The 130,966-nt window shown below is 47.0% G+C and overlaps 1 protein-coding gene and 1 pseudogene across 4 annotated transcripts; one reads left to right on the top strand and one right to left on the bottom strand.

The window, feature by feature from the left end:
- The first annotated feature begins 18,676 nt into the window (after positions 1-18,676).
- Positions 18,677-29,258, top strand: LOC144178839 (chromatin modification-related protein MEAF6-like; annotated as a pseudogene). Its single transcript, XR_013324068.1, has 4 exons — positions 18,677-18,819; positions 20,900-21,240; positions 24,071-25,292; positions 29,085-29,258. The product of XR_013324068.1 is annotated as a chromatin modification-related protein MEAF6-like (transcript).
- Positions 29,259-31,609: 2,351 nt separating this feature from the next.
- On the bottom strand, positions 31,610-71,949 carry LOC144165239 (uncharacterized). 3 transcript variants are annotated; one of them, XM_077695374.1, is made up of 8 exons: positions 71,621-71,949; positions 70,017-70,277; positions 68,779-68,842; positions 67,210-67,353; positions 65,264-65,549; positions 43,737-44,019; positions 36,159-36,458; positions 31,610-31,830 (listed from the first exon to the last, which is right to left on the bottom strand). In XM_077695374.1, exons 6-8 carry the CDS (start codon positions 43,770-43,772, stop codon positions 31,735-31,737), a joined length of 432 nt encoding a protein of 143 aa, XP_077551500.1. In that variant the 5' UTR covers positions 43,773-44,019; positions 65,264-65,549; positions 67,210-67,353; positions 68,779-68,842; positions 70,017-70,277; positions 71,621-71,949; the 3' UTR covers positions 31,610-31,734. The 3 variants fall into 3 exon arrangements, with proteins under 3 accessions (XP_077551500.1, XP_077551495.1, XP_077551507.1); XM_077695369.1 differs by lacking the exon at positions 68,779-68,842; XM_077695381.1 differs by lacking the exon at positions 68,779-68,842 and having other exon boundaries at positions 70,017-70,237.
- Positions 71,950-130,966: the final 59,017 nt, after the last annotated feature.

The raw sequence follows: 130,966 nt of genomic DNA, 5'->3' as shown, positions 1-130,966 counted from the left end.
TACGGGGAAACACCTCGGCAACGCAAAAAATGCCAGCGCTTCGGACACGTGCAGAAGTATGCAAATTTTCGCTTCGGTGTTCCAAGTGCGGTGACAGTCACGATCGTGTATCCTCTTCTTCTGACAAGCTAAAATGCCCTAATTGCAGCACAACGCAGGAATCCACATTTATTCACTGCTCAGTCCAGCGCGATGATCAGAAGGCGATTTTGAAATTCAAGGCCGCAAACCATGTTGACTACAAGTCAGCAAAATCCACCCTGCTAGAGCGGCGTCGCGCTTGGCGCAAAGAATACTCGGAAAAGCCAGAACAGACACCTGCGAGTCTCATCTCCATGAACGTCAAGGAGGAGTTCCCGGCTTTACCGGTCTTACGACTCGAGCCGCCGCAGCACCATCCTGCTGCAGAAGCTCTGCCAGAGCGGGATCCAAGGGCAACAACCCACGAGTCTTCTCCAAAAGCTGCGGCATCACCTGCATCGACAGCTGCGCCTGATCCGTCACCAGCTAGGACTCCTACTCCAGCTGCATGGTCTTCGAACTCTGCTCGTCGGGCGTCTATGCCAGCGCAGCGTGCGAGTGATCGAAGCACCGAGGGCTGGCGTTCTGTGCTGTCCTCTCTCGTGGAGGCTGTTCGCTTCTGTCTCGCCCCCCTTACTTCCCCCGTAGCCGTGGCGCTCTTGACACTCCTGAACTTTGTCTCTCCTTTCCTTGCACAATGGCGGTAACTGCTACGACTTCTGCCGTCATTGCTCCCAGAGTCCAGGAAATTCGTGACGAAGCGACAATTTTTCAGTGGAATGCCTGCGGACTCAAACACCGTCTTTCGGATCTGCGCAAACTCGCCCTAAAGCACAAATTTCCAGTGATTGCTATTACAGAATCCCGATTGTCAAGGGGTATACGCCTTTCCGGGTACACAGTTGCACAGTCGACAACTGGCGTACAAATATCAAGAGTTTTAGTATCTCTGAGAAACGACCTCCCCACACTGGTGCATAGCTTACCACCGGACGCATCGAATGAATACGTGGCAGCTACTGTGTGTGGCGCTGGTTTATCATTCACAATAATTGCTGCTTACATTCCGCCTGAGGTGGCATTGAATACAAACCGCCTTGAAAGCATCATCAGCGCCACACCAGGTCCGCACATTTTGACTGGAGATTTCAACGCTCACCATCCCTCCTGGGGCAGTATAAAAACGACTGTCAAAGGGCGGCGCCTCCATGACATTGCTCAAAGGCATGGCATGCACGTCGTCAACACTGGAGAGCCAACGCTTTTGCGGGGCAAGATATCTAGCGCGCTTGACGTCACGGTCGTCTCGTCGCAACTTATTGCTAGGGCGAGCTGGACAGCGGATATTGAAGGGAATGGCAGCGACCACGTGCCGACCTACATTTCAGTGGATGGCCTTACGGGTATTCGCCCACACCGTGTGGTTCGCTGCTCAAGCTGGGAAGGATTCTCAACTGTGATGGAGGAGTGTGCGGACTCAGGGAGCTCGTATGAGTCTTTCGTGTAAACATCAAGAGCTCGCAAGTCTAGCACGAAGGTGTTGAGGTTGCCACTTAAGTACAGCACTGCTGACTCAGAGTTCGAGAGGCTTCGAGCAGTGCGTCGACGAGCAGAAAGATGAGCTCGTCGGACGCTAGCCCCTGAGGATATCCGAGCTTCCAGGCGTGCTCAGAGGACAGTCCAGAGGCATATGGCCAAGATTGCCAAGCGCGAATGGCTCAGTAAAAGTTGATTCTCTCTCTCTCACAGCGATCGAGCCCACTGGGGAGGTCAGTTCTATGCGGTGGAAGTAGAGCACGCGGGGCGCGACGGAATTCCTCTTTTAAAGACGATCGTCTTTCTTGGGCTACCTAAACCCAATGGATTGATGGATGGGTAGATGGATGGAGGGAACTTTATTGATAGCCTGCAGATCGACGCCCTAGAGCGCCGGGACGCGGGCATCTACGTCATCCTGACGGGGTCCTCTACTCGGTGTCGGCTTCTGCTATAGGTACCGCGGTTCGTCGCCCGTCAAGGCGCCTCCCCGTCGTCTTCGCTCGGCTTCTGCCTTTCGAGAGCCCCTAGGACCTGCTGGACGGCCCATGATTGTTCTTCTTGGTCGTAGCTCGCCATCGCTGCTTCTAGCCTCGACGGCAGTCTTCCTCTTCTTGTGGACGCTCGCTCTGGAAACTTGATGCAGTCCCACAACACGTGCACGAAGTCCGCCCTCCCCCACTGGCATACCTGGCACGTGTCGGCCGGGTAGGCTTCTGGATATATGTGCTTCATCAGGACCGGGGTGGGTAGCGACCCTGTCTGCAGTTGTCGTAACACCACTGTCTCTCCACGGCTCAGCCCCGGGTGACGGGGCGGTAGAGTCACACCACTCCGGACGGTCGGTTGCGGCGGCGCGGTTGGTTAGCGCTCGCGCCGTCGCGTGGGCCCTCTCGTTGTGCTTGTCGTTCGTTGCCGATGCGTCTTCGCCTGCGTGCGCCGGAAACCACTTGAGGCGTAGGCTCCTGTTTTCCTGTTGTAACCTCGCCGTCCGCAGCACGCGCTCGGCTTCCTTGCATACTCGGCCCCTGGCGATATTTCGCACCGCATTCCTCGAGTCACTCAGCATTGCTCGGCCAGGGCGATGGCCACCTCCTCCACTTCGGACGCCTCCTTTACTGGAACGCTCGCCGCTGCCCTCGTAGCACCGGTCGATGCCTCGACGACGACCGCCGCGAACGCTTCTCGTTCTCTTTGATACTCGGCCGCGTCCACGTACCTCACGTGGCCGTCACTTGCATGTAGATCGATGAGGGCCTTGGCCCTCACCGCTCGTCTGCCCCTGTTGTACTGCGGATTGACGTTCCTTGGTAGATGGTTCACCCTGATCCGGCACCGGGTCTCATCGGGGATGGGGTCTCTGCTGCTCGCGTTCCCCACGGCCGCCTCGTACCCAAGGTCTCGTAGTATTCTCCTACCTGCCTCGGTCGTAGATAGTAGCCCCAGCTGGGCGGTCCGTTGTGCTTCTGCGATCTCCTCGAGCGTGTTGCGCGCGCCCAGGCTCAGGAACTTGGTCGTACTCGTGCCCTCGAACAGCCTGAGCGCCGCCTTATAGGCACGTTGTATGATGGCGTTAATCTTGTTGCGCTCGCTCTGCAGCCAGTTGTGGTATGCTGCGACGTACGCGATGTGACTCATCACAAAGGATTGGACGAGCCTGATCGCACTCTCCTCCTTGATCCCTGCCTTGCGGTTGGCGACTCTCTTGATGAGTCGCATCAAGTAGGCCACCTTGGCGTTCAGTCGGGCGATGGTTTCGCCGTTTCTCCACTGCTTCTCGACCATCATGCCCAGGACCCGGATCTTACTGACCTCGGGGATCACTTGACCGCTCCTCGTCACGACCTTGATCTTCTCGTACTCTCTTGGCTTGTACTTGCTTCGGTTCGCCCTTTTCGGTGGTAGCATCAACAGCTCTGGCTTGCTCGGTGAGCATATCAGGCCGGAACCGTCGAGCTGGTCCTCGATCGCATTGACTGCTTCCTGCAGTTTGCCCTCAATGTGAGTGTCGCTGCCTCCTGGGACCCACAGCGTAATATCGTCGGCGTAGATGGTGTGCCTGACGCCCTCGATCTTCTCTAGCCGTTCGGCCACTCCGATCATCACCAGGTTGAATAGCAGCGGCGAGATGATGGACCCCGGCGGAGTCCCCACGCTGTCATGGAAGCCTCTTCTCGTGCAGTTGCAGATCGCCGGCGCGAAGCTCGGCGGTCCGACCCGTCAGGAATTCTCGTATGTAATTGTACGACCGTTCGCCCATACCGAGTCTCGACACCTGGGCCAGGTTCGCGGAGTGCTTCACCTTATCGAAGGCGCTCTGCAGGTGCAGTCCCAGGATGGCCTTGTTATCTTGCGTCTTGACTTTGTCGTCGACGATCTCGTTCTTGAGTAATATCATCGCGTCCTGCGTGCTCAGGTGCTGCCTGAACCCGATGACCGGCGCGGGGTACAGCCCAGACTGCTCCAGGTAGTCCTGCCACCGGTTCATCAGGACGCGCTCCAGCACCTTGCCCACGCACGACGTGAGCGAGATGGGCCGGAGGTTGTCCATGCTCGGCGGTTTGCCCGGCTTGGGGATGAGGATGTTCCTGGCCGTCTTCCACTGCTTCGGCAACGTCCCCGACTTCCAGCACTTGTTGAAGTACTTGGTCAGCTTCTCGGCTGACCAGGTTCCTGAGCGCCTTGTTCGTGATGCCATCCGGTCCGGCCGCGGACTTGCCGTTCAGCTCGTGCAGAGTCGTCCTCACGTCCTCGACATGTATGTCCCGGTCGAGTTTCTCGCTTGCTTCGCTCCCGTAAGCGGGATACCGCTCCGTGGGCGTTACCGGCAGGTACTTGTTGTCGATTCTTTTGACGACCTCTGCTTCCCCGTGATCCCGAACCCCCCGGTGCATGAGCTTGGCCAGGTGGTCGCGCTGGTGGGTCTTAGTCTTCGTCTCGTCAAGCAGGTGGCGCAGCAGGTTCCAGGGCTTGCCGCAGTGCATCTGCCCGTCCGCCGCATTGCAGATCTCGTTCCACTGCTGCGCACAGAGCACTCGGCAGAGGCCTTCGATGGCTCGGTTTAGCTCCGTCACTTTTTTACGTAACCTGCGGTTGATCCGCTGCGTCTTCCACTTACTAAGTATGGACTGCTTGGCCTTGATGAGGTGAGCCAGTCGAATGTCGACCCCCGGGACCTCCACTTCCATCCCTATCGTTTTCGTTGCCTCCTTCACCCTAGCCTCGATCTACGCAGTCCACTCCTCGATGTCCTCGATCTCTACCTCGTCGTCCGACGACAGTCGGTCGCGGAACGCCACCCAGTCCGTCCCTCATATTCCTTCCTTTTTTCGTCGTTCCCCGGTATTATGACCTCCACGATGGCGTGGTCGCTACCGAGATCGTCCCCCGTGTTGCGCCAGGTAGTCGCGCCCTTCTCGTCGTTCTTCACGAACGTTAGGTCCGGCGTATTATCCCTGGACATCGAGTTGCCGAGTCTCGTCAGAAGCGCCGGGTCATGTTATCAGTGTAAAGTCGAGGTCCGTTGCGTCTTGCAACAGATCTCGCCCTTTGGCTGTCTGCTTGCTGTAGCCCCACGCCGGGTGCATCGCATTGAAGTTGCCGCACGCTAACAGCGTGTGGCTTTCTGCAGCGGTACACGCCCTGCGCAGGAGCGTCTTGAACTTCTGCTTCCGTTGCGACGAGTTACTATAGATGTTGAGCAAGTACACACTACCCTCGCGTTTCTTCCCCGGGATTATCTCGACGAACGCGTGTGGGATGTTGCATGCCGCAATCTCGTGCTCCACGAACGCGAGTCCCTTCCGGACCATCGTGCAGATCCCCCTGCTCCCGTTGTCCGCCGCCGAGGCCTTCGCATAGACTCGGTAGCCGGGGAGCGATGGAGCGTCGAGGAGCGTCTCCTGTAGCATTATGACGTCTGGTTTCCTCGTTGACTGTGCGATGTGCTGCCGAATCACTGCCCACTTCCTCGCGAGGCCGCGGTGATTCCACTGCCACACGGTCAGTCCCTGTACTGTTGCTGGGGCAGCCATGATTGCATCAGTGTGAATCGCTGCGTCGTCTCTTGTTTGCAGTGGTGCTGCGCCATCACTGGCGCAAACGTCGGGTGAGTCCCCATCGGTCGTAGCGTTTGTTCGATGAAGGTGATCCTCTTTACGTTCTCTGTCTCCATTGTCGAGATCGCTGTCTTGATGAACTCTTCCAGCTTGGTGAGGCTCGCATCGATGCGTGCCTCGAAACTGTCAAAGCGTGCCTCGATTTTATTCAAACGATCCTCGATGATGTTGATACGCCCGCTCACTGTACTGCCCCGTGGGCTATCGATCGCCCGCTTCTTGGCTGCCGGTCCCTTCGTCTCGAGGGTGCCCACGCCGGCCCCGCAGGGTGCCGTTTCGGGCGTTCCAGTACCGGTGGTGGTACGGGTCCCTGACATCTTCTTGATATCCTCGATCTCCTTCGACATCTTGTTGACGGTTGCTTTCAGCTCGGCGTTCTCGCGCCTGAGCGCTTCGTTCGCTTCCCTCATGGCTCTCGTTGCCTCCTCCTCCTTCTTCTTGTTTTCGTTGCCCTCGATCTTCTTGCTTTCATTCTTGGCAATGTTGGCCCAGCTCACCTTGTCTCGTGACTGCGACCGCCTTCTGCTCTCGCTGTTCCTGCGCTTCGATGCGGTGCGCAAGGCGGGCCGGCCAGCTGCGGCGGCCTCGCCGATGACGTCAGCGATGACGTCAGCGACGGAAAATAACCCGACCCGAGCTGCGCCCGCAGCTGCAGCCAAGCTTATTCTAGTAACGTTGGCTGCAGCTGCTCCTTCGCCATCTTGCGCTCCCACTGTCTCCTCCGAACGACGTACGGTGTCTTGTACTTATTCTTGCACGTTTTGTCTCCTGTCTCGTGCGGTCCCCCACACAGCCTGAATTTCGGCGTACAATCGTGGCCTTCCTTGGGGTTAGTCGTTCCACAGGCGAAGCACACTTTCATGTTGGGCGCCAGGCACACATCGTGACGGTGTCCTACCTTTCCGCACTGTCTGCACACGTCAAAGTGCTTCCGGTACAGGTTGCACTTGGTTATTACTAGACCGTAGCACACGCAGTTTGGAACCTTCTGGCCTTGTAACGCCACGATGACGGTGGTCGAGTTCCCGATCCTCTGTGCTCCAAGGGCCAGCGGATTTCTTGAGTTTATGATGTTCTGCTCTATCTCCTGCCTAGTATCTTCTACTGGCATCCCTCTGATCACTCCTTTCACGGTACCGTGCGGCGCGGTCCGGTACACGCCGACTTCGTGCTCCTTGTCGTCTATGCAAATGGACTTAATGTGGTTTTACATTCTTGCTCGCTTGTCGTCGGGTGTACTCACCACTACAATGTTCTGCTGTAGGTTCGGGCAGAACGAGTCCGCCGCTCCCTCCGCTCTTAGCACCTTCGCCGCCACCATTATGGCTGACGCCACGGCAGTCATCCCGGTCTTCGCAATGTTCAGGCATCCCTGGGGCTTCACTACGATCTTGATGTCCTCCTTCGGTAGAACGCCGGGCATCCTTGCTGCCTTCGTTGCCAAAGCCCTCACGTTCCTGGCATACTTCTTCGTTGCGGGCCTCGACTGATGACTGACGTGTCCTGCTGGGGCCTTTATACCGAGGCCCGTAATCCCCCATCGTGAGACTGCGTAGGACTCTTCGGGTGTAATGTCGTCTCCTTCCACCTCTATGCACATCCGGCTGCAACCGGATTCTACCGAATCCCGAACGTACGTCTCCATGTCGGGCTCCATGTGGGCAGCCGCCGCCCTGGGGCGACGATTCCTTGGCGCGCCGGAGCTTGGCCTAACCAGCTACACGCCTAGGCTTAGTGAAGCCGCCGCATCACTGTGGTCTAAAAGTCCCAAGAAGGTGGCAAAAAACCGTACGTTTTGGTAAAAACTGGTACCGGTCGGTGTCCCGCACCTTTGCGCACACATTGTTAAAGGTGTTAATTAACTAATTAATAAAACTAATTAACGTTGATCAACGCTGTGTAATTAATCAGAAAAGCCGGAGCCGATGCAAACACATCAAATTTTGGTCTGTCTGTATGTTTGCCTGACTCGATTCAGCCACCCGGCCAAAGTGAAGCTAAATCTGCGCAATAGTCTTATATACTCCAGCCAAATCGAAACGCCTAAGTCCGGTTTAATGTTCATACTTTTCAACATTGTTGACAAAGAACAAGACATTACGCAAATATAAGACAGAAAATTACTACACAAGGGATATTGACCTTGTTTCTTTATTAAAAAATCATAGATGCTTAATTTTTGCGAAGTGAAATACTACATCCACTGTAGAAGAAAAAAATTCACACTGTCACCTGCTGTCGCCCGCGCCACTATAGCTTCTGGCGGTATTTTAAGAAATCAAGCGGCAACAGTTACTAAACGTTCCACTAGATAGTTTCCACGTTCTGCTTGGAACGCACGTGGACTGGAGCAACGCGGTTCTATAAACGTTGAAGTAGGGCTTGTAGGCAAAGCGCGAGGCAGACAGGACGAGAGAAGAGATGGGACGAGGACGAGCGCTCGTCCTCGTCCTGTGTCTGCCTCGCGCTTTGCCTACAAGTATTCATCACCAACAAGCCCAACTTTGCACTCTCGTTGAAGTAGGGCGCCTCGATTCACGCGTGTCTCCGCCGTACGGGAGCGCTGGCATCGAGGCACCCGGTCTGAAGAAGCGAAACGCGGTACATTTAAATCGACTTGAGCAAACCTTAAGGGTGTTTACCTTGGAAAAAGCGCGACGCAAGATGAACAACATGAGAGTTGATCGGGAAAGCGAAGGGAAGTGTTTACTTGGTAAATGTCGACAAAGACAATTGTCTTTTGTCGGCATTTGCAACGAAAGGAGCAGATCCGCGGCCATTTTTTTCACCCGCGTTTGTTCTAGGGTTCACACGGGAATAAGTGGTAGTGTATGGGGAGGTCTATACTGTGATAAACACCATCTGCCGCTATCTAGGCAGGGGGTCTGTCCCGGCGAATGCACAAAATATGTACAGTACATGGGCACGTGTCAAGAATCTCGTGAATACGTGCCGAGAGTCTGTATTACGCCCGATGACGTGTCGCTGTCACTGAGCGTGTGAGAATGTCAAGCTTTACCCCAGTAGTCGGTGTCGCTGCAAGCGCCTGGAGCCTCTTTCGAGCCCCGGTATGTTCCGCCAACAGGCATCCGTTGGCCGACGCATTGCTCCCGCTGCCCGGTGTGCGAGCCCTTTCTGTCAAGGTCGATGCGCGTTGAGCAGTGTGACCTCCCATTACGACGTGAATGTGATTCAGATAAGAATTTTGTCTGCATGACCAAATCGTGTGGACCAAATCCCTCGCGTACGTCATCGCAGTGCGCCACTTCGGCGTTTAGTAGTTGTACGGGTAATACTCGTGTAAGGCTGCGGGGCCGGAAGTGTGTGAGGCTCTTGTGTCCAGCAGTATCTCTAGTGTTGGTGGTGCGCAACAAAGGAGGTCAAGACGATCGCCTGGTTTTGTGTCAAAGAGGACACCAGTGGGCCGCGGGGCGAACGACCAGTATATAGACTCACAGGCTACGCTATATAGACTCGCCGGCGACGCTACCGCCATGCCTGGTCCTGATGATGCGGAAACCGTTATCTGAGCCCCTGCAGGCGTGCGCTTCATGATTGGGCGAAGGGCCCGACGGTAAATCCTGCCTCTGTTAAAATTGTGGCACGTCTGTATTCAATCAGTCATTATTATTGCACGGGGGTGGGCAGAGATAGGAATTAACTTCAGTCATGCTTGGTGTTGGGCTAGTTGGTATCGAGACATGAGGAAACGTAGAGCGCTGAAGATTACAGGACAACCACAGAATAAAGGGACATACGAAAGGGGCAAGCGAGGACTCTGGGAGAGAAGGCGCGAGGAGCAATCCTCGCCCGTTTGGGAAAGGGGATCGAGGGCTAGCGTGCCCCCGTAATGAGAGCGGACCCATTAATATCCCAACACCTGTCATGGCGGGTGTTCTTATGGCGAGGAGGGATGGTGTTGAATGGGTAGGAAATGTGCGGACAGCACAGGGGGAAATAATAGCGTTGGCGTGTCAGAGCCACTGCAGCCCCTTGCCTTTGTGAAGAATAGTGTATATTACAAACGCCCTTAAATATCGATATTTTTTTCGTATTCAAGTCCACGTTTTCTAACCAGGCAGTAATTATTCCACTGCTTTTTTTACTGAGTTATAAAATGTGAACTTTACCCAGGGTAGCCTTACAAGTGTTCTTCGTGAAACCTCCAGAAAGTTCCTGGGCGCCAATTGCGGTTATTTCAGCCATATGCGAAGATTTTTTTCGTTTCGTTTTACCCTTTATTCTGTGGTCGTACTGTAAACTTCAGGGCTCTAGGTTTCCTCGCGTCATAGGAAGGAGTGTGATGGCCACATCTTCCGCGCGAGTCGGGCAAGCATTTTTGACGGATGTCATTTCTATTGGTCTACCGCGGGACCCGCAGGCTGCTCCTATGGTTACACCATTATTGCGGCAAGCAGTGCCCACGTAGAATCTAGCAGGATGGAGATCCCACATTTTGAATAAACATTAGGTTCGAAGTGTTTTGCGAACATGATCGTGCTCCGGATGCATGCGTACGGGGATTGAACGGGTGTGAATGTGTTCTCTCATTTCACGGGTATGTCGATCCGATCTTCCACTGTGGTTGGGAGAGTTATCTTCGGTCTTCTTGGTACGGTGATGCTTGTTTCCATCTTTGTGAGGCACATGTGTTGGGCAACTCTATGCGCATGTACGAGGTCTCTCATATGGTACTGCGGATTCCCGTAGCCAAGACACGCTCGTCGGACGAACACACTGGTAGGACTATACAGATAGTTTAAAGCGCATACGGGAGGCTCTATTAAGTCTGTCTTTTTGGGTTTGAAGCTTTCATTTCAAAAAGGAATAACGTACCTGCACCTAGAGACCAAGAAGGCTTGCACCAGTCTGATGGTTTAGATCACGGAGCAAGATGCTCCGTGGTTTAGATATTCATTTCGACGGCCCTCGCCTGATCATTAGGACTACTTGGTTGACCGGCGCGGTAAGTTGATTCACCGCCGTGTCGTTTCGCATGCCAATATGGAAAAGCGTACGCCGAGGGCGCGCAATGATAGGCTGTTGCTGACGGGTACCTAAGCTAAATTTTATCTACTCCGTGTACGGATATTCTGCCCAGGATTCACGAATAACCTCCGTGTATCCTGGCTCTGTTAGGATGAGACCATTGAGCACTTCCTGCTATCTCGCCAACGGTTCTGACGGCTCTCGTCATTACACAAACAATATGTGGAGGCTCCCCTTCACCGCCTCAGTCTGTCCTTGTCGGTTTCCAGTTTATTGTCGTCTGGGACATTGAGCTTATGTTCTGCCACAGAAATGTTTGTCGCTCGTTCGTTCTTTTATTTCCGAAACAGATAGTTTACCCTCTTGGAACAACGAATCTGCATATCCATTGTACGGAACTAGCAAACCATATTTCCTCACATATCATGGTTATCCATTTTCCCACCAGTGTTTTTCTTTTTTATTTCTACATTCAGTTGCTCCTAATTATTTTCTCGCTGATACCCGTCTAGTTCTATTTCTTACCGCTCTTTAACCATTAAATGTTGGCCTCTGTAGGGCAATCCGCGGAGTGCGTATACGCGCCATTCAATATCCTGGTACCAACCAACGTCTCTATTTTGTAGATATTTACCAGAAGTTTGTTTAGTCTTGTTGCCGATACTTTCGGGTATCTTTCTGAAATGAATTCGAAGATGGGTTTGCTTGGATGGCGCGATGGTGGACGTTCTCCTGCCAAGAAACTTCTCAACTTCAGCGCGGTTTTCTAGTCTTTACCTCCTTCAATGCATCACATATTGATTCAGAACTCCAGCCCCTCAAGTGCTCATTAAGGTGCCGCGGGCAACAGTCAATCGCGGGCTGGCAAGGTCAAAATTACGAGTTCTCGTTGTCGCGTCCAACATTTAAATTATTACTTTACCGCTGTGGGATGGGGCGAGCACCATTTGGAGCGTTTTAGAATTAATCAATGACGCCTTTTTATCCTGCCGACAGTTCTCTTGACAACGGGGCCAGTTCGAAGGCCCGTTCTAGAATTGAGCCCCCTACAGTCTGTACCTTTAATTTCATCATTCTGGCTAAAAGTGATGAGTTTCTACCCCGGGGATGTTTGCTCCACGGTCCGTTATTGATTTCTGAATCTGGTCGCTTTCAATGCTAGCTTCCATACCCTCCGGGCGTTCATCTCCCAAATGCTCACGCTTTTACTGTATGCCTTTATATATCATCCCCTCGTCTTCCCCACCTACCTACCTTTTTATATTCTTTCCTGGCGCTTTTGTTTTCTTAAGTCGCGTTACTCCCCTATTACTTTCTTTCGCAATATATTGGTTTTTTGTTCGCAAACCCTTGCCACCTAGATGTCTTCGTTCCTTTTTTGTTCATTTTGTTCCCCTCAATGTTTACTTTAAATGATTTCATTTGATTCTTAATCCAGAGTGTAGTTTCTCTCGTTGAGCGATCCCTTAGTGGCCAATCACCTTAGTGGCTCTGAGCCATCCCACTGGTGCCACCCCCATAACTACGCTGTGAAGACAGAAATATTTTAGGAGTAATCTTGCCAAAGTTCAATTGGCCTGGAATTATGAATAATGAGACAAGATTCTAACGGCTCGTGAAATTTCTCAGTGAGCACCAAACTGACTGTCTCTTTTTTGCTGTTCCTCATCTTCGCTTATTGTTCTCGTGGCAACCCATACGTATACAATCAAACATTTTTTTCGCGCCTGTCGCCGCTTCTCGGCAGGGGCCTTTTGAAGAGCGTTTCGGGTTGACTCCATCTGTTCCACTTATATTATCTATTCGGGCATCAAATTTCGGGTATGCAAAAAGGAATATATAATTGTAGTCAAGCTTTTCATTCTGCTCCAGGTCGCTTGAATAGCTGAAGTGTAGTAATTAATGGGTAATTGGGGTTTTATACATAACGAAGTTTTATTTTGCGGCCTCCGTCTTTCCGGATATAAATTAGTATTTTGATGTCCCCACAAATTTTAACAAGTGATTTAGCCCTGGCCAAACCCCGCTGGCGGGTACGTGCCAAAAACTTTGAGCGGCATCATCATCACGATTATCATCATCATAATGAAACCAACCGACCGATGCACGCCCACGTCACGCGCTGCTTGCCAGCCTGTTTCCAGAACATCCCAGCATACTTCGCCCCGCGCGATGGTTCCAGCTGCTTCTTCGGGCCAACCTCGATGACGCACGCCTCGCCCAGGGTCCCCTTCGCCCCGTCAGCTGGGATGGAGGATTTCTTCTCGGCACTGGACGCCCAGCCGAGTTCTGGACTCAAAGAGCACCACAGGGTAAGATACGCCAGAAACCTCTGATGTGATAATGAAGTGGGGAAAATGCGGGTGATTAGGCATAAAGGTTGTGCTGCATAGGCACTATAGGCACAATGGGCCAGCAGATCTCTTTTACGCATATCAGTGATGTGGGGAGTAACTTGTTGTAACTGCAACTGTTTATAGAATTCACTGCACATACTCGTCCTTTCCCTGCTTGAGTTACAAACGGCCCCTTTTATCGAGCATCGAGCCACCTCCCCCAAAATGAGGGTGCATCTAGATTACCCGCGCCATAACAGAAACCGCGAGAAAATAATGGCCTTAGTTGCCATGGTCACAAGACGTCAGTGGCGGATTTTCTACCTGGCCAATCGCGTTGCAAACAAATGAAGGAAACAAGACACGGTGCACCCTTTGCAATTATTTTTCATTTTGGCTTTCACTATGAAGCCACACTTTATGGCGGGCCCTGTTAAACGTTGCCACTGCCTGTCGCGCGCTGTGCTCTCCCTCGTCAAGCAATCGTCACTCGTTTATCGAAGCCCGCGCGTTCAATGCAGACAGATTTATAGGAATAGTGGGCCGCTCTCAGATGCCTCTCTACAGGACAGCGTGCCCATGGCAATCATGCATGCGTTTAAGCACAGCCGTTATCAGTGAAATAAGGCATGCAATTGTGCGATAGTTGGCTGCTTCTACGAAGAGGTAACGGGTTCACACATGATAATGCGAGCTACGTGGAACAAATTTCGCAGGGGAACAGGCTGCACACCGTCACATGCTTCAGTCACTTCCAAGTAGTGCCGAGTCGATATTCCTGCGATTTTTTTTCTCAAGAGCGTGCATTACCTCGATTGATTGTGGGGTTTAAAGCGCCGACGCAACGCAGGCAATGAGGGCGCCGTAGTGGAGGGCTCCGGATTAATTTTGACCACCTGGGGATCTTTAACGTGCGCCGAAATCTCGTACACACGAGCGTTTTTTTTTTTTGTTTTGTTTTTTGTTTTTCGCCTCCATCAGAAAGACAGCCGCCACTGCCGGGAATCGAACCCGTCTCTTCGTGCTCAGCAGCGCAACGCCTTAGCCACTGAGCAACCGTGGCGGGTTGCGCGCATTATCTCACCTAATATATAACCTGCCAGCCCCTCTTTCAGCGCTCTTGACTAAAGTGAGTTGCAATTGATTAACGCTGCAGTCACTATTCTTAATTTTACTGCCTTCATCAAGGCGGCTTCCTTTCGCGCGTATCCGGCGTCTAGCTGTCACGTCTCAAGGTTTGCGAAGAAGGATTGCGAAGAAGAAGGAGCACGAAGGATTGCGTGCGGTGGCTCCCGCAGGCGTCGTCACGTCGCGGCGTGCCGTCCGGCCATGGAGCCCTCGGCCAGCGGCCTGTGGCTCCGAACAGGCTCGACCCAAACTGGCGAGTCGTGGCTCCCGGGTGCCCCGACGTGCCCACCGCGTCGGACTTCAAGGCCTCCTACAATACGCCCTCCGCGAATAAAAAGCGGCGGCTTCGAAGGTACGCTGTTTTGTATGACTGATGCACACAGAGGGAGTCGCGCATGTGAGGCTAAGGTGGGAGCAATGCATAGGGAATTGAAGCAAATTACCGCTCGCGTTAGACAGTACAGAATATAGAAAGTATAGTATCCTCGTGCGTACCGAGTAACAAACGAGCATTTATAGAATGTTTTGGACTTGAGTTCCGGCATGACGTGGATTTCTATCGGTATGTGGTCGGCAATGCATGCTCTTCAGCTTTTGCTGAGCCCCATGATGCGCCAGCGGGGAACGTTCTGCGCAGTTACTTTTTACTTCATAAATCTTGTCATGCGCACTCGTGCAGCATGACATGCTAATTGATGCCAAACTAGCTGATTTTAAGAAAATAATGGGGTTGGACTGGACATGCAGCGAAGGAGAACGAACCCTTCAAAGCTTCCGATAAACTCTTTTTGTCATTTTTGCATCGAAGCACTGCGAAGGTGTAGTTCTCGCCAGAAAAAAAGCGGCACTGCGTGAATTGCCTGTGGCAGCACATACAGGGGGCATACAAATAAATATGAGCGGAGCACACGCTCCGAGATACATACGGCATCAACTGGCTGCAAGGTTCAAAAGCTCCGCGTACACTCTGGTCTTCAGAGTACTGCCTGCCATTACATCTGATGCCTCTCAGGGAAGCCACGCTGTGCATTTCTTAAGTTGCGCGATTCCGCACCACTGCGGAGCTGAGCAAAAAGCAAGTTTCGTGTCCACCCTTTCGCTTCCGACAACTTCCATTTTGTTTTCGGCGCTAGGGCTTTCTCGTCATCAAGAGCCACGCATGCAAGCTGCCATGCTGATTCACCTTTATCCAAAAGCAGACTTTAATTTTCAGTGCAAGGCTATGGCGGGTTGTTTTAATCTCCTTCACATACAAATTGAGTCACCGAAAAGAATACGTTTGACGTGATCCATGCTGCCTGCGGAAATGGCTCTGGGGCGAAGCGGTGCAAAAGGAGGAACTAAAATATGAAGCGTCACATCCTTGAGCAGACATTCGATTGAAAAGTAGGCCGCATTCTCAAACACCCTGAGAAACCTGCACTGGGCATAGCTTCCATATTCACAAACCTGTCATGCACTCCGTTTATTAGTATCCCCCCAAGTCTTCCATTTTCTGCTAGGCGTTTGTTGCCATTGTTTTAAGTGGCTGTCGAATGCGTTAATTGCAGCTAGCCGCTGAAAGGAAGTCGGCCAATAGCCTCGACATGACTTAAGTGACGTCATTCCAGCGTACAAACAATGCCGAGGCCGAAAGAGAGAAATCTTTTGGGAAAACTTCCAAGTTGCCTGAAGTACTTGTTCACTTAGTCTAGGAACTTTGTGCGCTTGCTGACGAAGCTCTGAAAGTATTAGCGATTTTGAAAAAAGTAGAAAAACTGTTGCAGGGTCCCTTTACAGAGAGTGAAGAATTAAAATTTAGGGGCAAAGAATAGACTCGCGCAGCGCAGGACCGGTCATGTGGGAGATGCCTTCGTCCTGAAGTGTACTTATTAAACAGGATGATGATGCTTATGACAATCGGTGCTGGGAGTTTTAATTACTATTTGCATTTAGGACTTAATTACACAGCGAGCAATGGAACGGAAGATGATAGGCGTAACATTAAGGGACAAGAAGAGAGCGGAGTGGCCCAGGGAACAAACGCGTGTTAAGGACATAGTAGAAATTAAGAAGAAATGGATGTGGGCAGGGCATGTATTGCGAAGGCAAGCTGACCATTGGTCATTAAAGGGACCCCGAAAAGCTTTGTGAAGGTGGCAATCAAATGCATTCAGGTGGTAAAACACATAACGGGGGATTTTTGAGCCAAGTGTGAGCACCATACGTTGTACGGATAATTTGTAAACAATTTTTGAAGATCGCCTTTCTCAGCCGATGAGCGCGACGCCGCAGCGAGCCGATTGCGGCTGACGCAACGGCGATCGCGGCTGACGCAACGGCGAAGGCGCCCCCTGATTCGCCCAATCGCCGGCGAGGTCGGCCGCCGGCGGCGTCACTGCCATTGGCTTCCGGCTGCTCTTCCTCCTTCCTGCGCGATCCCGAGGCAAAGGCGGGTCCGCAGCGATTGACGCGTGCCTAGGCGCAGGAATGTAGCTAGCGCAGAACGGAAGTCGAGCGTCGCGATGTCACATGGTTTCCAGCTGCTTTGTTTCGAGCTGCTTTGTGTTTCCAGCTGCTTTGAAGGAAGCAGAGAGGGAGGAGGAGTCGATCGGCAAGTGGGGAGAGGTGCATTTAATTGCTTCTGGCGCAGCTAATACTGAATGTAGATCAATAATTCCAACGGCATTGCATCGCTATATTGGTCCTACGCGACAATACAGGCCTTTTGTTACTTTTACAGAAGGCTTTTCTGGGTCCCTTTAAGGGTGGATCCCTAGAGAACGCAAGCGCTGCAGGGGGCGGCGGAAAAATGGATGGGCAGATGAGATCAAGAAGTTTGCGGAGACAAATTGGTCGCAGTTAGCACAGGACCGGGGTAATTGGAGATTAATGGGAGAGGCCTTTGCCCTGCAGTAGGCGTAGATAGGTGAAGGTGATCAGGTAGATTATATCAAGTACCAATTTTAAAGACGCGCATTGGGAACTTGCCATGGTGAAGACACAGGGAAGGAAATTCTGGGCATCCGCACTCCCCGAAAGGATCTTTCAGCCAGAAATCGGGGAGCCGCAAAAAAACATCGAATACCGCGCCAAAGCAGCATACATTGTGGGATTTCAGAGGTTTTCAAAGCTAGAGCCACCCAATCCTCCTAGAGTTCGCGGCGCCCCAGAGGGACGCCACGACGAAGCCGACTCACGGACAAGGCGACGACAGGCTCCAAATGGCCAGGACAAATCGAGATTTATTGGCCGAGGTGGTACAGCGCATACTGAATGCCGCGACAGGGCTATCAACTACACTGTACCAACGCACGCCACAGGGCCCGGCCAATAGGGTGACGATGGCTGAGGCTAGCGGCACGTGGGCCACCAGCAAGGTAGGAAGGGCCTACCTAGCGCGTCCGATCTCGTCAAAGACTCAAAGGCACCAGTTAGCGTCACTAAATAAAGACTTTGAGAGTATCAGCCTTCTTTTCTCCTATTGTAATGTGCCGCTCCGATGGTCATTGGGTGGCTTGCACCGCGTGACAGTTGTTTACCTATGGTGGTGCCATTTGATTTGTGTGTGCATTCACCTCTGTAGGCGTGCAAGTGGTGGTACCACCACCACGCACACACGCACGCACACACACGCACGCGCGCGCGCTCGCTCGCGAACGACAGCACTTGTGGGCTAACGTACGGGATAGCAGAGGACCCCGGCTAGCTTTGCTAGAGAACGCTACGCGCCGTACACTAGCCCTGCGGAATCCTAAGACTCACGCACGGGTTCGAGTACTCACATGCGGTAGACAGGCTCCGGCAATCCAAAGTGAGGCTTTATTGCCTGGCAGATACAGTGCATACACCAGACAACACGACTATCGCTCGCGGGGAGACAGTGGCTCCTGTCGCTCGCTCAAGCCGCTGGGCTCAGACCTCGATATCCGTCATCACGGTCGCGGGAGCAGGGGAGGCATCCCGAGGCGACCGATCAGGGCAGAATCTCTCGGCAGAGTCCGTGGAGCCAACTGGGTTCACCGTCATCGGGGCATTCGGCGTAGGCACCGCCGAGCCAACCGACTCCGACCAAATCGCCCAGTCGACTCCCCGCCGGAGCGCTCGTTCGTCCCGCAGGTCAGCTCGGCGGGGAGAGGAGATCTTCCCCAGGTCGGGGAGAGGGTGGCGCTAAGGAAGGTGACAAACTGGTCCTCCTTCCCTCGCGCCCTCGCGCACACGTTCGCGGCAAGCCGGTTCGGCGCGTCGCGCGGGGTCATGAAGAGGACACGACCTACGTGACGCGCCGGCTACCCAAAATGGCGGCTCCCAGCTCGCGGAAACATGTGCAGGCGAGGCGTAGGGGAACACGGGCCCCCACACACTCTAGTTTCGAAAAAACATTTATATGGCTACCGAGCTCAGATCTCGTGAGCAGCTTGGGGATGAGGATTATTATGGGTGCACGGATAGGAGCAAATGGGAAACGCACCCCTTGGCGTCCACACCACATGTGACGATAGTGAAGTCACGTGCAGTCATGGATATCTGGACAGGAAATGACGTCCCTGTGCTCACACGTTTTGCAGCATGATGGAGACGCAAGCTGAGCTGGCCCAAACGGTCAAGCGAAAGTCCGAGATCGCAGAAACTTTGGCTAATCTCGAACAGCAGATCCACGCGTTCGAAGGCAGCCGTTTCAAGGACACGCAGCTCTATGGAAACATCATACGAGACTAGTCCCTAGCAAAAATTCCAATAGAAATAATGTATTGGTCCTATAGGTCAGGCTATTGGTTCTATTTGAGTATCTATAGGACCAATACAAAATCTATTGGTCCAATAGAGTGACATGTATTGGTACAATAGACCAATTCGTATTGGTTCTATTGGTCCCAATGGGACCAATAGCTATTGGGACCAAAAGCTATTGGGATAGTGGGACCAATAGCTATTGGTTGTATCAGCCTAATAGACCAATAGGGGATATCTATTGGTCAAATACATTGTTCGGGGCTATTGATTTACAGGCACTAATAAAAAGTAGAGCTGTTAGCTTTTTTTAGGCGGTGTGCTGCTAAGCCCAAGGTCGGGGGTGCGATCCCGGCCGCAGCGGTTGTTTTCCAGATCGAGGAGAAAGGTAAAACTGCCCGTGTGTCGATCTCGCGCTGCGGCGCTCGATCGGTACACACTGCCGGTGGTCAAAATTAATCTGCAGCCCTGCAAGCAATGTTTCTGCCCGAAGACATTCGATTCACGTTAGCTGCAAGCATTTTCCATTTAGCACGCCTCAAAAATAACGTCCCTGTAGCGCTCAAAAATTTCCTGGTAGCAACGAGTTGCAGCCGCCAGCTCATGGTGGTTGCCCGCAATGCTTGCGACAAGCAAAAAACCCCGCGCGTGCGATTCTGTGCCTACAGTAGTTATAGATTTTTTTGGCGAGCGTCAGCGCTCGCCTTCATAATCATCGCCTCTCTAAACTCGCTGAGCCGCGGAGCGGCCATATTTGTTTTGGGTGCCGATTCAACGGCCGGTTCTTAGGATAGGTGTCGTACTTCATTATGTTTGCAGAAAGTAAAGCCTACAAAATCAAAATTAACACCAAAATAATTAACCCCGCATTTTAAAATTGCCTCATAATTTTAAAGTGAAATACATTAATTAAAACTGCTCAATAATGCTTCTCTGAAAGTATGAACCTGGCGGAGGTTTCGTATGCAAGAAAAAGCAAAATGGCTTCTTCCATGTCCGGCGTTTCGGCACGATCCCCGGCGTGGGCATTGATTCCAGCGGCCAGCCACCGTGCTTGTGAATTTTAGTGCCTCACATTTTATTTGTTAGTTTTAATGTTACGAGGACATCATCTGTGGAGCCACTAGAATGTAAAGACACCTTCGACGTCGCTCGTATTCAAGGATTATTGTCTTCACGCACGGCGAGGTGACGAACGTGCACGCATTACGCAGCCCGGATTTTTGCATTTGAAGGTATGTATACATTCCTTTTCACCGCGAAGCTGTAGAAGCTTCTTATTTCCTGATAAATTTTTTATTAAAAATAGCAGAGCAGGTCGACAAGCGGCGCTTTCAATTTTGGAAAAGCCACTATCGATGCGACCACGTGTGAACTGAGTACAAATGCATGTAAGACTTTGTGTTCCGATTAACGAAATTAAGTGCCGCGGGCAATGTTTCATCCAGATGGAATCGAAACGGAATGTCTAACTTTAGAAGCGTTGCGACCACATTGGCGTATTCACGCACCGTAGTTCGTTGGGGTTGAGCGGCGTGCTGCCGTAGAGTGGTATGTTTCGCCTGGACGAAATGCTAGACTCACTTATAAAAATGTGCAGTTATTGCAGAAGTTCCTAATTATTTCCATACTGTTTTTGCAGGTCTTGCAGCTCTGACTCGAGGAATATATTCACCGGAAATTCGACAGCCTGTTGTGCAATAAAACTGCAGTCAAGCAGCACTTACGGCTTTGTGGTATTTGAAGGGTAGTGGGACCACGTTGTGTTTAGAAACTCGCTGAAGCAAGTGTAGCATGGCCAAATGAATGCAGTGAACTAAAGGCCTTGGCATGCATTTGGCCATATTTCAATTGGTGCTCCAGTGGGCCCATGATACCAATACACCTATAGGTACCAATAGACCTGTAGGACTAGACCAATACACCAATAGGTACCAATACACCTATAGGACTAGACCAATACACCAATAGGTACCAATACACCTATAGACTGATACACCAATAGCTATTGGTGTCAATAACCCAATAGGCTATTGGTTTTGTCTATTGGTAATTTTTGCTAGGGTGGGATCGGTACCTGGCACCCAACAAGGACACCCGTGTTGCGCGGAATACCAACATCGAGGTGGACAAGTCCTGCCGCAAATTCTAGGAGGCCGAGCGGCTCTGCGCAAGTCTTCGATCACCTCCACGGCCGTCGTGAGGGGACCCATGGAAGAAGACGACCGCGACTGCAACAACAGCGAGTCTGAGTCGGCTAACACCCAGAGCGGAAAGGAAGGTTCGGGCGCTGCTGGAGGAGGGGGCGCATCGAGCAGCCACCCTTTGAGCAGCAGCTCGGTGGGGGGAGCTGTGAACGGTGGACCCAGAGGGGGCCTGCTGTCGACCACACTCCGCCATAGGTGAGCTCCACAAAATTACGCCCAGAACGACCCATCGGTGAGTTACCAAATGTGCAGATGTGGCCCAGAGTGCGATTGGAGGTAAAAAAAGGAACCTGCGCTGGGACAACAGCGCTAACTTATCCCGCGACCTTCCACTCCTAGCTATTTGAGTCCCTAAAGAAAAAGCAGCGCTAATTCAGATATTCAGATACAGAAAATGTTCAGAAAGGTGGGCCGGTAAATTAGTAACCAATTTGCCCCGCACAAATTATTTTTGCTCCTGTTGTACGTCTTTTACTGGCGGAGCCTTGTTTTCGGAGATGAGCATTTACTATAGCCCAATTCGCGGTTCTGCTGCTACTCAGGGGTTTGTATACAGAATTTCGATTTGGGTGGTGGGGGGGGGGGGGTCGAAATTCTCCTGGGGGGTGTGGGGGAATGTGGGAGGGGGTATAAATCGCTGGGCGGAATGCTCGTGGTTGTGAAATCTTGACGGGGGGTCGAATTCGTGGGGGGGGGGGGGGGGGGGGGGTGTCCGGAGGGTGTTGGAGGGGTGCGTATAAACCTCTGCCTCTGGAGATCTGCCTCTGGAGATCTGTCTCTGGAGATCTAGCTGCCTCCGCCCTACGTACTGTTTGCGGTGAACATGAGACCATGGAGCACTTCCTCTTGCATTATTGCCGTGGTTTTTCAATGATGAGACAGCATTTTGCGCCAGGCCATCACAACGAATTGGACTTCCTATTTCCATGTCTGTACTACTTCCCTTTGGGGCCACATCACTGGTATATTGCCCCAGCCATTCATGCATACGTGTCCGAGACCAGGTGCCTGCCCTGTTAGCTTTGATTATTGCGCGCCCGTTTTCTGGCACAGAAATTGAATTTTTTCCTTGGAACTTCTACTTTCAATTTCTTGCCTTTTCTCTTATAATCATGCGCTGTTTCTGGATGTAAATTGGTGTCTAATTTTCAGTCCCTTTAAGCGGGCGCATTAGCCGCCCGTTTCGCCAGATTCCTGACCAATCACCGCGTAGGTATGTGCCATTTCAGATGAGGAATAACGACGACGCTGGGCGCTCCTCACGAGGCGCACGCTGACGTGCGCTCGGTATTTTTCTGCTAAAACCACTGCACGAAGGTCATGCCAGGAACCTCACGCGGGGGAGTTTTTTTTCTTGTTGTTGGTATTTTTGTTTTGCTAACGTCAACGGGCCAAGCTTGAGAAACTGCTCTGCTGTTAAAAGTTCTTTGCGTGAAATTAAAAAAAAAAAAAAACCCCGCCCGCATCTTCCCACGGGGGGAACTCGAGTAAATGCGTCGCAGAGTGGTGGGGGTATCGCGTGAATGTTGCGTAATTGGGTATGGTTTGGGAATGCTTAATTGTTATTTCGTCTTTATTATTCTTATTTATTGAATGAAGGGGAAGCGAAGGCAAGGAGTGTAAAGTTAAAGTCTGTCTTTATTTGCTTGGTGCCATCGTTGTATTGGACGGAGAGGATGACTGCTTTGTGGTCGCTAAAGTGCACTGTCAAGGGGTCTTTCAGGAGCGGTCGTGCGATTGCGTAACTGGTGAAGACGTTGCTTCCATCGCATCTACTCGAGTCAAGCAAAGCTTCAAGACAACGAAAGCCAAGCAAAGACGCCCTTGACTGCAGAATTCCGAACGCGCGCTCCGCCGCTTATATACACACCGCCCGCGTTCGAAGGAGAGGAGAACGGGAGAGAGACGCGCATGCGCACACTTCCGTACACAAGCGCGCGAACTTTCCACGCACCCACCACGCCGTTATCCCGTGTAACACGCCCCGTTACTGTTGAGCGCGACGCAGCGCACGGGTAGCTACGACGCATGCGCGCACAGACGCGCTCCCCCCGCGCTTCCCAGCCACGGTGGCCGCTTCTCTGATGGAGGTTAAAAGCGAAAACACCTGCGTGTTTGGGATTCTGATCACACTAAAGATCCCCAGGTGGTCAGAATTACTTCCGAGACCTCCATTATGGCGTGCCTCATCGCCTGCGTTGCGTCGGCGCATTAAACACTACAATCAATCAATCAGGTTATAGCTCTGTCAAAGCTCAGGTTATAGCTCTGTCAAAGCTTCTGGGTGGTAAAGATGGCACATGATTGCCCTTGCGGTTTATTTTCGCCCGTTGGACAGTGGCCATGTGGCTCCGATGGCCATGTTCTGGCCAAAAGTGGCCCCAATGGCCATGTTGTATACAGCATTTAATTTTTTCTTGGTCTGCCCACTTCCCTTCCACCCTAATCTACTTCTTGGTGTGTTATCTCCGTTGCCAAGTGAGGAACTTACCATCTCTCCTTCCGCGGCTATTTTACTCTAATGGCGTTTTACAGCATGACATTCTTAAGTCACTGTTCCCGCAAAGAATTTAAATCCCTTAGGACAGCAGCGAAAGCCCTGGCATGGCTATCATTTCAGAATTGCCATTTAAATGGTGACCACCATTTAGTTTGGTCGACTACATTTGCATACCTTGTCCAGATCAATGATGTGCATACCTTGTCACTAAATGTGACACCCCGTCCTCACTCGTAGCTAACTCTGGCCCGATTTTATTGGTCAGTACAAATCCCCTCACCCCCATCATTACCATGCCTATCGTAAAAAAAGTTGCACTGAAAATGCTTGTTAGACTTCGAATGAGGCCAAAAAGCAGCAACGCGATTGGGTGCTTAGATGTCTGCGTTGTCCTCTTGAGGCTATTATAAACCTTTGCAGTGCAATTTTTTTTTTTTTTTCATTTATGATGTACCAACTTACCCAAAGTCTCTGCTCCTCCCTCCGTGGTTCCCGACTCCTAATGATGGCTGCTTTTTTCTGCAGAACATTGACGACGCCTCCCGTACTTTTGAGTTGATCAACTTCCATCCTGTGGGCAGCATTTCGGACATCATTCCACTCGAGCAACCACCTCAGCCCCCTGGGACGCAGGCCTCCCTGTTACATGTCACAAAACCAGCAAAACGGCTGGAAGATGCCTCGCCAAGCCACGGTCACTCAGGCTGAGAACTTCCCACCGAAGTTCGCCGTCTCCTCTGCTTCTGACGTGTCACAGAGCCTTCAGGAGGATGACAACAGCCCTGACCTCGTGGTTTGATCCCACAATAAGCTTGGCGCCCCTCTTCCATACACCCATCACCACCATGGTCTGCCCCGTCGTGTACCACCTTTCCGTACCACCGCCAACACTCACCTCAGGATGGCACCGAGGACTGCAAACATCCCCAGCCCGGTCGGCTCGTGGCGAAGCCAAGAGAACGGCTCGGACTCCCCATCCCGCTCCAGTGACAGGGCCAACAAGGGGAAAGACTGCCTTCCGTCGGGGACAACCAGACGCCATCAGAACCAGTGGAAGCCACCCTTCCGCACTTCCCGTTCGTCGTCCGGAACTGAACTGCCGATGTCCCCCATCCCAAACCCCTCCGGAACTAGCCGCCAGCAGGGAGATGCTATCCCCGCACTCCCCCATCACCAATACAGACCCAAGGCTGCGGCTTCCCAAAAACTAACCGAACCGCCCTCGTCTAAGAATACAACATCGGGTGGCTCCAACTGTCAAGGGGGGAGTGACATCCCCCAGGGCATAGCGGTGCTGTGCAACAGCAGGACGACGGCTGAGCGAACATGCAGGTCCCGGGCCCCATCTTTCAAAGGAACTGCCACATTGTCTTATAAGACAGCGGCATCCGCAAGCTCCCGCTGCCAAGACGAGGCCAGTGACAACAATGCCCCGGACAAGGTGATACAATTCAACAACAGGCTTGGTCCCCCCCCCTCGAACGATGGCGCAGCGCTGGAAAAGCTTTGGGGCCCCACGCCCCCTCTGCTTGGTGCAGATTGCATTGACGGACTCTTCAGTTGCCACGCCACCTGCCAAGCAGCTCTCCAGCAAGGACCCGGTGAAGGGAGCGAACTTGCTGGACACGGACTGCAAGAAGGGACACCAAGAGGACTCTACCTATTTCTGTCTTGAGCAGCGGGACAGCCTCTCAGACTGCCACGAGGGCTGCACTGAAAACTCCTGTGTGCTGGCCAACTTGAAGAGGTAAGGGTCTTTCTTTTGCTAGTTCGCCGTCTGCCGCTCTTTCTAGCCGCACATTTCACTGTAACAAACCACCTCAGAAATTCTTTTGGGCTAAGAGGCACGCAAGATTGAAGGCGTGTCCTATATATAAGGTAGCAGTGGCAGTGCTACCAGGCACCTTCTCAGAATTCTTTTTTTATGATGCTTTCCACTTTCAACGGTGGCAGCTAGGATAAAAAGCAATGCTTTTTAAAATTAAAATCTAAATGCTTTTTAAATTAAAATCTAAACAAGGAATCAATACCGTTGGTTCACACACTAATTTGCTAATCCTGCAGCGCAGTTTCCACAAACCGAACAAATGTGCCAATCTTAGTGGCAAGACGAAAAAGGTTCTCAACTGTGTGGGTGGGTGCAATGGAGTGACTTCAATGCACATTTTCGGAACAAGACGCAATTTCCTCTAGAACTGTAGTAGGTGTTCTTTACTGAGATGGCAAACACTTCAGCTTTTACCCAGCCAGGACATGCTCACTTAATTCAGGGGAGACCATTGATCATCCTCCATACAAAATTTTCTAAAGAATTCAGTACGGCGGTGTCTGGTTTCTGTTCCAGATGAGGCCCGTGTTCAGGAGAGGTTGAAGTGGTGGGTAGCAGTGTCAGATGGACCATGATGTAATGTGTTGCACTGCTATGTTCCTAAGAAAATTTAAATTGAAGGAAAGTTCTGAAGCCACTGGCATGCAACGAAGATGCATGGTCACTTGCGCAATATTTGATGTAATAGGGATAGTGAAATATTTAAAACATTTTTAAGCAGTGAATTATTTAACATGTAGCTTTGTGCTTTTTTGGCAAATGCGCTTCAGCAGTAAGTATACTTATTCCTAGACTTGTATGCGAGCAAATTAAGCCTCGTATTCTGATAGTAAAACAATTTTTGTTGTGGCCAAAGCCACGCCTCGGCTATCACTGCTGCTGTTTCTCTGTTTGACATCAGTGTAGCGTGTGCTCGCCGAAGGTCGCCAGGCGTGGCACTGGTATAGAGATCATGCAGGGGTTTATTATGAACTTCGAATTGGTGGGGGGGGGGGGGGGTTGGAGGGGGCGTCAATATACTCCTGGAGGGGTGTTGGGGGGCTGTTGGGGGTGTGTGTATATATATCCCTGGGCGGGAGTACTCCTGCCGGCAAATTAGAGCCTTTCTTCAAGCAGTTTCAGTCTGTGCTTCACGTGCCAATTCGCCCTTTCAGTTTGTAATGACAAGATTTGTATTTAGATTCCGCATTGCAGCTAAAGGCATAATGGCACATGTCACTTATAATGCAGTCAAATTCACAGTCATGCAGACATCAGTTATAGCTATCTTCTAATGCGCTTCAGTTGTCAGTGCAATAATGCAGTAACTGAGTGTTAACAAAGTTTTAGCTTACACTTCCCACGAGGCGACTGCATGCAAATTATCCTAAATAATCAAGCACTTGAATTCATATATTTATGCAGCTTTTGTTACATTTTGACCAAAGCTTATATGGCTAGGAATCCATGTACCTACGATGTACAACAAAAAATCTCTCCGGGCTCTGTGAAGCACAAGGAGTAGTTAGAAAGCAGACGTTCTGGTGTGTGGAATTAGCTTGCGGTCACCACCAAAGTAGCATGCCATTCAAAACCTCATTTGGAGCTCAAGCGTATTCGTTTCTTCGCTTTGATATGCATTCGGAGAGAATTAGTTGTCGTTATAGGTCCCATTTTCAAGATCAGTAAAGTTACAATAAAAGTGTGTATTTCTTAGGGATGACCACCGTCAACGATCGAGAGAAATAAAATCTGCTCATACCTTTCATCCAAATTCTGTGCCACCTCTATGTGGTGTGCTGAAAAGCTTCACTACGAATCGATCCTCACAGAGTGAAATGGCTCATGATTTTTTCCTCTTCTTTATAGAATGCAAGGGAGCATTTAACGAAAATGTGGGCGTCAGTTGGCTGCAATTCAAAAACACTTAATCTGTGTAGTTCCTGCAATTCTATTTATTCTAACCGGATTGTTAAACCATCTACTCGAAGAATATGTCAAAATCGATTATTGGTTTTGAACCGAATGTAAAGCAAATAATGATATTGTTGGAATATTTGCGAATTGAACAATTATTTTCTAATTGAACTAGTATTTTGGGGATTTCCAATCAGAAAACAAATATCCAGAATTTATCATGCATTACTGCATTAACTAGCTTGTAGTAAATGAATAGCTCCTGCAAAGGGTTTGTAGAACTATTCTATTGTATACAACAAGCACACAGAAGCTTGCCTGCTGCTTGAAGCTTTATTGGTAGTATATGTTTTATTTGAAGGCAAGCTTTACATATCTGGTGACCTAAACCTCAAGCGTGGGAAGGAGAGCATGAGCGCGTGTATTCTCGCAAGCTGGGATCAACAGGTTTCTTTTTTAAAAAGCCACAGGGCACTTCCACCAGCGCTTACCTTAGAGCGAACTCGGGAAACGCAAGGCATGAAAAATAATCCTGATTTTAAAACCCTCACCAGCATGCCCTCATAAAGTGGTGGCACTATCATCTTCGCTCGGCTCGCAGGTCCCTTACTGATATGAACAATGCATGGCTTGTATGTTTAAAAAACAATTACACCACAAATGTGCCCCGCATGAGCGCGCGCGCGCACACACACACACACACAATCTTAAATATTGGTTCCCTCACAAGTACTCTTTGCTGCAAGCACTCTTTGCTAATCGACCGGTTTTAGGGGGAACCTCCAAGGTAGAGCAAGTTTCTGCAACAAAGGTCAACACTTAATTGTTCCAAACTTCGAATTGTTGATCACTTTGCTCTCGCACCACAAACGTCCTGCCCCCTGTTAGTAGAGTGACTGCCCTAGAAACGCGGTGGCCCCGTGGTTTCTAATCTTAGACCAGGACAAATTTTATTCCCACTCATCGGGGCACTCCCATCCAAGACAGACAGACTCTGCCAAGCCCGTAATCTCTACGCAACAAGTTTTAGCTCCGCTGGATTTGACCTATAGCTCCCTCCTTGCGCACTACACAGACACCCTGCCCCACACCCATCTCCCCAACCACAAAGTTCACATATATCGGCGTTTACGAAGAGAAACCTTGAACAACCATACTATCCTCTCCCACATATCTCCATCCCTTTTTTTCCCATAACTGTCGTGACACCCCCCTCACAACCTACCACCTTGTGCATTCATGTCCCCCCCCATCCACTACCCCTCGCTTGAGCAGTGGGAATTTGCGCTGACCAGCTCGGTGCCGTAGCCTCAACTTGCCCTGGTGCAACAAGCCCTGGATTCGGCGGAGGTCCGCGGCCTCCTGGACACGGGAGGCTGACCACATCCCTTTCCTCCTCCCTTTGTTGATCAATGAAGATGCTTTTTCCACTGCCACCTACAAAATTTTTGCGAAAACTATGGGCCCGTTCGGTTTACCCTGCACCTCTTGAACCAGTTCACAGCAGTGCAGTGCCAGTTCTACCATCCTGCATGATCAGCGGAACCAGAACTGCACATTGTTTGTCTGCTTCTGCACCTCCTTCGCAGGGAGTGCAGGCAGAGCCATGAACTCATCCTGTACCCGTTGGCACCACCGGTGAATCGAATGGCACAGTTCAGGTGCCGCAAGCTGTACCACTGAAACGAACGGCACAGTGCTGCACCGCCTGAACTTAGCTGGTTCTTGTGGTGTGGTGAATCAAATCGACACTATGTCTTTCCACCTTAGCCATACGACTGAATTTTTTATGAACATGAAATTTTTCTTTCGCAGGTCCCTGCTGAGTGCTCCCTTCCTGGCAGTGGCAGCCCTGGCATCAGCAGTGCCACCTGAGTAGCTGTCACTATGGGCACTTCAGGGGTCCAGTGCTCGCAAGTGCTACAGGATGCCTTGCAGCTGTTCTGGCTCTATTGGGATGCTACAAGTAAAAGCAGATCAAAGAAAATACAATAGATTCATACGTTTCGGTATTAAATTTTTTCTGAAATTGACTTTTTGCCGAATTGTCTCAGTCGTTCTTCCCGTGGCCACGATGAAAGATATCAGTCTGGATCCTGGCGGCTTCTGTAAGCAAATGGAGCCCTCGTCTCCCTGCGAGCAATAGTCATGTTGTCTGGTGTGCCCCTAAGCCAGAGTTTGTTTTGCATGAGAGACTTTGGATTACACTGGGGCTAATGTAAGGCTGGTACATGATGGAAGGTCTTTAAGGTTATAAAATTTATCGCATCTTGGCCAATCCCCTGCACATGTCTCAAATCTCGAAGCTAATTCCGTGACCGGTTGATATGATACTAGAAAGAGGCACCTTAGGGCACAAGATGATGGAGGGCTCGGCACATACCGTATCATACGGTATGGCGGTATGTTTGGTACTGTTTGTGTGATGGATGCTTCAGGGCTACAGTTCCCAAACTATCAACTACTGTGTTCATGCCATGATTCTATCATCACCATTCCGGCTTAGTCAATGAGCTGGCACTTCTGAAAGTTTGATTGCCAGATGCTCAGGTCTGATGGCTGCTTCTGCAGTTCATTTCGCAAGCTGCATGCAGCAGTGGACGCTTAATGGTTCGCAACAATCCTGCTAACAAGCATGTTTAACTCGCTTAAAGAAAAATGAGAAAAGACTGGATTCTCGGAGCGACAGTTTGCCGTACCCCTCAGGACAGGTGGAACTGCAAGGCCCCAACATTTATTGTCAGTTTTCATCTGGCCACCATAGAATGTCATGACGAGTTGGATGCACTTATTGGCAGGATTGTAGCGAACCATGTGAAATGACCTGTAGGACCTTGTCGGCCAATCCCTGGCAAAGGCACATGCCATCTCATAGCCAGCATCTACACCATACCAGCACATGCCAGTTATTAAGATGACCGTTCAGATCTCTTGCAACACACTGATGTTCTGCTTTCACTGCTCCTCTGTACTAATTAGCTTCAGGGATACCAGTGTGATATCGCCCTTTTATCATTGCTCCACAAATATGTTTACAAATGCACTCGTTCCACATTACCTATCCAAATCGCATCAAACACGTCCCGAAGATTAAATAACCATTTAAGTTTTTCTCGTATGTATGGTTCCACACATGCATTTAACTTTTCTGCACTTCCTGTGGCCATTCGCCTATGGAATAGCCTTCCTGATAGCGTTGCTGCAGAAAATAATCAGGAAAAATTTCGTCATCTTCTACACGAGCACTTGCAGAGCAGCACATATAATTAGGCATCATCTTGTTTCCTTCACTGGGCAAGGTTTTCGAAGTGCTGCGGTTTTTTCAATTTAATCTTTTTTTCCCTTGCCTTCAGCTTTTTTCTGTGCGTGTCATGTGCACGCTATCTGTCGCAAATATGTTAATTCTTTTTTCGCATTTTCTGTCGTCAAATGTTATTGCGAGATTTGCATCTTTCATTTGATGTGGTTTGTGTGCTCTGAACATTGTAGTACTTTTTGCGTTATTGCCCTGCAATGTATATATGCGTTTTTTTTTTCTCTTGTTTTTCTCTGATTTTGCCTTGTGTGTACTGACGCTTTTAGTTCTTTACAATATTTTTTGCCAAGTGTTGGCTGCTTGCACCTTCTGTAATTTTCATGTAACCCCCCTTACTCAATGCCCCCGGGCCTGTAAGGTATTTTAAATAAATTAAGACAGAACACTTACCCTTTCTTACCTGCATAAAACTTGTCTACAGAACAACTCATTGTGCTATTCTGGTACTTAGCCACGCTTGTTGGCTGTTTTATAAGTGCTACCACAATGGGTGTGCGGTGACTAGATGCTGCTAATATTACCGTAAACTACGCCTTACTACTTTACCAGCCATGCCAGCCCATCTTCTCCTGTGTTTCAAGGGGAGCATCTGTTTGTTCCTTCTGTCGTATGCCACACTCGGCAATCTTGTTTGATAGAGAAAGGGCGTAACCCTCGAATAATGAACTTGCACTGTTACCATTTGATTAACAAAGTTCTCGATCTAATTCTATGTCTTTGGAAACAAGGAGAACTGTCCGAGATAAATGCATCATGAGCAAATGCCGAGGCATTAGATTCGCTAATGCTCAACTGTGCATGTAACTTTGTTTTACTGCTTCTTTGACGAGTGTGCATTTCTTTTGGTTTACTGCACACTTTGCTTCGATAAACCTGATTTACTAAAAAAAAAAACTTATTTTGCTTCTTGCTACCTCAGCGAGAGACCGAATAAATTTTATTTTGAGGAATATCAGTGATCATGCATCTTGAAAGCGATGCTGGTTAATAGGTCCCATTTCACTCACACAGAAATACTTACAGCTGTCAGCCAAATGAATTTATTATTTCTTTCATGTACAAAAACACGTAATGAAGTTATTGCAATATGCTGATGCATGCATGCCTCATTGAAGATGAACTTCGGCCAGCGGGCACAAGATGGAAAGATTACAGGAGATCCTTAGTGCACACAGTCCTGCCAACAGCCTCACCCATGAACTCCTTGAGTTGACCGCAGACTTGTGATGAAAGACCCAGAAGCATCTGCGTGTGAAGGCAGCGAAACGCGAGTTTCTAACAGTCAAGCTTGGAGGTGAGGTAAACGAAAAAAGTTACAGGCATAATTCATCTCTGACAACTGTTTTAAACTTTGAAGCACTCTTTGGTTTGGAAAAATTACTCGCTATTGCTTCCCAAGAAGGGGAATAGCTAGGGAGGGTGTTTCGGTGTCGCAACACTTTCCCGAGTGCCGCATCCCTCCCTCCCTCTACCTTCCGCCCTTTTTTTTCGCCTATTATTTACACACCAAATTGATATACGATATTGTGAAAATAAGAATTACAGGGCTGTCATTTTACTAAAGCCAAAAAATAACAAAACTTTTGTTGAGGTGCACGATCTCTTTCCTTGTTTTTTACCGGTGGTGTATAACACCCCCCCCCCCCGAAAAATACTTCTGGCCAAGCCACAGCTCCCAGGCACCAACAAATAATTTATTTATTTATTATTTATTTAGCAATACTGCTAGCCCCAACGTGGGGCCATAGCAGAGTGGGTGTACATGGTACAAGAACAAAATCAACAGTACAATACCGAAGTCAGAACACAGAACAATACACTTCAAACAACATGGAAAAAATTTCACATGCAAAGCAAAAAAAAAAAAAAAAAAAGTAAGCACGGCTAGGCAGATATCAATTTTTCGAATTCCTCAATACTGGTTGATTCAATAATTTTACTGTCGAGCTCATTCCATTCTCTGACAGTGCGCGGAAGAAAGGAATACTTGAAAACATTATTTTTGGGCTGGAAAGGAACGACAGTATGTTTGTGACGTTGTCTGGTAGAATAACCGGAAGAGAAGTTTAAGTATTCACCTGTGGTGCTATTTATCCGACCATTAACTATCTTAAAGAAGAACAACAAACGGGCAATTCTATTCCTTTCTGATGTTCGTTTCAATCCGGCTTTGGCAACCAATTCAGAGACTGACGTTGGGCCGTATTTATTGAAAATAAATCTGACAGCCTTGTTTTTGATTCTATCTGTTTATGGATATTGATCATGGTGTAAGGATCCCAGATAATGTTTCCATAATCAAGAATGGGTTGCATAAGAGATTTGTATGCTAAAAGTTTAGTGTCATATGACGAATATCGAAGAGAACGTCTCAAAAAATGTAATTTCATCATTGCATTATTAGCTATGTAGTTGATATGTCAACCCCAGTGGAGGTTGCTACATATATGCAAGCCAAGATACTTTTACTCAGTTACTCGATTTAGGATATTTCCATCAGCTGTGTAATTATAAACAAGGGGACACTTCTTATTTGTTATCGACATAGCCACACTTTTCTGATAGTTGACACACATTTGCCAAGAACTACACCATTTCATGAGTTTCAATTTCTGTGTTAAGCTTTACTTGGTCTTCGACTGTGTGACTAATCATCAGCGTATAAACGTATTTTAACACCGCAGTTATCAACAATATCATTAATGAACAGTAAAAATAACAACGGGTCGAGCACAGAGCCCTGGGGGACCCCTGAGCCAACAGGTAACATGTTTGAGGGAGTGTCTTTAAAAACAACGTATTGCTGCCGGGATGTTAGATACGATTTAATCCAGTTACACAGTTGCCGGTTTTTCAATATAGCGTTCAGTTTAAGGAGCAATTTATTATGGGAAATCTTGTCGAATGCTTTGGCAAAATCTAAAAAAACTACATCTATCTGCTTTCTCTCATTAATAGCTGCGGCGATGTCATGTGTCATTTCTACCAGTTGAGTTACAATAGAGAAACCACGCCGGAATCCATGTTGCATTGGTGTTAATATTGAGTAATTTTCCAAGAAGACCGTAATATGCTTATGAATAAGATGTTCGAGGATTTTACAACACGTACATGTTAAAGCTATAGGACGATAATTGGAAATAAGCTGCTTATCGCCATTTTTAAACAATGGTTTTATCTTGGAAATTCTCCAGTCATCAGGCAAGGTACCCGTCGAAAGGGATGTACTGTAAATAATTAACAAAAATTTAGATGACCACTCAGCGCATCGTTTAAGGAATGCATTAGGTATATTATCTGGTCCATCTGATTTTTTCACATCTAAATTAAGCAAGAGGTTAAATATTCCACTTGCTGTTATTTCCATATCTTCAATCGGAGGCAATGTCTGGAAATTGTCAAATAAGGGTATGCTACCATCATCTTTTGAAAAAACAGTTTCAAAGTGGGCGTTGAAGGCCTAAGAAATCTTAGCAGCATCGGATGTGAAATCATTGCCTACGATATATGTATTTGTACTTGAGGTCTTCGGTGTGATGGTCCTCCAAAACTTAGCTGGTGCCTCCTTTACCAGAGTGCTTAAACGCACATTATAGAAGTTAAAACGTTCCTGCTTCATCTTTTTCTTAAGTTCACGAGAAAGCATTGCCACTTCAGCGATACGTTTTTGACTACTGTTCTTTTTAATGTGTTTCCTAAGACGGTTTAATTTTCTTTTAATGTGAATGCTATCACGTGTTATCCAAGGATTCTTAGAATTGATTTTTCGGTACTTGACAGGTACAAAGAGCTGAATGCAGGCGTGAATTGTATTTTTAAATTTCAGCCACACTGAATTGACGTCATACACTTCAGTGACCATAGGTATATTATCTGGTCCGTCGTCGTAGGCTATTTCGAGTCTGTCTAATATAGATGTATCATCAGCAGCCGAGAAGTCAGGGAAATACCTTAATCAGATACCTTAACCCTGGGCTTCTGCAGTAACGAAGAAAACTCTATTAAAACACCTTTATGGTCGGAAATTCCCTCAACTATTTCACATTTAGAATCACCACGAATACTTGAACAAAAACAAGGTCAAGCACAGATTTACTAGTTCCGTGAACACGTGTGAACTCTTTAACTAGTTGGGTTAAGCCAAATTGAAATGCAATATCAATTAATAATTCGTTATTATTTGCGTCGCTTCTGTCAGCCGAAAGAGTGTTCCAATTAATGCCAGGAAGGTTAAAATCACCACACAAAATAAATTTAGTGTTATCAGTTGTATTGCAATCAATGTACTTTCTAAGATTCTCTAGTACTTCTAAATCACTCGCGGGTGGTCGGTATACAACACCAACAATCATATATTGGCCCTCATGAAACAGCTTACAAAAGAGTGCTTCAACTTCTGCGGCATCAGACATTATAGCCACGTTCAGATTTTTCTTGAAAAGAAGGCCAACTCCCCCACCACGAGAGTTGCGATCACGACGATAAACATAAAAATTTGGGGGAATGAATTCGTTATCATGAACACCACTGTGAAGCCAGGTTTCAGTAAGCGCGATAACATCGGGATCGTGAATTGCCACCAAGTGTTCAAGATCAAGACCCTTATGCACGATACTTCGACAGTTTAGATTAAGCAGCTTTAAGGAATTGCAACCAGTTGTTCGTCATGTTTGGTGGCGTTTAGGAAAACGAACAATAGAACCGCTGGTATCGTCCCACATGTAAAGAACATTGTTAATGGACACTTTGTCGAAGATCAGCTTCACTTTCTGTTTATTTTTTCTATTTTCTGCGGTGCAGTCCCATAATTTTGATCTAATTTCCCGGACTTTCTGAGAAAAGTCTTCTGTGATATAGTAATCTGACCCCTTGAGTTTAGCGCAGTTTTTTAAAATTGCAAGCTTTTCACGGAAGTCAAGTAATTTCACGATGACAGGCCGCGTCTTATCAGGCCGTTTACTGCCAAGTCTGTGACATCTTTCTATTCCTGATACAGCAAGCTCGAGTCGGTCATGAAAAAAAGCTTGGGTTACACTCTCCCGTAATGAAGCAGGAGTTTCGCCAGTGGCTTCCTCAAGACCATGAATAATAATGTTGTTGCGACGACTGCAATTTTCTAGATCATCAATTTTGCTTACCATAGAAACAACACTTTTTTGTAGTATGCAAACTTCAGATTCAACTGCTTCCAGTTTGCCTTGCGTCAAGGATAAGTTGGCAAGAGCCGTCTCCAGCGAATCAAGCCTACTCTTACATTCGGTCAGAGTGTCAGATAATGTAATCTGCGCAGCACTGAAGTCGTTCATGCGCTTGATAATGTCTTTCTGGCCTGTAAGAACATTGAGTATCAGGTCGCGATCACTTCAATCTGAGAGCGATGCTTTGAACTCGGATACACCTTCATCGTTATCAGAATCAGGACCCGGATTTTGCTCGACATCCCCACATTGTACAATCAAGTCAACAAAAACGCACAAAATGGAATAAACATCATTTAGCACATGGGGGCAAGGCAGCAGCACTAAGCAAACATCATTACTATGAACACACTTAGCATTGGGCAGATAACTAACCTGCACAAGAAAGAAGACGTGCTTGTTCAGCATTGCTGTCGACGTGCTGCCACATTGCCCACTGAAATGCCAGAGGGACGTCGGCCGGTATAAGTAGCTGTCAACTCGTGACGTCACTCCGAAGGAGACACTGTAGTCGGTAGCTTCCACGCGTTCGTACAGCATCGGCTCGATGAAATCGCAGATTGTCGAAACGGTGAATGCGTCCTTTTCTTCTCGAACTACGGTAGCTGGCGAATCCAAGCGGGGGGAAGCATTTTCCAAGGCAAGCGCATGCTCACCAAAGGCGACAGTCAAAATCTGCACAAGAAAGAAGACGTGCTTGTTCAGCATTGCTGTCGACGTGCTACCACATTGCCCACTCTCTGGATCCTCCCAGGGAAGACATTATGTACTGGGAGTAGGCTGAGCATGTTTTGCATGAACAGTGCCGCTTCCTTCCCCGTCAAACAGCCCTTGTTCTGTGCTGCAACCTTCACAGGCAAGTTGGGGATAGACGGCTCCGTGTAAGAGGCTACAGAATCCCAAAGCCAGCCAGATGCTGCCAAGTGGGTGAAGTACCCAAAAAATGCTTCGCATTAAGAGCACACTAGAACAAAGTTGTACAAAGAGGGAGACAGGTTGTGGAATACCCACAAGCTGCACAATAAATATGCGGGCATGCACCATACATATGCATGCAACCTGGGGCAAGCGCCGCACTGGTGCACCCATTCAAGATAGCTAAGGGATTGGCGCTTAAAGGAGTACCTGCACCAAAGGTTGGTTTTTAAATGCTGATATGGATTACTTAACAAACATGCCAAGATGCCATCACGCGAATATGGGTGTCACAGGTTGCAGGGGCTTATCAGAACAACAAAAAAAAAAAAAAAAGACACAAATTTGGTCTCAGTACTCCTTTTTAGCAACAGCAACCATGCCAAAAGCTTCAGACATCCATATAGAACAGCCCATGTTAATCGATGATGATGGTTGGAGTTTTTCGGCGCAAGGCCAGCTGGGGCAAAGAGCGCCAAACAAAAGTATCTAAAAGAAAATAGTGGCTACTAAAGCCAGAATAACAGTAAAATCAATCAACGGCAATGGTGATGGCTGGTGTATAGGGCCAGTTTTGATTACGCATGATAGGAAATGAGGTTTAAAAAGTTAACATCAGACAAATATTTAAAAACGCGTTGCACAGAGACCATGGCACCGTCACCCAAAAACAAGGAAGGATGTAGCAGAATGTGTTGTCTGTATAGTTCCTTGAAGTGTCTGTGTCTTGTTGTGTCGAGTGCCTTGCATGTGATTAGGATGTGGACTACGGATAGGCCCTCCCCACACCTGCTACACCCAGGTCTTGGAGAGCTAGTGAGCAGGTGTGAGTGTGTTACATGTGTGTGGCCTATCCGCAACCTAGCTAAAGTAACTTCAATGTGTCTGTTGTGTGAGTCAGTAGCGTATGGTCCCAAGTGTGGTTTTATTACGTGTAACTTGTTATCTGTCTGTTCACTCCAGTGTGTTTGCCATTTTCAGATTGCACCATACAATATACCTTCAAGTTAAAGGCCAGCATACTTTCACTTCAGGGCACAAACATGCTGCACTGTATCAACAAAATTCGCAATTGCGTGTTGCACAACCGCATTCCAGAACAACACGCAGCCACTAAGCAGCTGCGGAAATGGTGGCATCATCTCGTACGCTCTTGCATGACAAACTAATTATTTAGGGTAATCGATGATATGAAACTCTAATTGATAGTCACCTGTGTGGTCAGGTCTGTTAGTTTTCATATATGTGTGATAGAACGTGTGTGAAAGCCGTTTTACAGAAACGATGTCCACTGTTCCATTGATGCACCAAAGTGGCAGCCTTCACTGATGCGTAGTGCTCCCCTCAAAAGCAGTAGCCAGAACTGCAAACTCTGCTGTACCGTGACCGTCCTATGCCAGCACGCAAGGCAGCCCCTGTCTTCTATCAAGCTGCCATGGCCAAACACACTCATCGTAAGAACCAGTCTTGGGCAGTAACTAGTTACTAGTAACGCGTTGCCAGTATATAGTTACTTTTTTCAGTAACTTGTAACTGTAATTAGGTACTTTTAAGTTAGAGGAACTTGTAACTGTAACACTGTTACTTTTTTAAGGAGTAACTGTAACAAGAAGTACCGTTACAGTTACTTCCTTTCTATAAAAAATTATCCAATAGCAACACTCGTTAACGGCCAATGTACAGTTCACGCTTTCCACTTTTTCAGACTCTCTTCTGCAGAGCCTTCGCCTACTTCATGTATGCCAGCTCACTCCCTTCGCATGGGTGAAAAACAGCTGGACTAGAAATGTTTAGGTGTGCGCGTGTGCGTGACGTCCCACGCGGTCAGCTAAGGGCTCAAAATTTTCTGAGTGTGAACTGCAGTATTTTCCTCAGCAGCGCGATGTTGCTCTTGCCCAGACCATAAATAACACTGCGACATGTGCCTAAGCGCACGTGGACGCATTTTGACACCATAAGTCAGAGTACGACGTCGCATTTTCGGCACATCTGGAGCGCAGAAAAAGTGTTTGACACAAAGGCGAACAGGAAAACAAACATCCACAAACACCGCAACAACGAAGCGAAACCTTTGCACTTTCGCAGAAGCCTGGAAAACTCCGGTCAATGCTCCGCCTTCTCATTAGCGGCGTGCAGCCCCATTTGTGGGGTCATAAAACGCAGCGGAGAGTCTCTCGGCGTCCCGGTGCTCGTCCAGCCCTGTGTGCACTGTACAGTGTTCGATTCACAAGTCACAGTTGCTTGCGACCATTGCGCTTATTTGAGACCCGTGGACGTGTTTGGGACCACGCGGTTTGGGACTATGTGGTTGGTTGGCTGGTCTAGAGGTTTCGTCGATCTGTCAACAGCTAGGAGGCCGAGGAAGTAATAAATTACACGCCCCTTCACACATACGACGACCACAACACGCCAGCATCTTGGCTGGCAGACGCCTGACCACACTGCCGCTGCACGAGGAAATATTCTTGGAAAGCCTCGCGACTTCATTTCCAGAGCTGGGGCAGAAACGAATACTGTAGCTACATCTGTTTGTGAATGTTGGGCGCAAAGAATACTTGGGCGAGCTTCGTTCGGACTGCGCCTCAAAGAAAACGAAGGGCTCTGGGATCGGGGATGTGGTTGCTGTGGAAGGCTGGGATTGTGAGAACAGTGTTTCCCGGTCGAGGCGACAAAATTCGCCTTTGTGAGCACAGCGGGGTGCAGGAAAAAACAGTAAAGCGTCCACTTTAGTTTCTATTCCCTTTGGAAATAACCTTGTCTCATTCCGGGGGTCGGGGGAGAGGGGCTGGGGGTTGGGGCGGGAGAACGACTTTGAGGGCTGACGGACAAACGTCGCTTCGGCAATAGCTCAAATTGGTCTCCCTCTCCGACAACAAGTACGAAATAAAATGTTAACGCAGCGCTTTTTAGTATCTTTCAAAAACACCTCGACATGCGAAGTACTCCCACATCCGTTTCCCTTTTCCTCCAAAGGGCCTTCCGGCGATCCCCCACCCCCATCCCCCTTTTCCCCTTCTCCCTCACTATGCAAGGCGGTCAGGCGACAGCACTGCGGGCGAAAATAAATTTAGTTGACATTGAATGATTGTTTCGTCTGTTTTGTTCTCAAGCTCCTTATACTATCAGTTTGGCCTCCGTGTTCGTCCTTTTCCTAAAGGTTTGGCAGCCATGTCTGTCGACACAAAGCAAGTGCAGCCATTGATTGGGCCCACATGCCTTCGTACGTTTTTTTGAATAAGCGAAATCTTCTAATACTTAGTTTCATACAGTAACGGAAAAGTAACGATGTTACCTTTTTAGAGTAACTGAGAAACTACGTAGCTGTAACTGTAACAGGGTTACTTTTTTTTGGTAACGTGCCCATGACTGGTAAGAACCCTAGAAATGCCCCCAACACTGAGGGATACGCCCTTCAAAAATTTAATTTTTTTTTTTACACCATACACCTTCGAAATTTCCTGAATTCTCACAAAAAATGGCCCACTCATTTTCCCAGAATGTGCTCCTGTTTTTGTACAGGCTACGCTCCAGTAATTTACAGTATATCCAATATCTTTTGCAAATTCACTATAGTGTACGATTACTTCAAAACACAAGGGTATTAAATAGAACACCTAAGCCAATAATGAATGGCACTACGTGCTTAATGTGAACTGTACACTGCAGATGCCACAAATTTAGAAGTGTGCAAGCATTACCTGCTACACTGCAAGTAAATGTCACCAATGCTTAGGAAAATGAAGCGGAAACAAAGCAATGAATTTATCACCTGTCTTTGCTGTTGCAAAAATTAGTTCCCCTGTTCTGATACATCTTACTTTTAGTTTTATACATGAAAAAAAATAAAATGCATATTACAGGTGGTAGACGCTAACAACAACACTTTGGTATCCCAGTAAGTGCATAATATGCAAGACAATCTTAGCTAAGGCTCAATGTGCAAACATGTACCCACGAAACAAAAAAAAAAAAAAAAGAAAAAAAGTGTGAATGTCAAGTAGGCCCAAGGCGAAAGAGGTGGAATCCAAAAGCTCCTCCTCCTAATTCTGAACCACAAGATAGGTGGTGGTGAGACAGCACTGCCAGCCTCGATTTCTACAGTAATGAGGTGTGAAAAAGACAACCACTGAAACTGAAAGACGCAGCTAGCTAGGGCAAGGCTAATATAGGCACTCCCACTTTGACATGGCCTGAGCTCCGTTCGATATAGCTCATATAGCCCGGGCACTGAGCTCCCTTGTATAGTCACAGAGACTGTGCAATGCAAAAGCACAGCATTTCAATTATCGCTGGATTAACTCAAGGACTGTCCAATAGGACGCCATTTTCGCCCAACTCACCACTGCCTTGGGTTCAAATTTCACTCGTGACGCTGTCTACCCATGCGAAATGTAAGCAAATGGCAAGTGAATTTAAAAAAAGGAGTTTCCAATGAACACGCAAGATGGCGCCAGTTGCCCGAATAGCGCCGTTTTTAGTTTTTGCAGGAGGTTTGAAAATCATTGTTCACCAATGAACGATGGCCTATGGTGCCATCGCGAAGAAAGAGCAGACTTGGCAGTAATGAAATTACAGTAATTTCATTACAGTAAATTACTTTTTTGATGTAATGCAATGAATCGGCAGTAATGAAGTTACATTAATTGAATTACAGTAAATTACTTTTTCCTGTAATGAGTAATGTAATGAATTACTTTTGAATGTTGGTAATTCAGTAACGTAATAAATTACTTCACGCGAGTAATTTCATGGAGATTACTTATTACTTTCCCAATAACTTTTGACTACAATATAGCCTGTCCACTTCTCTTACGGCATAAAAAGTTGACCAAGAAAAATTAACCAAGTAGAGTTCCAATGCCCAGAGAGTCTCTGGGTATTGGAACTCTACAAACGCGAAGGAAACAACGATGACTTCTTCAAGATCAAGAGGACCGGGCCCATTCAGTCATCAAATGATGAACTCGAGCCTTGGAGGAGCAACGGCATTGTTGATCTTACTGTTTTTGAAGGGTACCCGAAAACGAAAAAGTTCTTTATTATGTTCACCAAAACCCTGCCCTCATCTGCGCCAATGGAGCGTCTTTTTAGCATGGCAAAAGGCACGCTGTCATACAAACAAAGACACCTTTCCGATGCCCACTTTGAATCACAGCTCCTTCTGATATGTAATAAAGATATCTAGCATATCAATGTATAGCGCTGTAAATAAACTGTACATAAGTTGGCGTATAAACAAATATTTTTGAGATTGCAGTGTATATGTATATGAGTGTAAATAAAGTGTATATGAGTTGGCAGTGTATGAGTGACGATTTTTTGTTAAAGTAATTTCAAAGTAATTTCATTACTTTAGAAAAGTAATAGTAATGTAATGTCATTACTTTTGGCCACCTGCAATTTCTAATGCAATTTAATTACATTTTACAAAATTCTAGGAAAGTAATGAGCAATGTAATTTAACTTTTAGAAATAATTTTGCCATCTCTGTTAAGGAATACTGACTTGAAATTTTCGTATTACGCTTTTTTCGGTGTAATGGGTGCTTACCAGCCGACTAATCACAAAATGGCACATATGACGGTCAACCGCAGTGTTAATAATTATGTACAGCCTCATTTATTTGTGTCAGTTTCAGTTTCGACTAAACGAACCCCAAGGCGGCCGCCATGACAGGAGGGCGCTCGTAGCGTCACCGGTCTCATCGCACCACTGCCGGTCTGTACGGTACAAAAGTAATGTGTGTACAACAGGATTCGTACAGGCTTCAAAAGCAAAAATTCAAGGGTTTTCAAGGACTTTCAAGGACCACAAAACACATTTTCAAGGTCCCCGTCTAATGTTTTATCTGGGATTATTTATAACTTTTCCAACACAATGCAAAAGTTTTTTGTTGCACAATATCTAAGCACATTAGTGCACATTTAGATAGGTGCTAACGGGTTCGTAAATGCTCCCCCAGCTTCATTTTTTTATATCATGGCTGGTATTTAGAGGTTTTTCTTTTTTCTTTGTGTTTTGCTGAGACTGATTGATTTCAAAACTTAGTTAATGCTGCGTGCATCTCCTGCTTTGACAGCAAGAGTATCAGCTGAAATTAAATCGAGCAAGTGTTGTTTCAAGGCAGGATGAACTATACACGTCCACCATTTTCATGTAAAAGCAAACGTTGATGGAGCGTATGAGGAACAGCAAGCATGCAATGAGCAACCGTCCATAGACTAGATGGAAGATGCATGATAGAGAACAGAAGCTGGCTTTCACTGGATTGTATCGTGATATAGATTGGATTGATAAGTGCCTGCTCCTAATGTTGCTTCGTAAGAATGAAAATCTACCAAACTTGTAATTTCATGCAATACACTGAAAGTTGATTGTTACAATGTTTTTTTACATTTGTTAACACCTAAAATCCACGACAAACACTTTAAATTCTTGTGAAAAGACAGGACCATTGATTCTCTCCGGAAAAATCAAGGGTTTTCAAGGATCATTTAAAAATTCCAGGACTTTCCAGGCCTTGAAACTGACACTTCTAAATTCAAGGGTTTTCAAGGTTTTCAAGGACCTGTGCGAACCCTGGTACAAATGCTCGATATAAAAGTCATTGTACTCATCTCGGAGAGCCCTTCATTTCAGAAACATCCAATTACATGAATTCAAAAGTATAGGGTCTGCTTACATTTGAATATTCATATTCGCACCGACTAGTCATCCAAACGTAAAAAGCAACACCCAGTTAGCGCTGCCAGGCAGCTCTGCAAAAGAGATTCTTGCAGCCCCTAGCATTCACAGCAATAGGCAGTCATCCTGACCCTGTTGGCTCAGTGCGCTGATGAGCTTATTGGTTAGCGTTTGCCTGCTTGGGGCAATTATGTCAGCAGCAGTGTCATTACCATAGTAGAGCTTTTGAACAGAACGTTTTACTCGTGACCAGGAGCCCAAAGAACCTCTAGGTAAGGCAGCAACCTGGCATTGATAGAAGAAATGTCCCTGTTGGCGGGGCATATTCACCGCAGGCTGAAAGCGAGACATCACCTTTCTGCTTTGGGTGGCCAAGGCCCTGGGGATCATAAGACCACAGTTGGAGGGGAGCCTCGCAAGCTCTGCGGGACCTGCTCCTCCTTTGTCATGGTGGAGCTGCCTGCTTCAGAGACGCCCTAGTCCAAGGACGAGCTCCGTGACAAAGTCGACGTGGGTGGTCCACCCTCGCGGGGAGCTCTGTGGGCACGAACACAGGAACTAGGTAGCGCTGATGTCTGAAGACTGCTGGCCAGCAGTACTTGTGCCGCCGTGCCAGGGACCTTGTGCCGCTCTGCTTCTGCGTGGTGGACGGCAAAGCAGTCACACTTTTGGTTTTCAAACGCCAAGCAACCACGCGTGCAAAGGGCTGTACTCATTAAAGATAAGATTACGCACATCACCTCCTCACTTGGATGCCCAATCTTGAAAGTAATGATTAGCGGACAGTAAAAAATGAATATTCATCCTGAAAAACCTCATTGTCCTGAAAAAAAGAAAAAACAAAGCAATGATTGGAGAAATCCAGTTTTAAACAACTGGTATACACTCAATAGACGAAAGAGGGAGTGGAGGAGGGGCTGCTTGGTTTTTGATCGGCCCGACCGGTTTTTTAGACACCGGACCGGTTGCCATTCTGTACCTAAAACCGCTTGTCATTGGCTGGTTTTTTGGTCACCGTGCTGCAATTTTTTTTTGTGCGTATTACAAGCGTCAATTCAGCAACTACAGCTATAAATATGTGTTGACCAGCTGCGCAAATACATGCGAGCAGAGAAAATGCGTGGGCTAGCACATTCCCTGAAATAGAGATGGACCAAAAAAAAGAACAACAGAACGAAATTCCACCGCTGCTGTTCATTTGTAAAGAATAGCTTTTAATAGACGAGGTATGGGCCAACGTTACTAGAATAAGCTCAGTTTCGGAGCTCCGCATCCCCGCCAGCGGAGGAGGGTGGGCCAAACGGCGGTCGCGAGAACTAGCGGCGCTGCAGTCAAGTCTTGCACAAGGTCCCTGAAATTACAAAGGTAGCGCCATCTTTAGATCTCGCCGCCTTTCGCCCTCGCCCAAGCTCCTTTCCTCCTGCCATTTTGTTTTTCGCCGGCGAACGCCGCGCGCCATTGGCCAACGGCCAGTGACGTAGTACCTGCTCCTCGCGTTTTGTTTTTTCTTCTCTTCGCCGCCACTGTCCATTTAAATTCACCATTTTAAGCTCAGCTGCCTCGGAGCAGGCCTTATCGAAGCCGCCAGCGTATAACAACCGAAGAGTGAGCTGCTCGTTTCAAACAAGTGTTGCGTCGGCGTCACTTTATGTAGCTTCGCGATGCCGAGTTGTGCCTTCGGCTGCTCGAATAAGGTCAGTGCAGTCACAGCCAGCTCGGCTGTAGCAAGCTGTAATTTATCAAAGCCCACACATGAATCAATGTTAGCTGTACAGCATAAAAAGGATTCACAATTGCGCTTGTTAGCGCGCTTCTAGCCTTGGAATACGGTAGTTATTATAGAACTGGGCACTACAGCTAATTGTAAGCTGAGCGCATTCTTTAGCTGCATGTTCTTTGTGCTAGCCTTTTCCAGATGCCCGACAGGGCCTTACTCCAAGTAATTGTGAACGCCAATCGCACGAACATTGCTATGCCACGGACGCACTGCCAAAAGCACAGCCATTATGGGCGAGGCCAACGAGGAGATGCAAGAACTTTGACCCTGACCGCAGCCTATAACGACGTGAAGGTGACATATATTTTGCAACAGCGTCAAAGCACCGGAAAGTGCACGGAATAAAGGTGGCATGAATGTCAGTAGCTAATGCGGGACGCATACTGAGCGCTGCCTAATGATCTACAACGCAAAAACGCGAACGCAAAAAAGCCAGCGCAGCGCTCGAACTGCCACGAACCAAGGTCACCGCGAACCATGCGCAAGCCCTCTGTGCAGCGCTTGCACGACCACAACTTAATCACGCAAATGCAAGAACGGAATTACTGTAACAGAGCAATTTGAAACGTCCACGTTCGATCCTTTCGCGTTCACGAACTATGCCGCACACGTAAACAAACACCGCGCTGTCCGTATGTGCCAGCGCCACCCATCCCGCAAATATCCCCTTCTACACAAAAATATACAACAAAACCGCCTCACTTAGGGCGTGTTGGTAATACGGGGCTCTAGAAATACTAGGTAACAGAGCAGTTTGAAACGTCCACGTTCGATCCTTTCGCGTTCACGAGCTATCCTGAGCATGCCGCACACGTAAACAAACACCGCGCTGTCCGTATGCGTCCGCGGCATCCACCCCGCAAATATCCCCTTCTAGACAAAAATATACAACAAAACAGCCTCACTTGATGCGTGTTGGTAAAACGGGGCTCTAGAAATACTATTAATGCTACCAAAGAGCGATTGCGGCGCGAAAACAAGAGCAAACTGCACGAAAACTGCAGCGACCGGCCCGAAGCGTTGCGAGGACGTCTGCTCTGAGGAAGCCAACAAAAATGGCGGCCCCGCCGCGGAGTTAAAGGGACTGCTGCGGCGCGGGTGAAGGGAGAGAAAAAAGAGGAGGGCAGTGGAGAAGGTGGGAGCAGTTGGCGCTACCTTAGTAATTTTAGGGACCTTAGTCTTGCGCTACTCCCGGCGCCTCATCTGCTTCGGCGGCGGGCGGCCACTGCAGCCGACCGCGGCGGGCCGCGGCGCAGACGTACCACGGCAGCTTTCTAGTACTGCTGTTGCTAAACTTAAACATCTTTATTTATTTTATTTATTTGAAAATACTGCAGACCTCGGCGGTCCAAGCAGGAGTGGTACAACAAAACACACTGAAGTATTACATACATCATGGTCACACGGAGAGGCACAAATATATAAGGGAAAAAAAAACAGTCATGACATTATTAAGATAAAGAAACAAAGGTAATAAAGACAATAATTAACAGCTGGATTTCTCTTTTCCAGAAACAAATACCACATGAGTTTTATATTTTATACAAATTCCAAATCCTGAATATGATCATTAAATGATTGCACGGTCTCACAGTTTACAGCACTTGCCGGTAATCGGTTCCAGTAAGAAATAGAGGAGGGAAAAACAGAGTATTTACGAGCATTGGTGTGACTAATAGGTTGTCGAAGCACTTTGTTATGGTTTGTTCGTGAGGAATGTTTAAAAGGTTCAAGGAGGTAATCGTCTCGTGAAATTTTAAAACGGCCATGATAAAGAAGATATAAAAATTTTAGTTTGGAAGTTATTCTGCGGCGTGTGAGTGAGGGAAGCTGGGCTTTGTTCAGCAGATTTGTTACGCTGGTATGCCTAGAATAATCTGAAAAAATGAACCGAACTGCCAAGTTTTAAATCCGTTCTATTTTCTTAACCAGATATTTTTGATATGGATCCCAAATGATATCTGCATATTCTAGGGCTGGTCTTATAAGAGATTTATAGGCAATTAGTTTCATTGCAGGAGGCGCTTTACGAAGCTTTCTCCTTAAAAACGCCAATTTTCCTTGTGCTTTAGAACACACAGCCTCAATGTGCGTCTCCCAGCTTAGGTTAGATGTAAGCGTTACGCCCAGATATTTCACGTGGTTACTTTTACCAATTTCATTATTGTCAAGAGTGTAGGCAAAGTTTACCGGAGTTTTCTTATTTGTAAAAGTTATGCTCACAGTTTTTGGTGTTGAGTGCCATTCCCCACTTTTTACACCATGCATGAATTAATTGTAAGGAATTATTCAGCTGAACTTGGTCTTCCGTTGTATTTATTGTTGAATATATGACGCAGTCATCTGCGAATAGCAGTAATTGAATGGGTGAGTTAATGCTGAAATGAATGTCATTAATGTAAATAAGGAACAAAATTGGTGCCAAAACCGATCCTTGGGGGACGCCAGAGAAAACACTTAAATTGCCTGATACCTCATCGTTCAAAGCAACGAATTGCTTGCGGTTTCGCACATAGCACTCTACCCATGAAATTATATTACTCTCAATACCTATTGCATGCATTTTTGTAATTAGGTTATGGTGGGGAACGACATCAAACGCTTTTGAAAAATCGATAAAGATTGCATCTAGTTGCCATCTATCATTAATCACATTAGCAATATCATTAGTCATCTCTGCAAGCTGGGTTACGGTTGATAGGCCCAATCGAAAACCATGTTGCCGACTGTATAGTAAGTTATTCCTTTCTAAATGTGTTATGATAGCTTTAAAAATGATGTGTTCCAAAATCTTGCAACATGTGATGGTTAGTGAAACCGGACGCTAGTTGCTAGTTTCGACTCTGGAACCAGATTTATGTATCGGAATAATTTTTGCCCATCGCCAGTCGTCAGGAATTGACAGTGTTGCCAAAGATGTCGTGTACAATTTATAGAAGTATTTGCTAATCCAAACAGCATATCTGTTAAGAAAAGTATTTGATATATTGTCGGGGCCCGGTGACTTCTTTAAATCAAGTTTAGACAGGAGGCACAAGATACCATGTTCGTCAATTACAAGTTCTGGCATTAGGTAGTTGACAGAATACGGTGGGATTGTTGCTTCAGAAGATACACGTGTGAAGACAGATTGGAAAAACATATTGAATTCAGTTGCGATGACGTCAGGCTCAGTTACGATTTTGTTTGCACATGTAAGTTGCGAAATGACAGGGCGATCTTTGGATAAGTAGCGCCAGAATTTTTGCGGTTCACAGTTCATGAATGAGGGCAGCGTCACGGTAACGAACCAAAGAACAGAACTACCATCTTTCCAGTCGACTAGCTAAACGCCTTCGTCCTTCTAGTCGACGTTACCGTATCACATTTGTGCACTGTTTAATTAAGTGGAAATGCGTTGGGTCGCCTGTATGCACTGACCTGGAAGCGCAGCTCATTGGCTAGCTAAGAATCGACGGTCGGCCTATATTTTAACTGTCTACATTGCGTTTAACTTGATTGATTGTGGGGTTTAACGTGCGGATGCAACGCAGGCGATGAGGCGCACCATAGTGGAGGGCTCCGTATTAATTTAGACCACCTGGGGATCTTTAACGTGCGCCGAAATCTCGTACACACGGGCGTTTTTGCTTTTCGCCTCCATCAGAAAAGCAGCCGCCGCGGCCTGCGTTTAACTTCATCTACGGTAGTTTCTAACCAATTACCCTTTTCAGCATAGTTTCTATAACTACTGCGCCGTCTTACCTCGACCAAAAATAACCCAACGAGTTTGTGAAAGCAGTGCCTTTATAAGTGTTTTTATCTCCACGCGGCAATAGGACAGTTTTTCTGAATCTCGTCGGTGCAAGGTCCCGTTAACCAGCTTCCGATGTAGAGTTCCTATGCTCAACTTTTACATCCGCTGGGCTGGTCCCACCTCATCTCGCCTTTGTGCACTCTGTGGTGCATACGAACATTAGATCACCAAAGATGAAATTTCGCTTTACAGTTCTTACTCTCAGTTCATCTGTGACAAACGCACTCGAATTTTGTGAGTTGACATTAAAGCTTGAATCCGCAATTTAAAGGTGCTCATGGCACGCCTGAATTCACAAGGATCTTTGACCGCCATTTTTATGTCTTGAACTCAAGAAATCCGTTCAGCTGGTCATACAAGACACCTCTCCGAAAGGCGAATCAGGCTTCAATGAAGAATTTTTTTTTGAAAAAGGCTGAATTGTACATAACATGACACAAAGATGCACAAGAAAAACCAGTGTTTGAGGGCCTCAAGAACACTGTATTTGCAGGACAACTTATATGTATGCACGGTCTCAGCACCTTTTGATGTGTTTGTGGCGACGGGAAGCTGCCGAAATCGCTCACGCTCAAGACGACTCAATGCCACATCGAAAATTTTTTGGTTGCGTAAAAAGAAAAGGGTGGCTAAAACAACAGATTACTGCCTCCCAAAGCAACTGTTTACAGAATTACATATGTGCCGTACGCGATTACATATGAGCGAATACGCATTCAGCCGTTCACGGTGTAAGGCATATTTGCTTGAAACGTTCCAGAAGAGAGGCACACAGAGGAAGCAACAAACGGTACACAAATTTTATTCACCCCAGGGTTTAGACAATTTCAAAAGAAAAAAAGTTACACACGATAAAAGAGTAACCAATGGACCTTTTTCCAGTAGCGATCTGCGCATGCGCGGGCTGCCGGTCCGCCATTCTTGGCAGGCGCCTCGGGCAAAATAAACAAAAGCGCGCCCCTCGGTTTCCTGCTTAGGGAGCGGCTATAATCTGCATGTTTTCTTTTTTTTTCTCTTTGGACTCCTCGTGGTGGGTTCGTACGTGCATACAATAATGGATTTCTAAGAAAAGGGGCGAAAACGCTTGAGACTGACCACGCTGCCAGCACATGGCTGCCAGTGAGGGGGTTACGAAAATGAAAAAAGAAAAAGGGGGGGGGGGCGCTTCGAACACGGCAGATTAGTCACGAGAACGTTCGCCTGCTACCGTGGCATTCATGTGAAAGGTGCGGCTGAGTGGTCAGTGCGGGAGGGGCTGCAGGACCAGGATATTTTGTGAACGAGTTCTCGGAAAGCCAAACTTTCGTGGGGGTGCGCCTTACTGCCATTTTTAGTTCGTCGTGGCGGCCGCTAGAGGGACCGGTACTGGAAAAAGGTCTATTAAAAAAAAAATTGCCTGATTTATCACAACACAGGCTATGAGGCGACTTATACAAAACGCACGCACTTAAAAACCGCAAGAAATACGAAGGCATACTAGCTAGCCAGCTTCCTTCAATTCTGGTCCTTATCTGTCGTTTGCAGATTTTGCGAAATAATAGACTGTCTGCTGGGTTCATACACCGTTGTGCGTGCAAGTTTTTCCGGATGATTTCAGTCGGAATGGGCTGAACCTGATTATTAAATACACGTTGGCAATCTTCTTCGACAAAACTTAAATGTGATTGTCGAATGCATCGCAGTTCAACAGATGAGGCTCCAACTCAGCAAGTAATATTTGTTCAAACAATACTGTCAACACCTCCACTATTGGCGCTCACTATTTGCATATAACGGCTGCATTAAAGGGACACTGAAGTGATTTGTAAACAATGCGGGATTACGAGCGCAAATTGTAGTCCGGAGTCCCTAGGCCCTGTTTCGACCACTCTGAGCGCATTTACGCGAATTTATTTAGTAGAAAAATCATTTCGAAAATGCTGTCCTCCTCTCTGCACTCTCGCCCATTTTCTTTGGCGTTTTCGTGTGACGTCAGCAGGAGAGGAGCTGGCAATTGGCTGCGCTACTGCACGGCTCGCCGACCTTCCGCGACCGAGTCAGTCGGCCCAACGTTTAGTCCGCCGGCCGCCGACGGGTCATGGCAATTCGCTCGGTCAGTTGAAACTAAGCCACAACACGTTTGTGAATGGAAGAATGTGCCTTTCTTTACTTCGTTAGTTTGTACTCTGTATCAAGCTCCAAGTCAAGGTCGCTTCACACAAGCGCTGCACAAGCGCACATGCAACGCTTCGCTGACTGGTACGCCAGTAGGAAAATATAAGGCCTCTTGAAGAGGTAGAAGAGTCAGTGTATGTATGTTAGTGATTTATTGGTGCAAGGGTTTCTAAGACCAAAGAGTGCCAGAACTATGTTATGTGGTCTTTCAATAGTCATGTTTGTGCTTAAAATATGTATGAAATGAGTATGATATATCTTAAAATACTGTATATATGGGTGTAGAGGGCCCGTCCACTAAAGCATGAAGATGTTCATAATGGTGGCTGAAATGGATTATGGGTGCAACGTGATGCACCTCGAGCCAAAGAGCATGCGACGAGAGTGGGCCTCCCGTGCGGACAAAGGGAGCATGAGGGCCTCACTCACTGCTCGTAGGCTCTGAGGTCACGCACTGTACGAGATGAGTTTTAAAAACTTGATGTCTGCAAGACAACTTAAAAGACTTTTGTTTGTAAACATAGGTTCATCTCCTAAAAACAGTGAAGGATGTAGTGGAATGTTGTAGGTATATATTTTAGGGAAATGCCGTTTTCTGGCTTCATTGCAGAATGTGCACTCAATTAACACATGGAGGACGGTGAGCCGTTCCCCACACTTGTTACAAACAGGTGGGAGTGTTCCATTCAAAAGATATGCGTGTGTAGCGTAAGTGTGGCCTATTCGCAGTCTGCAGATGGATACTTCCATGAATCTGTTTTGTTTTTCTGTTGTGTATCTTCCTAGGTTTGGTTTTACTGAGTGGAGCTTGTTGTCTGTGTGTGTGTCCCACATGTGCTGCCAGCATTTACGGATTCCCCTCCGGATTACTGGTTTCAGATCGAGGTGAGGGACCTGCGCTACATCAACACCACTACGTAGGGCCGCCAAAGTGGCATTCTGGTCAGCAATTTCATTGCCCAGAATGCCACTGTGTCCAGGGATCCAGCAAACAAGTATTTTTAGCTTTGACTTATAGGCAGTTATAAGAGCTTTAAAAAGGCGGTTTAGAATAACATTTTTTGTGGGCTTAAAGGAATCCAATGCAGTTACTACGCTTAGGGAGTCTGTGTAGATGACTGATTGTTGTATTTTGTTCTGTGTAATGTGTTCCACTGTGATTAGAATACCATAGGCTTCTGCTGTAAAGATGCTACATTTCTGTTCAATGTCCTTGTGCTGGCAAAGTCCGGGCCATGTGCAGCACAGGACACAGAAGAAGAAGACTTGGAAGCATCTGTGTAAAAAGAGGCGTATGGATATCTGTGTTGTAAACTTAAGAAATGCTCTAAAATCAATTCGCGGGGTGCACGACGCTTGTCAATTTGTTTAAAGGATGTGTCACAATGAATAGTTGACATGTCCCAAGGTGGGACTATATCGGCGATACAGGTTTTTATGCCATCATCTAAAGACACCCCTATCTCCTCTGCAAGGCCTTTGACACGCAAGGCTACAGGGGCAGGGATCAACGGGCGCGCTAAATACAAATGGGCGGATGAGATGTCATTCACAATAGAATTGCATGGGTGATTCGTCATAGACATTGTCCTAATAGCATAGAGGAGTGCTGTATAAGCACGCTGGTGCTCTAGGCACCAGTGGTCGCATTCTACATAAAGACTCTGGATTGAACTTGTCCTGAAGGCTCCAGAGGCAAGGCGAAGGCCCAAATGTAGTACTGGGTCTAACATTTTTAAGGCAGTTTTAGACGCGGACCCGTATGTTACACTTCCATAGTCTATACGTGACCTAACTAAACTCACAAAGAGACGTAGAAGGCAGCCTTTATCAGCACCATAAGACTGATGTGACAACACTTTTAAAATGTTAATGGTGTTTAGGCATTTTTGTTTGAGTTTCTTTAAGTGCTGTACGTACGTTAGTTTTCCGTCAAGTACAACACCTAAAAACTTGTGTTCTTTCTTCACAGCAATCCGTTCTCCGTTCAGTGTGACATCGGGTTCTCGACGAATTCCACGCTGTCTTGTGAACACATGTACTTTTGTGAGGATTCAATTTAAAACCATTTTCTTCCGTCCATTTTGCAAGCCTGTTCACACCTAACTGTATCTGCCTTTCACATATGGACTGATTGCATGACCTAAAGCTTATTTGGACGTCGTCAACATAGTACATTGAGTAGGAGATTGAGGGTGGCAACGATTTCCCAAGTGAATTCATTTTAATTATAAACAGAGTACAGCTTAATACTCCACCCTGGGGAACCCCATTTTCTTGTATGTATGTTCTTAATACCACTGTCCCTACTCTTACCCTAAATGTCCGCTCCGACAAATAACTTTCAATAGTGTTTAGCATATGTCCAGACACACCGAATGCCTTGAGATCAAGCAGTATGCCGTAACGCCAAGTTGTGTCGTATGCTTTTTCTAAGTCAAAGAAAACAGAAAGACAGTGCTGTTTGTGGATAAAAGCATCTTTGACATACGACTCAAAGGCAACTAGCTGGTCAGTTGTGCTTCGACCTGATCGGAAACCAGCCTGACAACTGTCCAGGATGCCGTTATATTCAAGGAAATGGATTAGCCTCTTATTTATCAGTTTTTCAAAAACCTTTCCTAAGCAACTTGTCAGAGCTATTGGTCAGTAACTGGCAGGTAGTGAGGCATCTTTCCCCTGTTTTAATACGGCAACTACAACTGCTTCTCTCCAAGCTCTCGGAAAGTATCCCGCCGCCCATATTTTGTTGAACAAGTGCAAGAGTGTTCGGAGAGTTTCTGGGTGCAGATGTTGTATCATTGTGTATGATATACTATCTGCCCCAGGCGCTGAAGCCTTACATGTTCCCAAGGCGACCAAAAGCTGTTATGGAAAATTCGGTGTTGTATGGTTCGTCAGATCTTTTGTTATCACGAATCGGTTTCTTCTCCATAGATGTTTTGTGTCGTAAGAAAGCATTCGCGTAATGAGCAGAACTCGATACATATGGAAAGTATTTCGCAAGTGTGTTTGCCTGCTCCTCTAGGGTATCGCCTGTACTGTTGACCAAAGGTAGGGTGTGTGTTTTCCGTCCATTAAACTTTTTAATTCTGTTCCATACTTCGCCTGCATCTGTGTACGAGTTGATAAAAGTTACCGTATTTACACGATTGTAAGTCGACTCGAATGTAGGTCGACCCCCCAAAAATGGCACCTCTCAAAAAAAAAAAAAATGCCAGCGCCGCCTAGAAAATCGTATCACAAAGAGAAGCTTTTCCGTCGACCCACACGGCGGCTCTCCACAAGAGCGGTGCGATCGCGGTATGCGCGGTATTTTTTAAAAAAGAAAAGCTTTTGTATTGGCACCCTGAATAACCATGCGCCGTGGGTTGAGCGGGAAAAAACATTCGCTGCGAGATGACAACCATCGAAGCAACCGGCAGCGGCCACTGCCGCGCGATACCAAAACAAACATGGCGGCTGACGGAAGCGGCCGCGCCACAGAACAGGGAGGATTGCCGCGCGCGATTTCTTTTGAGCGACTAATCTCCCACCATAGCGTTCGGAAGTGTACTGAACAATCTGATATGATTTGGGCTACGTTAGCGCCGCACATTGAATCAAGGGATTTGCTAATACTCATTTTGTTTATTAGAGACGAATAAAACGCTTCTTGACGCGTTTTTGCACGCGATTCGTGCGCGTCGGCGTTGCGCGGTCGACGTTTTGACGCCCGCGTCAACGATTCCGCGCGCGCGCGGCAGCTTCTACTGGGTTTACCTCGGTATTACGCGTGACGAGCGCGGCAGTGGGAGAAGCCTGACGAAGAACGCGCTCTTCATGCCGGCAGTTTGAAAGCACTCGGGAGTCGGGACAGCCGGCTGGCGCCGCCGGAGATGTTTAGGCTTACCACGGTGGCCAATATTTGATTGGCGCTTTCCCTAGCGGCGCGGATGATGCTTTATAGTGTCGTTTTCGACCACATTTCTCCTTTCCTGCTCAAACGCCTTTGTTTGTGCCTTCAGTGATATCTTAAAGAGCGGTTGAAGCTACGCGCACCTCCTCGCGGCTGGTGACGCCGCCATGTTGCCGCCGCCGATCGCGTAGCGCGCGCGGGTGGCATTCGCGGCAGTGTCAGCGCGGCGCATTTTCGCGAGCACAAAACGCTCTATGCGGTTCACACTTTAGACCATAACCATGGGAAAGAGGGTGCAAAGCTGTCCAAAACTCGTAGCACCCCCGATTTCTCGTTTCTCTTGCCGTTACTAGCGGTAAACGGTTCGATTTCGATTCTAAGTCGACCCCCCAACATTGGATTGTCATATTTGAAAAAAAGGGTCGACCTACAATCGTGTAAATACGGTACGAAAGAGCGCCAGCTATCTCTTTTTGCTTGCTGGCGAATGCGTCTTCCTTGTGCTTTTGCACGTTTGAAGGAAATCAAGTTTTGCGTAGTGGGGTACCTGCGAAGGACACCCCACACCTTATTTTGAGCCTGCCGTGCAAGCCTACACTCTTCATTCCACCACGGCCTCCTAGTGTTAGAGATGTTTGCGGAATTGAACCCTCGGCAGCATGAAGAATGTGTGCAGTCACCAGTTCACAGGCTTCGTCAATGCCCAAATAGCTTAAGGACGTGTATGAAAGCTGAGATAATTGTTTAAATTTTAACCAATCAGCACCAGATTCCTTAAACTTTTTATGGCAGATGGAACTGTTACGGGCTTTATCAATGCCTTTCAAGATGACAGGGAAGTGGTCGCTCCCATAGGGGTTGTCGTCCACTTCCCATTCAACAACCGGAAAGAGGACAGAAGAGCCGATCGCCAAGTCTATGTGTGAGTATGTATTGTGTGTAGTGTTGTAGTATGTCGGCTCTTTTTTGTTAAAGAGACAAGCTCCGGATGAGAAGAGGAATTTTTCTATCAAGCGGCCCCGGGAATCTGTGCGTTCAGATCCCCATAGTGGGCTGTGTGCATTCAGGTCACCTACGAGTAGGAACGGTTCCGGCAGCTCATCTATGAGAGACTCAAATTCAGAGCTAGATAAACGATATTCAGGGGGAATGTATAGTGAGCAAATTGTTGTTAATCTGTTGAAAATAATTGCCCGGATTGCAACCGCTTCTAGGGCGGTACGCAATTGAAGAGATTGGCAAGGGATAGATTTTTGCGTAACTATGGCTACGCCACCAGAGCAGTGCGTGCAGCTATCTCTGTCTCTCCTAAATACTGAGTATTGGTTCAGGAAATTGGTGTGCTTAGGTTTCAAGTGTGTCTCCTGTAAACATAGGATGGCTGATTGCGTTTTGTGTAGGATTTCATATATATCATCTAGGTTTTTAATAAGGCCCCGGCAGTTCCACTGTGTAATTATTTGTGCTACCATAAATGTTTAGGGAGGAGATTTTACCTGGTGTAGATGAGGACTCGGGCTGGATGTATACTATCTATGAGTTCTGACTTGGGCCTGTGACACGGGTGGCTGGTGGCTTTTTGCCTCGCCCCGCCACATGGTGCGCTGTTCTCTTTCCGCCTTTGGCACTGGCAGAGTCGGTGTTACCTCCATGTCATCATCTGAGTGGTGTGACAGTGACAAGATGGAGTCCTTGCGGGCTCCACCTCGGGATATGTTCGAAGTGGAGGCAGGAGCCCCTGCCGTCCCCGACTGTTTGTTGGACACAGAAGTGGTCGTGGGACCGACCACATCTACGTCCATGGCCGCCTGCAGTCTGGCAGCCGGAAGAGGAGTGACGGCAGGTGACAGAGTGTGAGGAGTGACGGCAGAGCCGTCACTCCTCACACTCGCAGCTAACACAACACTTGCGGGCGCCACAGGTGTCGTGTCGGATGGTTGGGCAGCCTTGGGCAGCACCTGGGGGGGCTAGGACAGCACCAAGTCTGCTTCGCAGTACTGGGTGGCCGCCGTGACTAGACGCCGCTCCGCCCCACGGCGAGCTGCATCGGCATACCTTTGCGAAAACATTGAGTGTTTCTGTCGTGCTTCTTGATAGGTGATGTTCTGGGTGACCTTCATGTTTATGATTTCTTTCTCGGCTTTGAATTTAGCACATGGCCGAGAGTATGCAGCGTGGGGTTGTTCACAGTTGGAACATTTCAATACGTTAGAAGCACAGTTCTCTGAAGGGTCATGATGTCCTGCGCACTTGGCGCATGTCAGTTTTCCGCGGCAGGTGGTAGTACTGTGCCCATACCGCTGGCACTTGAAGCAGCGGCGTGGGTTGGGTATGTAAGGTCGTACGTTGCAATGAAGGAAGCCTGCAGTGACAGACTCCGGTAGGACACTTCGGTCAAAAGTTAGGATCACATGTTTCGTTTTTACTTCTTTGCCATCGCGTCTGATTATTATTCTTCTTACCGCAGTAACGCCCTGGTCACGCATGCCCTCGAGGAGGTCAGACTCACTTTCATTGAGCAGGTCCATCTCGGATATGACGCCCTGCGAGCTGTTAAGGCTCCGGTGTGGCGTTACAGCTACTTCAAGGCCAAGTAGGTCGGTCTGGTTCAAGAGACTATCAGATTGTTTTTTAGTAGATAGTTCTACAAGCACGCCCCCCGATGTCAGCTTCTTTGCCTTGTAGTTCGCGCCAACTACACTCTCAATGAACTTGGCAATTAAGAAGACCGACTTGCAGGTAACTGGAGATTCCTTGTTCTTAGATTGTATCACTAAGAAGCGAGGAAAGTTGTCCGGGGTGTTAAATTTCATGTTGGGCAGAGGTTTGAAAATTACACCGGTGCGGGCCCTTTTTGGGGCCCGATCATTTGGTAGAGAGGGTTTCGAAAATACCATGCGACATAGTATAAAGCAGGGAACTGGGGTACTTTCTTCTTTGACGTTACCCTGATGGTCAAAGAGGTCCCGGAGCTCCCAGCCTGATAGACAGACCGGGAGCCCATCGGCCGGAGCTTGACCAGGGCTCCGACGGCCACCGTTCACGGCTTCTAACCCTTCACCTTTCAACTTCTCGCCACGGTAGGTAACAGCTCAAGTATGGGGGGCTCGGGGTACGCGGTGTCGCCACTCACCGTCACCAAGATTACTCAAGGTGCCCCGTGCGGGGAGAAGAGTCAGCGAAGTCAATATAGGTACTAAGGAAATAAAATCAACTGATATTTTTACCGTACAGCGTAAACTAGGGTGCGGGAAGCACTTTTTTGCGCTGGGCGAACAAGCACAGCGGTCAGCAGCACGACTACGCATCTGCGAACGCTTTTCCGTCTAAGAAGTGCAATTGCTAGACGTGAGCTATTGTGGAAACTAGGGGGACGCTTACTGCATGAGCGCAATACAACAAATAGTCACCTAAGCTGCTTGAAATACTAAAACTAAATAAAAGTGTAAACTGGTTATACATTATATACCTTATATTTCGATTGCCAGCAGCGCTCTCGCTCGTAGCCGTGTGGTCTGAAGCGCTAGGTATATCATCGCAAGTGTTTTGCCCGTCAAAAGTTCGAATCCCCGCGGGTACAAGCTTTTTTTTTTATAAGGTAACTTTTTTTTTTTTTCGCCGATGTTTTCTATACTGAGTTCACCTTTTTTTGGGCCGCAACGTTCACTGCTCCACGAACTAGTCCGCAGAACTCGCACAGCCTGGCACTGGCGCGCTAGCGAGTTCTCGTTGGCGTGCTGTTGCCATAAGCACCGACTGCTTGCGGGCAGTGGGCACAGGCCAGAATCAACAGACCCTTGGCCTGGTGCGAACACGCTTTTTACGATACAGGCATGAGTGAGGCAAGCTCCAAATATGGGGGAAAAGCGCATGCATTTGTGCGTCTGGGGACGCGGAGGGCGTTCATGCACTGCGTAGGCCTCGGCTAGTGAATGCTACGATTCCAAGCCGTCCTGGGAGGCTTATCTTATGCATTTTACAGCCGACAACATGGCAGAAGCGCGGTACTACGATTACTGGGATATTGAGAATGCCCATCCAACGACGCCATCGGATGTCAAACATGTTTTACAGAACCGAAACCGAAACTTGTTTGATTGCTAACCTTGGGCATCGTCCAATCACGGTGCCCCCTCCTCCCAACGTCACAGCTTAGTTGGTGCGGCCGCCGCAAACCGCGCATTGTAGTTTTTCTTCTTTCGCGATTTGTAAAATAATTACCGATTTGTCAACCGGATAAACAATGAAAAGTGTGCTAATTTGAGCCATTCTACGCAGTGCAAGCAAAAACGGGAGCTTGACCAATTCACTACAGTGTCCCTTTAAACGTGTAGAACATTAACCCTTGCATTAAACCTGTAAACACTAAACCCCTTTTCCACGACGCGGCGCAATTTCAAGAAGTATTTCGATGGTGCCTTGAGACCACTGTTTGCTTTCGCAGAAACGACTTCTGGAACCTCAGTCGACATAAGTGTAGTGCAGTATTCATTGGGGGATGTGCCTCCATATACTTTCCATGCCCCAAATACTGCTGTATGTAGCACTACTGCACAGAGAACAAGCGAAAGGCTTGTGTGGAAGTCCACCCGCTGGGTGTTATAGTTATCATCATTAAGTACCTGCAACAGCGATGATCTTCTTAACGAGGCGAAAGCTGTTGGCGTTTCAACGAGGTTTTCATCACCTGAGGGGCAGAGATCAGTCACAATATCGCGAGAGGAGTTTCCAGTATCTGATGATGCAACTTCTGTTCTAATAAAAAGACGCTTGTAGGCAGCTGTAAATTGACAGGCAGTAGGGCTGTTGTTTTAGCCGCCCTTTCCTTTTTACGCAACCAAAAAATGTTTCGATGTGGTATTGAGACATCTTGAGCGTGAGCGAATTCGGCAGCTTCCCGTTGCCACAAACCCATCAAAAGGTGCTGACACCGTGCATACATATAAGGAGTCCTGCAAATACAGTGTCCTTGAGGCCCTCAAACAGTGATTTTTTTTGTGCATCCTTGCATCATGTTATGCACAATTCAGCCTTTTCAAAAAAATTCTTCATTGAAGCCTGATTCGCCTTTCGGAGAGGTGTCTTGTATGACCAGCTGAACGGATTTCTTGAGTTCAAGACATCAAAATGGCGGTCAAAGATCCTTGTGAATTCATGCGTACCATGAGCACCTTTAAATTGCGGATTCAAGCTTTAATGTCAACTCACAAAATTCGAGTGCGTTTGTCACAGATGAACTGAGAGTAAGAACTGTAAAGCGAAATTTCATCTTTGGTGATCTAATGTTCGTATGCACCACAGAGTGCACAAAGGCGAGATGAGGTGGGACCAGCCCAGCGGATGTAAAAGTTGAGCATAGGAACTCTACATCGGAAGCTGGTTAACGGGACCTTGCACCGACGAGATTCAGAAAAACTGTCCTATTGCCGCGTGGAGATAAAAGCACTTATAAAGGCACTGCTTTCACAAACTCGTTGGGTCATTTTTGGTCGAGGTAAGACGGCGCAGTAGTTATAAAAACTACGCTGAGAAGGGTAATTGGCTTAGAAGCTACCATACATGAAGTTAAACGCAATGTAGACAGTTAAAATATAGGCCGACCGTCCCAATGAGCTGCGCGTGCAGGTAAGTGCATACAGGCGACCTAACGCATTTCAACTTAAGCAATGCACAAATGTGATGCGGTAACATCGACTAGAAGGACGAAGGCGTTTAAGCTAGTTGACTGGAAAGATGATAGATGTTTAAGTTTAGCAACAGCAGTATTAGAAAGCAGCGCCGCTAGTTCTCGCGACCGCCACGCGGCCCGCCTCTCTGGCGGAGCTTTCAAACTGAGTTTATTCTAGTAACGTTGGTATGGGCGGCTGGTATGGGCAGTGCAGCACATTCAGAGCAACAACCAAACCTTAGTCATTTTCAGTCCAAACATTATGTTGATTTCTTTTTAAGAAAACGCTACTATAAAGGCACTGCATTCTCCAAGAAAAGGCTAGAATAAATGGCACTTCATATCAAAAAACGTTTTTTTTTCAACGCAAGCTCAACATTCTATATCCCGCCCGAAAGTTGGTTTTTTTTTTTTTTTTTTTTTGCTCGGGAAGGCGGCAACCCTAATTGTTGGAGCCATGGAAAGAATGCTGGGGTTCGCAAGGGATGTCATTCAATAGCACCTCTTGTCTCCTTGTCACTGAGCCAGCCCCACCCTCGTGCTTCTATCTGCTCAAGCTGCCCCAGTCAACAACCTCTAGATAAGGAAGTCCAAGCGCATACACAGACGAAAAAATGCTAACTGGTTTCAACTGGTCCCAGCTTAACTGGTTTATTAGCCAAATCCCAGTATGGACCAGTTTCCATGGGTCCCAGTCGAAACCAGTTGCTATTGGTCCCAGCTGGAAGAAACAGCAGGTACTAGCAGTCCCAAGTGGAACCACAACAAAAGCCACTACTGGTTCCACTAGCTCTTGTCAGTTCTTATTTTTGCACACATTTATTGCATCTACAACCAATCAGGGCCTCGAACGGACCAGGGCTTGCTGGATGCCTCTGATGATGTTGCAACCAGTCTTTACGTCCTGTGACGCGACTTAATAACATCCTGGATCTTCTCGGCCACTAGCTTTACAAAAATCAACAGGGTGGGCTACGCATCTATGCCTTTTACCTGCCCCCAGTGCTTCAGTGTTGCTGCAAGAATTAAATAATACATTATTAGCATTCATTATAAGCATTAATATTGTATGTACATGCAACGCCAGGATACACAAAACCATTCTTTCCTGGCTACATTTTAACGGAGCAGCCCATCATTTACAGCACTTGCACAAGACATTTTCAACATGATTGCTCTTCATTTGCTGCAAAAGACAGTGCAGTAAAAAAAATTGGCCCTAATCCACGCTGTGGAGGTGGTTGGAAAGCAACGCAGTGAACAACCCCCCCAACAATTCCACAAGCGAGGTCACTTGAATTCACGCACGTGGCTCTAGAAAGAGTTAAACCAGAGATTCCGCCAGTCACTGCCTGGGATTCGCGGGGGCGTCATACTTCAGAAAGCTCAAATAAATGTTTCTCCCTCTTTCTCTTTCTCTCCTGAACACAGCAGAATTGGCCACGGCCGGGCTCGAGCGGCGGACACTGCCGCTGAAGCCCGGTCGTGCGTCGGAAGAAAGAAAATGGAGAGGAGCGCCTTTCGAAGGGTGAGACAGCGGAACCTAGCCATCATGACGTGCTAGCTCAGGGCAACACCACCGTGCGACACAAGCGCAGACACCGAAACAATCCGGCATCTGAGCTTAGTGAGTCTCATTTGTACAGATTTAAACTAAATAGTTTTGTAAGTTTGAGAAAGCTGAACAAACTTTTATAATTGCTATTTATCAGAACCAGTTGCTCCGTTTGTCTTTTGTTATACCTGTTAAAACACAACCGAATTGGTATTCACAGTCCCATTCGTGACAAGCAGTGTGCAAAAGGTGGCATTTATTTAGCGGCCAGATGTCTGTAAGTGATCTCTGCATTTTGTTTTCCCGCCCTGCAAACCAATCTTTAACGAATCTTTGCCGTACAACCACTTAATTCCGTTGCCGGGTCCGGGTTACCCAGGAGGTGCTCTCGTGTTTCTTGTGTTGCTAAAAGATAAAGTAAGCTTGCAGGTAGCAGAACCCCTGGTTCACCCCGGCAAAGGTAAGGGCAGCTAAGGTAGAACCAGCACCATGACCCTTTCGACAGGTGAAGGGACTGTTCCTCCGCGATGGTCTCCTGCTGAGCATTTCTAAAGCAAAAGCTTTCTTAAAGGGACACTGAAGTGAATTTGTCAAGCTCCCGGTTTTGCTTGCACTGCGTAGACTGGTTCAAATTAACGCACTTTTCATCGTTTGTCCGGTTGATAAGTTGGTAATTATTTTATAAAGCCCAAAAGAAGAATAACTACCATGCGCGACCTGCGGTGGCCGCGGTTACTGCGACGTCGGAAGGAGGTGCACCGTGGTTGGCCGATGTCCAAGATTAGCATTCAAACAAGTTTCGGTTTCGGTACTGTAAAACAACATGCTTGACATTCGACGTTATCGTTGGATTAGCATTCTCGATATCTCAATAATCGTCGTACCGCGCTTCTGCCATGTTGTCGGCTGTAATATGCCTAAGATAAGCCTCCCAGGACAGCTTGACACCGTAGAAATCACTAGCCGAGGCCTACGCAGTGGATGAATGCCCTCCGCGTCACCGCAGATGCTCAAATTCCATGCGCTCTTCCTGCATATTCGGAGCTTCCCTCACTCATGCCTGTATCGTAAAAAGCGTGTTCGCACCAAGCCAAGGGTCTGCTAATTCTGGCCTGTGCCCACTGCCCGCAAGCAGTGGGTGCTTACGGCAACAGCACGCCAACGAGAACTCGCTAGCGCGTCAATGTCAGTGTGCGCGCGTTCTGCTAACTCACTCATGGAGCAGTGAACGTTATGGCCCAAAAATGGTGAACTCAGTATAGAAAACATCGGCCGAAAACGAAAAAATCAACTTACAAAAAAAAAGTACACTTGGGGATTCGAACTTGCGAATACCAAAATAACGTACCTAGCGCGCCAAACCACTCGGCCACAGGCCTGCGCAGCCAGCAATGGAAATATAAGGTACATAATGCATACCCTGTTTACACTTTTATTTAGTTTTAGCATTTCAAGCAGCTTAGGTGACTATTTGTTGTATAGCGCTTGTGCAGTAAGGCTCCCCCAAATTTCCACAATATCTCACATCTAGCACTTGCATTTCTTAGAAGAAAAAGCGTTCTCAGATGTGTGATCGTGCTGCTGACCGCTGTGCTTGTTCACCCAGCACAAAAAAGTGCTTCCTGCTCCCTGGTTTTACGCTGTACGTTAAAAGTTTCAGTTGATTTTATTTCTTAGTACGTATATTGACTTCGCTGACTCTTCCCCCGCCTTCAAGTGACCTTAGATTTTCCTACTAGCGCACCAGTCAGCGAAGCGTCACATGTGCGCTTGTGTGGAGCAACCTTGACTTGCAGCTATATACAGTGTACAAACTAACAAAGGAAAGAAAGGCACATTTTTCCATTCACAAACGTGTCGTGGCTTCGTTTCAACTGAGCGAACGAATTGCGACGACCCACCGGCAGCTGGCAGAATAAACGCTGGGCCAACTGACTGTCGGAAGGTCGGCAAGCCGTGCAGTAGCGCAGTCAAGCCAAGTCATCTCCTCCTGACGTCACACGAAAACGCCACAGAAAATGGGCGAGGATGCAGAGAGAAGGACAGCATTTTTTAATTGATTTTTCTTCTAAATAAATTCGCGTAAATGTACTCAGAGTGGTCGAAACATGGCCTATGGGCTCCGGACTACAAATTGCGCTAGTAATCCAGCAATGTTTACAAATGACTTCAGAGTCCCTTTAATAGGACCGATGGCATCCTGTCAGAAAACTAATGCGTTCCCCCATAGACCGGTTGGCTGACCGAACAGCTCTGATAAGATCCATGGACACACAGCGCATGCGTGGAACCGGGCTTCCATAGTATCAAAACGGCTCCTTGAAAATCGCGAAAGAGTAACGGTTCTAGATAGGGCAATACACTCATCGGTCGTGAGGTTGTTACCATTCGTGTCACCGGAAATGGTGGCAAAATCAGTTGCCGGTGCCTCTGTGAGTGGGTTTTCAGCACATAAGACATATTTTCAATGCCGCTCGGAAGTGTGGGCTACACAGAAAGGTCTACAGACCACTCGTTGCTCATTATTTAGTTCCTAAATCAGAAAATAAAAAGACCACTAAACCAAAAAAGCCGCTCACATGGTCCACACCATTTTCTTCTGGTAGAAGGTGGCCCTTTTGCATAATGTCTATACCACCATTATTATAGCATTAATAAAACTAGAAGCAGCCCATCAGCTGTTGTATGTTTGTTTTACACCACAGAAAAATGTGCAAATCCTTTAAAACAAGCCTCTTATTTTTCTGCTGGCTATAGTTACTGAAATACGCATGAGAAACTGAAAACTTGTTTTCTTATTAGAAATTACTAAATCTAAAATACGCGCTTCAATTCTTAGCTATTCGAAAAAAACATTGTTCGCTACGTATTCGCTTCAAAGCAAAAAAATCACTATTTGCAAACCCCCTAATCAAAAATATTGAACTGCTTCCATTCCATCGTCCCATCTGCACTCATTGCGTGACAAAGCACGTCCCGTGCCAGAAAAAGAAAGGAAGTTGAAGGCTGATCTGAAAGCAAAGCATCACTTGCCTCTGCCGTGTGGCCAAGGCAGGGCAGGGCGCCTTGGGGAGCATCAGACCGCAGTTGCAGAGGAGCCCCACCAAGCTCAGCGGGATCTGGCCTCCGTGGTGGAGCTGTCTGCGTTGGTGACTTAATAGCTCCAAGGACGAGCTCCGCCATAAAACAGGCGTGGGCGGTCCACCCTTGAGGGGAGCTTCGTGGGCATGAACCCAGGAACAAGGAAGTGGCGGTTTCTGAAGACTGCTGCCCAGCAGAGCTTGTGCCGCCTTGCCAGGAACCTTGTGCCGCTCTGCTTCTGCGTGGTGGATGGCAACACAGACACACCTTTGGATTGATGACAAATTTAGAAGACTGCTACGCACGCAGTGCGCAGAAGAAGCCAGAGGGTATTTCAGCATTCTAGTCTGAAGAAGTGTGTGTGCAGGCAATGGCGAACTCACAATATGACTGCTGCCTTCCAAACTGCCTCTTTCACAACACGACTGTGCATGTGCATGGCTTAAGGCGGGGACATGGCTCTTAAAACAATTTCTTTTAATTTTTAAGTAAACTCAGTGAAACTTGTCAGCCTTGCTTCTTTTTTTTCACTGATTTCAAATATGACATTATTTTTGAGTAAGTCAATTAGTTACCAAGATGATTAGAGATATGGAGGAACAATAAACAAAACAGTGTTTGTTATCCATGAAACTAATGTTTATATTTTCCAATACTATGAACCCTGGTGAGTGCAATAAGAGAGTAGGTTTTTTGATGCATTGCTTGGAACTAATTTTACAGCTCATTGTTGTTTGAAATTGGTCTGAAATTGCTCCTTGCCACTGGTGCCAGGAGCAATGCCAAGTTTAATGAGCTGTAAAATTAGTTCCAAGCAGTGCATCACAAAACCAATTCTCTTATTGCCACAAAGCTCAAGAAAGCTTCGAAGCGCAGATTACAAGGTTAAATCAAGCTGGTTTTCCGCAATCAGTCGTGTCTTCCGCAGCGCAGGCAGTATTAATCAAGTTAAGAACGGAAAACGCTAGTACTGACAATGGAAGTGAACGCAACAAAAAACGTGGAGTTGTGCCCTATGTTCATAAGACGTCCCATAACCTTAAGAAGGTCATGAAGAGATATGGCGTGGAAGTGGCGTTTTCAGCACCTGTCAAGCTTGCCGGGATGTGTTCGCGCATTGAAAGGTGTAACAATAGGCAGCAAGGGTGTGGAAAGAAGCACAACAATTCCTACGTTGATTGCTGCGTTGGAGTAGTCTATCAGATTCCCCTTTCCTGCGGCAAAGTTTACGTTGGATAGACTGGCGGGTGAGTGAACGTGAGGTTGCACGGACACGAACTTTCGATTAAGAATAACACAAGTGGACATCTCCCTAATCATTGCTCAGCGTGCACGTGTAAGACATGTAAGCCACTCTTCAAGCATATTATGTAGGTGCAAGAATAGCCGAGCAAGAGAGATTCGCGAGGCTTACCATATAAGAAAAAAGGGACATGACTGTGTCAGCAATACGTCGATTGTGCTCTACAACAGTGAGATGTTGTTTATCGAAGAGCGTGTGTGATAATGCTCACCACATGTTGTTGATATGTTACGTTTTGCGTTTGTTTTTGGTTTTCGAGCGTGCGCAATGATAGGCCCGTATGTGTATTTATGTGTGTTTCTGCGTGGAATAAACTTTAGTTGCAAGTCTGCGCCTGTCTTTGTGTACCTCTCTGTGTAACCCGGTGTTATGCTCCCCATGATGCATCAACAACCTCTCACGTATGCTCTGAGAAGAGTCCGAGAAGAACGACGGATACAGCTGTACGCTTCCTTCTCTGCGAGTGTGAAGCGCACACTGCTAGTGTGTTGGTAGAGGAATCTATTCTGCCATGGACGTTGAAGCTAGTAATGGCACACTTCCCCACAGCATGAACCCCGGCACTAGATCAATGGTAACATGTAAAGTGACTCACCACAGCATCTCTCCAAGGTGCTCCTTCGGCTGCTACACCAGTGCCGAGGAAAGACCCAGCACAGGATTATATAAGTGAACCACGTGCACGGCCACTTTTTGCAGGCCCCACAGTTCAGGGCTCGACTTCCTCCGAGAGAAATTCCTGCACAGAAACACCCCATGCTAGCAACAGGCAAAACAAGAAGATAAAGCACTGCGAGTGGAAAAATCCAAAAAATACTAATAATTATTGTTGATTTAGCCCCTGCATGTGCGGTTATAAAAGATGAAATGCATGCTTTGCTTATTGTTCATACGTGCACCAAGAAAACAAGACTCCCAAATTTAAAGCATTAGAAGTAACGATGATACTTGTAATTTATTACACTTATGCATAACTTTTGCAATGCAGAGAGGTCACATACATTTAAAAAAAAAACACTAAGGTAACCCTGTTATTTTATCTTATAATCGATATGCTTTTAACGTGTTACACCCGTGTGAGCAGCAGAAGAAAAAAATTAAAAGCAGTCTCTAAGGCAAACCTCTTGCCAGCAGTGCAGCAATTTCACTCTGCCACTTGGCCCCAAAGACCCGCATCACCTCTTTTAACCTTTTGCAGCCCCTTCAACAGGAAGCCTGCCCCTCTTGGCTGAAATTGCCATGAGCTAGCAGCTTTTCGTTGCTTTTTTCGCCATTCGTTTTTCAACAGGGGCCACACAAAAGCCAGGCCAACTTGCAATGCTTCCCAGCTACCACAGCATGGAGCAAGCAAGACCGTTGATTAAAGGGGCCACGCAGACGAAATGCAAGTTTGGGTGATTCGAATGAATTGGCTCGTTAGAATAACACCGACATTACTTTTAATGCAAACTTCAATCAAATAAGCTATATAAATAGGAAAAAATAGAATGGCCTTGCAACCCGCTAGCACATTTCCCACACTAGAGCCTATGACGTATTATAGGCAACTGCACGATTGGTTAAGGCGACCAAAAGCAAATGCAAAGGCAGGGCTATAAGCGTGCAGAACGAGCTGTTTCGGCTAGCAGTAAGAATGGTGGAGTAAAGAATGGAAGTTACGAAAGTACACATACACATAGAAACACCAGTGCGTACTGCCGTTGGTACTGCGCGCACTATGCTTGTTATAACTGCACAGCCTTACCACGTTTTGGGGTTGTCTCACATGACACTGGCCGATTGGCGGAAGCAATATTGTCTCACATGACCCGGTTTGTTGAGCATACCCAATGTTTCACGAAACGGTAACTACCAAGCGTAAAAAAAAAAAAAAACAGGTGCAAATACAAAGCGAGGGCGGACAGTGGTTCTCACACCATCTAGGAGGACTGATGGTACACAAGGCGTTCCGCAGTCCACTGCAGACTAAACTGCGGCCTAACGTTCCCTTGAAGATCTGCCCTGGTTACATAATCACAGATGTCACAAAACACACAATTTGGCAGGAGAATCAAAATTTTAACTTCAATTGATTCAGTGAATTTTTCAGTGAATAAAGCATCGCTTGCTGCCGGACAAGCACTGGAGACACTAAAAAACATTAAATCTTTCGAATAAAACAAACCTGTAGTTCGTCTGCATGGCCCCTTTAAACCTCAGGGCAGCTTTTGCACATTTCAATGAAGGACCTGAAATGACTCAAATTTGTCAGAATTGCAACTACACTGCTTCTTTTGTATAATAACTGCTAGTGAAACTAAATAAGGTCCAAGCTTGACTATAGGAACATTTCAAATTAAACTTTACATTTTCTTTATGCTTCACAGCAGAGACAATTATGTTGAAGTAAAATCCTATTAGTGGCCCATTACCTTACACTGTAGAGGTCAATAACACTACCAAAAAGCTGCAATTTTTCTTGTCCAGTGATTACAGCACTTGTCTGTCTTTTTTTTTTTTTCAGTAGCGCGTCCACACCTATAGCAAACCCACAACAGAGGTTTCCGATTTCAATCTGTTCAAACTGCATCAGCAACAACTCGCAGTAGCCTTGTATAACCTGCTTCAAGGAGAAAACATGTTTGGTTCATTCAAAAGATTGCCTCATTAGAATCATACTGACACCACTTTTAACGTAAGCTTCGCTCAAATAAGCTACATAATAAGGGAAAAAGGGAATGGCCATGCGACCCACTCGCTCATTTCCCGCAACAGAACCTATGATGTCATGCCAGCCAGCTCTGCAACTGGCGGCAAAATCAAACGCAAATTAGGCAGAGCTTAATAAGTTTGCCGAACAAGCTATTTGCACTTAAATTTAGGGCACATTCTTTGTAAAGCCGTAAGAATGGTGGGACAAACAGTAAAAGTTACGAAAGCACATATAAACATATAAGTACCGATACATACTGCTGTTGGTACTGCGTGCACTATGCTTGGTTTAGCTGCACAGGACTGCGGGGCTTTGGGGTTGTCTAAGACAACACTGGCCAATTGACGCAAGCAACGGTGTCTTACATGACCACATTTGTTGAGCGAGCACTATGTTTCATGAAACGATTATTTTCTCCCTGAACAAAAAAAGCCACGTTTAATACTATCAAAAACAAACCAAAGGCAGAAGACGGCTTGCCACAGTATGGTGGCACCATCTAGGTTCACTAACGGCAAACAAGGCCTCCCAATCGGCCGCAGAGCGGTCGGTTCCTGTGATGCAATTACAGACCATGAAAACGCACGATTTAGCGGGAAAATCAAAATTTTAACTTGCATTAATTAATTTTTCAGTGAATAAAGCATCGCCTGCATTCGGACAAGCACTTGGGGCACTATAAAACTCGAAATCTTTTGAATAACACAAACTTGTATTTTGTCTTAATGGCTCCTTTCAAGAGCCAGTGCTCCTGGTGGCCAGGCTTGTGGTCTGTCACAGGCAGGTGCGTCCGGCAGCCCCCCGTCCTGCAGGCCGGCAGCCTGGGCCAGCCTAGCCAATTCTTTCCAGGCAGCTGCAGTCTCTTCCACAAGGGCATCTCTGCACGCAGCGGCCCCGGCTGACCTCTTCGTCCTTTGGGAGGCAGGAGTTGCTGCAGCAGAAGTAGCGGCAACAGACCCAGGGGCACACTCCTTGCGGAGCAACGGAAACGGAAACAGACGAGAGGCACGTCAAGGGAGAGCACATGCAGGGTCCACGACCAGCCTCAGGAAGGGCACGCAGGGTACCACAGCGTCAACTGGTGGCACACTGGAAGCACGTGTACTAGAAGAAACGCTCTGCATGCATGGCTAGCATACCGAGGAGAGAACAGCAATGAAAGCGACCCCAAAAACATTTTAGAATTTTTCACGCGGCCTAAGGCCCAAAAGTTCTGAGCAGTATTTCCGTGTTTTCATCTGTCCCAAAGTTGCACGTACAACATCAGTCTCACTGCTTTCAGAAGAACTAAATGCCTCTGCGATATCACCCTGTGGGGTTACACTGAAAAATGGCACAGTGTAGACATAGCAACCACCTTATGCACACAACGGTCACCAGGGCAAACACACACACTGAGTTGCATATGTGTTTACCTGTCTTGTCCTCTCTCTGGCCTTGCTCTGCGCTGGTGCAGCACATTACAGAATGTACTGCTTCAGAAGTTTGTCGAGAAAAGTAGCCCAATCTGTCGGATCAATGCAGGGTGAAATGACCTGAAAGCAACTAATCATTGAACAAATTTGCTTCCCCGTGCTGCTTCTCACGCTGGGAGCAGTCTTTTTCCCAGCTAGTGTCCCTCCACCGCGGTTTTTGATTTTTGGTACGGCTCTAAGTTCAATGGGCTGTTTCTTGTACCAACCTGCTAAGCTAAAAATATGGTTTACAGCATACAGTACACCGGTTCCTGTACATTCTAAGTGCATACGCCCATAAGCAAAAACAACTCGGGTTTTAGAAGGAAGTCTAGACTCCAGCTAACCAATTTTTTCAAGAACGAATAATTAGTAAATTGATTTATTGTGGGGGTTTAAGGCACCGACGGTACACAGGCGATGAAGCGCGCCGTAGTGGAGGGCTCCGGATTAATTTTGACCACCTGTGGATCTTTAAAGTGCGCCGAAATCTCGAACACACGGGAGTTTTCGCTTTTAGCCTCCAACAGAAAAGCCGCCGGAGCGGCCGGGAATCGATTCCGCTTCCTTGAGCTCGGAGCACTAGCTGTACTTTGACAGTTCTAGTACTCCGAGTTTTTTCCGCGCCTGAATTTATTTCAGCTTACAATACAGGAATACTGTTTTACCACTCGGCAACCGCACCAACGCAGAACCATGAGTGTTTAATACCACGACAATGGCGGTGCTTGCCGACGCTATTACAACTAAATTGCTCCAAAAGCTGCACTTGACAAAGTTCATACGGACTCGCCGATAAAGCGACAGTCCAGAGACGGGGCTCTTACTTTAGGTCACCGTTCACTGAATCTGCAACGCACCCTGGTTGAAGCACACCTCGCTGACTTCTGCGTTTGCCAGAGCAACAGGCGGCGTTGGCCGGTGCACCTGACGGAGAACAGTTGGCGCGTTTCGCTACGTAGCCCTTCTGCGCACGGGAATCCGAAGTTGCGTCCCTGTGAGCTGAACTAGCTGAACATCAAGGGAACATCTTGACGAACATACCCGTTTCACGCCGACAAAGGAACACAGCGACCCTGTCCCCGTACTCAAGCGCCGCCATATTCGGAAACGACTCGTGTGATTGGCTTTCGGTTTCCCAAACGCGCCAATCAAAAAATTGTGTTTGAAAGGGCCGGTTAGAGGCGTTTCTGGGGGGGCGAAGGAGGATTCAAACAAACACAAGAAAGAAAGAAAGGCAAATGCGTTGCCAGATTTTAGTTGAAACATTGTTCCCAGACTTTTGTTTCTCGCACATCTATTTCCCCTTTTTTGCACAATTTCATTATACATCAAGTTTAATAATTACACGGCTTTCTTGTGTTACAGTTTACAAAGCGAACTGCACACTTACAATTTTGGGTTGCCAGGTTTTAATATCATAGCAAATGCGTTGCCAGATTTTGGCTTGACACATTCTTCTTAAACTTTTGTTTAGCGCACGTTTTTTTCTCACTTTTTTTGCACAATTTAATCATACATAAAATTTAATAATTACATTACATTTATATGTCGACTGCTTTCTTATAAGTTTATGTTGCCAGGCTTTATTGTGCTAATTAACACACCAGGGTGGCCAACTTTTGTCGGAATCAAATATAAATGCCGCTATGCGTTTGTGATTTTAATATTTTAAAACATACCTTATTATTTCCAATAAAAATATTTTATTTGAAGTTATTTTAAAGCATTTTATTTTGTCGTCATGTGACATGTTGCCAGACATTATTTTGGGCAATGCTATGATGAAAGTAAACTGTTGGATTATTGACGTTTTTACTTTTCTCTGAAGTTGACTACTATTAAATATTATTTTAGACCCTGCGGTGGCCTAGTGAGCTTTCTCCTCCGGCGCCGTCGATTTCCCTAGGTCAACGAAAATCGAGTTACCCAGGCCCCTAAAGTGCCCGCCCTTTGCCAGGAGGGGAAAGACGACCACGCTTCCAGAGTGAAGTCCCTTCATCGGCTTAGCCCATCAAAATTCACCCGCATTTCCCCGAAGGGGAGCATGGGGAAGTGCGAATGCACGGGTGATGCGAAGGAACTCTTCTTGGCCAATCGCCCTAAGTGGGTATGTGGTGCGGACGGACGGACGGCGGTGGACGCGTGATTCAGGGTCGCTTAAGATAATACTGATTGTGGAATTAAAAGCTATTTAATTCCACACTAGCCTGGTCAAAGTTTCAATGACTTGTGGGCTTGGCGCCTCGTGATCCCGATGTATGCTGTAGGATTCAACCAGGGCTTCAATCCCATCTCGGTGAGGTATATTTGTGTACAGAGAAGTTACATCTATAGTTACAAGGAAGGCGCCATCAGGGATTTTTATGTTGTTAATTTCCCGTAGGAAGTGGTTAGTATCACGAAGATATGCCGAATGGGTAGCGAAGGAACTCTTCTTGGCCAATCGCCCTAAGTGGGTATGTGGTGGGGTCGCTTTCGCACTTAAAAACTCTTCTTGGCCAATCGCCCTAAGTGGGTATGTGGTGCGGATGGACGGACGGCGGTGGACGCGTGATTCAGGGTCGCTTAAGAAGTGCATTCGCACTTAAAAGACTTTACTCCACAGAAAAGCGTCAACGCCACCTAGTATGGAAGCTTTGATGACGACGACAAGTTGCTTTCACGCGGGTTGGGTACCTGTGCGTCCCAGCTTAGGCGCCAAGAAAGTGGCGATGCGCTGACTGATTTCGAAAGCATAGCACAGTAGCGTAGCCAGGGCAGGGGGTGGGGGGTGTTTCGGTGTCAGAACCCACCCCCCCCTTCCGACATTTTCTGAGAGGTGCACCCCACCTTTCAGTATCTTTTCGCCCTTGCTGTTTCTACATAGAATCGAGTTACCGAAACATAAAAATGAAAATAAGAAGAATGTCGACGTAATAAAGCAGAAGAAGGAGTAACCTATTGCCTGGCGCAGGCTTTTTTTTTTTTTTTTTACCGGTGGACATGAATCCTGCCGTCGCCGGAAGGACACTGAAGTCGACCTGAAAACGGACCCACCCGTGGCAACAATAAAGTTTAATCTGATCTGATCTGATCGGTGGATATATAACACCTTCACGAAAAATATTTCTGGCTGCGCCGCTGGCATAGCAGCTAGGGGCGTGGTTCGGACGTGGAAGAGTCCTCCGTTACACGAAAGGCCATTAAGCGTCGACAGCGGTCAGAACGAAGTGCATAGGGACCGGGCAGCTGGACGGGTGGGGTGGCGCCACCACTCGGCGCTCCCCTCGTTAGTGGAATGAGCCGGTGCATTGGACTAAGCAGCCTCTCGTTGTTTTTGGCGTGTTTGCTTCGGTGCTTACATGTGAGATGAAACGAGGTCTAGACAGATGTTTTGGGTTCTTAGATGCAATAACGGCTACCTAAACTTGTCGGACGCTTCTAAAGTTGGGTATGGGCTGCAATGACATCAGCGCTTTTCGCAGCGATCTACGCTTGGATCCACCCGTTCTGAGTACGAATAAAAATATTATTATTATTATTCATTTCGTAATGCACTAACGGCCACGTAAACTTATTTAACGATTTTAAAGGGACACTGAAATGGATTTGTCAAGCTCCCGGTTTTGCTTGCACGCGCAGACTGGCTCAAATTACCACACTTTTAAACGTTTATCCGGTTGATAAGTCGGTAATTATTTTACAAAGCGCGAAAGAAGAAAAACTACCATGCGCGGTCTATGGCGGCCGCACCAACTAAAGGCTGTGACGTCGGGAGGAGGTGGCACCGTGATTGGACGATGTCCAAGGTTAGCATTCAAACAAGTTTCGGTTTCGGTTCTGTAAGACAACATGCTTGACATCCGACGGCAGCGTTGGATGGGCATTCTCGATATATCAGTAATCGTCGTACCGCGTTTCTGCCATGTTGTCGGCTGTAATATGCCTAAGATAAGCCTCCCAGGACGGCTTGGCATCGTAGAAATCACTAGCCGAGGCCTACGCAGTGGATGAACGCCCTCCGCGTCACCGCAGATGCTCAAATTCCATGCGCTTTTCCCGCATATTTGGAGCTTCCCTCACTCATGCCTGTATCGTAAAAAGCGTGTTCGCACCAGGCCAATGGTGTGCTGATTCTGGCCTGTGCCCACTGCCCGCAAGCAGTCGGTGCTTGTGGCAACAGCACGCCAACGAGAACTGGCTAGCGCGTCAGTGTAAGTCTGCACGCGTTCTGCGAACTCACTCGTGGAGCAGTGAACGTTACGGCCCAAAAATGGTGAACTCAGGTTAGAAAACATTGGCCGCAAACGAAAAAAATCAACCTATAAAAAAAAGCATGCATCCTCTCGGGGATTAATTCGAACTTGCGATTTGCAAAACAAAATGCTAGCGCTTCAAACCACTCAACCACGAGCTTTTTTTTTTGTATTTATTGCCTGTCTTTGACAATTCAGAACAGATTACATCTCAACATTGCAAATATGTACATATACAAGAGGTGGGGTTGCTAGCCACTACAGGGCTGACTTTGTCCATTTAAAATGCCCTCATATTGATTAGTTGCTCTATTTGCGGCAGCCAATCAGGTAGTTCCTGATGGAACTTAATAACTTCAACAAATCGCCCAATGCTCTCTTTGAAATACTCCCTTGCACATCGCGCATCAACATCATTGTACAACCTTGCTGTACGAGAGCGCCATATACTATGGAGACCCAGTGCCATGACTAAATCGTAAGGCACTCCATCCTCATTGTCTATTGCAAGGAAACGTATACCATGAGGATCTAGTGGAAAATCTTTGTATAATGTCCTCTGTAGCACATCCCAAAAATATACTCCCTCCCAACAATGCAAAAATACATGATCTATTGTCTCGGGGGATTTACAACTAAAACAATCTGTCCCCCATGGTACGAATAACCCCATTTCTTCCATAAACGTTCGTACTAATAATGTTCCTGTATGTAACCTAAACCTAAAGGATTTGACCCCTGGTTGAATCTGCATTCTTTTAACCCTCTTAAAGGAGCACTGACACGAAAATTTTATGTTACACTTTTATTGCTTTTATCGATGCTTAATGGTCTGGCCAACCTGAAACCAGTGGCGTAGCCAGGGGGGGGCTGACCGGGCTTCAGCCCCCCCCGAAATTTTTCCGGCCGTCGCCGGGCTGCCTGTATGCCTGGTACCTCACCTGTGAACAAAGCTGCATATCCTTTGAAAGTGCCACTAATAGAAGCATTCACGACTCAATGTCTGCCCTACGCAAGGGTTTTTACACAAAACCACGGCCGGACTCGACTCTTTTTCCGCGCTGCGGAAAGGGAGTCAAGTCCGGCCGTGACAAAATGAAGCGCCTGAAGGGTGCGAACCGCTGAGGGATGATTGCGGAGGGGGCAGCCCCGAAAGCCACGGCGCCTTCAGGTGAGCTCAGCACACGGAACGACAAAGGCATGCGTTGTGTCCCTTTGTGCGAGACATGTGGCAACACAGAGAATAATAGGCCCGCTGAGTCGTTCTCAGCAGAGGAGATTGACTCGGCCGAGGAAGCAAGGAGTGGTCCGCACGGCGAAAAAAAAAAAGAGGGCCGCCGGTCATTGATGGTTTAAGACGATGCAGGCCCGAAAGGGAACAGACGATCTTTGTATGTTAAGCAGAACAACGTGCAAGCGGCGGTGGCTGACCACGGCCGCTCCATCTCCTAGAAAGGGGGAGATCAAGCGGCCGTGGGCAGACATTCAAGACTCGTTCAAGGTAACTGAAGAATGCGATGAGGCTATGTAATGGATGAAACATGCAGTTTAGCTGGATGAATGTCGTGCGCGGGCAGAGGGCCTTTGCGAATGAGACACACAGCAAGGTATGCCCCTCTTCCTTGCGTCAGCCCTTCATTCTTCCTTTTTCACGTTTCTGTCGAGCCCGGGAGGGTTTTGTTGGAGTGGGCTCAGATTGCGCGCACTGTCCCCTTCCGACGGCGATGTTGCGACAATCAATTTCACCCCTGCGATTAGGCAGCTTTGTTCGGCGGTATTCTCCCCTAACCTAGGAAACTGGAGAACAGCGGGTAGACAAAAAAGGCGCGCTGCGGCTCCCCGAGCTAGTCCCAGACTTTATCCTAAATGTGAAGGCACGACGGTCACCAGCCTTGCCACAGGCAGACGGCGTCGCGACAGTAACAACGATCAGATGGCCATATTCTACCTCGATCACAACTAAAGCCCCTCCATTGCGTCCACGGCCGCTTTTTCCCTGGACGGCGGCTGCCCAGAGCAGTGTATATTCAGGGGCCTGAAACACAACGGCAATATGCCGCGAGGATAGAAGCGCCCCTGGTTTTGAGAAGCTCATGTTCCAAGTGCCAACATTCAAAAGAGGCCTCGAATTGTAAGTCCTTTTCTTCCAGTGATTAATCCTTGCATGATCACTGATGTCTTTTGGCGATGGAGGTTGCATTGTTCGTTAAGTTGTGCAGTGCAGATCAGTTATGCATTCTTTGATATTTAAATAATCATTTCCTTATATTTACACGATTCCACAGTACCTTGCGTCTGCGAGCTAGAAATGTGTATTTCGTTTTATTTCGAATGCAGTATTTGCGTTTGAATTGGTGGTTAAAAGAGCCCACGGTGGAGCGGTTAGGTGATTTTTAATGAGGGAAAACGTAAATTCAACTCCTGTAAACGCCTAAATATTTCATTATGCACGAAGTTGGAGAGGGTTACTCAGAGTGTATCGAGACAGCGTTAGTATCAGTACATGAAGAGTGAAAAATATATTTGTTCTGGCTGCAGTTTTAATAGTTTGCTTTTACTGGGACGAAACTCCATGTGAGGTAGCCGCTGTCGCATTGTGTGCGCGTTATCGGGAATTTTGTTACCGCGTTTCATATCTACGCGTGCATCAACTGCTACACCCAGTTTTAAACCCATAGCAGCGTGCACAGTGCAAATGAAGAACCTTCGTACTGGTGGCGAAGAAACAAACGTGCCTTTCTGGTAGAATTTTCCTTTAACTCTTCCTGGTCTTCTTTGAAGTTCTGTGGACGCAGGAGTATCGTTTTTTCAAGGCTCAATCGGTCGTGCAAGACAACAGAATTGCCTAATTAAATAAACGGGCTACAGACAGCAGGCCCTCTCAAGAGCACCAGCACACCTCCGCCCTCCTCCTCCCCTCACGTTCCATCCCCCCCCCCCCCCCCCCGCATAGACACATACGGGTGCGCGCTGTTGTCTTTCTTTCTGAATCCACAACTGCTACGTATACATTCTAAAATGTTGCATGAAGGACGTTTTGAGCAATCGTCAGCATTTATTAAGTAACCGAAATGACCGAGGAATTATCACGGTAAATAATTCTTTACAACTTTCAGCCAATCTATCCTGTCGTAGCCTGAAACCATGCTTCAGTTTCAACATCACGTGTCACGGTCGCTGTCAACCAAGCAAATAGTTTAACTGTGTCATTACTGTCCGCTTCATGCTGAAGCATGGTAGTCTTTGGTCTTTCTGTATGCGGGGCCATGCCAATACGCATGGTTTCTTGGTGCACTCCGGAAAACGAAATGTTCACTTGTTTCGGGCATCGCACCGCGCCCGAAGGTCATGCTGGCTCTGCACAGCAGCCCAATCCTCCGTTTTCTGGTGGGCCAAGGAGATTCCCAACATAATTTCCATTTCCCGCGTCTCTAACGAAAACTGCGAAACTCCTGCGCGCCCTATACATTCCAGAGCCGCCCATGCTCATGCACTGCAAATACTTTTTTATAGTTTAGGTTTAAAACCGGCAGTGTGTACTCGGCTGAAAAATGGTAGTGCACGCGTCAGCTAAAAAAGTATGCCCTTTCATTAAAGTTTGAAACCAAAATGGTAGGACCGCATTATAACTCTTTTCTCAGATCTCACGACAAAATTCAAAACAGGAATATTTTGCTCAGATTGCACAGAACATGCCTAACCGCAAGAGTATGGTCACACATCGTCGTCGTTATTATTCTTTCTTGCAAAATATAAAGTTTGATACAGCATCGAATGGTGAACTTTGCAGTGGCTTGCTCTACCTCATCTGGGAGTGGCAACTAAATGGGGTGGCTGCTCCAGAAAAGTTACTGGATAGTACACGCCTTCAGGCAGACTATAGGGCATTTATGCACGAAGCATTGAACACTTGACAGGTAATATTACAACTATTTGAGAACACCAAGCTCATTACAGCAGACTCTACATTTGGGCTGTGCCGAAATGTAAACCAGATCCATTATGTTACAGAGCACAAGCTTCTCATGTCCGTCCGGAGACCTGATAGAAGCTACGAAATGGACTGTGTTGAGACTCAAAACAGAAGCGGAAATTTAAACTGCCATGACTTAACAAACACCAATGGCTGAATTGTTCCGCTTTGGTGTGGACTAATCCTGTCATGTTCATGTAATTTTCGCCCTTAACAGCACTGTTATTGCGCATGATGTCTGTGTGTTTAGGGTTGATATTTGTTAAAAATATTGCTAGAGATATAACGCTTATTGTAAGTATAATTCATAGCCTCTCATTTTTAAAGATAAGACCTGCGCTACACATACCGCAAGTGCATAGATTCGATGTATACTGCACAGAATGAGCTCCATTGGCCTGACACTGGCCGCTACTGTGCGGGCGTTGAATGTAAAACATTTTATTTTGCATTTTGGACAAGGACGACTAAATAAAAAAATCTAACTCTTACGGCCTACGTCATATTATTGCGGATGTCACACTCATCATTCTCCACACGTTGAAATAAAGCCAGTAATTGTATGAAACTATGGCCGTTTAATGCAATGCCTGCACAAGGTTCCCGTGCGTGCAATGTACGTCCCGTATCGGGCAGAGATTTGTACCACGTGGTCTGCGGATTTGCGCCCAGTTTACAATTTCAGCTGGCACAAATGCAACCATAATCAACACCAATATCATGAGAGAACCTTAAAGGGCCTTTTAAAGACAAAATACAACCTTGTTCAATTGAATAGCAACTAGCCTTTGGTAACTCGCACAGCTCCATTCCAATCACAGGCGTTTTTTCAACCGAAGCAACGCAACAAATGTCAAAAATTTTCTAATTTAGCGCTGCAATGAAGTGATATCGGCAGGAGTGGTATATATATAGGCTAGCACTAAAACGCAGTTATGAGTGTGTTAACTGCACGTTAGAATTCAAATGATAAGATGAATGGAGGCCCCTCTACAATCGCGCAATCATGTTCCTTGGCGGTGACTTAAGTCGTTGGGCGCCAATCGTACCAACAAGATCCTGAACTGTCATAGTGAAATCGCCGCTGGAAAGTGGGCGGGGATTCGCCATTGCTTCAAACGTTTAATTTAATATTTTGATTATTCCTTTGAAGTTTGCGATAAAACTGGTATCATTGTTATCGGGGCAAGGCAGACGTTTTATTGAACCAAACATGTATTTTATCTTCATAGCCTTTAAGGGCGCTTGCAAACTACCGCACTTTTTTCACTTCGGGGGAAGGGGGGGGGGGGCGGAGAACAACCGTAGCCCCCCCCGAACAAAAATCCTGGCTACGCGCCTGCCTGAAACAGCACTTCAAATACTTCAGCGTGCGATAGTTAAGTACATTGAACGGCCTGAAAATCGTTTGTTTCAAATTCCCGCGCTTTCATCCCGAACGGCGCGTATGACAGACTCCCTGCCTGACCTCACCGCTTTGTGCGGACGTCACCGGCGCCCGCTCGCCGCTCGTGGGGCCGCGCGCGTGAAGTGACGTCACGAGGTTTTGACGAGCGCTGTCGCGTCACTTCTTTTTCCTCTCCTGGAGGGATGTCACGCTGATGTCCATTTGCTGAGTGCCGCTCCGCGCGCTGCTCCGTCGGCGCGATGAATGAGATCCGATTGAACTATGTTCTTCGCGTCGCAGGCCGCTCATATTTCAGCCAGAGTATTCTGTTGAGTGAAGGAAGCGAACTGTGCAATAATATTAACGCCGAAAATTGGTGTCAGTGCTCCTCTAAGCACATCGCTACCGGGCCTTCCAAAGTACATAGCCCTGTACATGGGAACAGGGAACACAACATCGACAATATCATGGTACAATTTCTTACACACAACCGTACTTAAATACTCTTTTGAAAATCTCGCGTTTAAAAACTTTACGCTGGCCACGACCTCCTTAAAATATCCAAAGATACCTCCCGACATGTATTCAGTCGTAATCACAAAGTCGGGGAAACCCTGTCTAGCCTTAATTGACACACTGTACGAAGAAAAGGGTCCCTTACTTCTCTCAAAAAAAGAAATCTATTTACTAGTTGTCGCACAAATAAATGCGCTAGCCCCACTCCTCCATCTTTCACACGCCTACAAAGGTTGTTACGACTGCACCTCTCCCAATTCTAGGCCCAAACAAAATGCTACTTTGAAGCTGTTATTTTAGGGCGCAGCCCTTTGGCGGCCGTTTCTGGGCTCAGCAGCGTCACCGTCCTAACTGAGTGAATGATGACAAGACGACGGGTGGAAGAAATGCTGTGCCCGAGGACGCGGGTTCAATTCCCGCCAGCGGTAGCCGTTTTCCTGATGGAAGAAACATCCCCCTCGCGAGGGGCACGATCAAATGCAGAGCATTTCCGGGGGCGCACGACGTTAAGTAGTTTGCGCTACGTTAATGTTGTTGCACTTGTGGCACCTGCTGACGAGAGAGCGCGGCAATGAGTGCGTTCCAGCCTCGCCGACACCCGCCTTTATCACGCCACGATCGCGCCACGCGCGCGCGATGCTGACGTCACGATCACGCCACAGATGTTGTTGATCCCGCGACGCGCGCGCCCCCACCTGTTGGGTGCGAACCGACCGCGGAGAGAGCGCGCGATGCGAGCGGAGAGTAGGCGAGGAGGAGCGGGGCTGACGAGATAGCGCGGCGATGAGCGCGTTCCAGCCTCGCGGACAACCGCCTTTATCACGCCACGATCGCGCCGACAGGGCGCACCTGCGGGCGATGCGGACAACTACGGACGCCAAGAACGGGTGACATCGTGAGTTAAAGAAATGCTCTGCATTTAAAACAGCGAACACTCTATGCAACTTTTGCACGTTCGTGCGTGAGCAGTGCAACACCTGCATCACATACCACAGTTTCCATACTAAGAACAAATTACACACGGACGCCCTAGCAAACGTGGACAAATAAGCCCCTTTCCATATGTCCGCCTTCGCGCGAGTTTCCTTTGTCTGTTCTCGCCAATATGGTTCGTTATCCTCATAAAACTGTAGGGGGGCTCTCAGATACCTAACTGGGATTGTTGTCCAGGCTACGCTGGGTGGATTGCCATTCGCCATGCCAGAAACCAAGACATTTTCCCCAATTTACTAGGCTTCCGGTTGTGGTACTGAACCGTTTTGTGACCTGGACTACTCTATAAATGCTCTCTTTGTTTTCACAGAACACAGCAATGTCAACCACGAGCGAGCACTGCATAAATGGGATATTTAAGGTATATAATGTAGAAGTTTACACTTTCATTTAGTTTTACCATTTCAAGTACTTTAGGTGACTATTTGTTGTATAGCGCTCGTGCAGTAAACGTCCCCCAAACTTCCACAATATCTCATGTCTAACAATTGCATTTCTTAGATGGAAAAGCGTTCGCAGATGTGTGGTCGTGCTGCTGACCGCTGTGCTCGTTCACCCAGCGCAAAAAAGTGCTTCCTGCTCCCTAGTTTCGCGCTGTACGGTAAAAGTTTCGGTTTATTTTATTTCCGTAGTACCTATATTGACTTCGCTGACTCTTCTCCTGCCTTCAAGTGGCCTTATATTTTCTACTAGCTAACCAGTTAGCGAAGTGTTGCATATGCGCTTGTGTGGAGCGACCCGGACTCGGAGCTTGATACAGTGTACAAACTAACAAACTAAAGAAACGTACATTATTCCAATCACAAACGTGTTGTGGCTTAGTTTCAACTGAGCGAGCGAATTGCGACGACCCGTCGGCGGCCGGCGGACTAAACGCTGGGCCGACTGACTCGGTCGGAAGGTCGGCGGGCCGTGCAGTAGCGCAGCGAATTGCCAGCTCATCTCCTCCTGACGTCACAGGAAAGAGCCACAGAAAATGGGCGAGGGTGCAGAGAGGAGGACAGCATTTTCGAATTGATTTTTCTACTAAAAAAATTCGCGTAAACGCGCTCAGAGTGGTCGAAACATGGCCTATGGACTCCGGACTACAATTTGCGCTAATAATCCCGCAGCGTTTACAAATCACTTCAGTGTCCCTTTAAGTTTGGGAATGGGCTACATTGACATAAGAGCTTTTTGCAGCGCTCTGCGCCTGGCTCCGCGCGATCGGAGTAGGAATAAAACTATTAATATTAGTATTCATTTCTACCACTTGACTATCTTCACATGGTTTCAATGACTATGGTTTCCACGCCAGCCTTGACGCTTGGACATATGGATGCGTGTGCTTTGAAGAGAACGGCACTTACGCACGAGCTCGATTACCGTGTGGCCGTGGAAACGTCGTGGCAGTTTACACTTTCTGTAACCGTGAGCTTTGTAAGCCTTCGGTTTTGGTGAGCGACACTGTGACAGCATGGGAGTCTGAGAGCCCCTGCGCAACTCCCACGTTTGTAGTGGTCATATTATCAAGAGCCAAAGTTATTCAACCACCCAACAGCCCAAGCTACATACCATTCCCCTCCTCTTCCCATTTTACCACATGCATAGAATAAAGGCTGGCACCGATAGTTAAAAATCTGTCAGTGTTGACGTCAGCCTGTGTTTTTGCTTTGCCGAGTACCTAAACAATCGTGTGATGCCTTGTGAAAAAACCAAAAACGCGCGACTAGCTGCCTCAAATAGCGGTGCGTCAGCCCGAGTCATTACCAAAGACGCATTTCTGACGCGCTGGAAGCAGTTTGGAAAATAGCGGTGCGTCAGCCCGAGTCATTACCAAAGACGCATTTCTGACGCGCTGGAAGCAGTTTGGATCTGGAGAGGGGTGCATGGAAGTGCAAAATAAAACCGAAAAATTATCCAGCCCTCCGTTTAACGGCAACGAAGGTTGAACGCGAAGCTTTCTTCGTGCGAAATAGAATGTGGAAGGGTTAAAGACAAAGACGCCGCGATCAAAAGACCAAACTGCGTGCTGGTCAAATTCAAAGCTCAACTGGTCAAAGTTTACATCCAGAAGGCAACCAAGGAAACCCGCACGGGAAAGCTTTGCGGTAAACCATTATCGTCGTTGGACGTAGGATTGCATGATTTTTCAAGCGTAGGTGGCAGCTTGTAAAACTCGACCGCAGCATTCAGTTGTAAAACTGAGGGCAGGTTTTAAGTGCGAATGCACTTTATAAGCGACCCCAAACCATCCACCGCCGGCGGCGGCGGCGGCGTCGGCGGCGGCGGCGTCCGCAGTGCTCCTCTATATTTAAAAAAGAAACAGCATCCGGCGCCAGGTTTCGATCCGAGGACTTCGCGGCCGCAGCGCGACGCTCTACCGACCAAGCCACGGACACGACGCTGATATCAGTGTTAGTGACGCGCCTTATATCTTTAACGCATTCAAACTACGTCGTCAGCGGCGTGCGTTGGCGACTCAGCGGCGTTATAGCGGCTTGATAACTGCGTGGTGTACACGTGATACTACAAACCCGATGGAAGAGATGGAAGAGAAGGCGGCGAGGCGGTGGGCTGCGGGGGCCGAGCGCAAGCGCCGCAAGCGGGCCGACAACCGTGCATTCGCACTTTCACATTCTCCCCCTCGGGGAAATGCGGGAGAATTTTTTGGCACCCTCCTGTCTCTCATCCTTCAGCCACGCAGGAATTGTTTTTCGAAAAACCATTAACCAACCATGCATCGAGCAACAATTCTAATTCTTGTAAAGCAATGCTTTTCCACGACAAGCAATAACGTTCTACTATCATGCGGTATTTATTCTGTAAACGATTTCCGATGACTGTAGTAAGCGTATTTCCGTAAAATTAAACACGTTTCTATCGTAGTTAATGAAGTTACCGAAGCCTCGTCCCTCACAATTTCTGTTTTGAGGTAAATCTTAGAAGACACCCCCAACTTTGTCTTTCATTGTACACGACGCCGTTTCAAATTCAAATTCGAATTTATTCATTTATGTATTTCCATGTCACGTTGCAAGGAGTGTGGTCAAAAAGCCAGCACAGGCGCTGGCTTGACAGCACAGGCGCTGGCTTGACGAGGACCCTACCCCGTGTACACACACGTCGACGGCAGCGCAGCACTGCCGTTCTCTAATTACAAAGCAAGTGTCATATGTTAAAAAAAAATGAAAAAAGAAATGAAGGGAAACAAGTCGAACCTCAGTCGACCAACCAAGTGCGCAAAAAGAAAAAAAACATGAAAAAATGAAAGAAAAAAATGAACAGAACAATTTCTAAATGGTACAGTATACAATGCACAGTTCATACGAAACAAATATGCACCTTATGTACGTCCTAGAGAATTTCAGAACTTGCGCCATGGTGCAACATAAAAACAAGCATGAATGAAAGTACAGATAACACGTATGCACATTTAGCAGAAGAGCGCCAAATCAACATTGTATTGCTTCCACGATTTAAGCGTTAGGTTTTTGGCTGTATTTTACATAGCTTTAGCTGGTTTAAGTTGTAAGGTAGTTGATATTGCACTCGTTGCTTTCCGTAGTTTGTCCTGGAGAGGGGGGTAAGCCAATGTGGGATGCGCCGGAGCGTTCGAGTTATTGTGTTTTTTGTTAATTTAGCAATATCCTCCAAGAACCTACTACCAGTCTTCATTTCCTTTATGTAGTGTCGTACAAGTATGTATGAATATAGGCGCTTGATTTGAATCATTTTTAGATCGCGGTATAGGTCTTTAGACGGCGAATCTCGAGAGCGGTTTGTTACATTCCGTAATACCTTGTTTTGCAATGTTTGCAGTTTGTTTAGATGTCTTTGTGCAGTCGTCCTCTGGACCAATAGAGCATAGGTTAGTTGACTGTAAAACAACGAGCTGTAAATAAGCAATTTCACATTTTGTGGAAGAAAGTACCGGAGCTTGCCGATAACCCCACACGACCTCGAAAGATTAGTTTTTACGTGATCAATATGCGGGTCCCGAAATAAATGCTCATTAAATGTAACACCCAGGGTTTCGACACTCGGAACACAGGGTATTTTAGAGCCACCAAGGAATAAATTCACAGGGCCGCGCATTAATGTGTTTCGAGTTCTGAAAACAACTGATTTAGTTTTTAATGCGTTGATAGCTAGGGAGTTAGCCTTACTCCATTCATGCAGTTTTTCCAAGGTAGTATTTGCTGCACGTGTTAATTCTTCGGTGGTGTTAGCAGTGAGGAAAAGGCTGGTGTCATCCGCATATATTACATATTTTGCATCAGTGTTGATTTTGATATGTCATTGACGTACAGATTAAATAGTAACGGTCCTACAATGCCCACCCCTGCACTGATAGAAAGAAACTTGGAATGGGCTTTCTTAATGACGACACACTGACTACAAAATTGGAAGTAACTTCTGATTAGATTTAAGGCCGTCCCTCGGATACCATATCGTTAAAGTTTGGTTATTAACGCCGCATGATTAAGTCTGTCGAACACTTTCGAAAAATCCCCCAAAATTCCAAGAGTTAGTAGCTGTGACTCAAAACCGTCATGTATGATTTCTTTTTGTTGAAGTAGCGCATGTGTGGTAGACTTTCCTCATCGAAATCCATACTGTGCGTCCGAAAAAAATGAGAAACTTATCACAAAAGGAAGTAATTCTCGAAGAAATTATTTTTTCTATGCCTTTAGAGAGCGTTGGCAGCACTGATATGGGTCTATAGTTTGTAAAGTCTTTTTTGTCACCACTTTAAATACCGTGCTGACTTTCGCTACCTGAAACTTTTTTGGAAAAATTCCAGAGGCGAAACAGAGGTTGCATATATACGTTATAATGGGCGTTATTATATCCAGCACAAATTTAACCGGTCGTAGCTGAATGCCATCGACATCTTTGCTGTTTGTGTTTAGGAGAGTTTGGTAGGTTACAAATACTTAGGCGGAAACTTTATATGCTATGTTCAGGAAGATAGTTGTTTGGTGTTTTGCTTTTGCTTTGTTGTGTCAAGTTAATAAAGTGTTCGTTAAACATGTTGGTAAGAGTCGCGTCTGGTACCACATCCCCACTCTGAATTATCTGTATGCCGTGCGGCACTGAGCGACCCAGCAAACTATTTATATGTTTCCAGGTTTTGTCGGGAGTAGACAATGTGGTGGGAGAGAAAATATCACTTAGGGAGTGTTTCTTAGAATAGAGGATGGCTTTGTTTAGTTTGTTTGTACATTTTCTGAACCTTTGAAGATCGCCTATATCTCTGCTTTTCATAAATTTTGCAAAAAGGGCGTTTTTTTCTTGTATCATTTTTACGCATTCTTTGCTTACCCAAGGCGTCTGTGCTTTACGACCTTGTTTAAACATTTTTACAGGGAAACATTCGTTGTAAATGCCTTCAAATTTAGCTAAAAATATGTTATAGGCACTTTAAGCGTCATTTTCGCGGTAAACATCTTCCCACACTTCATTCGCTACTAAGTTCCGGAAACGAGGCAGCGTTACCTGGGTAATATTTCGATAGGGAATAGTATGTCTTTGCTTACGGTTTACGGAAGCTTTTTTAAAGGCAGCATATATAGGTAAATGGTCGCTGATAGCGCAATTTATTGTTCCAGCCGATACATTATCGAGTTAAATATTGGTTAAAAACAAATCAAGCAGAGACGAGTGCGAAGCTTTGATATGTGTGGGACAGTGAATTACATTGCTCAAATTATACCTCTCCAATAAACTTAAGAACTCGGTTTTAATAGCAGAAGGTGCGAGTAGGTTAACATTGAAGTCACCACCCAAGATAAGGTCATATCTGTATCTAGATGCATACTCAGAAGAATGGTCTAAAAATTCAAAAAAAGGGTGCAGCATTATCCTGAGGTGGGCGGTATACGACAGATATCAAGTATGCTGCGTGCTGGATTGTAAGTACTTCGAAATCGTCTGTTATTAAAGATAATTCAGGCAAAATACAGGCAGGAAGGGCGTCATTTATAGCGATAAAAACACCACCACCTCTCTTTCCTGAGCGATTTAGAAAAAAGGACGTATACCCAGATATGATAGCTGCTTCAGTCTCACTTGCGTACCACGTTTCAGTAAGCATGATGATGTCAAAGTTGCGTGTATAGCTTTGTAATAAGTCAACCAATACTTCGTATTTGTTCCGCGCTGATTGTGCATTAACGTGAAAAATTGTTAGCGAGGTGTTATTCAGACTTCTGTTTGAAAAAGGGAAGTTGTAAGGGTTCCGCCATGGCAAAATCTTTATACGCGTACTTCCACGCTACTTTAGGCAATTTTCGCCAAGTCCTGCTCGTTTACAATGCGGATCTTGTTTGACTTATCTTCTTTTTTGGCAAAAATTTTACCGTCCCGACATCAGGCATGCTTCCAACCAGCTTGCTTTTTTGGGACACTGTCATGCCCATCAGCCGTTTCAAATGCGGGCAAAGATGTTCATTGACGAGCACTGGTGTTCTTTCGGTGAATCCAATGTCAACTGTGCTGACCCGCGCTTCCCGTGCTTTTTGCAAGATCGAGTTGCGCTTGGATCGGTGTTTAGGTTGTAGGACGATGTTAGGGACATATGTGACATTTTTTGTTGGTACACGGTGACATATTTCAACATCCTCAGGTTTGATCGGTTCCGCAATTGCTTGACCAATCTTTTCAACCAAGCTTTGGAGGTTTTCGTTTGAACTGTGTGGAACGCCCTTTATTTCTACGTTTCGGTTTCTAGTGTACTGTCCCAAAGCCACTATTCTTTCATCAGTCTCCCTTGCTTGTGTAGTAGGTGCAATCTATCAGCGAGCGCTTGGTTCGCTGCTTTCAACTCAGAATTTTCGTGTCTGAGAGCCTTCATTTCGACAAGAACCTCGTCATGCTTATCACTCATGAATTGCACGCTTTTCTTAAGCTCCTGCATTTCGCTATTCAGTTTTTCACTGAATTCCTTAAATTCCTGACGAAAGGTATCTTCCATCTCGTCACATATCTACCTAAAATTCACGAGCCGTCATGGGTGTTCCTTGGCGCGTTGACATAACCACGTTTGTCAAAACAAACAAGCGGCAACACAGCACTCAACACACCGGCAGCAGCAGCAGCAGCAGCAGCAGCAGCAGCAGCATCAGCAGCAGTAGTAACAAAAAAAAATTGTATGCAAAAGAACCGACAATTGGGCGAGTTGGTACTTATTCATCTTCCCTAACAGCGCGCACACACGAAGACTAAGGCAAAGAAGGGGACAGGACGAGCGCTGACTCACAACTATAGCTACTTTTTATTGAAGAAAGACGCGAAATATATACCAACAAAACACCAGTTGCACATGACAATACAAAGGAAAACCATCAGATTAACATAAAGCTTGATATGGATAACCGAAGCCACCAGAAGGTTACGCCACTGCAAGAAACAAAACTTCACCGGTTATCTAAAAACACGAATTTCTCGTGGCTAAACGATATCGACGGATGGCTGACGCACGTTTTGCCCAGTTTAGAGATATGGAATGCCTTCACCACCTCTCGGGTCATCCTATCTTTATGTTTGAATAGCACTTTTGTTTCTCTGAAATGAGGGTAGAACTGTGAAGGACAAGTTTCGGAATGCATTAAAAGGTGCGCCTGCGCGTCCTTTTTTATGCTATTCCTGTGCTCCATTAGGTGCACATTAAGGCACCGCCCGGTTTTTCCAATATATTGGCTGCCGCATACCAACGGAATGCTGTAAACCACCCCCGTGCAACATGGAACAAATGGGTCTTTGTGATTCACACCGCAGCCTCCGCACCTGCCTGTTCCATGGACATCCCTCCTTTCAACCGCCTGACACACACCGCTTTGCTTTGTAGGCGCTAAAAAGACCACGTCGACCCCATACCTTTGTCCAACATTCTTCACATCATGTGATAGTTTATGCATATAGGGGACGACGGCTAACCTTTCTCTTTCTCTTTGAGGCGTGCTTTCCGGCACGTCAACCGACTGCGTACCCTTCAGCCACGTAATAAGGTTCTGACTGCTTCGCGCCAAAATCTCATCAGGGTACCCAGCCGACTTCAGCCGGGTTACTTGTTCCAAGAACGCCTCTTCAACCGTGCGTGAACAAGGATCGAAGGCAAGACTTTGCAACACCGCATTTTACATTCTTAGAGGAATCAAATTTCAACAGTGGCTTAACAGATCTTGGCCTGTAAAGCCAGCACACATGACTGCTCAAGAAACGGAGGGTTAAGTCCAAGTACTGCAATTCATTAGACTGCGGCACTTCAAACGTAAAGCGCAAACCCAACCCCCCTTTCCTTGAATATGTCCAGAATGTGCGCCATCCTATCCTCAAACCCTTGTTTTTTATTAAACACTAGATATATCGTCAACAAACCGGAATGTCCTCATGTGCATGTCCCCCAAACTCTGCTCCAGTGCCCTGTCTATTCTACCAAGAAAAATGTTGCTGAGAGCAGGCGCGACGCAGGAGCCAATGCAAACTCCAGACTTCTGTACATAAAACTGATCATTTCAACCAACAACTGTGGACTGGAGGTAAAAAGACAGTAACTCTGAAAACGCCTCAACAGAAATTCCACAGCTCTGCCTAAACAGGGCCTCGTCATTATCCTCCGTGATACAGTCTTTACACTTCAACAAAGCATCATGCGGTATAGAATAAAACAAATCCTCTACATCGACGCTGAATGCACATAGGTCGGCAAACTCACTCATGAGTGCACTCACACACCACCAACTCACCACTCACTAGTGAGTGGTGAGTGAGCCTCACCGTTGTTTTGGCCTGGTGAGTGCGAGAGCGAGTGAGTGCGAGCGCCACTCACGCTGAGCCCCGTTCACCACTCGCGAGTGCGAGTTCCACTCGCGGGGAGCCACGCTCAGCACTCGCGAGTGCGAGCGCCACTCGCGGCAAGTGGAACTCGCCACTCGCGAGTGCGAGTTCCACTCGCGGGGAGCCACGCTCAGCACTCGCGAGTGCGAGCGCCACTCGCGGCAAATGGAACTCGCCACTCGTGAGTGCGAGTTCCACTCGCGGCGAGCCCCGCTCACCACTCGCGAGTGCGAGTTCCACACGCGGTGAGTCCCACTCACAACTCGCGAGGGCGAGTTCCACTCGCGGCGAGATCCTCTCACCACTCATGAGTGGCGAGTCAACGCGCGCTTTTTGCGCGATGTGCGGGGCTTACCGCGGTGAGCATCACTCGCTGTTGGCATTCGTCGCAGGAGCCGCTTGATGTGGTAATTGCTGCTGGCGATATCCACTCGTACGCACAGCCACTAGTTAATAAAACGACTGACTTTAGCTTCGGGAATATGGGGCTACTACCCTTTATAATTAAGGCACCGTGGAACCAACTCTCCAGTGACCTGTTGATTGAGGAATACGATTTCGATGGACGCCTGACGCCATAATGCGCTGATACTCTCACTGTCATGCCTCATTGAGGGGCTGTTGCGCGCACTCTCGCCGAATGATGTTTCTGGCTCGCAGCGTTTTGTGTTGGAATTAGTGTCGGTAACGTCGCAAAAAGCGATTGCACTTCCCTACCGCTGAGCGCTGCGATGGAGGCATTAGGAAGCACCGTGGTCTAGTGCCGTAGTACTTGGTGTACATAATTGGCCGGCTTGCTGCAGCTGTCAAATGGCTGGCTGTTCTGAAACGCAAATTGTGAATGCCCGTAATCGTTTGAAAAGGTATCTGTGAGTCCTGCGAGTTAATTGTTCAAACTATCGGAAACAAAATTGAATATCCCATTGACTTGAAGGACACCGATGTGTGCCACAGAGTATCTACTCCGCATGACCCCCAAGTTAAGAACATTGTAGTCAGGTTTGTTTCCCGGAAGGTACGGAACGAATTCTATGCAGAAGCAAAGAAGGCGCGCCTATCCACCGAGGATTTGGGCTTTCCACCGACCAAGAAACAACCAGTGTATATCAATGAGCACCTTACTGGAGCTAACAAAAAGCTTTTGGCACAAGCGCTAAAACTGAAAAGAGAAAAAAAATTGGGAGTTCGTCTGGACGGAACAGGGACAAGTTAAAGCACGCAAGACATGTGATAGCAATGTCGTGCGTATCCCATGCGAGGATGACCTAGGTCGTATAAAGTAGGAATCGTTCGCATCTTCGCTTATCACACTGTTGACGAAATTAATTTTGGTGTCTCCGAAAACGTAACACTAGGTGCCCATTTCAATGCTCGCAGAATAAGAAAAAATTACTCGGCTATCAGTAACTTCTTGAACCTTTTTAAGCGTAAGCCCATGTTTATAGGCATATCCGAAACATGGTTGACAGAAGTAGAAGTGCCTCTTTTTAGTTTTCCTGGTTATAATATGGAATGTGACTGTCGTGTCGAGAACTTGTCAGCCATCGCACACGGGGGGCTGCCCTTTACGTTCATGCAGATGTCGCATACAAGAGACGAATTGATATTAAATTAGCAATCAATTCTTGGGAATCCGTATGGATTGAAATTGATAAATCCCAGCTGACATTTCAACAGAATTTAGTAGTTGGTGTTATTTATAGGTCTCCATCGGCGTCATACTCCCAGTTTTGTGCAGAGCTTGACAACATTATGTGTGCATTGTTAAATACAAGTACAGCTGTCATAATTATGGGTGATATTAATATTGATTTAAGTGATATTCATTCGCCGTCTTGTAATGAATATGTATCGTGTTTCAGTTGTTATGGATATAGCAATCTTGTGGAGTCCCCAACATGTGTTGCAGGCCAAAGTAGCACTATTATTGATCATGTATTATCTAACACTCCTGTATGTAAATCTGCCTCCGTTCTTGAAGTAGATATTTCAGATCATTACCCTGTAATTTTTACCATGTCCAACTGCTTGAAAACAAGCCCTAAGCGTTATGAACAGTCTTACTTTGACTCATCTGCCTTTGTAAATTATATTTGTTCAGTTGATTTCTCACATATTTATGCGTTGCAGTGTTCGAATGAGTCCTATGAAATTTTGTCTCAACATATTTCCGCAGCAGTGATGTCTGCATCAACTACACGTACCATAACCAAAAGGTATGAGGTTCCCAGAGAGCCTTGGATAAATAAATTCATGTTGCGCTGTATAAAACGAAACTATAATATGTATAGGAAACTTAAAAAACAACCCTTTAACAGGTCTCTACATGAAAGATATTCCAAATATGCTTCGGTAGTAAACAATGCTGTTTTTGCGGCCAAAAAATCTTACTTTTGTGAACAAGTTTGTGCAAACGGGAATGATTCTAAAAAAAACTGGAATCTTCTTAACAATTTTCTAGGAAGAGACAAAAAACAACATCCACCGGAACATATAGTTCACAATGATGTTATTTTGAATTCTCCCGAGGACATTTGCAATGCCTTCAGTAGATATTTTTCTTCATTGGAAAGTCCTAGAATCGAAAATTACGATGCAAGCCATATAGCGCGTTCAGCTTATTCATTTTACCTTAATCCTACAGATGAATTCGAAGTATCTTCAGTGATATCAGGATTACGCACGACTGCTAGTGGGGTGGACAACATCCCAGCACACGCAATTAAGCTTGTCAAAGATTATATATCACCTGTTCTTGCCCACGTAATAAACAATATTTTTCTCACAGGCGTATTCCCTCACCGACTGAAAATTGCCAAGGTTCTTCCAATATTTAAATCGAAAGACAGACAAAAAATGGAGAATGATCGGCCCATATCCATACTCCCTTTTTTAAGTAAAGTAGTGGAAAAACTTATCGTTATTCGTTTAAATAAGTATCTTGAAAAGTATAATATTCTCACAAATGCCCAGTTCGGATTTAGGAAAGGTTATTCGACTAGCACAGCTATTTTGACTTTTGTAGACGCAGTGCGGAAATATATAGACAATGGTTTTTTAGTAGCCGGAATCTTTATAGATTTCGCTAAAGCATTTGGTTCTTTGAACCACGTAATTCTTAAAGCGAAATTAGAGCGTTACGGCATTAATGGCACTCCTCTGAGTCTTATAGAAAATTATTTGAAAGATGGACAACAAGTAGTTCATATCGGTAAATTCCAATCCGAAATTAAATCTATAAACCTTGGAGTTCCTCAGGGATCCATCCTTGGACGGATATTGTTTTTATTGTATATTATTGACCTGCCTCTTCACCTAGTTCACGCCAGCCCTGTGCTTTATGCCGATGATACGAATCTTTTAATTGCGGACCGTAATGAAAGAGCATTCATAACAAAGGTTAATGAAGAACTCAAACACTTATATTCATGGTGTTCAGCTAATGCCATTCAACTTAACCCTCAAAAGACAGTTTACATATTATTCCACTCAGAGGCCAAACGAGTAGAAGAGCTTTCTCCTGCTATTTATAATTCGTCGGTGATTGCACGCACTAACACAAAGTTTTTGGGTGTTGTTATTGATAATCATTTAAAATTCACTGATCATATACGCTTAATCATAAAAAAGGCGTCTTATGGATTGCATGTACTTGCGCGATGTCGACATTTTTTTACTTGTGGCATACTTGTCAACTTATACTATGCATTCGTACACTGCCACATAAATTACGGTATCGTAGTCTGGGGCTGCACATATAAAACACACCTGTTGCCTATTCTCCGGTTACAAGAACGAGCTCTTCTAGTTGTTTTACGTTGTCCAAGTAATGAAATAATGAATATGTTTGAATTTTTTGATGTACTTAATGTTTATAATTTAGCAACGTATAACATAGCGCAACTCATGTTCCAAATTCTTCAACACAAATTAAATATAAACACAGTTTGCTTGCAACCTTCTCATCGAACCACTGATGCGATCCCACAACGTCTTCTGTTGCCTAAAATTCGTACCAATTATGGAAAAAACACATAGAATTCACAGGAGCAACTTGCTGGAATAGTTTGCATGCCGAAACTCAAAACCTTACTTCTTTTATATTGTTTAAAAAACGTGTCAAGCAACATCTATGTCTGAAAATTGCATGTGATAGCGTGATTTTTGTTCTTCATTTTTATCCTTTTTTTTTGTTGCTGCAATTGCCAGTACCAACTTGTTATAAAAGTGTAGTATTATTTTGGTTGGGACCCTTTGACAACATTGTTGGGTCCCTGTGTACATGTATGTATATCTGTTTTGGTTCAAATAAATAACCCTCAACCCCTCAACCTCAACCTCAAAGATTTTCACAGATTCGCGTATCAGGATGGCGAAACGGTTCGGATGGGCGAGTTGCGTGTTGTGGAAGCAGTAGCTCATTCTCGAGGCATTGGCGTATTAAACGTATCAGTATTTGTTATTACTTGTTACGGCGACGCTCTGTTATGATACTCGCTTACACGCGGACTTGGCGTCACACATCCTTCTACGGCAGTTACTTTGCGTGCCTTGAAGCACGTGATTTGCTTCGGGTGTTTGACACACCTGAAAACTTCACCGCTGCTGTTTTATTGCAAACTTCACTAAAATGTTTACGTTTCGTTGTGTTGCGTGAATGTTGCCTTGACTCATATACGCCGATGTGCGTACCTTTCGCAAGCAAACTAAGTAAGCTCGCCTTAGCATCAACTCACATATACTTGTCATGATGCCTCGCCGACTGCACCCCTTCGTTTAGTTCCCTGTCTCCCTCTGAAATTTGTGTATCCGTTCGTGCAGATTCACAAGAATCGTACGTTATGTCTGACTCCTCATTCGCCTTACCGAATCGCGGAGTTCGAATCGTTACTGTTGCGCGCATATTGTGAAATATATATTTCATATCTTCAGATCGCGAAAGGTAAGATACTCACTGTTCGCGCTGCTCTGTTGTCATCGACGGTCAGTTACCATTACGCTTGTGAATTTGCCTGGCCAAGTTGAAATTGGGACCTGGGCTCCCGCATATTGCTTTTTAGATGCAGAGCATCTGATTCACTCGCCTTGTCCCTCCGGCGTCGTCGTCGTTGTCGTCGTCGTCGTCGGCGGCGGCGTTGTCCACCCCTCCCCCATTCTCCTCGCCGCGCCAGCTGCGCTCTCCGCCGCTCACCCCCTCTCCTCTCCGATAGCGAACACTCTCTCGCGAGGGGCATTGGATTAGATTCGATTGGATTGGCTTGGATTGGCTTGGCTTGGCTTGGCTTGGCTTGGATTTGGATTGGATTGGATTGGATTAAAGTGGATTGTGTTGCGTCATAGCCGCGGCAGACGCGCTGGGGCCGGCGCATGTGCAGTACTCTCTCTTCCGCGGTTTCCTCTCCTTCGGGCGCGCTGCGCATATAACCGGTGTGCCGTTCTCCGGCGAAGCAACATCCACGCTTGGCTCAAACATCTAGAGTCCACGCCGCTTTACAAGTACGCCAACGTCGTCATCGACTGGGACCGGCTTACGCAGTCCCCTCAACGTTATGCGCGCTATAAAACGCGGTCCCTTCGCCGCTCCGCCTATACGTCGCATCTACACAGGGGTTCCCGCGAGGGCAGGTGGGAGTTTTTTTTTTTTTAATTCTGAACTCAGCATCAATAATCAACCTGTTCTTAACGTCCCCCACCTCCGAATTCTGGGACTCACTATTCCTAAAGACGGGTCGGGTGCCCAAACAATTTTGCCACTCCAACGTACTCTCTCACAATTAATGCATCTTATCCATCGAGTTTTCCACCGAAGATTTGGCCTCCAAGAATCAGATACTCTGCGCATAATCCAAGCCATCCTTATCAGCCGGACTGCATACAGTGCTCCTTACCTAGCCCTGAAACCCTCCGAACAAAACAAACTGAACACCGCGATACGGCAAGCCTACAAAACCGCACTAGGATTGCCCCCTAAAACGGCAACAAGCAAGTTACTACAACTGGGCGTCCACAATACGTGGGAAGAAATCCAAGAAGCGCACCGAATTTCTCAATTCACACGCCTCCAACTCACCACCACGGGAAGAGCGACCCTCCGCCGGCTAGGGTATTCGACCCCACAACAACAAGACGAAAAAACACGCATCCCCGGACCAATTCGACAACACATCAGAGTGGCTCCAATCCCACATAACATGCATCCGACCTATAACAAGGCACGACGAGCAGCAAGAGCATGAGCAATCCATGTGCAGTATGACCACCTCCCCTTCAGTCGCTATGCAGACGCCTCTCCATACCCCCACAAATCTGCGCACGCTGCCAGTGTGACCGACGCCAACGGAAAAGAGTTAACCGCAGTCACGACCATTACAAAATCTATAGAAACAGCCGAAGAAGTTGCTATCGCCCTAGCTTCCACCACTTGCGAAAACTACACAGTAATACTGACAGACTCCCAAGCTGCATGCCGCAATTTCTTGATCGGACGAATATCCCTACCAGCATTGGCTATACTAAAACAAATTAAGCGACTTCCTGAACTACAGATTGTCTGGTCACCTGGCCACGAAACCCTCAAAGGAAATGAGTCGGCACACGCCGCCGCCCGCGCGCATACACACCGGGCCGTTTCCCGAGAGGGTGACAAACTTCAAGATGGCGACATCCTCAAGCCCACGCCCCTGAGAAAATATGCCGATATACTCGCCCACTACCGGCGCGGGCGCCAACAATACCCAGCACCCCACCCACACCTATCTAGAACCGAAGGTACAATACTCCGGCGACTACAAACAAACTCTTACCCCCACAATACCCTACTCCATGCAATGTACCCCACCCTCTACCCCGCATCTTGCAAATACTGCCCCCATCCTGGCACCCTATACCATCTGGTATGGGGGTGTCAACAAACCCCGTCCCTTACTCCCAATCCCCAACCTACTTACGAGCAGTGGGTGGCACAACTGACCAGCTCCGACCTCTCCTCCCAGCGTAGCCTGGTAGAGAGGGCCCGGGTGGCCAGTGCAGGCCAGGGTATCCCGGACTAGAGGAAACCCCCCACCAGGCGGGTGCCCAGACAGCAGCACCTAAGGCTCGCATAAATAAAATTTATTCCTCCTCCTCCTCCTCTGGCCGTTCACGGTCGCCAACCAGCTAGTTATGAAGGCAAAATTGCTTCTGCTGGTTTATTTTCGTATTTTCAGCTGATTCGCTGAAAGTGGCTTCGCAGTCTAGCGTTCCTCATATTTTGTGCCCCGTATGTAGATCGTCATCAGCGTGCCAATGGCGTAGGGGTACTGTGACCCCTGAGTGGTGTGATGAATAGTAAGCGTTCTCTGCAGTCGGATAGCGTAATTTGTGAGTGGATGAGTGAGTGAACGAGTGCGCGCGTGCGTGCGCGCGTGTGTTCAAGTGCGTTGGCGTGTGTGTGTGTGTGTGTGTGTGTGTGTGTGCGTGCATGTGCGTTTGTGTGCGTGTGCGCGTGTATGTTTTCGCGTGTGTTGCGTGCGCGTTCGTGCTTCTGTGCGTGCATGCGTGCGCTTGTCTGCGTGCGAGCGTGCGTGTGCGTGTGTGTCAGATGACTTATTCTCTCCGTTATTTGATATAAACTTTCGACGTGAACTTGTCTCAGTGCCCGGTACGGGCGCATGGCGGTGTAGTTTAGGATCAAGCTGCGTTTTTGCTCTGCGGCAGGCTAGGAGGGGGACAAGGAGGGAGGCGGGCGCCAGGCAACTCGTCTTCATGAGGACGCCCGCGCTAAAGTCAGGCGGCGCCGATTTGGCGCGACCACGCGGCGCCGCCTCTCCCTCGCCTTGCCTCTGCCAAGCGCTCAAGGCCAAGCGCTCCAATAGCCTTCCTCCACCTTGCTTGCCGTTTTAGATGCAACGCATCTCACGCTCGCCCCTCTGTCCTTCCTGCGTCTGTCCGGCGTTGTCCGCACAGCTGCGCCTCTCCTCCTCTCCTCTCTCCGATAGTGAACACTCTCTCCCAAACTGCTGCGGGTTGGCGCAGCGCGCTCTCACTCCGTTGCTAGGCGCCGGTGGGCGGCACTGCGCTCGGCGCTGCGCGCGCTGCGCATGTGCAGTACTCTCTCTCTCCGCGCTCTCCTCTCCTTCGGGCGCTGTTAATATAAAGTGGCATGCCGCGCTCCGGCGGTCTCAGTCGACGGTCGTCCGCGTTACTCTTGCACTCTCTCGCAGTACTCGACGATTGCTTGATGCAATCGTCGAGCCCCTAATTGTGCACTTTACGGACCACAAGGAAGTCATTCTCGTCTGCAATAAAGACCGTACCTGAGCATACGTGTCTGCATGTGCATTGCATAATGAAAATTGAAAATTACGCCCACCTCCACTTCGCGTGAGAATCCCTGCTATAAGCGTAATCAATACGATGGAAAACGCCAATGGAACCCCCCATGACCCGCCGCGGTGGCTCAGTGGCTAAGGCGTTGCGCTGCTGAGCACGAGGTCGCGGGTTCAATTCCCGGCCGCGGCGGCCGCTTTTCTGATGGAGGCGAAAAACAAAAACGCCCGTGTGTTCGAAATTTCGGCGCACGTTAAAGATCCCCAGGTGGAACCCCCCATGAGATGCGTTGCATCACACCAGGGTTCCCGCGAGGGGAGGTGGGCGTAATTTTTTTCAATCTTTTCGTGGCGGTGTTTTGCAGGACACTCTCGCTATGCGCCCTTTTCACCTTGGATTACTCTTGAAATAAACCGTTTGGAGGGTTATCCAGAGAAAATTCATTGCGCAATTTTAGTGGCGCGGATAGCGCGCTTCGAGATAGGAATATTTGCGCGCTAGCCAGTATTTTGACAGATGGAAACAGCTTTTCTTCTGAACTGGACTATTTCTTTTCTGCTTGCCATCGCTGTGAAAATTTGCAGTGTTTTTTCTTTTGTAGAATCTGAGTAAAATAGCATAGACAATAATAAAAGTTATGAATGGCTTCAGGCAAATTTGCGAGAATTTGTTCATTTCGTAAAAGAGTCCAGCGACGATTACCACTTTGAAAGTGACATATCAAGAGATGTGCTTATAATAACCGAATACATACTTAAAGGGGTCCTGAAATACCTTCCGTCGATGCATGGATGTACATGGAACCAAATAAGACAATGTATTAGCAATCTCCTCCCGCAAGAATTTTGTTAAAGCGATGAGTATTAGCTGAGAAATCGTAAATCAAAAACCACGCATTGTCGTCGCGCCGCGTTTCCTCCTCCTTTCGCTGTTGATGGCGCGTTACGTCAGAAGTCAGTTACGGTTGCGTGATCCCGGTTCAGCTCGGGGCCCCACCTCGCGACATGTGGGTACTGCAGGCGTACCACTCACTCCCATTGGGAAGTGTGAGATGCGTTTGGCATTACAGGAGGCGATGGTGTGTGTGTTGTGGACGCCTTTGTTTCGCGATGAAATGCGACGTTGTGCTTCTGCGGGTGGATAGTGCTTCCCAGGGTCTGGATTATCTTTCTCGAGCAACGTACGACTCAACCTCGCATGGGGTATGTGCAGTGTGCGTGACAAAAAGCCATCTCGGCTTGCGCCTTGCGCGCCAGAGTTAAGTGACTTGCTGTTCGTCCCCGCAAACCGCGCGCGAGGTGAGTGCCGAATTTACGACGGGCAGGAGGAGGCAACCTATCGTCTGTCAATCGCGGTTCAGACTTGCTACGCATGTTGTGACGTTGTGTTCGTTCGAAACGCATCTCTTATTGTTTTAAAGTGGAATAAAATGTATCCGCGAAACCCGGGCATTCGGCTCAGGGCGTTCTCTGCGATTGCACAAAAGAAGTGCCACGGGGCTTCAACGCTTTCTTTACGGAACGTACTCAGGTAAGAGAATATCCATGTCGTGTTATGGCCGTGTTACATTCAATACGAACGGTTAAGCGTTTGTTTACGCTTGTTTCGTTTGTCGTAAAATGTCCAAGCACTCCGACACTCCGCTGGCAGATCAGCCGGCGAGCCGACGCTGAGCAGACGACTCATCTCTTTGCCGGAAGTGCGTGAAAAAGCCGCCCAATAGCGGGATGTCTAGCTCATGACGAACATCTGGGAATCGATGATGTAGACATGTGAAGATGGCGGCGTCCGAAAACACGAAGGAAAGGGTGAGAAAAAAACGACAAACTTTGCAACAAAAGTGTGAGCTTTCTGCTGCGCGTAAGAGTAATACTTGGTCCAGATGACCTTGACGACCCAATCTAACGATTGCGCTACTTCATCTAGTGTGCTCAAAACGCCTTTCAGGGCCCCTTTAAGAAAAAGGGAGACGCCATTCCTGAGAAAGGTAAATTTTAGCTTAAATAAGTACTTCATGCCCGAAAATATTTGTACGTGCGTGTGATTGGAGGAAGCGAGTGGTGATTGCGAGTGAGTGTGAGTGGCCATTGCAAGTGGTGAGTGCGAGGGAGTGTAAGCGGCGAATGCGAGTGGTGAGCGTGAGCGCGAGTGAGTGTGAGTGGTGGGGATGAGGGGTGAGCGTGAGCGTGAGTGCGAGTTGTGACCACGAGTGGTGAGTGTGAGCGCGAGTGAGTGCGAGTGGTGAGGACGAGTGGCGAGCGCGAGCGGGAGTGAGTGCAAGTGGTGAGGGTGGAGTGGCGAGCGTGAGTGCGAGTGAGTGCGAATGGTGACGACGAGTGGTGAGCGCACTGTAAACGCAAACTAGCCGGAAATGGAGTTTTAATCAAGTAATGTGCCCTGAAAAGTACTTATAGCAAAAAATGTACTCCCTAGGCATGGTCTAAACAAGTGGACGAACCTCCATGGTAGTACCGTTGCCCATCCGTGGAGCAAAAGGGAGGATTTAGAACGACATAACACCATTTGTGAGATGGCGTTCGGTCCCTTGTAAACAACCACGTCCACAATAAACTCCCCATCTGGGGTAATCATCTCAAGCGGGCGGTCGCCATGTTAGTCTTGTGTTGTTTCCGTGTGTCAGCACTTCAACCGTGGACTAATGCTAATTAGAACGAGAAAGCAGGACGTGACAGTTGCATGCAGCTACAAAACCGATACCGTACGTATACCCGTTTAGATGCTTCAGCCAGTGCGATCACAAGCAGACAGCGCGGCCGTGTTGTTTCAATCTGTTTATTTTGGCGGTAGGTGTTGTCAAACTCTGCCGCTAACAAAGAGACAGTTCTCGCCGTTGCAAACAATTGCACTGTTCATCTGCTTCGCTTGCTTGCGCATATATAGACAATTTAAATTCTCGTGCCAGCGCGCCAATGCACCCGACTGCAGCGACTCAACTTGCCCTGGCGGCACGACTTGCTGCCCGGATGTAAACAACCTCCGGACCTCCGTGCTATCAATGCAGCGCGGCCGGTGACTTGGTGCGGCCGGAGCTTCAAGCGCTTCGCCTTGGGCCATCATTTTTTCTTGTTTGAGAAGGACTAGTTGTGCCATTTGGTGGAAAGATTTTTATGTGCCCCTGTCACACGACGAACGGCCGCTAACAACACTTGGATACGGCGACAGCTGTGGACAGCTCGCTGGTAAGTGCTCTTTCATCAGTCGATGCGTTTGTCAAACGTTTGGATAGGGTTAACTGCGAAGTACCCGTGCCGCACACAGCACGTACACGCACGGGCAAAGAAAAAAGCGCACACTCGTTTTATTGTACTTGTTTGTGGCTTTTGGGGTATGCATTCGCATTCTTTTGTAGGCCGGTTTGTAACAGGGCGTTCGAGATGAAATCGTTTGTCGCGCGCGGCGTCGTTTCAAAGCAACGTGACGGTTACTAGCCGAATCGCCTCCGACAGCGGTGCATCGTCGGGCCCGGTCGGTGAATATTGTGGGGCTCTGTCTTTCATATGCATCGAACTGCTCGTGTTCTTTTTAGTTAACTGCTCTACTTTGTAATATCTATTTGTTAACGCTCCTGATGGCTTGCCTGTCCAAATATAAGTCTTTGTGTTGTTTTCGTTCAAGGCTCTGACTCATTCTTAGCGCTCTGGTCGGCGAAAGCCGCAGATCAGACGGCCACCCCCTTCGAAAACTGTGCCCTGTAGATTCGGTGGGGTTGTTTGCTCGCTTGAGTCGACTCTTCACATCTAACAGCGTACCCTATTAATGAAACGGTGACATGCGTAAAAGATGCTATGAGCCTATCGAACGATTAAATGCATATAGTGTGGACCACGACGGCGACGTGGTTCTAAACCGAAATGTTTTTATTCCCTTTCGGATGATAATGAGGGGTCCGTATACAATCGGGGCCCGTCAGTCGCCAGCTAAGGCCACGTAATTGAAAACACAAATTCATGCCCTTATGGAAGAGAACAGAGTTTGCCGTAGCATGACACAAGTCTGCCGGACATAAAAAAGGATATCATTTTTTTACAAAAACAATGCACACACTCTTTTCTTGTGGGTAATAAATTTGTCATAATCAATAGTAAGACCATACACAAAAATTGCTCGATTCATCTGACACCCGATTTTGACACGGGGCTTGCAGCTCCAAAAAGTGCACTGTGGTTTGGCATGACGGAAACTTCTACAATCACGGTAAATTAACTAAGGCAGGTGTGTGTGGCATGCAGCGTTGGTAAGTTTGCGAGAATAGCGTTTCCATTTCAGCTGTTTTGTTTTTTGTTGTCATGCAATCACAAGTAATTTGGTGCCATGAACGAGGTTTACGTTAGCTAACAAGGCTGTAGTAAAGGTTGCGGCTACAAATGACCTTATGCACCAATCACGCTTGTCAGCTCGGTGACACAGAATATTAAGGTGTCAGAATACGGATGACTGAGTCGCCTAGTTTATTACTACTGTAAAAAAAGGAAAGTGTTTTCTGACCCAGTGAAGGACTTTCCTGTATGACTAGCTGTGTTATGACAAATGACCATACTTGATGAGACAAGCCGTAACAAATTAGCTTTTGATGTAACACCAGGAGGGAAATAGGTGGAGGTATCTGCAAGTATAACTGAAACAGTGGGTGCCTGTCCGGCATGAATTCATTATTTGCTGACACCATTTTCTTCTGCAGATCCTGATACATGAACGAGTTGAATGACTTCATAGATCTTAAGGCAGGATAGGCTGTGCTGTACAAGGCAAGGCTGCATTCGGAAACCAAGTTGGCCCCTCCATCAGAAGTGAGTATTGTTACGGCTTGCAACAGCCGTCCAGCTCGCAAAAGCTCCACTTTTTCTATGAAAGTGAGCCACCATGGTAGGGGAGAGGCAGTGTAAGGGTTTGCATCTTTAACTGTGTGCCCACTCACTTGAATAGATGCAAGCTGGCATCTTAAAGCAAGAAACAGCAGTTAACAAAATCATGCAATACCAAAGTGTTTTTCAGTCAAAAACAAAAACTAATCTATCAACTTACAGAGACTTGCATTTTATCTTCACTGTCATTTAAGTTGTGCTCGAGTATATTGTGCGGAAGTAATATCTTTTTATTGCTGCAAAAGCCACGACGGTTAATGTACTGGCACTTGGTTTTATGAAGCCTTTGCATTCCTAATTTAGGTACTGGAATTCGCAGGGAACCTGGCCTTACAATTTTATTACTGTACCGAATTGTTAAGTTCATTTAACCATAGTGTCTGTTTTGAATTTTACGTGTGGGGCATTTTTTTTTTCTTTTTTGCTTTTTCAGGCAGATGTTCCTCTGACTCCCTGCCTGCATTCCGTGAACGGGGAAGTTAGCCTCCACATCGATGGCCAGCGTGTCTTGACTGCATCATATTTACTGGGAGGACTGTGTAGTCTGTTTGCATCGTTCTGGATTTTCAACATTCAATATCCCAAGAAGGCACACAGAGCTCTAACGTTTGTGGAACATGGCTTTTTGGACCTTGCCTGCGCCAAACCACGTGTGAAGGATTTAGAACTAATTAACTTTTAACGCATCAATATCGCTCACTAATATTTTTTTTCAATCCTGTAATCATTGGATAGTAGTCAAAAAGAATTCCGTATTATATTTCTGACTTTTTCTTTTTTCTTTTTTTTTTACAGAAAAGGGGATATTTGATGGGCCGTTCTGTATGCTCATAATACAGCTATCTTTCAGTGAAGCAACAATATTAACAAACTAATTTAACTTGAAACAATTATCTAAATAATATTGGCAACTGGTGCGAAATGAATCAACTAAAAATTATCCGAAAAACACGAATTTCATGGCTTTTTGTTCTCACTCTAAAGAAGCTGTCGCGATACCACGCATTCTGTTCTATATCATTGCAATTAACCCGTCAGACTCGGTCACTTTTCTTGGCGCATTTGTGTCTTTATCAAAACGCACTGGTATTTTCCGCAGCATATTTTTCGTTCTTTATATTACTCATTTATCCATAGCCATCTCACTGCAGTCTGTCTCCTGCATAATTTATCTCTTGTGCCTTTACCACCTACAAAATGCTTGTTACCTTTCAATAGAAAATCGTTGCACAGCTCTCGCTTATTTCACGACAAATTGAAAAATTGTTTTGTTGTTGTAAACCACTGCAACCATTTTTTCTTCACTTTGTGCACTTAGTACTGATGTGTACTGATAAGTTCTGATAAATACTGACGGGTTCTAGATCCTCTAATATTATATAATGATTTCATTTACCATGCGGTTGTGTTTGTGCCTATCTGTTTTTCAAGTATTTCCAGTTCTTGTATTATTATTGTTTCTACAATTTGTTCAACTAGCAGACAGCTCTCGCTCATTTCACCACCTACTGAATTTTTTTTTGTTGTAAACCACTGCAGCCATTTTTTTCACTGTGTACTGAGCGCTGATGCGTACTGATAAGTTCTGATGAGTACTGACGCGTTCTCGATCCTCTAGTATTCTATAATGATTTCACTTACCATGCGGTTGTGTTTGTGCCTATCTTTGTTTTTCGCGTATTTCCAGTTCTTGTAGTAATATTGTTTCTACGTTTTGTTCAACTAGCATCGTATTGCTGTCTTCAATTCCTAACTGGCGTGTTATTTAGCAATGTACCATTTGTGATTTCTAATATGAGGTCGCCATAAGTATTTATTTCGGAACCTCCTTGTGTACACCATGTACCATGTAAACTTGTCTGCGATAGTTCGTTTGAAATAAACCTGAAATCGAGAAAAACCGTGTGAAATCAGTACTCCCGCAGGGAACTAGAAATTCTCCCTTGTGGCCTTGAAAACCTCCTTTCGGAAGGCCTACAAAACTCCCCAAGCTTTCGTCAAACTCCATTCAAAAGAAGTAAATGCTTCCCTTGAACCTCCTAAAAACGCCCCTAAACTAACATAAGTACTTCCAAAGGAAGCCATAATAGGCTCCTATTCAACCGCCTAAAAATTCCATAAACATCACTTAAAAACGCCCTTCAGGAAGTAAAGAATACTTCATTTTGACCTCCTTAAATTCTCCCAAACATTTCTAAACACTCCCTAAATACCTCCTTTCTATAACCTAAAAATTCCCTGTTTTGAGGAGGTAAACAAAACTTCCCTGTTCCATGTAGTAAAAAAACTCCTACAAGGAGGACCACTAGAGGACAGGCGAAAAAGAACCTCTATGGAGTATATGGGAGGAAAAAAAGTTTGTGAACGGGAGTGAGTGCGAGTAGTGAGGTGTCCGTCTCCAAAACGCTGTAGTGGCAAAACTTCCGGTGACGTCACACACACAGAAAACAAAGAACAAATGCGCAGAAGCCGTTTATGCATTAAGTAGTAATAAGAATTACCATAAAAAGTAAAAATATTGCTGCGCGTGTAAGCATTTGCATCGAAACGTTTCACGCATTAACGAAAGTGGGGCGGTTGCACCACGAGCGCCTTGTAGTGGTAGCAGCAGTTATAAAAAAAAAGGGGGGTAAGTCTCGTGCCCCGCGCGGGGCACGAGATCTAGCCAAAAATAATAATAAACAGCGGGCGATCGCGATCGTACAGGAGGCTATGGCGCGCTGCTTGTGTTTGCATTCTCGAGTGACAATGGTTGTGATCACATTGTTTTTCAGCAGTATGCCAAGCTTTTCGCATGGACCATTTCAGTGCGGATGCTTGCCCCGAGGCCTGTCGCCGATGCTGTAATTATCGATGTAATTATTAATGATATTTACTAATTAACAGTGAGCGGTAGCGGTTGGGTAAAAATGCACACAGACTGCCCTCACTGCGAGTTGTGAGCCCGGCATGCTGTTTGGCGTTGAGCGCATCCTGCACCTGTAGTAGCTATTCTTAGTCAATCCACGTTTAGTTTCTAGTCAAGTTCACGAACAAAAACACAGCCTCCGAAAAAGTTGGAGTTCCGGGTATTGTACTCCTGAAATGTAAGGGCGAAAAGTACGCACGATTTCTTTGTCAGCCAGCTAACAAACGGTGATATAATCGCAGGAATAATATTGGAATACTGCAGCATCTGATGTTGGGACCATTTTTACAGGGGCCGTGCTCACATTTCTCGAAATTTTTATTCCCCCAGAACACATATGTGTCAAAATTGGAAGGTTAGCAGCAAAAGTAAATAAAGAGAGCGTTTAACTTAAACTGCACCTGTTGACTGTCATTTGCGAATGGTTTTGTTTATTGTCCGTACCAGTTAACAGTGGTTCAGAGACCAGAGTCACGTCACGGGCATCTCATAGCGCCATTCTCTAGTAGGCTGCATTGCAGGTGCTTAAAGTATAAATTATAGCCTACATCTGAGAATGTAAGTCCCAAAACCTGTGTCACCGAAATCATGCAGGTGCCATTGACAAAACCTTTTTCGCTTATTCTCTACAACTGCAATACCGCTATCTACCACCAGCTCAGCTCCAATTTCTAAAATTTCAGTAATTGGCGACAGTGCCAGTGTTTCAGTAAACTTCTTATGTACTTTATTGCCGCTTTCCAGATTTTGCTACAATTTGCGTAGACTTCTTGTCCCATTAATTGCAATTTTTGAGTTGAAGATGTGTGCTAGCAATCCCTTTTTCTCATATTTATTTGATCAATCGTGTGGCGGCACAAACAAAAAAAAAAGCACTTTCCAGCAACACCATTCCATAGTTCAAGAGGACTGTGATTTGGGCGAGTTGGTGAATGTTCATGATTGACAATCCAGCGCGCAAAAAACACGGCACAAAAAAGAACGAGAGTTAGACAGGACAGTGCTGCACTCACAACTGATTTATTTTGAAGAAAACATTGGTCATATATACAGATCAGTCTCCCACGTGGCGGTAAATTATTGCACCCGATAACCACAAACAAAAAAACGCAATCATTAATCAGTTTGCACATGTGTAGTCTTTGGTTTACTTGGTCATGCAAAGGTGTCACTCAGATACGCGTATTCCCCGTCATGCAGCACTATTGAGGGCATACTTATACAACGGTCAGCAGCTCGTCTGATTTGAAAAGCCTCGATAATTTCCCGTGTTGTTTTATCTTTGTGTCTCGACAACACAGTGGTTTCATTAAAAAGCGGCTCACAATCGTGTTTGCAGCTGTGTTTTGCCAGGTGGCTGTGTGGATTCGTTTTAAATGAACGCTGGTGCTCGGACAACCTGGTGTTCAGACACCTCCCGGTTTGTCCCACGTACATATGTCCACACCGAAGTGGCAACATATACACGACACCCATTGCACATTTCACAAATGGGTCTGAATGATTTATCGGGCACACTTTTTTTGTATTCCGGGAAGCTAATCTTCGGTCAACCCTACTGCACAATTTTCCTAATTTATTTGGAGCCGAGAATACCACGTCGACAGCGTATCTTTTTGCCACGTTTTTTAAGTTATGAGCGAGCCGGTGCTTATACGGTATCACAACGGGGTATCTTTTTCTTTGCCTTGGTGGCTGCGTCACAGAACCTGCCGTATCTTTTCCTTTTATCCATTTGACTAGCTTCTGCACGACCGTGAGGAGAACATTGTCAGGGTAGCCAGCCGTCTGCATTCTACTTATCTGGTTCGAGAAGCTGTCATTCAGCTGATGGTCACATGACTTTGAAAGGGCTGAGCGTAATGAAGAAAATGCGATCCCATTTTTTTATTACCTTCGAATGACCCGATTTGAAGTTTAGCACTGGTTTTTGAGATCTGGGACGGTAACACCAGCATACATGACCTGTATTGAAAGTTAATTCTAAATCCAAAAACTGCAGTTTGTTCAGTTTTGGCAGCTCAAATGTGAACCGCAATCCGAGACCGCACTCATAGAACACATTTAAAAGGCCCTCTACATTCAGATCTCTATTTTCAACAATTATTACAAAATCATCTACATAACGAAAAATTTTCTTTGCCAAGCCGCACACGTTTCTTTCGATATTTCTATCAACCCTACCTAAGAAAATATTACTAAGCATTGGAGCCACCTTTGAGCCAATACACACCCCTCGTTTTTGAACGAATAATTCATTTTTCCACTCGATAAATGTTGATTTCAGATAGAATTCTAGGATCTCCATAAAACTGTTGACTGACACGCCGCACTTTTGAATGAAACCTACTTCATCGTTTTCTTCAGTGATATACAATTTAACTGATTTCATTAATTCATCGTGAGGGATCGTGTAGAACAAATCTTGCACATCAATGCTCATAGCCTTGCATGTTCCTGGGTTCGAGGATTCAAGATACTTTACTATGGCATCTGAATTTGGAATTATATATGGGTCATTCAGGTGCAGGGACCGGAGCTGCTGCTCTAAAAATGTGGACACCGCCAACTGCCAAGTATTTCTTTCTGTAACTATTGTGCGGAAAGGGGCTTCAGGCTTATGCGTTTTGACCACGAAAAATGGCTCCAAGTGAACACCTTTTGCTTTCTATACTGACATGGCTAATTGTTCAAGATTGTGACTTCTTAGCAACGACACAGCGCGCTCTTTTACCTTGTTGGCCTTTACGTCAATAGGTTTGAAATTCTTTTCAATCGCCATCAGGGCCTTCTCATTGATGTGCAAGATTTGTTCTACACGATCCCTCACGATGAATTAATGAAATCAGTTAAATTGTATATCACTGAAGAAAACGATGAAGTAGGTTTCATTCAAAAGTGCGGCGTGTCAGTCAACAGTTTTATGGAGATCCTAGAATTCTATCTGAAGTCAACATTTATCGAGTGGAAAAATGAATTCTTTGTTCAAAAACGAGGGGTGTGTATTGGCTCAAAGGTGGCTCCAATGCTTAGTAATATTTTCCTAGGTAGGGTTGATAGAAATATCGAAAGAAACGTGTGCGGCTTGGCAAAGAAAATTTTTCGTTATGTAGATGATTTTCTAATAATTGTTGAAAATAGAGATCTGAATGTAGAGGGCCTTTTAAATGTGTTCAATGAGTGCGGTCTCGGATTGCAGTTCACATTTGAGCTGCCAAAACTGAACAAACTGCAGTTTTTGGATTTAGAATTAACTTTCAATACAGGTCATGTATGCTGGTGTTACCGTCCCAGATCTCAAAAACCAGTGCTAAACTTCAAATCGGGTCATTCGAAGGTAATAAAAAATGGGATCGCATTTTCTTCATTACGCTCAGCCCTTTCAAAGTCATGTGACCATCAGCTGAATGACAGCTTCTCGAACCAGATAAGTAGAATGCAGACGGCTGGCTACCCTGACAATGTTCTCCTCATGGTCGTGCAGAAGTTAGTCAAATGGATAAAAGGAAAAGATACGGCAGGTTCTGTGACGCAGCCACCAAGGCAAAAAAAAAAAAAGATACCCCGTTGTGATACCGTATAAGCACCGGCTCTCTCATAACTTAAACAACGTGGCAAAAAGATACGCTGTCGACGTGGTATTCTCGGCTCCAAATAAATTAGGAAAATTGTGCAGTAGGGTTGACCGAAGATTAGCTTCCCGGAATACAAAAAAAGTGTGCCCGATAAATCATTCAGACCCATTTGTGAAATGTGCAATGGGTGTCGTGTATATGTTGCCACTTCGGTGTGGACATATATACGTGGGACAAACCGGGAGGTGTTTGAACACCAGGTTGTCCGAGCACCAGCGTTCATTTAAAACGAATCCACACAGCCACCTGGCAAAACACAGCTGCAAACACGATTGTGAGCCGCTTTTTAATGAAACCACTGTGTTGTCGAGACACAAAGATAAAACAACACGGGAAATTATCGAGGCTTTTCAAATCAGACGAGCTGCTGACCGTTGTATAAGTATGCCCTCAATAATGCTGCATGACGGGGAATACGCGTATCTGAGTGACACCTTTGCATGACCAAGTAAACCAAAGACTACACATGTGCAAACCGATTAATGATTGCGTTTTTTTTTGTTTGTGGTTATCGGGTGCAATAATTTACCGCCACGTGGGAGACTGATCTGTATATATGACCAATGTTTTCTTCAAAATAAATCAGTTGTGAGTGCAGCGCTGTCCTGTCTAACTCTCGTTCTTTTTTGTGCCGTGTTTTTTGCGCGCTGGATTGTCAATCATGCCCATTCCATAGAGGTGATTTCCTGTACAAGCTGGGTCAACTTTTCAATCGTTGTAGTCACACGCCAGGAGCATCTTCTAGTGGTAACAAGGGCCGAGCGCCAGGCTTGTACCTATTTTCTCAATAGGTGCCCGGCACCACCAAGGCCCACGAATGCACATGGTGACTTCCACAGCTACGCTGGACACTCTACTCGGTAACCACCTGTGGTAGGACATGCCGCCAGACTCTCCCACCCTTCGGCAATGCGGTGTTGTAGAAGGCCGGGGCCCCACCAGATTGACAAAGGTCAGACGTCCCTCGCAAGGATAAAGGCAGCTTTCCAGGCGTGAGTTATCCTTTCAAAGGTCCGCACTCGACCAGGGACGCCTGTACCCATTAAAGAAAACAGTGGGTGCCCGGCGGTGCGCGGATTCGAACCTAGTACTTCCCCCATATGAGGCGAGTGCAGTACCTCTGAGCCATCGCTGATGCGGCATAGCCACATTACGTTTCTGCAGTGCGCTGCAGAAAAGTTGTGTCCACGTAATCCATGGATTACGTGGACACAACTTTTCTGGCGGTCAGTGTGTTCCTGCAGGAACACACTGACCGCCAGGCTCATAGGTTAACTGCTGAGGGTTTTCTGACACCAGTGCTTAAGGCGGTTGCAGACTGCCTCCGTATCAAGTTTAAAAGGCAAAACCAAAGTGCAGAGGCCCGACGAAAACAAGGTGAAAGTGATGCCGTATCTTCATAAGCCGTCGCACAACATAAAGAAAATTGTTTCATGGCACGGTGTTCGAGTAGTGTTTTCCGCCCCATGAAAGCTGTCCAGGCTGTGCACGCACATTGAAAACGCCAATACTGGGAGAGCTGGCAAAGGTGATGGCGGAGGTGTGGGTCCTACAAAAAAATTACACTGGTGTGTACATGAGAAGCACCAACTTCACAGTCTGAAGGCCTGGCATGAATAGATTGTACTACATTATATAAGCATCTTCAACTATCACCGCGGTTTCATGGCTGTAAACAAGAGGTGTGCTTTAGAAGCAGTGGCTTTACAGCCTGTGGGCCTCACATGAATCCATTCCAGCGTACTACATAAGTCTGCAATTCTTGCCGTAGCCTTCTAGTCGGAAGCAACAGCCCACCTCTGCTAAGGAGCAAAATTAGCACCTCGAAGGACTGACATCAAACCATTGCAACCTGCTGGGCAACTGGTTCCTATTCTTACTGCAGGTGTACAGCCAGAATATTCTTGAAAAGCAGCGACATGAAGCACTAAGGTCCTGAACTATTCTGATATGCCACATCATTTTCTATTCTTACCGCAGTTGCATAATCAGATCTAACTGTGCATGCTTGAAAATCAGTGACACAGCACTCTGAAGCCCCTCCAACTCGTCATAGTTGCTAGAACAATAACTTCCTAGTGTGTGGAAAAGGTGTTGAATCTAAACAAACTAAAGATTTATGGGATGTCTCTGAAACAATTCTCCCACTTGGTAGAATAACTGCCCTATCATTGCAAGGGGACGCTGGACACCTGACTGTTTGCCAATACACTTTGTAAACTCCTTTGGAAAAATTTATACTCTACTGTTAAACTGCACAAGCCCCAAAATGTAATAATGAAACTTCAGTCATCACTATGAAACGCAATTTCAAAAAACACATTTTTATTGCTCACGAAGGCCATTCTACAAACTCTGAAGAAAAATAAAGGAAAGATAAATTGCTGGGTTCATTCCTCAGAAATGCACTGCACAATTCCAGAATAACTTTAATAGCTGAGAACACTTCAGACAGAATCCAACACTGCCAACAAAATAAAGGCAATTGAGATCAGTACACCCTTAGTCGGCCCCTTTGATGCCACCTTCATTAGCAACGGGAATAACGAACCAGCAGCGTAGCAGGCACAATAAAACACTGCGTGTATATGGATTTTTAAAATCAATTTATCAAAAACACGTGAAGTAATGCCGCAGGGCCACATACTTTCAGCTTTCTGAAATAACGGGGTCCTAATCCAGCAATGTCTTTGGTACCTTTCTACTACTAGTGTATTATGTAGTGGCGCTGTCGTCCTGTGTTCCGGAAACACAGCCGCGTGTGGAAATTGCGGCGCACAAAACTGCCAACTCTCTGCCTGTGAAGACTGCGGTTGAACCTGCTTCACGTGTGGCCGCCTCGAGGTCACTTTCAACAGTACTGTCGAAGTTTGCGTAGCGGGCGTGGAAGACGCCCGGCCCGAGTCGCCGAAATTGTTCCAGAGGAAGACGCTGAGAGTGTCATGAACATTCTTACTGTTCACACTGACAATTAAGCGTACGGGTGTCTACTTTGATGTCGGGGTTCAACCTGTTTCTCTGGCATCACCCCCGCGCATCATAACTTTTTTAATGGACTACATGGCCGACACATGAGAACTTCTTTGGACGTCATTGGTCAGCCGACAGCTGACTTCAGCACAAATCCTTCACGGGAGACGAGTCCGCTCGGAAAAAGAGTCGCAGAATGTCAACGAAAAAGTGAGACATATGCTGAGCAACCGCGAGCTGCAAGGGTCCTTAAGTTCCAAGTTGGCACCTACATACGAGTTCCTGGACCATAGGGCACTCCAAGTTATGGACCACTGTTAAAAATCCTAAAAAAATTGGCCACTGGTCCTACTATCTGGAAGACGGTCGAACTTGGAATGCTTCACAGCTATCAGCGGTACCAAAAGAGGCATCACCAGGGCAAGAAACTAACAAGGACAACTCTTCCACGTACAACATGCTCCCGTTGACGGACCACCAAAGTAGAGCTGCACCATCAAAGACTTGGATCACTGCACCTGGGGGTCCGCCACAAACACAATCTGCGAGTTCATCCGCAGATCAACTTGAGTCTTCACACGTTGTACCACCACATGTGCCACCGAGCCCACCACAGCCGCAAGGTTCGCCGCCACAAAGTCTGTCTCTAGGCTCTGGCACTGAGAAGTGCAGTGTACCGGTAGAGGGAAATGGACTCGATGCCGGGGCCACCACCTGACTGGCCCAGAAGAAATAGCAGACCTCCAGTGCGCTTCCAAGAGTACGTGCAGTGATTTGACAGCTGTCAGGGCTCATACAGACAGCGACTGTATTGGTGATTTCTGCGTATAGACAGTGACCGTAAAGGTGATTGTTTTGTGCTGACAGGACTGTCTAATGATTGTTTGTTCCCAGGGAGGGAAAGATGTAGTGGCCCGCAGAAGCACCAGGTGCCGCCATATTATCCGTAGACGCCATGTGGCACCACCTCTGTAATATGCGTGTACACACACACACACACACACACAGACACACACACACACACACACACACACACACACACACACACACACACACACACACGCACGCACACACACACACACACACACACACACACACACACACGCACACACGCACACACGCACACACGCACACGCACACACACACACACACACAGACACACACACACACACGCACACGCACACGCACACGCACACACGCACACACACACACACGATGTGTAGTGCAGTGCATCTGTACGGCCGACATAACTACTTATGCTTACGAACAACCATTGTCCATAGCAGTCATGAAATACTCTGTATATAACGCCAGCGCATTTGATTACCTGAACAATATTCGCGCTCGTTTATACTGCTTTGTTTGTAAGCTACGCAGTCTCAGACGATTGTGTACAACCATTTTGTGCTTCCCACATCTCTTCAATGATGCCGTAATCACGCCTGTTCACGTCAGGATAAAAACGCATCGTTGCTCCGATTGTTCTACCGCCTCGAGCAACCTGCGAAACCGCTGCGTAAAGGTTACTTCCGTTGTCAGTAGAGTGAACTAGAATATAACACCAGCTACGTAGGCCTCACGTTTAACATCGGGTGAGCCCGTGTTCACAGCCAGAAAAAAGAACCTTTGCAGCTTGTCACCGCTGCTGTCGTAGAACAAAGCCAGGCATTAGGGAGATTGCGTTACATAGACACGCATTACACCAGTAACAAATAAAGCCAGGACGTTCTCGGAAGGAGATAGGTGATGGTTGCAGAAAACCACAAAGTAACTGAAGTTCCTGCGGGCATGCGCCATGTCTGACGTGCCAGGAAGCGATTCTGGCCTTGCATTCGCAAATGGCCATCAAAGGCGCCAGTACAGCTGGGTTAGTCAGATCCAAATTAGCGCATAGAAAATAGCCCGTTGTACTAGAAATGAAATGCAAAAGAACCGACAATGGGGCGAGTTGGTACTTATTCAAGGTAGTTGTGAGTCAGTGCTCGTCCTGTTCCCTTCGTTGCCTTAGTCTTCGTGTGTGCGCGTTCGCACGCACGCACGCACGCGCACACACACACACGCACGCACGCACACACACGCACGCACACACACGCACACACGAACACATGCACGCACCCACACGCACGCACGCACGCACACACAGACGCGCACGCGCACGGACACGCACACACACATACGCACACGCACACACACTAGCACACACACATGCACACACACAGGCACGGACGCACACACGCACGCACACACGCACACGCACGCACGCACACACGCACATGCACGCGCGCACGTGCGCACGCACATGCAGACGCACACGCACACGCACACTAACACACACACACGCGCGCACGCACGCGCACGGACGCACACGCACGCACACGCAAGTCAGAGAGAGAGAGAGACAAAACTTTATTAAACTGAGCCTGTCTTTAGCGTGAGAAGTTGGTGGTCGTTGTTATCAGCCCAACGACGACCGAGGCGGCCCTTGCGATCAGGGAGGTTTGTACCTTCCTGTCGTGGGATGCCAGTGCTTCTCTCCACTGCTCAGCTGTGGTGATTCGCAGTTAGGGATTTTGGCGACAGGCCCACAGAATGTGGGGTAGGGTTGCTGGGGCTGTGCAGAGGGTGCAGTTCGGGGGTGGGAGTTGTGTTGGGTGGATTAGGTGCAGGCGGGTTGGGTGTGGGGGGTGCCGTCATAACAGCACACGACGAAAGGGCACGTGACAGAGGAGCACCGACATAACAGCACGGCGTCAAAATCGCACGTGACAAAACAGCACGCGACAGAACAGCACGGCGTTAAAAGCGCACGCGACGGAAGAGCACATCGACAAAACAGCACAGCGTCAAAACAGCACAGCGACAGAAGGGCACGGTTTTATGGAATTCCTAACTGGGCAATTGTTTAGATTTTAAAGCGTATTTAAACATTATAAAGGGCGCAAGATGCTCTGTAGGACTTTCTCTTCACGTTCCGCTACTCTTTCTCGAAAAACATGTTTAGGCTTTAATTTTTACACTATGTAAGGCGTTTGGAATAAAAGCGGCAAAATCCAGGGCCATCATTTGGTAAAATTATTCAGACACGAGAGAAAACGAACTTGTATCCAACCACAAATTCAAAAAAAAAAAAGACGAAAGGTTGGGTTATATGAAACTCAAAGTGGCATTTGTTACCTTTTCAACATCAAGGTTTATAGAAACGATCCCTTACACTAATCGTTTTTGAAGTAGCCCTTCATTTTTTGGGGGGTAATACCGGAGTATAACAGTAATAATAATATTAATAACAATAAGCTGCTGCCTTGAGACCCCCTTACAAAACTTTTTGGAAGTCTCTGCGTATCACAGTTCTTCCAACTCTATTCAAATATTTTCCAGCCTTGCAGTTCCGATTGAATGTAGAGGTGCCACAATATGTGGAAGCTCTCTTCCACCTTATGCAACTCGGCGTTGTCTACACATTTTTCTTGTTTAAAAAATGGCCCAGCTTTCACTGCAAGAGAAAAGCAGACCTGGCGGCCCCCTCCCTTCGTCGGAGGCCAGGCTGTTGCATATCTGGCCTCCAAGTCTCCAAGTCTGGCAGGCCCGGATCGTTTCGTCCGCAGGCTCCCACATTTTTCCCAAAGTGGGTCGCCCGCGCTTGAACTGGCGGCCTAGTCTAAAGTCAACGCCCGCGCTACGAACGCAAAGGAAATGCGGTGCGCCCGGAATGCGATGCTCAATCAGTATCCATAACGCGAGGATCCCAGGTTCGAATACACAAGCGCTCAAAAAAACAAGGACGAAGGAAGAAGTAGACAACACGGCGCTTCCTTCGTCCTTGTTTTTTTGAGCGCTTCTGTATTCCACCACGATGAACACATACCAACTAGCCCAACTTTCCGTTCTTCCCAGGTTCGATACTGACCACGGATAGAGCCCCTTAGGAGCTGGGGATGTTGGTGTCTCCTGTCGTCGTCTTCGTCGTCGTAATCGTCGTCGTAATCGTCGTCTCACGTAGTCATGGTGCTAAAACACAGGAAAAGTAGTTTACGCCTCGCGCTAGAACGTAATGCGTAATAAAAAGAACGGGACACTCGTTTACCCCTCGCGCTGGAGCGCTTCGTAGCGCGTACTAAAAAAAACACCGAAACACTCGTTTACGCCTCGCGCAAGACGGCTTCGTGCTTAAAAGACAAGAGACTTTACAAGAAACTTTTACAGCAAAGCTGTATTCGCAACTTTCACCAACAGTGGCGCCGCAGCGCGGTGGCCGCCGGAACCAGTCGAAAGATTATACACGTGCACCGCTGCGTCGGCTGCAAACACTGCACCCAAACATCGGTTCTAAGTTTACGTTTAGTTGAGCGTGGCTTCGAGCTAGTTGTTGTCGGTTGTCCACGGTCTTTTTTAGCGAAAGAAGCATAAAACGGGAGAGATACGCAGGAACACAAGAAGCACAAACGGTGCGCGTGCGGTCAGTCCATGATAGTAAAAGTGCTGCGTGCCGCAGTGCCGCGGGAAGGCAAACCGCCGCTCATATGTCCGCCTCAAGAAAGAATGGATCCGATTCTTGTAAGATTCGACTTTGGACGCCTATCACGGACACATAAAAGAAGGCCATGCTACGTTGGCAGGCGTTGAGAAAGCTCGCCGTTATCGTCGCGCGCTGCATCGCATTGACCCCGCCACGAAGGGAGGCGCTGTAAAATTGCCGTATTCGTGCGATGAAAGTGCATCGTAATGTTACAATTATATAATTGTCGCACCCTGAAAGCGAATCGCTAGTTGTCGCCTCATCGCAAGCTGCGGTCGTCTTGTCGATCTCACCACGACGATCGATCTCACCACGATGGTCGATCTCACCACAATGGCCGCACACTGCCATTGTCGCGTAGGCCATGTCGCAAAGGCAGGCGTCATTAGACGGCACCGTAGTCGTCACGCGTTCTAAGGACATTGCAAAAAAGACATTGCAAAGTTACAGCAGTAGTCGCAAGCTGCAGTCGTAACGCCGAACCCCTCACGAGGGCAGGCGTCGTGCTCGCGCAGTGAAAGCTAAGTACAATATCTGGTATCCTAGTCGTCGCGAATTGCCGTAGTCGCGCCGATTCTGCCACGAAGGCAGGCGCAGAGAAAAGCGCCACAATTTCGCGACGCCTCGTTTCGTGGCGGGGTCGACGCGAGGGGGATACGGCCCGTTCGTCACATGGCGTTTCGTCATAGGCCGGTTCGTAATAGGCCATTTGGTTACATAGGATCATTCGTCATAGGCCGGTTCGTAATAGACCGTTTCGTCACATAGGATCATTCGTCATAGGCCAGTTTGTCACTTAGGAAAGTTCGTCACAGGTGCACAAAATGAATGTCCACGTGTTGATTTTTTTTTTTCGAGTCGAAAGAGAGAAGCGGGGCACAGGTTTAGTAGTTCTTTTTTTTTTGTACTTTGGGCCATACATCTAGCAAAGCTCAACAAAGAATGCAAGCCAGAGTGGGAAATTAGTGTGGCGTGTTCGGACAATATTATAGGTACGAGCTCAACAACCCAACACAGAAAAGTGAGACAGGGACGTAGCCCAACAAAGTTCTTGAAAGACGGGCCAGGTCTGGTTCTGAATGGTCCCGTAATAGGGAAAGTGGTAGCACCGACCTTCTCGTTCTTGGAAATTTCACATGGGCCATTTCGTGTCGCGTATTAGTGGTTTAATACAAGTGGTGCAACTAATTATTTGATGGACCTTTCTCCAGTAGCCATCTGCGCCTGCGCGGGGCGCCGGTCCGCCATTCTTGGCAATAGCTCTCAGGCAAAATAAACAAAAATAAACAAAAAACAAATAAACAAAAAGCTAGCTGTTTGGGGAGCGGATATTCCTCCTATAGGGCTGCACGTTTTCATATCCTCCTTTCCGACAGTTCGAATGAGTTCTTATGCGCACACAAAAAACCCTTTCCAAGGAAAGGGGCAAAAGTGACCACGCTGTGAGCACTTGGCTACCAGTGAGGGAGCAACGAAAATGAAAAAAAGTGAAGAAAAAGGAGTGCTACAGCCACTGAAAATTTGCACGCCAGCGTGCGCCTGCTACCGTGAGATTCATGTGAAAGGCAAGGGGGACGGGTGGGAGCGGTATGGACTGCAGGGGTCTAGGCCCACTCGTCACAAGTCCACTCGTCATAGGCCAACTCGTCACAGGTAAACTGGTCAGGAATGCCAACTCGTCACAGGGCATTTCGTACAAGGAATCCTCGTATCACCGGAATATTCGTCACACGGAAAAGCTCACATTACGAGCTTGTTTTCTAAAGCGCTGTTTCCGTCTGCTATATATACGACGCCCATTTCAAAATTATGTAGGCGAGCGAGTGTTCTATCAAAGTTTTTAACGCAGGAAGTTAGGTAAATATGCCGCCATACCGAGGTATATTAAAATGATAATAGCCTGCAATTTTGTATTACATGGCATGCAGAAAAAGTAAACAAATTGTTATAAATCACGCAGTGAACATGTCGTACATGAAATTAAAAAATGTTTATTTCACTCGCTTTATACTGTTGTACTATTTGTACTATTGCACTGTTTTCTCGTTGTGTAAGCGCATTCAACGCTGGGTTCCGACGTTGTTCACTGCATCAGTACCGGAAGCGGATGTTGCGGGCAATATTCCGAAGCGCATTGACTGGGGTTCAGCCTTCGTGATCAGCCAGGATTCTTGCGATGCGATCGTTGATATCTTGGTATTTGCGAGCGAGCCGTGGGGCGTGCCGTCCGACGATGACTACTACCACCGCCGTGAAAAGCGACAACGGAACAGGTTAACAAAAGGCCCCACAAGATTTTTTGGCTTGGGCTGGCCCGAATATGTATTCAGTGCAGTGAAATAAAGATTAATATTATTTAAAAAACAATTGCCCGCCGCGGTAGCGCAGCTGGATATGACGCTGTGCTGTTGAGCCCAAGGAAGCGCGTTCGGTTCCCGGCCGCGGCGGACGCTTTTCTGATAGAGGCGAAAAGCGAAAACGTCCGTGTGTTCGAGATTTCGACGCACGCATATTAAACATCCCCAGGTGGTCAAAGTGATTTCGGAGCCCTCCACTACGGCGCGCCTCGTCACTTGTGTAGCGTCGGCGCGTTAAAACCGCACAATCAATCAAATCAACTAATAAACAATTTCAATGAGATGCCTAATGCAATGCCTGGTGGTGTGTCCTTCAGTGTTTACATAGAAAGAAATCCTCCAGCTTAGCTATGGTTCAAGCCTTGCGCGAGTTGGTCGAAGCTTCGCCTATTTTTATTTTTATTTTTTATTCGCAGACTGAAAGTGGGGGTGCGGGTTATATGCAAGGGCAGGTTATACGCGCGAAAGGGTCACAAGTCCATTCGTCATAGGCCAACTCGTCACAGGTAAACTGGTCGGGAATGCCAACTCGTCACAGGACATTTCGTACGAGGAATTATCGTATTACCGGAATATTCGTCACACGGAAAACTAGCATTACGAGCTTGTTTTGGAATGTTAAAGCGATGTTTCCGCCTGCTATACGTCGTCCATTAAAAAATTATCTAGGCGAGTGAGTGTTCTTCCAAAGTTTTTGACGTAAGAATTTAGGTAAATATGCCGTCACACCGAGTTAATTATATTAAAATGATAATCGCATATTCCAATTTGTATTACATGGCACGCATAAAAAGTAAACAAATTGTTCTAAATGATGCAGTGAATAGGTTGTACATGAAATAAAAAATTGTTAATTGCACTCGGGAACCGGCCCACTCGTCGCAGCCAACTCGTCCTAGGAAAACTGGTCTTAGGGAAACTGGTCAAAGAGGGCATCTCGTTCTAGGTGATCCCGTACTAGGAAAAGTGGTAGCACTGACCTTCTCGTGCTAGAAAAAGTCGTCTCGCGGTTTCATTTTTGCCGATGTCGGGGAAATCGGGAGAGGAAGTTAGTGGCTTCTAATCTTATAATTACTCCTAGGTTGACCGCTTTAGAGTTCGGGGGGTACTCTGCTTTTGTTAGTTCGTAGGCGGTGGTTGAAATAGTTTTTCTATTTTAACACATGTTCCTATGTCCCCTTCTTATTTCTCTTCTTGTTGCAAAAAAAAATCACATTTTGTTTACTGGGTAAGGGATTTCTTTTCGGTTTTTTTCTTCTCCTTCCAAAAAATATTCGTCACGCTTTTTTTGTGGAGGGGTCGACTTTTCTTTCTTTTGCGTTTTCTTTTCTTTCTTTTGTTTTTTTTTTCTTTTTGCGTTATCTTTTAAAATTTTTTGCCTGCTTGTGTATATATCTATAAAAAGGGCAAAATGTTGGCCTCTTGTTTGTTTGCAGGTGGTGGTTGAAATTGACTTTGCTGTTTCAGCTCAACTTCCGGTTTCTTTTTTTGCTTTTCTTCTCCTTCTAAAAAAATATTCTTCACACTTTTTTGTGTGAGTGTGTGTGTGTGTGGGGGGGTCAACTTTTAAGTCCAGCCTTCACTTTCGCTCCCATATATAGGTGATATGAAGACTAACAAAACGAAAGTTACCCAGCTTGACAATTATCGCTTGTCAGCAGGCATGAAAACAAGAGATCAAAATACTAAAAAGCGAAAACACACAACGAAATCGCAATCCCAATACAGCGCCGTCACTTAATTACCAAAAATAAAAAATTGCCTTAGAAAAAACAGAACGGGCAAACTAAATCTAATTTAAAAGGCTCACGTAATTAGCTGCACAGAGGAAAAAAAAGATACGCTGTCTGGCTGGCGCGTTCCTCGAGGGCGACAAAGGAAACATTAAGGATGGTGAATTGAAGGAGGAGTGTAAGAATGTTTACGCGTAAGATGAGAATTATACAAGCTTCTGTACTGTTTCATTTGAACATGATAGAAGAAAAACGTAAATTGTGACGAGTTGGCCGAGTCTCCAGTTGCCCTAGGTTGCGAGTTTCCCTAGGGCGAGATGGCCTATGACGACTTGCCCTATGTTACGAATTCACCTCTGACGAGTTGGCTGCGACGAGTTCACTTTTGACGAGTTCTCCTAGACCCGCATTGCCATGCGCAACGGAAACGAAGCCCCCCCCCCCCCAAAAAAAATCCAACTCAATCCAATAAAAACAGTCCGTCAACACCACGTAAGTGAATTTCGGCGCACTGATTCCTCAATGGCATGACGATACTTGGGTCAGCCGTTGCACATATTTTTGTGCTTCTGCAATTTTCCCGTAACGCTTAGAATTATGAAGATCAAGGCACTTAAATCGCAAGTAGCTTCAGGGTTTCCCGCTATGACATCATTACCAGCAGGAGCTGGATAAGCAACCTTATGAAGTGCAATCTTTTTTGGCTTCCACAGCTGCATACGCCAAATAAAATCTCCCTCCTCCAGGTACGTGGTGTCATGCCTTTTCCATCTGCGCAGTACCGGCAGTGTCAATCTTTTTTTTTTTCGAATTTTCCTGCGCGAACTTACCCGCGCGTTGCGATTGGGAAAAAAACTAGCGACGACAGTGACAACGCAGCCTACATTGAACTTTTCATAAGATTTTCTGTATTTTTGGGGGCAACTGAATGTTTGTAAAGCTGCTTTCTTTGTAAAGAAAGAGTGCCTTTATTTTGAGAAAATATATTAAGAATGCATTATACGGTAGTAAACACCGCCCAAATGCCTTAGCTGACGTGCTGGCCGTAAAAAAAGTGCGAATATAATTTTAACGACTTCTACTAAATAAAAAAAACATGCACAAAAGAATTCAATCAGTGGGCTGCATAACAGGTGTTCCTTGAACGAAGTAAAAAATGCAGAGCATTTCTTTAACTCACGATGTCGCCCGTTCTAGGCGTCCGTAGTAGTCCGCATCGCTCGCAGGTGCGCCCTCTCCTCCGCTCCTCCTCTCCCGCATCACGCTACCCTCCTCGCTAAAAAAAATGGGCCCATCTCGCGCGAGGGGGACTCGAGTAAATGCGTCGCATAGGGGGTGGGTGTATTGCGTTAACGTTTAGTGTTTGGGGAGTTGGTGGTAGTGAATGCGTTGTATCAGCAGCTTCTTGACGTAGTTTGAATGAGTCAAGGATATAAGGCGCGTTCGTAGCCTTCCATTCTGTGTCGGCTTTGTGGCGCAGTGGGTAGAGCACCATGTACCTTGCGTTCCGCCCGCAGGCTCATGGGATCGAAACCAGGCGCCGGTAAGTATTATTTTTTTATATAGTGTAGGGGGAGGGGTGCGGACCTGTTGCTAAGAGCAAGGAGGGTAGCGTGATGCGGGAGAGCAGGAGCGGGGGAGAGGGCGCACCTGCGACGATGCGGACTACTACGGACGCCTAGAACGGGTGACATCGTGAGTTAAAGAAATGCTCTGCATTAAAAAAAACATGCACAGAAGAATTCAATCAGTGGGCTGCATAACAAGTGTTCCTTGAACGAAGTAAAATAAACTTGTGGTCGCCGACCAAACACTTATCAAATGGCGACGCAGTGAAACATCCCCCTCGCGAGGGGCACGATCAAATGCAGAGCATTTCCGGGGGCGCACGACGTTAAGTAGTTTGCGTTACGTTAATGTTGTTGCACTGGTGGCAACTGCTGACGAGAGAGCGCGGCGATGAGTGCGTTCCAGCCTCACCGACACCCGCCTTTATCACGCCACGATCGCGCCACGCGCGCGCGATGCTGACGTCACGATCACGCCACAGATGTTGATTCCGCGACGCGCGCGCCCCCACCTGTTGGGCGCGAACCAACGGCGGAGAGAGCGCGCGATGCGAGCGGACAGTAGGCGAGGAGGAGCGGGGAGAGGGTGCACCTGCGAGCGATGCGGACTACTACGGACGCCTAGAACGGGTGACATCATGAGTTTAAGAAAGGCTCTGCATTTAAAACCAAAAATATACAAATGCTCAATTTCTAAGACAAACTGGCAAAAATCAAATACGTCATGAATATAAAACTGCAATCACTTCGCTAGGTTGCTATCCATTACTCCCGTTAGGCGGAAATAAAAACGGCACTTTCAAACTACAGGCACCTGATAATTCGGTCGCCGAAAAACTTGCATACCGAAATGTCCGTGCACCGAAATGTCCGTCGACCAATATGTCCATACATCGATATGTCTGTGCACCGAGATGTGCTGCATCAAAATGTCCTACACAGGATCCGGACATTTCGGTGTAGGACATTGCGGTGCAGCACGTTTCGGTGCGGACATTTCGATGCACGGACATTCCGGTGCACGGACACTTCCCAGCCGCGTCTGGCCGTGGTGGGGTGTAAGAACAAATGGTCCCGGAACAAACGGTCCCAGAACAAAAGGTACCAGAACAAATTGTCCGAACTTCAAAGTAGGAACAAATGGTCCCGGAACAAATGGTCCCGGGCACCTTTTCGAGCAAAATGTTTCCACAAAACCTTACGTTGGCTCTTTGTTTAAATTTGTTGCGTCTTGCTGGAGTGTTGTATCACCTTCTTTATCGCCATTTTAGTATGCATTTTTGCGCCAATCGAAACGCATGGCGCAACACAGTTAGTCTATTTTTGGTATTATCTATTTATGTTTTCGCTGTTATGTTCCGGCTTTCCATTTCATTCTTTGGGTAGATGCTTGAAAAAGCATTTTTATTTCGTTAGTCTGTAATATTTTTTTATTTTGGTATTATTTTCGTATTTTTATTCATTTCTTTATTTTTTTTATCGAAATTCCGCACTACGATTTAGCTCTATTTACCCTTATATAACTATTAAACCTTAATATTCGCTAATTATATCCTTTTGCTGGTTCTTCCCAACCCTCTCGGAGGTTTTCCTCGTCACAAGCACGGCCACACTTTATGCCCCTTTCCCACTCAGAAAGATAGTTTTTGAGTCCGGCTGTGTTGTAGGGAGGCGCACCTTTCGCGAGACGCCGCCGCGAGTAAACACGTTGGTGACAGGCAGAGTCCCGAGACATGGGCACGCCTGAATACGACTAGCTCGCGCACCATCGGCTAGGCCGCTGGTCCAAGTGGCTATCACGACATTCAGCACCATGATAAATTTCTTCTAAAGAGGGCAACAAGGGCCAGGTCAAGCAAAAGAAATATTCTACCGAAGCGAACCACCTACACTCCCTGCCCGCCCCCTTCTTCCTGTTTGACGTTTGCTTTTTAAGGGGCGTCGCAAAAGGCTAGTCTGGCGGCGTGGTGTATCAACTTGCATCAATCGTTGGCTTTTCATTGAACCATGGTTCTCGCAATTTCCGGGGAGGTAAAGCAGCCAGAAAGAGGAGCGAAAACATGTTTTTGTATTTGCGCGAATAAACTGCATATATTTGTGCTCAAATGCGATTCCGAACAATAAAGTTTTTGTTGATGGTGGGTGACCAGTTTCGATGAGCTCACACGCCGGCAAAATTAACAAAGCACGTTAGCCAACAGTCTTCGAAACCTTGAAGCAAGATAAGAAGCGTATTAATAGCTACATTGCGTATTTTCGGAGAAAAACTAAAGTATCTAAGCTACAAGCTGCAAAATTATCAAGGTCAAAATTTTATTATTGCCGCTTCGCTTGATCCGAACTGCAGATATCCAAGCTTTTCAGATGGAGAGCACCGTAACGGAGCTTAGCTAACAAAATAAACCATTCATCGTGTAAAATTTTTTTTTGAAATGACGATAAATCGGCGAGCTGCACTAGTACAGCTCTATGTTGTCTGATATTCAGCGGTACCAGCCCACTCACATTTTAGATACTTCACATAAACTAAATAATACTGCCACTGTAAATAGGCTCCCCGCACAGGATCAAGTGGGACTCGCTTCTCTAGCTTTAGGAGTACTGACACGAAATTTCAAAGCTGAGATAACTATGTAAAATGCTTCCTTCTAAATGCAGAGCATTTGTATAACTCACGATGTCACCCGTGCGTCGGCGTCCGCAGCAGCCAGCCTCCCCCTACACTATAAAAAGAAATAACAGTTACCGGCGCCTGGTTTCGATCCCACGACCCTGCGGGCGGAACGCAAGGTACATGGTGCTCTTCCCACTGCGCCACAAAACTGACACAGAATCAAAGGCTACGAACGCGCCTTATATCCTTGACTCATTCAAACTACGTCAAGAAGCTGCTGATACAACGCATTCACTACCTGTGGGCGGAACGCGAGGTACATGGGGCTCTTCCCACTGCGCCACAAAACCGACACAGAATCAAAGGCTACGAACGCGCCTTATATCCTTGACTCATTCAAACTACGTCGTCAGCGGCGTGCGTTGGCGACTCAGCGGCGTGCTAGCGGCGTGCTAGCGGCGTGATAGCTGCGTGGTGTACACGTGATAGCACCAACCCCCCAAACACTAAACGTTAACGCAATACACCCACCCCCTATGCGACGCATTTACTCGAGTCCCCCTCGCGGGGAGATGGGCCCATTTTTTATCAGGAGATATCTTCTAGCAATTTTAAACAGCAACCGTTCGGCGTAACGTATTTTAAATGCATTTTAATCTTCGCCCGCACAAGAAAGCCCAGAGCGGGCCGACATGACATCATCTGATACTTGCCCTAAACTACCGACGTCGGGGCTCCCGTGACGAAGCCGACGCGCAGGCTATGGTTGGCGCGCGCTGCTTTGGCGTGTGCCACGTCATGATTTTTGGACTGAAGTCATGCTGAACGGCCGCGTGGGGACGGTGAAGACCTCGGCCGGTCTGAGAGCACTCGCTCGCGCGCGCGTCCAGTCTATCCAGAGCGGCAGCTGTACGGCAAGAATGGTTACGTCACGTGATACCTCCGGGTCGGTGGTATCAGGTGACGTCGGTACTGCGCCGAGCGGTCATGGCGGCCGCTCGGCGAACGTTTTGTCGAAACTTAAACTGACAGGAATAAACGACGCCGTAAATGAATGTTTACGCTGCGCTCGACCGTCTCATGTGTTATTCTATGGTTATTGGCCTGGTAGGAAAGCATAGCAGCGGAAAAACGTTACATAAAATTTTGTGTCAGTACTCCTTTAATCAACGGAAGAACACAAGCAAAGGAAGCACGGGAGAACATACATGTACGACGACAAAGTTGTCTGCAGCATTTAACTCAAGTAAATTCAGCCTTAACAAATATATTATGTATAGCTATAGACGCAAAATACATTGTTGACAATTACAGACATGTAAATATATATATATATATACACTGACCCCCTCCTTCTTTCTCTCATAGAGGCGCTCATGCATAGGTGTAGTAGCAGTAGGACAATTTTTTCCTACTTTGAAGCTGGGACCATTTGTTCCTGGACCATTTGTTCCGGGACCATTAGTTCCGGGGCCATTTTTTCCGGGACCATTTCTTCCGGGACCATTTTTTCTTCTACCGGCTGTGGTACCGGTGAACGTATGGTGCGAGAAAATCAACACGGCCGCTGTTTCAGCCGGCGCACGTGCCTCTGTCATATTCGTGAATACAAGTGTTGAAAAAAATTCCCCCGCACCTTCCCGAAGGGAATTGTGCAGAAATGCGAACGCATTGGGTGCACCGATGAGTGTGTTGCGAGTAAAGGCGTAATTAATGACGAGTGTGTGAACGTAATCATTTATTCATCAGCACCTGTTTGTGTTATCGTTGTACCTGACGGCCACAATCACTGCCTTCTGATCGCTAAAGTGCACGGTCAAAGGGTCTTTGAGAAGCATACGCGCGTCACAGTTTCGCGTAAAGACCAGATCAATGCAACTCCCGTGAATGGTAGTGGGGCACGTGTCGAAGCCGGCAGAGAGACAATGCATAGAGTGCCTGGTCTGCATGTACTCGACCAGCCACTCGCCACTCTTCTTGCGCACGTCAACGTTGAAGTCGCCAACCAAGACTATGGGGTCAGAGGGTTTGGAGCGCACGCGCACACTTTCCATAGCCGCGTCCAGCTGCGCGGCAACGGCGTCTCGAGCGAGGTTGGGCGCGAGGTCCACGGTCACCACAAAGACTCCGTCTCTGGTGTAGGCAAGGGTGTACAAGTCCTTGTACGGAGACGTGTCTCGAACGGGAGACGTGGCAACGGCGTGCGATATCAAGTTCCCATACACGTTAGACACCAGACTAACACCGCAGTACTCGCCGTCCTTGCCGCTTCGAGCAAACTAGTACAGCTCGCTTCAAGCGCATGCGTTCGGCATTGAGCGCGGAGAGATAACACCTGCGGGCGCACGCCGACGGAGCACGACAACCCCCGACTAAGAAATGCATTCGCATTTACGACGACGACGACGACGAAGGCAGAACTACGAGGCGCGCGCTCACGTGCGCTCGCGCTGGAGGAATGCAGGCGCACGCCGCTCGATGGACGCAAGACAACCCCCGACTAATAAATGCATTCGCATTTAAAAAAAAAGCAAATTGAGCGAACGCGTGCCTCAAACGCCCGCGTAATTCGCGGGTCGAGTGGAAGAGGGCAGCAATCGTTGTATGATAGATACTAGAGCAGTGCGGGGGACGGAATTTCTAGGCCGGCCCGACCCCACCTGGCCGAGACACGGCCTGGACCCTGCCCAAACCCAACCAAACAAGATAAAAGCCCGAGCCCGGCCCGAGCCCGACAGCATTTATTAAAATAAACCCGAGGCCGCGCACTGTTGTTCGAGCTTAGTCCGAGTCCGCCAGACTCAAAATATGAGCTCTCAAAGTTTGGTCTTTTTAGCCTAAAATAAGAATATTGAATTTACACTTGTTCAATGCTTAGACCTATACTTGTACAACATAAATATCCTGACCTAAAAAATGTATCTTTACAGAAAATTTTGGTAAAATAGGCGCTGCATTTTCATGTCTTCGAACTTAAAGCACACTGAGGATCGCGTAAATGATGCTCAGAAAAGTGTGTAGTTTTATTTATGAATTTCTTGGACAGATATTCTACGTTTTGTTATTTCATTCAATTCGTTTCCCAAAGAACTCTCTTTCCTACTTGTTTCTTGATGTTAGCACGTACACTCTGCTGAGAGCTATTTTAACTTTTACTTCACTCAATTTAATTTGCCAAGGTTCGTTGTTAGTTTGTACCGGGTGTCTATCCATGTAGAGCTAAGCATCCTCTCATGCTCACAAAGTTTTCTACTCAAAAAGTCGCTTTATTGGCAAAAAGGAATGTGTATAAAGTCTGTAAGAGCCAAGGGTACGTTAGCTTATCTTTGGTGGTATGGTCTGCACAAAGGTAAATGTCCAGGTCATATTTGTTCTCTTTTTTTAGTTTGAAAAACAGAAAAAGACAGTCATGTACTGTACTACCAGAGTGCTCTTGTTTTCTGACCCGCTCTCTACCACTATGCTGATGAAGTCCATACGTTTTCTTTTGTTGGCTTGAAGGATTTCTAAGGGGAATACGTCATATTGTTATTTTTTTAACATTTCCAAGGTGAAACACTGATAGCACCTTGTTTCTTTGTTTTAATTTCCCACAAACGATGAATTAGCCGAATTTTTGTTATCAACATTCTAAATTCGCGGCACCCGACTGCCGGGATTCAGGGTCTACCCGGGCTGGCTCGGCCCGAAATAGTTTTTGTTCAAGCCCAAGCCCAAGTGCGGCCCACGCCCGATAAAACGCGTGCTACCCGGCCCGAGTCCGGCCCGCGCGTCGGGCCGGGCTCGGATTTTTGGGCCATTCCAGGCCCGTGCTGTGCACTAACTAGAGCACAACCCAAGAAGCAATTTCTAGGCACGATCCGAACCCGCCCGATTGAGACGCGGCCCAGGCCTAGATCCCGCCCGGGCGCGGCAAACATCTAAAATGTGAGCCCGAGCCAGACCAGAGCCCCGCAGATTTTGATAAAATAAGCCCGAGCCCGCCAGACTGTTGTTAAATGCCCTCCATAGTCCGACAGGCTATAAAAATGAACTCGAAGAAGTGTGCTGTTAGCTTAAAAAGCGTAAGCACAAAGTTAATACGACTAATTTGGATTTAAATTTCCATTAAGCTTAGACCGAACTTTGTACAACTTAAATATCCTCACTGAGAAACTTTGCTTTCAGTAGTCGAAGAACTTCATTTGCCACTTCATTTGCCAGTCTTCGAAATCAAGCCACACCGAGGATACTTTAAATGATTCCGAGCAAGTGAATAAGTTTTTGTAATAGTGCAATTCTTCAGCAGATACTGCAGATTTGGCTGTTGCATTACTTGCTGAAATTTGAGCAGACGATGCGTCCGGTTTCAAAACTTCATTTTGGTATTTTCCTCTAGTTACGTTGGCAGCATTATTTTATCTGCGCTTCTGTACTTTCTGTAATCATGGTTTTTTTTTTAAATTCTTCCCAGAAGAAATCATGGGCTTTGCTTCCAAAATTGGCCCATCAATCTCTCCACACAGTGCAAAGTCCAGGACACGTTTGTTCTGTTTGTTTTTGTTTGAGAAGCAAAGGGAAAAGACAATCATGTTGTGCTGTGTGGCTGGAGTGCTGTCGTTTTCTGGCCCACACTCTCCCACAATGCTGATGGGTCCCAGATATTTTTTTTTTATGTAAAGGCTTTCTAAGCGCAATCATCTTGTTATCAAATCTTTTAAGAGCGCCGTAATGAATTTACACTTCACTTCTTTTTGTTTTCACTTAACCTGAAATATCAACAAAAATCTTTTTGTTGTCATCAATTTA

The sequence above is a fragment of the Haemaphysalis longicornis genome, unplaced genomic scaffold (assembly GCF_048455015.1).
Source record: "Haemaphysalis longicornis isolate Haplotype H1 unplaced genomic scaffold, Haemaphysalis longicornis Haplotype H1 scaffold_1, whole genome shotgun sequence".
Taxonomy (NCBI): Eukaryota; Metazoa; Arthropoda; class Arachnida; order Ixodida; family Ixodidae; genus Haemaphysalis; species Haemaphysalis longicornis.
The sequence above is the reverse complement of the archived record's forward strand: the minus strand, read 5'-3'. Positions and strand labels throughout refer to the sequence as shown.

Bases quoted from the DNA above. Each gene is read 5' to 3' on its own strand.
- LOC144165239 (XM_077695374.1), bottom strand. From the start codon at position 43,772: ATGATCCCCAGGGCCTTGGCCACCCAAAGCAGAAAG. The intron at 36,459-43,736 runs GTGATGTCTCGC...TTTCTTGTGCAG, and splicing joins TGGCCACCCAAAGCAGAAAG to ATTTTGACTGTCGCCTTTGG. The intron at 31,831-36,158 runs GTTAGTTATCTG...CTTCACACGCAG, and splicing joins ACGTCTTCTTTCTTGTGCAG to ATGCTTCTGGGTCTTTCATC.